This window comes from Scomber japonicus, chromosome 10 (genome assembly GCF_027409825.1).
Source record: "Scomber japonicus isolate fScoJap1 chromosome 10, fScoJap1.pri, whole genome shotgun sequence".
Lineage (NCBI taxonomy): Eukaryota > Metazoa > Chordata > Actinopteri > Scombriformes > Scombridae > Scomber > Scomber japonicus.
The window spans coordinates 3,565,112-3,687,007 of NC_070587.1; the positions used below are offsets into that span (position 1 = coordinate 3,565,112).

The 121,896-nt window shown below is 38.9% G+C and overlaps 6 protein-coding genes across 7 annotated transcripts; 3 read left to right on the forward strand and 3 right to left on the reverse strand.

Moving 5' to 3' along the window:
• Positions 1-14,185: 14,185 nt before the first annotated feature.
• dnajc28 (DnaJ (Hsp40) homolog, subfamily C, member 28) lies at positions 14,186-17,759 on the forward strand. The gene is made up of 2 exons (XM_053326727.1): positions 14,186-14,251; positions 16,249-17,759. The coding sequence occupies exon 2, from the start codon at positions 16,262-16,264 to the stop codon at positions 17,411-17,413; it is 1,152 nt and encodes a 383-aa protein (XP_053182702.1). The 5' UTR covers positions 14,186-14,251; positions 16,249-16,261; the 3' UTR covers positions 17,414-17,759.
• A 92-nt stretch (positions 17,760-17,851) lies between these two features.
• LOC128366189 (potassium voltage-gated channel subfamily E member 1) lies at positions 17,852-18,280 on the reverse strand. Its single transcript, XM_053326870.1, has one exon. The coding sequence runs from the start codon at positions 18,278-18,280 to the stop codon at positions 17,852-17,854; it is 429 nt and encodes a 142-aa protein (XP_053182845.1).
• Positions 18,281-21,156: 2,876 nt separating this feature from the next.
• On the reverse strand, positions 21,157-29,851 carry si:ch211-225p5.8 (uncharacterized protein LOC555567 homolog). The gene is made up of 6 exons (XM_053326871.1): positions 29,847-29,851; positions 24,364-24,601; positions 23,842-24,076; positions 21,891-22,050; positions 21,480-21,536; positions 21,157-21,224 (listed from the first exon to the last, which is right to left on the reverse strand). The coding sequence occupies exons 1-5, from the start codon at positions 29,849-29,851 to the stop codon at positions 21,491-21,493; spliced, it is 684 nt and encodes a 227-aa protein (XP_053182846.1). The 3' UTR covers positions 21,157-21,224; positions 21,480-21,490.
• Positions 29,852-30,906: 1,055 nt separating this feature from the next.
• gramd1a (GRAM domain containing 1A) lies at positions 30,907-64,404 on the forward strand. Of its 2 annotated transcripts, none has more exons than XM_053326916.1 (19): positions 30,907-31,233; positions 44,936-45,152; positions 47,023-47,043; positions 47,304-47,388; positions 47,757-47,860; positions 48,088-48,183; positions 48,544-48,624; positions 49,720-49,838; positions 51,035-51,341; positions 52,254-52,407; positions 53,264-53,410; positions 56,170-56,291; positions 57,094-57,236; positions 58,516-58,619; positions 59,504-59,734; positions 60,214-60,298; positions 62,226-62,333; positions 63,430-63,550; positions 63,757-64,404. In XM_053326916.1, the coding sequence occupies exons 1-19, from the start codon at positions 31,094-31,096 to the stop codon at positions 63,880-63,882; spliced, it is 2,511 nt and encodes an 836-aa protein (XP_053182891.1). In that variant the 5' UTR covers positions 30,907-31,093; the 3' UTR covers positions 63,883-64,404. The 2 variants fall into 2 exon arrangements, with proteins under 2 accessions (XP_053182891.1, XP_053182890.1); XM_053326915.1 differs by lacking the exon at positions 30,907-31,233 and adding an exon at positions 33,090-33,640.
• Positions 64,405-70,770: 6,366 nt separating this feature from the next.
• scn1ba (sodium channel, voltage-gated, type I, beta a) lies at positions 70,771-99,408 on the reverse strand. The gene is made up of 5 exons (XM_053326872.1): positions 99,351-99,408; positions 87,373-87,539; positions 83,507-83,759; positions 71,155-71,296; positions 70,771-70,843 (listed from the first exon to the last, which is right to left on the reverse strand). Exons 1-5 carry the CDS (start codon positions 99,406-99,408, stop codon positions 70,777-70,779), a joined length of 687 nt encoding a protein of 228 aa, XP_053182847.1. The 3' UTR covers positions 70,771-70,776.
• A 14,221-nt stretch (positions 99,409-113,629) lies between these two features.
• psmc4 (proteasome 26S subunit, ATPase 4) lies at positions 113,630-121,637 on the forward strand. Its single transcript, XM_053327048.1, has 11 exons — positions 113,630-113,667; positions 114,915-115,013; positions 116,749-116,935; positions 118,341-118,487; positions 118,765-118,874; positions 119,131-119,224; positions 119,518-119,685; positions 119,864-119,940; positions 120,623-120,791; positions 120,985-121,040; positions 121,165-121,637. The coding sequence occupies exons 1-11, from the start codon at positions 113,635-113,637 to the stop codon at positions 121,276-121,278; spliced, it is 1,254 nt and encodes a 417-aa protein (XP_053183023.1). The 5' UTR covers positions 113,630-113,634; the 3' UTR covers positions 121,279-121,637.
• The last annotated feature ends 259 nt before the right edge of the window (positions 121,638-121,896 follow it).

A 121,896-nucleotide genomic window follows, 5' to 3' on the forward strand; every position in this document is an offset into this window, starting at 1 on the left:
CATGCCTAAAATACCACAAAAAGTGCTTAATATTCAATCTGAGAATCATAGCATTTATGCTAAAATTGGATTAAAACAACAGGACAAGATAAAACAACTATCAGGTAAAAACACTAAATGTAACTTAACCAAGTTTATTTCAATCTGTCCAGTTTGTTGTGACACAATATTGAAGATGTTATTTTTACCTGTAAGTTGAAGCCTCATCTGCATCTGTACTGTTCACTTCAGGTTCAAGTTTAGTCCAGTCACTGGAGTCCTGCATCAGAGGACAGTCACATTTATAAATTAGATAAATAGATTCTGTTTAATCATTAATTTTACAACATCATTTAAATGGACAAAGATCACAAAGTGAATGACAATTGATGAATGAAATGGATTACCATAATGTCTCCATGAGCCTCAGACTCTGAGCTTCTTGAAGGCCCTTGTTAAAAGACAACATAAAATGTTTACATTATGTTTCTCAACTCTCTCAACTCAACTTTATTTATATAGCACTTTAAAAAACCCACAGCTGAAACAAAGTGCTGTACATACATAGATAAAACAATTAACAGGAAATAAATACTGAAATAATTGTTAATTAAAAACAATAAAACAATAACTACAAACAAACCATGAAACACTAAAACAGGAGCAGAGTCTCATGCAGGGTTGAAAGCCAAGGAATAAAAATGGGTTTTAAGATGAGTTTTAAAAATGGACAGTGAGGAGGCTTGTCTAATATGTAAAGTTGTTTTTACAGTAACTATGTGCTACATATTCTCTTACACTCTTCTTCTGTACAGACATGATCTATTGTATATCTGTCTGTCATAGCTTTGCTCCAATATGAGAACAATATGTTATGCAGGACTTACTGATGAGTCAAATCTCAGTTTATGAAAGGTGGCAGCACTTCACAGGTTGACTGTTATGTACAATGTACAGGCTAAATACATGTAGCTGATATATTAATAATTCATCATGAGAGGGATATATTATATAAATAAAAATACAGGAACAATGAGCTTTATTTGTGTTTCATGTACATACATTACAATAAACAACTGGACAGTTCAAACGTGAAGTAATGGGTGTTAATGTTGCTGTCATGCAATATCATCAATGTCCTGTATTATGCTGTTGAAGTATGAAGCCAAATTAATGATGGTGTAAGAACAGCTTAATGGTAACAACTAAATGATTCCCACAAATAATGCATCAATAAAGGCCAATTACGTAATAAATTTGACCAGACGATAACATAACAACTTGCCAATAATGTAATAAGTTATTACATTATTAGCCTAGTAAAAAATAATCCTTTACAAATGTAATAACTGGAGCCGATAACGTAATAATATACCAATATTACTTTATCTAAGTTTTATTTATTGGATATGAAGGTTCACACTTCCATGGCACTTAGTATTAATATCATGTTTGGGACATATAGACCATTTTTTATGTTTTATTGCGAGAAAAATAATACAAACACAACTGTTTTCAACTTAAATCATGGTAATGAAAAGAATTCCATGAATTTGCCAATTTTTTTAATGTAATAAGCTGATAACGTAATAACTTGCCAATAGCATATTATGTTATTGGCAAAAAGATACTACATTATTGGTTCAGTGCTTTTATTACGTTATTGGCTTATTACATTAAAAAAATGGGCAAATGTATTACATTATTGGTCGTTGTTACGTTATCGACTGCTATATAGCACTTTCTCCGAGTGGTGTGTAATCGTGCAGATACTTGGTGGTTTTATTTTCCTGGTTGGTAGGAAATCCATCCAGTTATCAGTGTCCTGTCTTATGTTGTCATTGCAGCATTAACAAAGAATGAGACCCCACAGCAATTGTCACTCACACCAAATGGTTGATAGTATAATTGTATTGGAGTTTATTTTGTCACAACTTACCTTTGGATGCTGAGCTGGTGTCTGACAAACTATGGACCAGATCTGCCCTGTTCATCTTCTTTAAAACCTCCCTGGTCACCTCCACAGACTGTTGACCACAGATCTCAACCATCAGCTCCACTAGGTCAACCGTGCTGTCTGCCCTCTCTATTCGGAGTCTCTGGTTTTTTGGTAGATGTTTCATTTGAAAGGTCTGCAGGAACGACTTGAATTTCTTGATTTCCAGGAAACTTAATTCTTCCAGTGTTTCCAAAAGCTTCTGCCTAGGTTGTGTCATCTTTATGTCCTGCTGGATTCAAAGTGATTGGAGGGCATTTATGTAATATGCATCAATGTAAACATTTAAATCGAGTGAGTATTGTAAGAACCAATATGAACATATTACACAAAATAGTACACCAGTTAGTTATTTTTATTATCTCAACTGCAGCTGCGATACTTCTGGTTTAAAAAATCAAAAACCCCAATTAGTTGTCCTGTTCTCATCCTCAGTGGTACATATAGCACAGACTTTATTGTAACATTATTGGTGGATAATATTTCAGATCAAAATCTCAATCATAGTGCTGCTTCAGTTCAATGAACACTATCTGATGAAAATGACATCATTGGTTTGTCTCATTATTAATAGAGGTCAAGCTGAGGATAATTTTCCACCAGCAGTTATTCAATTGACACTGTGTGGGTAAAGTGTGTCTGATGTGACATTACTCACTTTCTGGGACAGTGAAGGCTTCTGCTTCTCTGAGAAGAAAGAAAATAGAAAATGACTCAAGACTGACTGAACATCAGACTGTAATACGTTTTAGTCAGATGTAGTTGCAATAAAACTAAGATCTCATAAAAATAATCTCACATAGAGAAGAGAGGTTGGATATCATATAATATAATCCAATATAAAAGCTCTACAGCAAATATCACTGTCTTTATGTAAATATAACCACCTTGCAAAATTATCTTAGATGTCTGTGTCTTCGTGTTGTGAAATTATAATATTCAGTATGACAGAGAGGTGTTCATTCAACTCATGATCCTTTTTTAGGTCAAAGCATGTGGAAACTGGAATTCTCCTCACTTAGTTTGGAAGTTTGTTATCCACTCAGAACGTTAAAAGGTGTTGATTTAATTAATGATTGGTTGCACTGCAGCAGATATACTCTATGTTATTAAAATGAATTATTAGATGTATTGATTAGACACACATGATTGTGTAATGTCCCCTCCCTGAGCTACTACCCCCTCCCTGAGCTACTACCCCCTCCCTGAGCTACTACCTTACCGTGGTGGAGGGGTTTGAGTGTCCCAATGACCCCAGGAGCTCAGTTGTCGGGGGCTTTATGCCCCTGGTAGGGTCTCCCATGGCAAACAGGTCCGGGGGGAGGGGCCAGACAAAAGGTAGCTCAGAAAACCCCGATGACGAGCAAGATAATTGGATTTTCGTGTCCCTTGCCCAGACGCGGGTCACCGGGGCCCCCCCCTGGAGCCAGGCCTGGGGGTGGGGCTCGGAGGCGAGCGCTTGGTGGCCGGGCCTTCCCCCATGAGAGCTTCGACCATGTACCGGGGGAGGCGGGGGACATTGAGTCCGAGTGGGCCATGTTCCGTGCCTCCATTGTCAAGGCGGCTGACCGGAGCTGTGGCAGCAAGGTGGTCGGTGCCTGTCGGGGCGGCAATCCCCGAACCCGCTGGTGGACACCGGCGGTGAGGGATGCCGTCAAGCTGAAGAAGGAGTCCTATAGGGCCTTTTTGGCCTGTAGGACTCCGGAGGTAGCAGACAGGTACCGGCAGACCAAGCGGAGCGCAGCTAGGGCGGTCTCTGAGGCAAAAACCCGGACGTGGGAGGAGTTCGGTGAGGCCATGGAAAAAGACTTCCGGACGGCTTCGAAGAGATTCTGGACCACCATCCGGCGTCTCAGGAGGGGGAAGCAGTGCACCGTAAACACTGTGTACGGTGGGGACGGTGCGCTGCTGACCTCGACTCGGGACGTTGTGGATCGGTGGAAGGAATACTTCGAAGACCTCCTCAATCCCACCAACACGCCTTCTGGTAAGGAAGCAGGGCCTGGGGGCCTGGGTGTGGGCTCTCCTATCTCTGGGGTGGAGGTCGCTGAGGTGGTCAAAAAGCTCCTCGGTGGCAGGGCCCCGGGGGTGGATGAGATCCGCCCCGGGTTCCTCAAGGCCCTGGATGCTGTAGGGCTGTCATGGTTGACACGACTCTGCAGCATCGCGTGGACATCGGGGGCAGTGCCTCTGGATTGGCAGACTGGGGTGGTGGTCCCTCTTTTTAAGAAGGGGGACCGGAGGGTGTGTTCCAATTACAGGGGAATCACACTCCTCAGCCTCCCTGGTAAGGTCTATTCGGGGGTGCTGGAGAGGAGGGTCCGTCGGATAGTCGAATCTCGGATTCAGGAGGAGCAGTGTGGTTTTCGTCCGGGCCGTGGAACAGTGGACCAGCTCTACACCCTCTGCAGGATCCTTGAGGGTGCATGGGAGTTTGCCCAACCAGTCCACATGTGCTTTGTGGACTTGGAGAAGGCATTCAACCGTGTCCCTCGGGGGATCCTGTGGGGGGTTCTCCGGGAGTATGGGGTATCGGACTCCCTGATAAGGGCCGTCCGTTCCCTGTATGACCGGTGTCAGAGCTTGGTCCGCATTTCCGGCAATAAGTCGGACTTGTTTCCAGTGAGAGTTGGACTCCGCCAGGGCTGCCCTTTGTCACCGATCCTGTTCATAATTTTTATGGACAGGATTTCTAGGCGCAGCCAGGGTGTAGAGGGGGTCCGGTTTGGTGACCTCAGGATTGGGTCACTGCTTTTTGCAGATGATGTGGTCATGTTGGCTTCATCAGACCGTGACCTCCAACTCTCACTGGATCGGTTCGCAGCCGAGTGCGAAGCGGCCGGGATGAAAATCAGCACCTCCAAATCCGAGGCCATGGTCCTCAACCGGAAAAGGGTGGAGTGCACTCTTCGGGTCGGGGATGAGATTCTGCCTCAAGTGGAGGAGTTCAAGTACCTCGGGGTCTTGTTCACGAGTGAGGGAAGGATGGAACGGGAGATCGACAGGCGGATCGGTGCGGCGTCTGCAGTAATGCGGACTCTGCACAGATCCGTCGTGGTGAAGAGAGAGCTGAGCCGAAAGGCGAAGCTCTCGATTTACCAGTCGATCTTCGTTCCTACCCTCACCTATGGTCATGAGCTTTGGGTAGTGACCGAAAGAACAAGATCGCGGGTACAAGCGGCCGAAATGAGCTTCCTCCGTAGGGTGGCTGGGCTCTCCCTTAGAGATAGGGTGAGAAGCTCAGTTATCCGGAGGGAGCTCGGAGTAGACCCGCTGCTCCTCCACGTCGAGAGGAGCCAGATGAGGTGGTTCGGGCATCTAATCAGGATGCCTCCCGGACGCCTCCCTGGTGAGGTGTTCAGGGCACGTCCCACCGGTAGGAGACCCCGGGGAAGACCCAGGACACGCTGGAGAGATTATGTCTCTCGGCTGGCCTGGGAACGCCTCGGGGTCCCCCTGGAAGAGCTGGACGAAGTGGCTGGGGAGAGGGAAGTCTGGGCTTCCCTGCTCAGGCTGCTGCCCCCGCGACCCGACCCCGGATAAGCGGCAAGAAGATGGATGGATGGATGGATAGTTGCAATAAAACGATAAAAAAAAGATCTCATAAAAATAATCTCACATAGAGAAGAGAGGTTGGATATCATATAATATAATCCAATATAAAAGCTCTACAGCAAATATCACTGTCTTTATGTAAATATAACCACCTTGCAAAATTATCTTAGATGTCTGTGTCTTCGTGTTGTGAAATTATAATATTCAGTATGACAGAGAGGTGTTCATTCAACTCATGATCCTTTTTTAGGTCAAAGCATGTGGAAACTGGAATTCTCCTCACTTAGTTTGGAAGTTTGTTATCCACTCAGAACGTTAAAAGGTGTTGATTTAATTAATAATTGGTTGCACTGCAGCAGATATACTCTATGTTATTAAAATGAATTATTAGATGTATTGATTAGACACACATGATTGTGTAATGTGACAGTTTTTGTTTTTTTTGTCTTACCTTTGTGTTCTGAGCTGGTGTGTGAAAACCTCTGAATCAGATCAGATCTGTTCATTTTCTTGAAAGTCTTCATCATGAGTTCCACAGACTGTTGACCGTAGTTCTGCAGCATCAGATCCACTGTTTGTGCTCTGCTTCTGAACCTTACTGAGATGTCTATGAGGTCTTCCTGGGAGACAGTCAACTCCAGGACTTCCTTGAATTTCTCAAACTCCTGATAACTCAAATCATTCAGGGTTTCCAAAAGCATCTCTTTAAAAGCTTCCATTGTTGCAACCTGGAATAATAGTAGAATAGTTTCTCTGTGAGATCACTGTCAAAGCTGAAGAAGAAACTCATAAATGTACATGCCGATATTTCCTAAGCTTCAACTATTGAATGAAAGCTGTGTTGTGTTGAGTCAGACAGATGTGACATTGCTCACTTTCTGGATCAGTGTAGAGCGCTCTTCATCCATGGAGTGTTTCTCTGTGGAGAAAAAACAAAAAATGAATAATTAATGATTGAACAACCATCTAGAAACATTTGCATCGGGCAATATTGCTTTGTAATACTAACTCAATTATATTTATATTTAGCAGTGATGCAGACATTGTCATTTATATTTTGCCCTCTAAGAATCCCCTCATATAAAGTGTCTATACCAAATTTTGAACCACAGATCTGTTTAGAAAGAATCAATTAGACTGATCAATAAATGAGTGATTAAAGCTTAATTAATGTTTCAGAAAGCAGAGAGTGTGTATTTTTTAGGTTTTACATTATGACAGCAAAATATATTTAAATGTATTTTATTTAAAAAGACAAGAACTTTATGGAACTGTGGGTTTATTGTATTGTATTGTGCATCAGACAGGTGTATTGATAATACTTTGATTCTCCCTATTAAGAAAAAAGATAGCTCATAAACGCATGAATCACATGTTTTGAGCCAGTTGAATTATTTGAATATGTTATTGTCTTCATTGTCTTACTTTTGGGTCCTGAGCTCCTGTCTGACAGCCTCTGCACCAGATCAGTCCTCTTTATCTCACTTAAAACTTTCTTTGTCTTCTCCAGAGACTGTTGGCCGAACGTCTTCACCATTAGAAACACTGTGTCCTGCATGTCTGCCACCGACCGTGAGATCTTTATGTAGGGTTCATAGACAAAACTTTGACTCCTGAGGACTTGCTTGAAGTGCTTCAGCTCCCCGTCACTCAGATCAGGCAGTGTTTCCAGAAGCAGCTCTATAACAGACGTCATTGTTTCTACCTGGTAAATACAAAGACAATATTAATTCCTGTAAATGTGCAAACTCTCAGCTGGGATGATTAAATATGTTTCTGTTAACATCTCATCAACACGTGTGTTTTTAGAAATGTGGTTATTTACAGTAAACATGTCTCCAGTGGTCGAGGTAACAATGATTTTTAACATTATTAATTAACAATGTTCTTGTTTCAGACTTCATGTGTACATGATGCAACCTGAATGTAGCTTCAGACCTGAGAGAACCAGCTGGTGAAAATCAGGAATTTGATTTGTATCATCATTTATAATGTTGAACATGTTTTTTTTCTACATCTGTTGAATGAAAGCTGTATCTGTAAAGTCAGACAGATGTGACATTACTCACTTTCTGGATCAGTGCAGGCCACTGTTCATCCACAGACTGTTTCTCTGAAGAGAAAGGAAGAAGGCAAGACTCATGAATGTCTGTTTACCATCAGGTCATCAAATCAGACACTATCAGACTATCTAAATGTATTCTAAAATTTAGGATTAATTGCAAAATGAACAGAAAATCTGCTCAACAGTAACATCCTAAAAATCAATTAACACTTTTACTTGATAAGTGCTTATCAACATGATGTCACATTTATTATTAAACTCAGTGTTAAAGCTTCACATCATGAAATGTAGATTAAAATAACCACAGGGCTTTGACGAAAGGACTCACATTTGTCATTTATACATTTAGTTAAATGAATAATATTTGTAATTTTGTTAGACAAATATCACTTCAGAGGGAAATGTTAAACACTTTAAAATGAAATGAAGTACCAACTAACTTTGTGAAGCTCATATTGTTTTTGTTGAGTCTGTCAGGGAGGTCTTGATTCAAATCTATATTTTTGCTGTCATGGTGGGTCTATATGATGTTGCTCCATTGCTTTATCTAACATTTTTTACCGCTGCAGATGTATAAATTATTATATTATTAATTATTATAAAATCAATGTGACATAACAGTTGTCTTCTTTATCTCACCTTTGGGTCCTGAGCTGGTCTCTGGCAGCCTCTGAGCCAGATCAGTCCTCTTCATGTCCATGAAAACCTCCCTGATCACCTCCACAGACTGTTGGCCACATGTCTCCATCATCAGATTCACTACTTCTGTCTTGTCTGCCGGCTCCAGTTGGATCCATGAGATGGATGGACGGCCCTTCTTGAAGTAAGTGAACTGCAGGAGCCACTTGAATTTATTCAGCTCCTGATAACTCAAATCATTCAGTGTTTCTAAAAGCAGCTCTCTCACAGCTCTCATTGTTGCTACCTGGAAAATATGAAGAGTAGGTTCAAAGAGGAAATATGTTATTTCTCCCCTGGAAATATTAAAAATGCATCTATTTGCATCAACAGTATGTATGTGTATAATTATTTTAGACATTTGAATGTTTTAAGATGTGTTTTATTCTGTAAGATCACCTGGACTACTGATATGTCTACTAATTATGTCTTATTTTCTATTTGTTTATATCTGTAAACATTTTATTGTTTTATTTTAATTACAGGTTATATCTCTGGCTCACACACTGTGTAGTCAAGAACTGAAATGAGCTAAATCACACGTTCTTAATGAAATAGCTATAAAAAGGAAGTGGGAGCACAAGTCAGGAACTACTTTCTGAAATTAATGTTTTGTATTTTGTTTAATGGTTTAAAAATCTGAATTTATTTTTATTAATCACCACTAATGTGATTATGAATATGATTTTAAACTTGCATCTATTTGTATTAAAACTGTATGAGGTCAGGTCGATGTGACATTGCTCACTTTGTGGATCAGTGCAGACAAGTGTTCATCCACTGAGAGATTTTCTGAGGAGAAAGAAAGGAAATAAAAGTAAGTGATCAACATCAGGCTGTATTGCTCTTTAAAAATTACAATACAAAGAGTTCAACACAAAATAACACCTTAGCCTTCTTCTTGTATATACATATAATATATGATACATATAATTAATCTGTAATATTTGTATGCCTGTCCCACAATATCTTTTCATATTTCACATTTCTAATAAAATAAATTTTGTATACCAGCTGATATTGTCTTATATATTATAATTAATCATATTTTTTAAAAGAAGAATTGCTTATAATATAGTTCATAAACTCATGAATCACATGTTTTGAGCCAGTTTAATTATTTGAATATGTTATTGTTTTCATTGTCTTACTTTTGGGTCCTGAGCTCCTGTCAGACAGCTTCTGCACCAGATCTCTCCTCTTTATCTCACTTAAAACATTCTTGGTCTTCTCCAGAGATTGTTGGCCGAACGTCTTCACCATTAGAAACACTGTGTCCTGCATGTCTGCCACCAACCGTGAGATCTCTATGTAGGGTTCATAGACAACACTTTGACTCCAGAGGATTTGCTTGAAGTGCATCTGCTCCCTGTTACTCAAATCAGCCAGTGTTTCCAAAAGCAGCTCTATAACAGACGTCATTGTTTCTACCTGGTAAATACAAAGAACATATTAATTCCTGTAAATGTGCAAACTCTCAGCTGGGATGATTAAATATGTTTCTGTTAACATCTCATCAACACGTGTGTTTTTAGAAATGTGGTTATATACAGTAAACATTTCTCCAGTGGTCGAGGTAACAATGATTTTTAACATTATTAATTAACAATGTTCTTGTTTCAGACTTCATGTGTACATGATGCAACCTGAATGTAGCTTCACATCTGAGAGAGAACCAGCTGGTGAAAATCAGGAATTTGATTTGTATCATCATTTATAATGTTGAACATGTTTTTTCTACATCTGTTGAATGAAAGCTGTATCTGTAAAGTCAGACAGATGTGACATTACTCACTTTCTGGATCAGTGCAGGCCACTGTTCATCCACAGACTGTTTCTCTGAAGAGAAAGAAAGAAAACAAGACTCATGAATGTCTGTTTACCATCAGGTGATCAAATCAGACACTATCACTCATTTTTACATTTAGTTAAATGAATAATGTTTGTAATTTTGTTATTAGTGTTTCAAATGTTTTATGGTACCTACCTCCCTCTGTCGCTTTTACACCAAATACTTCAACTACTGATCCTGCAGCTGAAACACATTAAATGAACATTGTAATTGCATAATAAATACACTGTGTGTAATATTTATGTGTACTTTTTCTCAGTGTAATCCACTGACTCACAAATGTAATAAAACTCTTTAACACTTCATTGCTGAGACCAATGTGGAGGCCTTGGTTACAGAAATCACAGAGAAGATGAATGAGAATGAGAGTCCATAGTGGAGTGAAGTTTAAGTCAAATTGTAGCTACACAAAAATACAATACAACATATTCAAGTGAAATGTAGACAATATTAGTCAAGTTCCTATCTGACCATACACAACACAAGACTGGTAATAATGAACTCTTACATTTCCCTCTGAAGTGATCTATAAGTAAGTTACATTTTTTAAATTAAATACGAAGTACGAATACGAATATGAAGTACCAACTAACTTTGAGAAGCTCATATTGTTTTTGTTGAGTCTGTCAGGGAGGTCTTGATTCAAATCTATATTTTTGCTGTCATGGTGGGTTTATATGATGTTGCTCCATTACTTTATGTAACATTTTTTTACCCCTGCAGATGTATTAATTAATTATTATAAATTAATGTGACATGACAATTGTCTTCTTTATCTCACCTTTGGGTCCTGAGCTGGTCTCTGGCAGACTCTGCACCAGATCAGTCCTCTTCATGTCCATGAAAACCTCCCTGCCCACCTCCACAGACTGTTGGCCACACCTCTCCATCATCAGATTCACTACTTTTGTCTTGTCTGCTGGCTTGAGTTCGATCCATGGGATGGATGGACGGCCCTTCTTGAAGTGAGTGAACGGCAGCAGGCACTTGAATTTATTCAGCTCCTGATCACTCAAATCTTTCAGTGTTTCTAAAAGCAGCTCTCTTACAGCCGCCTTTGTTGCTACCTGGAAAATATGAAAAATAGGTTCAAAGAGAAAATGTGTTATTTCTCCCCTGGAAATATCAAAAATGTATCTTATTGCATTTAAAGTACGTATGTATGCATGTTTAGACATTTGGATGTTTTAAGATGTGTTTTTCAATAAGATCACCTGAACTACTGATACATCTCCTGATTAGGATTTTTCAATATCTGCAAACTTTTTATTGTTTTATATTTAATTCCAGGCTGTAACTCTGGCTCACACACTGTGCTGTAAAAGACTGAAATGAGCCACCTGATCTTAAAACGACATGTTCTTGATAAACTATAAAAAAGGTGGCAACAAAAGTCAGGAACTGTTTTCTCAAATTCATACTTTTGTGTTTTGTTTAACAGTTTGAAAATCTGAGTGTATTTTCATTCATCACCACTAATGTGATGATGAATATAATTTTGAACGTTTAATATCTGTAAACATTTTTTTTGTTTCATTTTAATTTAATAAGAATGAACTGAAGTTTAATGTGGTTTGTTTTTTTCAGTGATTCTGAGTCAATATTTGAATCCACAGTAACTTTTGTGAATCTGAATACAGCTGCTGATAATCTACTGATAATTGATTGGATTCTAAATTATAATCGATGGCTGAGTGATTATATGACATAATGTACATTACACTGCTTTAAATGACTAAAGATTGACTCACCTGCCCTGTTTCCATGACTTTCGTATCCATGATAGTCTCGCTCTCCGTTCTCTTGAGTTCATCAATAAGGATTTGGTAGAAAATCAGTTTTCCTCTCCACTGGATTCCAAAGGATCACTAAGGAGTGTCCTCATCTGCTCCCCAGAGTCATGGTAGCCCTGATTGTATCATAATCTACTTGATTTATAACATTATGAAAATGGAGTTCATCCAAAATTGGTGCAACATTGGTCACTCTCTGCATTAGCTCGACTCGATGTTCATCCACAAAAAGCTCTGAGTAAAGAAATAAACATGGCACAAAGAAGACTGATCAGAGATGTTATGAGGCTATAATAAACATGCATTAGAACAATTTTCATATGAAGTGTATCAACTATAGTATCATTAATTTAACGTTCAACCATCTTTGTTGTCAGCAAAGTGTTCACTATGTCTTATTTTAGTATTGAGCTGTATTAACCTGTTTAATCCCAAATTTTTCCCTGCAAAATAAGTGCATGCATTTCATTCCTTCTCCCTACATAACATGTATGATTGTTTTCGTTTTATGTTGGTTATGTTAGTGAAAATGTAGGTTATATACTCGGCAACAATTGTTGCCAGTGGGAAACAGCATAGTCGAAATCTACACAATTTCTTCAGTTTGACCTATTCACACATATTAATAATCAACCTAGTAGCATAACACTATGACTATGCCATACTTATATTTCCTCTTCTTATGATCAAAATATGCATGAAGGCTCATATTTCAGAAGCAGACCCTTTAAAAGTTGCATGTTGAAAATATTTTAGTTATATCTGTACATAAGGTGTTTTACTTACTTCCTCTTGTAAAAGTTTGAGGCAGATATCTCCTTCGGGAGGTGCAGGCAGGAATGTGACCATTCACACTAGTTACTACAGATATTGATATAATTTATAGAGACAACCTATTCTTTCATTTTAAAACTTAAATTAGCTACCCAAAGTCAAACCAACACTTGAAGAGATTCCAGAAGTAAAAAAAAAAGTGGGATTAAAAGAATACAGCTGCAATAGGGAAGCAGGAACATGAAAGTGAAAGTAAAAAAAAAAAAAGAAGAAGAATCGATACGGTAATAAAAGAAGAAAAACGTTTTAGAAAAGAATCGATACAATCGATAAAAGTTTTACCGTTTTTTGGCTTGTCGCTCCAACCGTCAAGGTGTGAAATGCATCAAGTTTTTGCTTTCAAAGTTAAATTCCCATGTTGTGTCCATGAACGAGCTTCACTGCGATTATGATGTTATGCTGTCTGGGTGCGATATAAACTGCTTCCTAGTTCCTCCAGTATTTGTGCTGACAGATGGAAGTGAAAAATGGGTGTTTCAGTAGTAGAGTTTACAGCCGCTTGTTTACAGTCGGTCCACCCATTTTTACTCCTCTCTGAATGGTTTCACTATACAGTCAAACATGACTCATAACCACAAGAGGATATGCGATCTTACTGTTCAGTTGTACAAAAGCTGAGAAAGGCAGTACAATTATTTTTTTAATGTGAAGAAAACAATAAACTCTTCTCCTGTACACTTAAATCATGACACATTCATATTTTGCATTAAACACAGTTTTATGTTTTTTAATTTGTATTGAAGATAGTCTACTGCTGAGGCTTTGAGGTACAAACCACATGAACAAATCCAGTATTATTAATGAGATAACACAATATAACCCTAACACAATATATCAGGGAAACTGAATACAGATCATTCGTATAGCAACACAAATGTATTTGTACAGAGTCCTCCAACACCAAGGCAGTTCAAACTACTTTAGGCTTAAAAAAAGTATATCCTGTAAACAAACAAGGTATCTTAAAAAGACATTTAACAATAAAATACAAGATCAAAATAATATCAAATTGAACAGAACATAGTAAACCAAATACATTTCAAACGTATTCAACCTGGATCTGGTAACAGCCAGGATGCTACAAGGTGAAATAAAATAAAATATGGGAAGATCTGTCTCCTTTAATTGTTTGTTTGATCAGGTCCAAATGTTTTGTAATATTGTAATTGGACTCCACCCTACTTCATGATGTAAAACACAATATTACATTTGGGAATTTGCGCAGAAAGACATAATGTAAAATACGCAATCTTCTAGTCAATTATTTAAGAGTAACAGGAATAATAGAGATAATTTGTCTGCTTGTTCTGCTGATCTATGCTCCACATTATCCACTAGATGGCGGTAATGCCTCTATAAACTGGTTTGACCACCATTAAAACTCAAAGAAGAAGAAATACTACCAACACAAACAAACAGCTGACATGATTTTCTCTGTTAGTATGTAACAGAGTGGGTCATGTAACCTGGATTTTACACAGTATAGTGACTGCTGGCAGGTTTGTACTGCTGACTATTAGTTTACTGTGACCTTAAATGAGATATTGTTTCTTTAGCCACAGCTTTACCTAACTATCCAACAATGAATCGCCTAATGCTACATCATAATTAGGTTTAACTTCATAATGACTGTCATTGATGTGTTTCTGTGTCCTGATGAACATGTGGTGTTGCCTGGCTGTTGAAGGGGAAATGCACAAAGAAAAAAAAGCATGCTGTGTTATTGTTATTAACGTGATTTGTGACTGTAAGCTATTATTTAACTTAGCTTGTCTTAAACAGTGACCTTATTTCATGACAGCTTCACAACTGTATGACCTTTAACTTTATTTAATCTCTAGGTGCAAAAAGATGAATAAAAATCAATGCTGTCTGTTATTTTGGGCAGTTTTAGCAGCTTATCAGTGCAAAAAAAGTGCATTTTGCTTGATTTAAATATTTATCTTAATTAAAGTCATTACTCCTGTTTGGAGCTTCAGATACGCTGTAAAATGTTTCATTATACCTGTATGTCTGATTTATGTTAACCATTGCTGGTAGAAGTACTCAGATCCTTTACTTAAGTACAACTACCAATACATAGCCTAATATAAACCTATTTCATTACAAGTGAGTTCTTCTTCTTCTTCTTCTTCTTCTTCTTCTTCTTCTTAATATTGTTATTATCATTATTATTATTATTATTATTATTATTATTATTATATCATTACATTAATAATACTGAAGCATCAGTGTTAGAGCAGCATGTTACTGTCATATGCTGGAGGTGGAGCTAGTTTGACCTACTTTCTACAGTAAGATAGTTGAGTCCAGTAGTTTATCAAAAGGCTCGGCAGATGAATAGAAACACAACAGTTTTGACACAGAAATCTGTTATCAGTTTTTAAATTTTATTGTTTTGTTCTGTTCTGTTTTTAGCCGTATCACTATGAAGAATATGAGAATAATATATGTTTTATTTGACTGTAAATCACTTTTTGTCAAACAAATGCAATATGACATAAAAACATGAAATATTTCCTTCTTTTTAGGGCTGAAACTAATGATTCTTTTCATTTTGATTGATTGATCTGTGGATTATTTTAAAATGGTGAAAAATGTCAATCACAGTTTTACAACATCCAAAGTCAGTCCAAAACCCAAAGATATGTAGATTATTGTCACAGAAACTAGAAAATGTTAACATATTTAATGAAAGCTGGAACCAGAGAACATTTTTGATATTTTGATGATCCTTTATCAAAATAGAAAAAGCTATAATTCAACAATTCCTTGCAACTCTACTTATTTGCTGTTAAAACAGCCTTTATCAAAAGTGAAAACCGAGTTAGGGTAAGGGTTACCACTTCAATACTTTTTACATATTGGGCTTTTATAAATTTGGAATAAAAGTAGAAAATATGTGAAGGAAATAAATTGGCACATATTTTCTTTTGCACATATAGCAGAGGGTCTGTGGGAGCCCATAAAAATGATTGAACAAAGTAAAATGTCAACAAATGGTCAGGTATTTGTGTGACGTGTCATTTTAAAATGTGATAAATAGTATTTAAAATCTAGTACCAGCATTGTAAATGTTCAAAAATATCATAGGTCATCATGTTAAGTGGAAAAGCTGCAAAGCTAAACTCAAACTCCCTAAACAAGAGGGAGTTAGGACTGGCCATGATAGATAGCCTCAGCCTTGTTATGAATGTCAAAAAACTGAACCTGACTAAGTCCTTCAGTGCAATTTGCTACTATGACGAGACTATTGAGTCTTTATTTAACACTCTGTCCACACCAAAAGTGTTTCACACACATATTACAGTCATCTTTCTCAGAGTCAAAAGTCTGGTTGTATGTTCTGATACATCACTGCCTCCTGACGAGAAGGTTTACGTCTTTGCTTCTCTAATATGTCTCCTCCCAAACAGAATGAGTTATCTGTCTTTAAAGCAGATTTATGTTACTGGTTGTGAGCTTTTAACAGTTTTTTTTCTTTTTCTTTCCACAGGTGCGTGCCGGAAATGAGTAGCACTTTCCACTTCCTGGTTTCCCGCGGTGACTTCCACCATGGCCGTTTTCTGCTCGTCTTGTCTCGACAGTCCTTGTTGCTCAGACTGTTCAGCTCCAGAGCCCAGATCAGCCGCAGCCTGCAGGAGAGCTACAGGCTGCTGCAGCTGCCTGATGAGAAGAACAGCAGTCCTGCGCAGGTGAAGGAGGCCTACCTGCGCCTGGCCAAACTCTACCACCCAGACTCCGGGGCTCCGACAGCAGATCCAGTCCTGTTTGCTCGGGTTGAGGAGGCCTACCGCGCTGTACTGGCACATCAGAGCAAGACCAAGCAATCCGATGAACGGAAAGAATCTGAAGATGAGTCCAGAGGCCTAGTAGCACCTCAACATAGACACTACCTCAGCTATGAAGGTGTAGGTTCAGGCACACCCAGCCAGCGTGAGCGTCACTACAGGCAGTTTCGTGTCGATCGGGCATCTGAGCAGGTTTTGGACTATAGACAGAGAGAGCACGAGAGGGCAGCTGCTGCAGATGGGATGCTGGTGGAACGAGACATGCGTCAGCGCAGTAAAAAGATCAAGATCACCCAAGCTGTGGAAAGATTGGTGGAGGACCTGATCCAAGAGTCCATGGCCCGTGGAGACTTCAGAAACCTTGGTGGAGCTGGAAAGCCCCTCAACAAGTTTGAGTACAATCCCTATGCTGATCCTATGACCCACAACCTCAACCGCATCCTCATTGACAACGGTTACCAACCACCCTGGGTCGTCACACAACGCGACATCCGAGATTCAGCTGCACAGATCCGAAAGAGGTTATTGGAAGGGAGGGCCAGGCTGGGTGACCCCATGACCCAGAGAGAGCGCAGCCAATGGGAACAGCTGTGCACATCTGTAGAGGAAGAGCTGGTGAAAGTTAATAAAATAGTGGACAATTACAACCTCATTGTACCGATGATCAACATGCAAATGGTTCATTTCAGTTTGTCCAGAGAGATCGACCGGGCGGAGAAAGGAGTCCGCCAACACCGACTGGACCAGCAGAGAGAGAGAGAAAAAGACAGAGAGAGGAGGAAGGAGGAGAAAAAAAGAGCCAACACAGCAGCTAAGCCTAAAAACACAAAACCAGGCCTGATATCTTGGATGTGGAATTTGCTCAGATGAAAAACTAAAACTGAATCGAAGTGAATGGAAAGAGTATTTGAGACCTTTGCTTTATTTATTATGTTTCAGACAGATTTCTCACCTGCTTATTTGCCCACCGTCCATTAAAATGCTGCCACACAATCAATTTTACTGTTTGTTACTACTGATAATGTCCATTTTAATTCATTTTAGTGTGCATATTCACAGTATTGAACAATTATGGTTGCTTTTACTGTAAAGCGTGAGGCACTGCATGTGCTTTTAATGCAGGTGACATGAAGACATTTTATGATACAAGTTGTTTCTGTGAAATTACAAATCTAAAAATCTGAATATAACATTGTGACTTTTGGTTGCTATATGACATTAAAGGTTAAATAAATTACAACTCCATAGTAACGTTTTGTCATTGAGAGTCATAAAATTTGAACCTGGAAAAAACAACAACATAACGTCTCATTCTAGTCTGGCAGCTTCTCCAGTTGTTGCAGGGTTGCAGATGATGACTGGCTCCTTGCTGCTGGCTCCGTTATCTGCGGCTACCCTGTGTAGAGCCTGAGCCACGGCCCGTGATGGAGTCATCACCTTGGTCCAGTCATGGGCGATGTACTGGTGGTACGGATCATGAGAGCTCTCCAGCTTCTTGGAGCGAATGTAGCTGAGCATGATGCCAAACGTGAAGAAGCTGAACATGCCAACCACCAGAAGAATGTACATGATGCCTGGAGCCTGAGTGTGAGCCCTGACTCCAGCCGTGTGGTGCACAGCCTGCTGGGTAGTGTAGTTCTGAGATGTCGGCAGAGGGAGTATGCTGGTGCTGTTGAGGCAGTGCTGCAAGAAGGAGAGCAGGAGTGACTGCAGCTGGGTGGTGTTGATGTGAGACATGGCTGACCTCTGCTGGATGTTCAACGAGCTGCAACTGAGGTTGGAGAGGAAGACACAAGGAAAAGGAAAGTGCTAAACATCATCATATAATATTTCACAGTTTATTTAGTGTGATTAATATCTGAATCACTCCCCACAACAGTCCCAAGAAGCAACCGACAAATAAAAGAAAGATTTATGTTTTGCAATTGGCTAGCTCAAAGGTTACTGAAAGATTTAAGATGTTTAACCATAAAATATACTTTGGACAGAATAAGTACATATTAGGACATTAGAGAAAAAAAGATGGAGTGGGAAGAAGCAACAGATCTCTTAATGATTGTAAATAAAACTCATCTGGGAGAAGGATACGAAGGAGAAATTAGTTTTTGTATTCTGAATTTCTCAGAAAAAATAACTTGTATTAAGTTGCATGTTAGATTGTCTTCACATGTTAACATTTCAAATGTATTTCCAGACCTCAATTTAACAAACTTGAGCTTGAATAGTGGGTACAGTATTTATTGGCTGACATTTCAGAGTTAGTTTCGGTGTTATGAAAATGAGGGTGACATGATAATTAAATTAAATTCTAAAAATGAAGGTTCACATTATTACCCGAGCATTGTCCAGTAGAAGAAAAATCCTACCTTTAAAGGATCTGGAATCAGGAGACATAGATCATTTCATCCCTGCGTTATTCGTCTCTTGCAAGACTACAAGCAGCTGGCAGCCTGATTTTCCTAAACTACAGCTTAAATTGAGACGTAGTCCCCTACCTTCCTTCTCCTAGTCACATAATGTGCCCACCCTAATGCTCATACTTTTACGTGGAAGAGATGTGCAACATGTTCAGCATGTCAACACATTTAATGAAAGGAGGAGGTCACAGGGCAAGGTGAAAATAAATGGTGTAGCATGACTTAAACCTCTGTCCTGTACTGCTGCAGTCAGCTACAACAAATAGTCCACTGTAGATGAGCATGTTTAGAATCAGGATAATTTTCACCAGACTTCATGAAAGCAATATTCATCTGTTAAGACGTCATGTAAACCATGAGAAAAGCACAATGAAGTTGCTTTAACACATATATATTCCTACTAAATGTGGCAAAAACGACTCATTTTGTCAGAGACTTGTTCCACCTGTTCAGAGGACCATCATCTTTTATGGCTGGCTCACCTCAGATGATTAAGAGAGGTGTTGAACAACAGTAAAGAGTGAATGTGATGCCTCGTATTATAAAACATTGGAAATTTGCAGTGTTTGAGAAGTGAGTCTGTAGGAGTGTGTGGTCATTTTTGGGACGGCGCTGGGCTGCAGCAGGAGAACAAAGCCGCTTTGAGACAGGAGACAGACTGCAGCACAGAGCTCAGACAAGATTGAGTTACAACACAATCACCTCCAAATGTCCTTTAACTCACTTGCTGTGTGTGTGTGTGTGTGTGTGTGTGTGTGTGTGTGTGTATGTGTGTTGCCTGAAACCTACAATGAACAGGACACCGATATACATTTCTGTATTCATACTCTGTAGGACGATTAGCAGGCACAACAAACATTTTCAGACAAAGTATATGTATTCTTTTTATGATGGGCATTTTATTGAAAGTTGAAAGTTTGAACAAAGACTAGAGTTATTTAACAGATACATATATAGATATTAACACCCCATGTACATACACCTACAAAAGAGATAGAAAAACATGTACACACACTGACATTTACTCCAGGGTTCAGCACAGCACTGGATTACTAGACTGACCTCTAATTCACAGAGAGCCAGGTAATGAAAGCCCCCCCTGTGAACATATTGATCAAGTTTGCTCAACATTAAGTATGTGATCTAGATAAATGACCCTCTCATAAACAGCCAGCTGAGCCGTTGTGGATGATTCTGCATGCCACTGCCTCGAGCTCAAAGATTAACTTGTTGCCCATTTCTTTATACATTGCATTGCATGTTACTCAAACATGGTTTCCGAGCATCAGGAGTTATGTCCATAGCCAGGTCTCTTGTCTAATGTTTTTTGACCTTGATAGAAGGGTTGCACAATTGTTTCTGCAATAAGGAAAGGATCTATGGAGCAATGCCCCTGCATGATAATGATCTCTTAAGCAATTCTTCAATTAGGCTGCCAGTGGGACACAATCGAAGTATATACAGCATATTTAAAATACATTAATTGTATGTTAAAAAAAAAAAAAAAACAACAACACAAAAAAGCCCCAGTGGATAACAATGATCTAAAACATTTACTTTATACGAGCTTAAACTTGGACAGGTGTGTGGACTGGGACAAACATACATTGAAGCAGAATAGAGAATTTCTGCTTAAGCCGAATAAAGACATCCTGTTTAAGCCTAAAAACCCTGAAGCTGGTTGGGATTGAGCGGCTACATTAGGTGCTAATGTGCAATGCCATCATATCAGGGTTGCCACACTCACTGTCATGCAAGAATCAAGACAATAAGATATCTCAAATCCTTCGATACTCACATTAATTCATATTAATTTGATGATTTAAGGCAAGATTTGACACAACACTTAAAGGCCTCATTTGTAACCTTGAAATCATGAAAAACCAACTATACAGATAGATTTTTGATGGTAAAACTGCAGCTATACTAACACAGCTTTCCATTGTCACAGTTTAAAACATTTCAATTGATTGACGAGGTGAGCGACCCAAATTTGTAAGTCCTTTAGTATCTTCATGAGGACATTTTATAGACAACTTTTACAAATAACTGATAAATTAATTGATAAAAAAAAAAGAAATGAATTATCCTTTCTTGACTTTGAAGGCTATTTCTCTTCAAATCCACAAACTTTCAGGTATTTATGATTCTCTTGAATAACACACTCTACTGTTGTTTAAAGGAAATCTGTCCCATCTTCTGTTCTGCCTTCTGTACCATCAGCTTCTTTCTTTCACAGTTAATCATGAAGGTTGCATGTCCAACTGTGTGAGCAAGACATTCAAAGTCAGTCTCTTGTAATTATGTAAAATTGTTTGTAAATAACGAAGCTTGACTCTTGCAGACATTATCTTTTTTACTTGGTAGATGCAAAATTACAAATAAAAGCACAAAAATACATCTTTTCTTATGTGTCATACCATTAACTTTTCCTAAATCTGCAGGTCGATAATAATAATAATCTCTACAATGGTGGCTCGTAAGGTAAAGCATATTTGGAGATCTCAAGTTACACTCACCTTTAATAATGTTACTCTAGCTGCACCCCGTCACAGTTGTCTTTTGATTCTAACAGCCTGGACATAGAAAAAGAAAAAGTCAATTATTTAGATAGGAGAAACAACAACAGCAACAACTAAATAGTCTGCTTATTCTTGTGAAATGTATTCAAGTCATTTGCTGTATTTTTCTACCAGATAAAGTTGATTGTGGTGAAGATATTTACAGAACTAGATATCATTATTATTTAGCCATAAAATTCATCACATTGTATACTGTATGAAATTTGATGGCATTATTTTAGGACCCCTGATGCTTGTTACAGAAGTCTTTAGTGTATGTACTGTACAATATACTGTATGTAAGTTAAATGTGCAGATTCAAAACTTAATTGCCTCATTAATACATGACATGAAAGACAAATGACTCACTCTGCCTGAGCCCTAAGAGCTCTGCGGGCCTCCCGAGCTTCGTGCTCCTCTGAAATCTTCTTGTAACAGTAGACAAGAATCAAGATGAGCCACAGCTGCAGAACCACGATCAACACGTACATCATGATCTCTGAGATTACCGCTGTCATGTCCCGATTGGCTGGAAAGGAAATACCGACAATGTGTAGCATTATAAACAAAGGTTTAGTTTGTTATGTGATATTGTTAATATTAATATGTCCTGCCATTCTTGACTTATGTGCCACATCAACTGGTAAATGTAGTTCCTCTACTGGCCACTAGATGCTGTAAGATCCCAGAAAACTCCAACTACAATATTTTGAAAGAGAGGAAACTCCAAATTTCTCAACAGAAAGTCAAAGTAAACCCAGGTTCCTCATTTTGCACACTGTAATATTTGCTGCAGTATTTAAATGTGTTGTTCATAGAGAGTCAAAGTCCCATCTCACTTCTGGACAAGCTTATATTAGGCTTGTTTTGTTACTCGCAGCTATGTGGAGTGTTTCTTTGACTCTTTATGAAGAGAAAAGTATGTTTTGGAGCATGTTTATTTGATTGAGAAATAACTTAGTCAGAGTGGCTGGCTGCTCCTTGTTTGACTCACAACAGCTCCACCCAGACTTCACTTCATTTCCCTACTTAAGCTTCAGAAACTAATACAAATGTGTGTTTTTGCCTGCACTGTTCTATTGTCTGTGTTTCTTGTTATTGTGAAGCAACCTTGGGTTTTGTGAAAGGCTCTAAGTTATTATTATTATTATTAGTATTATTATTATTAAAAATGGCAGCAAATTGTACTGTAAATCCATATCCTTCAAAATGGCCCTTTAGAAATTTAGTGTACCCCCCCCCCCCCTTTACAACAGTCTAGTCTATGCATTTCATTGTTTTTAGTGTAATGTCGCCTTCCAGTCAAAGTATTTCACATGATTGTACTTATGTAACCGGAGTGACAATAAGTATCTTGCATCTTTAAATACCCCAGGCCAAAAAAAAAAAAACTAAACAAACATAGACTTTATTTTTGTAAAGTCTATGGGAAAGATTTAGTGGAGTGACTGTTAACTGGAAATGGTCCTTGTCAAGATGTGAGGTTTGATAGAAGCAGTGGAATGCAAGTAATGTACGGCTCATATGACCTTGGATGGTCAGATAGTAGCAGAGCTGCCTTCAAATTTTAAGCTCTTGCTTTTTTCCTTGGTTTTTACTTCATCTAATGTTGCATGAATCGTCTTTCGATACACAGACTGATTCACTGGTCGAACTCCTCCAATGAGTTTTTTGCTTCTGAGAAAAATCAGTGTATATATACAACTCTAAACTGCTCTGTCTCTCTAATTGGAGTTGGACCTAGGTGCTCATGTTTAGATTTTAAAGTGGACATATTGTGCAAATTTCCATGTCTATATTCTTTTTAAATCTGGGGCTCTACTTGAATATCTTTGCATAATAGATCCAAAAACTTTACCAGCTTCTGTCTGAAACGGGTCATTTTCTCTTTTCTGATTAGCTCGCTTACAGAAGTGGCGTTAAACAGCTTGGAAGGCTATGTCAACAAATCATGAAACAAACTAAAGTAGATTCCACTACTTTTTTTCATTCTTTACTCAAAATGTCAGCTTCTCGAATATATCTGTACATGTTGGAGGTAGAATTTGATCCGAAATATGAAGGCAGCAACTTAACAAGTAAGGCTATAGAGCAGAAGGCTGTTAATGGTCACACACAACTAGCCAATGTCATCTCGTCAGCAAGGTATAAAAAAACTTGCTGCTCTGAACACAAATGAAGTGTTCCCTTTTAATCACAGAAATATCCCAACCTGTAAGGCTTGAATGTGATTTATCTTAAATAGGATAAAGATGCTATACACTGAAATGGGGGAGAGGAGACTCATAGCAACTCTTTTCACAGGTACACCCCACCTTACCTACTGCCACCACGTTGAGCTCCACCTCCTTCTCCACAGTCACATCCTCATTATACACTGGAAGCAAGAGGGTGCGGTGGATGGTGCAACGGTATGTCCCCGTGTCATTGAAAGTGACGTTGTTGATGTAAACAGCTCCTATCTGAATATCACTGTTTTTTGTCCCATGCCAGTCCAGACGTGCACTGAAATCTTCGTGGAGGATGTCGGCACTGGGGTGGTCATAATGGAAAATCTGAAAGTGGCCAAAAAAAAAAAGAAAAAAAAATGGAGAATCTTGTAGGATACATGTATACATATTCTTGTAATCCAGGGAAGGTTTGCTGTGCTCTACAATGTAGTGTGTCCCTTTTCATAAAGAAGGGGAACTACTGCTGATATTTGACTAATGTATAATAATAATACTATGGTGTTTAAATCTACATGTGAAAGTTGAGTGCCTTGCTCAACAGCGTCTTGATAATAGAAAAGAGCCCTTTTTGTACCCTAACTCAGTTCCTTCAATGAGCTAGACCGACTCACATGTCTGAACTCCTCTTCTCCCAGGGGTTTGAAGTGCCAGTCTACAGTGGCTCGGGCAGAGACCTCCTCTCTTCTTTTACAGGAGATGCAGCCCAGCAGGAACCCTTCTCCTGCCACAGCCTCGGTCAAGGAGTCCACCTCCGAACAGCCGCCGTGGCACTGAGACACTGCAGGTAAAAAGAGAGAGAGAGAACAGGGAAAGAAGAGTGGAAATAGTATGATAAAAAACAACAAGAATCTGAAGGAAAAGGAGACATTGATGAAAGAGAGGAGACAACTTTTCATATAATATTAGTAGACTTTATCCCACATTTTTGAGTGTGTTTTCATCATAAAGTGGGCTTATTGTTTTTGTTTTAATCCCTCACTAGGCAAGGTAAGGCAAGTTTATTTGTGTACTGTAGATCCGGTTGCTTTACAGAGCTTTTTAAGCAGATGTTATAACAGTAAAATAAAATACAATAAACAATAAAAAATAAATTACATTGAGTAAAACAAGGAAGGTACGCTTTAAGGCCCACATTCAAATGAGACCCTTAATTAGTGCTTTATAAAAGGAAAGTGGAATATTCAACTTTACATGGATCCTGAGAATAATTTAAACAAAACACAGTTGTCATTTTGTTTACAGTCTATTGATATCCTTTCTCATGGTGCGGCCCCTTTAAATAATATTCATTTAAAGTTTTTGTAAAGCTCCGAGAAGATTCACAAAAAGAGATTTCAGTTCACTCACAGAACTCACTCTCAATTGTAAAACTAAAACCACCAACACAAATCATTCTCATAATTAAAAGCAGGACATAAAGGAGTTCAGACTTACCAAAAAGACTGAAGAGTACTAAAACAGGCAACTGCCATATCATTTCTGCTGAAGCAATTTTTGGCCAAGCCATTTAACAAAATATTGAACTTTTCTTGGCATAAACCTGCGTTGTTTTGGTTCTGAGAGATATCTGCTGCGATTAAAATGACATTACTGAAATGATGCCACCTGACACCTGATTGCTTCCTTGTTCCACATGAGAGTCGACGCTTACATCCAGGCGGTCAGTCAATGAGTTCAACAGTCACAATTAGCAGCTGTCCAGTCCAGTTTTAAATTCCACAAGTGCCAATAATTACTGAAAGCCTCAGATCACAGAAAACGTTCACTAAAAAAGTTGTGGTGTGTCTTAGCAGCAGTTTTAAGTCTCTCCCCGGCAGTCCCGTCTGACTTTAAGGCAGCTATATTTAGAGTGTGTGAATCCAGGAGAGTTGGACATTGAGAGTGTTGAAAGCCAGCAGGAAACCTGAGATGATGAGACTTGATACATAACTATAACATAACCGTCTAATGCAAGACCAAAGCTTTTTTCTCCTTCTGATTTACAGACTGACAAGTATTCTTTCTTTTTAAGGATTTCATGTGGTGCTTTATTATACATACATGAAAAGTGAAAATATAATAAAGTGAAAATGTAGCCTCATGTTATACAGGCTTTAGTACTCAATTTTTCCCACACAGTTTACATACTTTTAAATGTATGTTTATTAAACAAGAACAACAGGTCTGACATGTAAAATCATTCCCCACATTTTGTTAAACAAATTCATTTGGACAAACACCTGCTTTGAGAGCAGCAAGCAGCCATGCAGGTCTGAAAGTGATAGCTAAACATACATATGTTTTACTGCTATGTGTCTGTGAATAAATGATCTGTCCTCCTCTCCCCCTCCACAAATCAGAGGTTATGGTCGGCTACACAGTCCTGCAATTGGCAGGGATTCAATGTTTTAACACAAGGACACTTCGGCAGGGGTAAAGCGCTTGCTCCACTGTTTTGATTGTTAGAATACTACAAGTACAAGTCACTATCTTAATGAGTCAGGAAGATGGTACAAATGAAAATCAAATGAAAAACATGCTACTCTTTTGTAACATTTACCAAACTGCCTTCAGGCTCAGGTCCAAACCTTCAAAATCAGCAGCAGTCAGGATTTTGAGAGGCTCTAATTTCCCTCAATCACCATCATTACAAAGTCATCAACCTCTTTCGCAAGTCCGTCCAGAGGCCCAATTAACAAATCAAAGGTTCAAGTTTTCCTTGCATATCTTTTATGCTGCCTTGGTGATTTTTATGACATATACTTATACAGACTTTTGGCAGTTCTTTCATGTGGGTGATGCCAGATTTTAGTGCACAGTGATGCAGAAATGAATAGCACTGAGCTCCTCTTTTCAACATTCTTCAGAGTTAGTTATACATTACATTTAACCCTTTAATAAATTTGCATCAAATCTGTCTTCCACTTAATGGCCATTGTCGTAAAGCAATGATGTATTAGCAAATTGTCCTAACATTAAAATGACCTTTATATGCTAACTTATTGGACATTTTTGCACTTTCACATGAGATGATACACAAAAGACAACAAAAGGATAGATATCTAATGATGACAGACACTAACTAAGCTGCAATCTAACATGAAACTAGTTTTAATAGCTGTTTCCACACTTGTACTGAGACATTAGTTGATTTTAATTCAGCTTATCAGTAAATGTTTTAGGTCATTTTTCACATTCATTGGCTCCAGATTCTCAAATGAAAGTAAATTTAATATCTTTTGAGCTTTGGACTATTGATCAGATAAAAAAAAGACGCGCCTGAAGGGCTCTGAGAAACTGTAATGGGCATTTTCACTGTTTTCTAAGGTAATGTAGACCAATCAATTTATCTAATAATCAACAAAATAATCCGCCAATTCATTGATAAAGAAAATATGTATTACTTGCAATCCTAATCCAATCTTCGTAAATATAATATTTTATTTCAGCTCCAGTTGTTTGTATATACCACATAATCATATTCATATTCATTTAGAGTTCAAAACCTTTTTAAGTGGCAGTATCACTCTTTTTCTTGTTCGTATCACATGCCTTCTGAGCTCAAGACTGACTTGCCCAGTGTCCTCTTGGTGGTCACTCTGCTCTGCATTCAATTTGTCTGTGATGAAACATGTTCAGAGTTACATTGTGTGTCACTGGAAATGATCTTATTTGCAATCGTATTCTTTTTGACTCAATTAAAGATTTTACATTGTCTTCCCTGATTGTGCTGAACTGGACTATACAGGTGCCAGCCACATTGGATTCTTTTGTTTCTTTGGCTGATCTTTCTCTATTCGTTAAGCCAATGAATTGACAACCTAATCCATCTTGTTTCGAGAATCATACAACTTGCTATCAATAAGCACTATGTGATTTACCTCTCAATATTTAATGTGTAATGTGTGCTTGGACCCTTCAGGCACCTCTACCAACTCTATTCATTAATAAATCGTCGTCCCACTTATTTCAGAATTATTTGACTAAACTTTTCTCTTTTGCTCCATTACTAAAACCATAAAATATCATATTTATTAACAGTGAAATATAGTTTATGTTCTTATCAGCTTTGGTATCTGCCACTCAAGGGTCTGACAATCATTCAATGCCAGTTGTCCAGTCCAAAAAACAAGGTCACTGAAGTCAAGGCTGTCAAAACAGACATTGACTGAAGACCTCAACTTGCATGCTGACTGTGGTGACGAAGAGATTCACGTGGTAGATATGACTGGTGTGTTGATATGATGAATGTAAGGAGTTGTTTAAAAAAAAAGAAAGTCTTGTCATGTCAGGTCAAATTAATCATGTCACGCTCTCAGGCCGTACAAATAAAACAAGTCAAAAAATGTCCCAAAAAAGATGTCTAGTGTTCATGGGAAGGATACAGGCTGTGTTTCTGCCAGCGTGTGTGTGTGTTTGTGTATTTTGGCCGCTCTGGAGGTCAGGGATGTTGTCATGTGATGTAACCGGATGACATAGTGAAGCATTAAGCTGCTGATAAAGGCCCTCACCTCTTTTAACCTTGTGGGAGCCTTTTTTGATAAATGATAATGACAATAAAAATCTACCAGAGCAATCCTGAAAATTACACATGTGACTAGGAGAGAGTGAAAGAAAGACCTTGGGCTGACACACACACACAAACACACACAAACGCAGACACACACACACACAAACACATGTAGACACACACACAGACACACAACTTCAAGGAAATGTTGACATATGATAAACCCTGTTACGTATATGGGGGTGGGCTGCACCTCTGTGACCCAACAAACGCATGCACACAGTGAGTGACACACCTCCCTCCTCACTATGCTGGTGATGTTTCTTTTATTTTTAGCACAGATCGAGTTTCCAGTCACCGATTCAGCAGCTAGAAGTGCTCAGCAACACTTCCCTCCCCTGTAACCTGGAGCCGCTTCTTGCCCCTGGCTGCATATGTAACAGCGATCTCCGTCCTCTGTTTTGAAGTGGAGCCAGTGAAGTGTTGATCGCAGGAGGCAGTCACACGGAGTCAGAAGACAGAAGATGCCCGGTAAACCTATGGAGAATTTGAAATTGCTAAGTCATTGTGATGCTCTGCCATCGATTTGAGAGGATACAGATGCAAATGTTGCTGGTTGAGGATCAAAACTGATAAGCAGGTAAAGGCAAATTCATTACACCAAGAGACGTGTAGATTTTCAGCATATACGCTATGAAATGTATTTTCATGTTTTTAATTAACCCTACTTAAAATAATAGAGCTGACATCATTTCTATCAGGGTTGCACATTTATCTGCTTTACAGCTTCTACAAGTTAGCTGCTGAAGTGTGATGATAGGTGTCCCAATGTGTTTTTTCCAAAAAGTCTCAAACAGTGAGGGCTCAAAGTTGTGGAAATAAGACTAAAAAGTGCAAAGTACGAACATACAATTACTGAATTTATCAACAGAAATTTAATCATCAACTAGTTTGATAATGGGTTATATGTTTCAGTATTTTTTTTAAATAAAAATGCCCAACATTTGTTTAATCCAGCCTCTCGCTTGTGAGGATTTGCCGCTTTTCTTCATCTTAAATGGCAGTAAACTGACCAACTTTGGGTTGTGTTTGAAGACTTATTGTTGATTAGTATTGACCCTTTCTGACCTCAAGAGCATGCAGAGCATTCACCATAGCACATGGCCCCTGGCACCCCTCGGCCCATTCTTCACACTGCTTCCATCTGGCTGCTGATACAGATCCTGGGCATGGAAGCAGGCATGGTATGGCAGGAGTTTTGTCCCCACTGCCACAGTATAATTAAACACAATACATTGGTAACTGCCATGCGTATGTGTACTATGTGTATAGATATGTGTGTATAAATGTGGACGTGTCCTGTGTGGATGTTTTCCATGTAGATATGTTGTGGATGTATATTGTATTTATGTATTTTTGTATTTATGTGACGCGTTACAGACTGTGGAAACAAATTAAATAAAGAATATAACTATCTATCTTCAGGAAACTATGATGGACAATAACCCTAATTATAATCAGATTAATCAATAATGAAGAAATGTGTTAGTTACAGCCCTACAATCCACAGCATTTACATTTTAAACCCATCCACGCCTGTCTTACGTCATCATTGCTGAAATTTATCCTATTTTGTTTTCAGCTTCAGACAAGGTGACCCATTGCTGGCCGTGTTTGCTGTACACGTCCTGGAGGAGACGATATCCAATGTCTTAGAGGCTGAATACTACCTATAATAGATCATGATACCGTATGGAGCGATGCTGCTGCTGGAGGCAGAAGGTGAGATGGATAATTCTCATCTCATCATATAGATTGTGCCAATTATGGCTCTGCATGTGTTTGTTCATAAGCAATGAATTTGTTATTGATGTTTTTTAAGACAATATATGCTCTCTGAATGCTCACAAACCCAACATATAGTTTTTTGGGGGCCATTTGTTGAGGGAAAGGATGAGGCAGAATCTACCAGATTAGAAAGAGGCTAACTGCACATCACATTATTAAACACAAGGGGTCGCAATGCCTCTTACATTTTAAGACATATACAGCAGCTCCCTTCAAATAAACTCTTAAAATATGCCAAATCTGTGGATTTACCTGTTTGTTGGTGGTGTACTGAGAACACATGTAGTAATGACCTCATGTTTAATGCTTTAAATGCAATCCCATGTCGATAAAGCTTGAATATAGTTTCATCGTCTGGTTTCTAGTCGCAGTAAAGCAACATTAGCTGAAGGCAACGATTATATTCAAGTTAATTCATGCGATTGCAGTTATTGGAGAATAACAGTGGTTTTCAGCAGGTTTCAGTGTGTTTGATATAAACAGCTGTCTTGACCTCGCCACATCCTCTGGACTGTTATTTTCCCGGACTGTACCACAAAGTTTGTCGGAGGGGTGGTCGCTCCTCTTGTGCCAATTTGAATATTTATTAACACATCAAAATACGCTTTATTTATAATTTTTAGAGTGCATTATGAGAGGCATTTTAGTGATAATGCTTTATTCAGATAAAGCGAAGAATTAATAATATTTATGTTTATGAGATACATTGTAAACCCCCTCCCCCCTCTCTGTATATGAAGAGTGCTTGCTTCGTTGGATTTCACTTTTGGACAAAAAACTCTTTGTCTCCTACTTTAAAGCTCACTTGGTTGCTTTAAATTTAGATTAATAGCGTTGTTTTATACGGTGGGAGAGTATTTATTTTATAAAAGTGATAATGGAAGACGTCGGCATGGTACTTTCACTGCTGCGAATTAAAGCTAACTAACGATAGATAGGCATCTTTTTTGTGTGTGTGGGCCATTTTGGCTAAAGGCTAAACTGCTCTAAGCTGCAGCCGGCAGATGCCTCTTGAAGCATCCAAAGTTATGTTGATGTGTTCCTGTGAAAAAGTGGATTTTAACATTACCTCCCGCACCGTTTCTCGGCTCATTTTTGAAGCCGAGCAAGATAACAGAAACGGAGGAAACTCATCCAATGGGAGGTAGGAGTCACAACTTAACACTTTTTTTAAAAAAGTATTGTTTTGGTTTGTTTTTTGAGGCTGCAAAGTGTGTTTCCTGTCTCCATAGTATAGCTATATACTTTACCAACTTTACTAACTTTCTTTAGATCATTCAAGCGTGAACTATGAGTGTGTTAAACTTGATATCAGAGAGGATCAGCTGTTCCTGAGCACTTGCTGCCTGTTTGTGTGCCTCAGTTTGGTCTGCATGTGAAATGGCTGGTGTAATGTAATGTAGTATGGTAAAAGAAAAAGCTTGAGATGGCCCCCTGTTTTATGGCACAAACAAAAAAAAGAGAGAGAGAGAGATCAAGCTTGTTGAAGGCTGCATGGAGGATTATGGTGGATTACTCTGGACAAACAAGTCAGTGCCAAGATTGTTCTTGTTCAAACAGATCACAGCAAATACTGTCAGACGTGCCTGGGCTCTTTGCCTTGGAAGTGCCTGCTTTGAAGGCAAACAATGGAGTAACACACACATATATATACACACACACACACACACATACATACACACGCATATACACAACACTTCTCTGTTGGAGGACACATCTGCTGTATGTGTTCATATAGTGTTGACCTTGTAATCTGTTTTGATAATTAGACCTCGCTGGTGTTGGTGTGTATTGAATTTTATGTGTGTGTGTTTTCATTTTTGGGTCGGTTTTAGGACAAGGTGTGTGTGTGTGTGTGTGTTTGTGTTTATTTCTTCGTCAAGGTTTGGAAATTCGGGTATCTGCGTTTTCATTCACCGACTGACATGTTTTAGGGGTTTCTTTGTGTGTGTGTGTGTCTGTTGATGAACATGCGGTAAATGTTAAGGGTGATGGTTCGGTCGTGAAATTGGAAATGCCAGTTTTACAAAGTTGCAGTGAGTGATCTTAGTCATGACCTTGTAAACTCAGTTTTGGCTATTTTTGAGTTTTTTTTTGAAGGGAGTAAATAAATAGGTGGTAAAATGGAAATAAAATCAAACCTGGGCAAACTTACACACATAATAAGAAACAAACTACACCAACATTCATATCAATCAGTCCCATCCATCAGATTTCAATGCAACTAATGATCTGTCATATGATATCTTGTATTCCCAGAACCAGCAGAGCAGACACTATCAAACACCAGACAGATATAGCTCCAGTATCACAATCATTTGTCCTAGTGGGAGGGTTAAACCGAGTTATATATCAAGTAAAAACATTGTAAGAACAGTGGCAGGTGGATATCGGCCGGCCTTTTGTATGCAAAGTATCTGCTCTTTTCACTCCTCGCAGGTAGCTACTTCCAGACGTAGATCTGTCTTTGTCCAAGGTTCAACTTCTTGCCTGATTATTGCTACTAATGCAAGCCCGAAATCTCCCAAAGGAAGGAGAGCGGACTATTGACGAAAGAGACGAAACTGGACAACGCAAGAGGTGCGGAGGAGAAAGGCGTGTGAGGCAGTTAAAAAAACACAGAACAAAGGGGGGAAGATAGAGAGCTTGGTAGACATTCTTGGCCAACACACACACAGACCAGACTAACGGATTGCCGAAAAGCACAAATTGAGAAAGCCTGTGCATTTATCTGACAGGCCTCCTCTCAACTTCCTGCCAAATCATTTTTAACTGTGAAGTAACACCCACAAAGCTGCCAAGTAGTGAGCTGTGGTGTGAACTCATGAGCTACGTTTTTTACCACTTGAAGAGCAGTTTTTACATATCTGATATTCACAGGAAATAAACAAATAGTGAATTACTTTTGAATTTTGGTTCATTCTTGATGAGTTTACTACTCCTCCTTTTTCTAAAACATATTGGATGTAATCATGACTCCGACATCATGATCATGATGAAACTCGACTCTAAAGATGTTTTCAACTTCGACCGAGAGAGAAAATTAAAGCTCTGAAGATGACTATGCCCTCTCCTGTGAGACCAGAAGGTATCATCCTGACTCCGCCGATCCCCGTCCCAACGCTGAATGTCCTGCCGCCGTCCTCGGACACAGAGTCCTGGTCTCGCTCACCCAGCCCCAGACTGTCCCGCTCCAGCCTCCACTGCCCACGGTCCCACCACCACCACCGCAGCAGGACCCGAACCAAAAAACGAAACGCGGAGGAGCAAGGCTGCGCTCGTAAGCAGCAGCAGCAGCAAGGTGGCGAAGCGCCGCAGATCGTAATAGAGGAACCCGTGGAGAAGAAGGGGACCATTCAACACAGGAGCCCTTCACGCTCCCCCTCTGTGGCCGCCCGGTTGGAGAGGGAAGAGCAGGGTCGGGACAGCCCTTCTCAGGACCTCCTCGTGCCACCTTCTCGCTCCTGGTCTCGTAGCCCCTCTCCCAGCCGGCGCTCACGTTGGTCCCTCAGGAGCCTCCTCAGCAGAGACTCTGACTGGGACAGCTGCAGGTTAGTGGTCAGTGTGCAGGAAATAATCACATTTTAAAGGGCTAGTGTGCAGCATTTGTTATTTTACGCTTAAATTAAAGATTTTTTTTATCGATCCAGTTGAAGGTTTTCTTTGAGGCTGGGTTTATTTATCGCACAAGCAGCAGCAGCAGCAGCACCACATAAGGTTGAGTGGCTTAGAGCACAGCGTCCGCACCGTCATCATCTCTTGTTTGACTGTCTCATGGGTAATCTATGCTTATAGCTCTGTAAAAACCTCAGCCAATTTGCATTCAGGCCTCCTGAGACCAGATTTGCCTGCAGCCACAGTCTAGTGTGAGTAGAGTGAGTAACCTCCTCATTTGTGTGCAGGTTGGTTGAGGAAATGTTAAGAAAAGGGCCTCACATCTGACAGATTTATACTTAGTTGACTTTTCACTAAATGGCACACGAGGTCAACTATTTTGGAGCGGGGTGGAGTTAATTAGCTAATGGCTAAAACTAGAGAGAACAGATTACACTGTTAAAATCCTGATTAAGTTCAGTTGATTTATGGTGCGTTGTAACATCTGATTTAAAAAAGAACATCATACATTTTTAAAGCTTTTATAATAAATTACCTCATTTCTGGGAATTTTAGTTTATTTGCACATAAAAAAAAAGAAAAGAAAACACATAATATTAAAAAAATAATAATACATGCAGATTTGTTGAGATTAGGAAAATAAAATAATAACAAACAGAAAAGAAATGTGCAGGAGGAGCCAATAAAACCCATCAGGGCTTATCAGGTGACCCTCATATAGTGAAATACACAACCTTCAAAACGTAAGAATGAAGAAATACAGACAAATACGTACAAAAGCTGAACAAAAACATAAAAAGACCCCCCCCCCCCCAAAACATATAAAACTACAGTGTTACAAGTGTGATGTAAGCAAAACAAAAAGGTAAACAAAAAGAAAGTGAGATCTCTTGTTGTGGGAAGGGAAGAGGGAGGGAAGGAGGGAGGGAGGGAGGGAGGGAGGGAGGGAGGGAGGAGTAAAAACTGAGCCGGGACAGTCACAAGGAGCTAGAGGCGGGGTTCCTGCGCCATTTATCCTTCGTCTGAAGCATGATATCACCTTCAGCCAATGGGAGTGGGCTCTCGGTCTGATGATGTCATGTGGGTCCAATCAGAGGAGGTCCTGGGCACCACTGCAGTGGGCTACAGAGGGCAAGTAAAGGGTGATTTCTCTCCTTTTTTCTTTTTTTTTTTTTTTTTTTTTTGCTCCACACATGAACAGCTGTGGCCCCCCTCGTCCTCTTCAGTTTACACGTCAGTATACGTTTGACCCAGTTATGATATATATACATTTACTTTTTAGTTATGACCCTTTACAATGGTAGTTTAAACTAGTCCCCTTTTTAATCAATCAATCAATCAATTAATCTTTATCTACACAGCGCCACATCACATCGAAAGTCATAATTTTTATAGTGATATTGTTTACGGCTTAAAGGACACAAGTGAATTTAAATATTTAGGTTTAGAAAATGCACTTTTTAAAAAAAATTTTTATATAAAGGTCTTTCAGATAAGTCATAAAAGTAATAATCGTATTCGCTCTAACTTGGGTGATGAGATGCTTTTTCATTCATGATCGCAAGCTAAACCACACAGAGATTTAATTTCTCAAGACTAATTTTGGATACTTCTCAATATTCCTCTTTTTTATTTTTATGTAACCAGGTAAAAATCCCTTTGATGTTGGTTAGCTTTTTGTTTAAAGATCTGGACATCCAATACAACATCAGGCACATATATATAAATCACTACTAAAAACCACATGACTAGAACAATAAGGGCATCAATAACTATATTTTTTTGTATGTCCATGAGGTTTAGTCAAATTTCAAAATAAATGAATGAATACTTTGCACACATTGTTTTTTTTTTTGTGGGCCCAGCATAAAATTTCTGCTTTTAATCCATTTTGAGAGAATATATTAGATTATGGCAGAAATGTCTAAGTGGTGTATAACCATAAAAACTTTGTACCAAATAATTAAACACTAAATTCTCAATACAGTTGTTCTGAATATTACATTTAATCTGGGGAATCATGTAAACCACGAACCATTTCAATCATTTTTTAAATGAAGTAATTATTTGTATCAGTCTACTGAAATGCACTGTACGTGGATAAAATCATCAAATGACATAAAATTAAAATAAAAATACAAAAAACAAACCTGATGCTGCTTTTAAGACTTGCTGCTCATCTTACCAACCCTTATTAGTCACTGACCCAAGGTTCAACAAGCAGAGACAAAGCAGTTACAGAACAATAGTCAGTGTTAAGAAAACTAAAATAAACTAAAATAAGCTAAAAAGGCAGACAGTTAATAAAGGGAAGACATGCAGTACGTTCTTTACTTCATTTATTTTGCATAACTTTAACAAGGCTTGTAAAGATCTGCCCCGGAGGCGGTTTTTTACGGCAGATGTGTTTTTTTATTGTTTAACATTGTTAACAGATTTGTCACAAATAAAATGAGCTGTGAGCAAACTGACACATGGTCCGCTCGAGCTGCACTGGAGATTCATTGTGAACGGCTCGCCCGAAAACTTCTCATTATTAGTTAATTCAAAGTGGCTGAGGAGGCCAAATATTCACATTTTCATTTTGTGACAGTGGGGATAAAAGGTTGTTGGGATTTTATAGATATGGAAACTATGTTCTCATTTTTTAATATTTGAGTAAAACAGGCTCAGGCAGTTCATCCTGAGTGTGTCTGTAAACCAGGGATGCTACAAAGGCTCGTAAAGACCTCCAATCTTCATCCAGAGTGGAAACTAGTGGAGAGATGAGGACAAAGGAAACACAAGACACAACTAAAGACACAAGTAGAACATTTTAGCCAGCTCTAAGGTAATTAAGCCAGAGTGATAATAATAGGTCAATATCTATGTATGCATTTATGTAATTTTGCGTGCCAGACATAAATGTGTTTTCCACCGCGCGGCCGACGGGGTTAAACCTCCTGCAGAGTCCTCGTCCTGCTTATTGTGATATAGGCGTGTCAAATGGGAATGATAACATCACATGCTGAGCTTCAAAAATATGTAGATATATATTTAAATAACTCGTACCACTTGATGATGATGATGATGATGATGATAAACTGTAAGCGGAGGAAAACAGTCTGAAGATGTTATTTAACACGTAACAGCACATTTTATATTCAGGGTGAATCATTGCAGCTCTGTAATGATTCAGATCGAAGGTTAATCCTGGAGCAACTCAACACCTGACCCTGGTAAAGTTGTCTTTTTAAAGTTTTTCTGAGACAAAATCAAACTGAACTCCTCGGTTTTTGTTTAATTTAATTTAATTTTTAGATTTGCAGATTGCAAAATAAAAATATAGGGGCATGATTACATGATCATTCACTTCACACCTCCACAAGGGCTTTACATATTTGACTTACATAGTTCAAAACTTACTGAAGACAGTTTTCTTGAGACCATTCTCATATTGTTGGAGGTTCAGCAGGAAACTAGTATCTCATGAGTGCTTTTCTTACAAAGCAGATATCAAAATACCAAACAGATATTCATCAGGATGTCAGTGAAACATCATTTTCTCTCATCAGTGTAGAAACTTTGAGACAGCGTTATAGAGCATGATGATAGTGTGATGATGATGATAGGGATGGAAAACCTAAAAAAATACTCGCTCCGCTCTCTGAATGTTGTCAAGCAGCTTTTCTACAAAATAGCCAGAAAAAACAAACACAATATTGTTGAAACTGCTCATTTTTTTTTCACAGTAAATAGATGGTTTATTATTTATGGAATGGTTTATTACTAATTGGACCCACTTTGCTCACATTGGGCTGTATGTGGCCCTTTAAATGAGTTTGACACTGTTGCTCTACACAGTCTCGCTGCAGCTTTTTGACTCTTCCTGGTTCACATAGTTCATATATGCAATGATCTATTCATCATCATCATCAATATTATAACTATTATTATTATTATTATTATTATTATTATTATTACCTATTTTTGGTGTTTGAGCTTGATTACGTTCATCCCTGTAGAGTTTCTTTGTTGGTAATTTCCACACTTCCACAAACTCACTGCTGCTGGTTCCTCTTGTGTTATAGATTTTAATTCACTTCAGCAGAACACATGTATTGTGTAGGGTATTTTTTTTTTGGGGTGGGGGGGGGGGGGGTTGGGCACTTCTGAGAATGTGCCATGTGTCTCTACTCAAAGACATTGATCTGTGTGCTGCTGTCAGAAGCTCACTTGCACATCTTCTCTTCCTTCTCTTGTGTTGTGTTGAAATGAGAGCGTTTCTATAGACAGGAAGGAAAAGGCAACAACGAAGCATGTTTAGATGCGGTCCCTCTGATCTCACATCCTGTATATTTATAGTTGTTCTTTTTAACATACATTCTGTCTCTTTCTCGTCTTGCTCCCCTTTCTTTCTTTCTTTCTTTCTTTCTTTCTTTTTTTTTTCTTTAATGACCATGAAGCGCTGACATTATTATGGGCCATTGGTGAACCTCAGAAAAGCAGATTACACAGAGGGAGGCAGCCTGGTGGAGATGTGGGCCCGGCTCAGGCCAGCGTGGATTATGATGTGGACTCTAATCCAGAGGGATGGACAGAGAGATTGAGGGTTAAGGGATTGGGTGGGCTCTGGGCTCTGGGCTTTGGCCAGGTGGGCTCACTACAGGCAGCCATGGTGTCTGTATTTATCATGTTAAAATACAGTATAAAGGGACACAAAGATGAACCCACAGTTAGAAGGATATTTGAAGTCTGAAGCATGAGGTCTTTGTTATATTGTCTCTTTGCAGTGCTAGAAAAATGAAGAAGGGTCCTCGACAAGTTGCAGAACCAAATCTATTAAAATACTCTTATTGTCCAACTAACAGTGAAAAGATTATTGATTTACTATCATAAGAAAACCAGTCGAGAAGTTTGAATTGGGTGATTTGTTGTGGCATGACTCTACACCATCAGAGAGGTAAAACATACCTGGTTAGTATTTTTGCCGTGATGCAAACGCTTTGGAGTAAAAAAAAATGGATGCTCAGTTTGGATAGTGAATATAAAAAAGAAGCGTAATATTTCATATAGAGTGAACAGTGCTCTCTATTTCGTTAACCCTCACACACAGTTTATATTCAGACTATTCATCATCATCATCATCATCATCATCATCATCATCAATCACAGATTAAACAGCAAGATTATAATCCTTAATGGCGCGTTGAGAGACTTTATTCTTCAGTTTTTACACTTTTTTTGTGTTTATGGAGAAAAACAACAACAATTGTATTAAATGTGAACAACCATATTTTGTATTTTTGAATAAATATGAGTCAAATATTTTCAAAATAAAACGTATTTAGTAAATGTACAAATGTAAAAAAAAAAAAAAAAAAAGAAAGAAAAAAGGGGGTCAAATTGTACCCATGAACAGTTAAAACACACCTTAGTTAGTATTTTTGTCTTGATGCACATATTTTAAAAAAACATACTATTTTAATATGGAGTGCATAAATCTCCATTTCACATAAAGATGCAGACATTAATCATACATATAACTGTGGTAAATGTTTTTTAGAGTTACTCTTCCTTCTATATTAAGATAAAAAACCCTAATTTTGACCCTCTTGCCCCCCTACCAACACCCCCTCCATTTAAGCACCACCTTACTGAAGAAAAAAAAGAAAAAGCAAGGCCTCACTCAGCAGCACATGGAGCCTCCTCCTCCTCCTCCTCCTCCTCCCTATTCACTCCCTCCCTCCCTCCCTCTTTCACTCCCTCCCTCCCTCCCTCCCTCGCCTGTTTGCAAAGGGGATTACGGATGGACGCAAAAAACTGCAGCCCGTTACCGGGTCCTGCAAACGGCATAGGGATAATCGGTCTGCCCGTGTCCGGCACCACCACCACCACCACCACCACCTGCAAGGCTGCGAGGAGGTAACAGGGGCGTCTGCGACCACCACGATGGAGTAAAACTAGCGGACGATGGATACATTTATTACCCCCGAGGCTAAAGCGAAGAAAACAAGGCGAAAGAAGGAGCGGACACACACACACACACACACACACACAGACAGACAGTAGAGGTGCCATATTGACACAGTAGTGAGCGACAACGTGTGTGTGTGTGTGTTTGTTTTTGTGTGTTTTTTGTTTTTGTTGGGCATCAGCTGGGACCTTGAACGCCTCATGACATGTTCGAGTAAGTGGCTCAATGACAGTCTCACCGCTAAATGATGATGATGATGATGATGATGCATATGTTCCTCTCTCCAATTAGTCACACCTTATAATAATTATCACTCATAATAATAATAATGATAGTAATGATATATGTAGTTTATATTAAGGCACACAGGTGTAAATATAACCGTGTAAAGCTGATAGCAACGTGTTTACACCCAGCCTGCTTGCATGCATGTATGTCTTTCTGTCGGTGGTCCCACTCCCCTCCTCTCCTCTCTTCCACTCCCACCTCCTCTCCCACCCTGTTTCTCTGAGCACAACAGCCTGCCTGCATGCATGTCTTTCTGTCGGTGGTCCCACTCCCCTCCCCTCCTCTCCCTCCCTGTTTCACAGAGCGTAACAACCTGCAAGCATGCACAGCTTTCTAATTGAGTCAGATCATTCCTCCTGACCTCTCATTTTCTTTGTCGTTTTTTATTGTTTCCTCCTTTAATGAGCTTACTAGACCGGCTTGTTTTGCCTAGCTGGGAAAGCTAAAGCAGTTAGCTGATGCTCAGTTTTAAGTTTAGCATTGACGTGTGACAGACAGGAGCTCTGATGGTGTCAATTGTAAGGAAAATAACCAGATATGAAACATGAAAGCGTGATCAGATGTGCAGTTTTAACAACTAGGGCATAAATACTCTGTTTTTAAAACTACTATAAAACAATGAGAGCTGTACAGACGATGATGGTAGTGTCAATTTAAGGAAAACAAATAAACATAGTAGTAGCTTTATCATTATACTAAGTGTTAGATAACAATATAACGAGATTTAGATAGCACTAGATAGACATAAGAACATTTAAGACAATTAAAAGCCATTAAAGACATGAATAAAACATTGATAATCTATAAGGGCAACACAGTGCAATATAAAAAGATGCAAACAGCAGCAGTGCTTGTTGTAACAGTATAGCTGTATGTGAACAATTGAAACCATTTAAGGCACTTTTATATTATTACACAAAGATTTTTGATTTGTGGTCCTCCAGTGAGGGTGTGGGGGTCAGTGAGATCAAGAAGAAGATGTTTGTTTTAGTCTTGTAGTGTGTGACTGAAATGTCCTGTATCATATTTATTTTTAACCAACGTAATTAACAACAAGGGTCTAAATACTCTCTTTAAAACTAATATGTAAAAGTAGCTAGTCTTAGTAAAGTTGAAAAGAAGTCTGTACACACTTATTGCAATCTGTGTGCATCGTGGAGGGAAAAAGGATTAAGATAGATCAGAGGTCTTTAATTTACACCACCTACAGTTTTACGTTGGAGGCCCCTTGTGTGAGTCAAGACTGGGAGAGTATTTGTAACTAACGGCGGTATAAACCAGAGAAGGTTTGTGTCGAAATGTTTTCTGGCTATGCTGTCGGGATTTAAAGACATGCTGACACAGATTCACATCAGTCGTTGGCCTGGTCACAACAAGCCTATTTACAGCTCCCACGTACGTTTACCTAAAGATAGCTTAATGCCACACTAGTCATAATGCCTCTCTCTAATTAACAAAGCAGGATTTGATAATGTAATATTTCGTGAGGTTATTTTCTTATTTTAAAAGAAACCTTGGTGAAGTATAGGGATGGATCCCTGGAGATGGACTCTTAGCTCATGTTCTTACTCTCCTGTCACTGACAACTGCAGCCAAGTTTACAGGTATGAACTGGACTCATCTTTTATTTTGGTTTAGTTTTTAATTTAATGTAAAAGCTGCTTTGAGAGAGACCAAGTCAAAAGGAGGAGGAGGGGGGGGGGGGGGGGGGGTGCGCTATCGTACAGATTGTTTGACATTGATTTGAATTCACCAGCTGTGCACCTTATGTATATTTCTCCATTTTAAAACAGATTTCACCCTGTTTAAAGGACAGGTTTGCAATTTTTCCAGTTAGTCTTAAAGCAACAGCCAGGTGGCCTAATGATCATTGAAACCAGTTTTTCTTGCCGTGATCATTCCTCACGTCGATCTTTGACTAATCAAAGAAATAAATATAGCCAAACTAGGCAAGTTGGATCTAGAAAATGAAACCGAGACATAAATAAACATCTGTATCTCATCACGTTTGTACCACAGTCGTTTTCTTTTTTACCTGCCTGAACAAATCTTCTTCTTCCTCACAAACTAACCCAAAACGGTGTTGCTAGGCTCTAACATGACCAGGCTCCTTTAGCACCCGGAGCTGAGCCCTTTGTTCCTCCACTCAGGGTGTCTGAAGTGTACCTCGGACACATTTTAAGGCTCGGTGCTCGCTAAAACTTCTGTAGTAGTTTTCCACTAAGCTAGAGGTCCTTGGATAGTGTGGTCTCATTTAAAAAGCAGGTCAGACGGGTAATTTGTGGTATTTCATGTTTTAACTTGACATCCATGTCTTAAGCTTTTTGTATATTTTATCTGTAACTGCTAACCTTTTATTTATCTCTCTGCTAAAAAAGTGATAAATGTGGGCCGCTTAATATGACTCAGACTGCTGAAGCTTCCATGTAAGCTTCAGATAACCTTTTTAAATGCATTTTTATACAAAATGACACAATGCTCAATTTTGAAGAGGATCTTTTAATAGCCAAGTATGAAGAGGAGGAATGATTACAGTGAGGAAAACTCTCTTTCAGTGCTTATATAGACACCTGACTGCTGCTGTAAGACTTGAAAAATTACGAACCCGTCCTTTTTTAAATTTGATCATTTCACATACCAATTTCAGCCTCCCGTTGAAGGTTGAAGATTGATGCAATTAAGTTGTTATCAAGTGTGGAGAATTGTTTGTCTTCACCACTCAGCATAAATGAATTCATCATTGAGGGAGTGACAACATGGCAGCTGACGTTGACGCATACATTAGTCACAAAACGAAGGTTAACGCGGAGATAGTTTGAGGACAGAGAGGATTTTGGCATGGTGGGGAGAGTAGTCGGATGTGATGAACTAATGAACTCCAGGTTTCATTAATAAAATAATTACCTGGAGGAGCCTAGAAGGAGTCACTGCGTCATGCTGTGGAGCGAACGAGCAGAGCAATTCATCAAGTTGGCAACTCTCCCAAGTGTGGAGTTTACAGATTTAAAGCGAGCTGCTTAGGATAAATGGAGTGCACGCTGATAAATGGCTTTGTGTGTGTGTGTGTTTGCCGTCGACTGATTGTGAACGCAGTGGTTTGTTTTTACTTATAAAGGAATGAGGTGACCCTGTGGGGGCTGTGTTGTGGTGTAAACATAGCCATCTTCACAGGTCGCCAACCTGAACATTAGATGTAGATGTTTTGGCAGCAGGAGGAAGGCTGACCCTGCTGATGACAGTAGAGGTTGAACCATGTCGGACACCTTTTAGGTCTATTAAATTCAAGAGAGGTTGATGGGGTTTTTTTTAGCTTTGGTAAGGATTAAACTAACTGCAAGTCACCCATCAATTGATAGTTTACTTATTTAGTGTATAAAATGTAAAATATGGTACGTTTTGTCTTCAAGCAACCCAAAAGTTTCAGTTTGTGTTCATATGAAATTAAAGTAAGTGTAACATGACGGAAACTTCCCAGTTAATGTAACTCTTTCTTACTTAATCATTTACATTTATGTCAGTTGACTTATCAGTATATTTTGTAATCATTTGAGCAAGTGGACCACACTGTCACCTTAAAGTTAAGACAACTGAGCTGCTTTTATCCTTTGCCTGTTCATGTTTCTATCCGCACAAAAGGATAGTTTAAGGTTTTTTTATGGTTTTATTTGAACAGAGACGTTCTGAAAACAATGATCAGGTGCCCAAATGAGCATTGAAATGACAAAAATACATGCATTTAAAAGTTTATCTGATGATGATAATATGAGGTCTGAGTAAGACAAATTAAGTGGATATCTAAATTTTTTTTTTTTTTTTTTTTTAGTTTAATCTTTGTCAGCTGCAGTGGAAGGATTGTAATTGGATTTTGCCCCTCGTCTCTTATTCTGAGAATGTAATATGAAGGGATCTCTAAGTAGTCCATATGAACAGGAGGAATAATTACAGCAAGAAAAAACAGTGTTGTGTCAGTGTTCATTTAGACACCTGACTGTTGTTTTAGGACATGCTTGAAAAACTGTGAACCTGTTCCTTAAAGACCGTGTAAAGTGAATTCAGACATTTTCTTCTAAACACATTAAATAGGTCATAAATGTATTTCTAAAAAAGGTGTAAAAAGCATTTCAACCATTTAGATTTGAATTGTGGAGCTAGGCTTCACAAACTGTGTTTCAAGATTTCTGTGTTCAGGATTTAGTGGGCGGGTCTGAATCACCGACGCGTTAGCATAAACCCGCCCCTGCTGCTGTAGAGGTATAAATACATTCAGCGCACACTACTACTACTACTACAGTCAGGTAGCCAGTTAGCCGCCGAGCTAGCCGCCAAGTTAGCTGCCGACCTAGCAGCTGAGTTAGTAGCAGAGAGCTCACAGACGTAGCCTCCATGTTTCCGGTAGAGGTGGTGACTTTGATTGACAGGTGACACTTGGTAGGGGGCGGGGTTTCAGCGAACTCGGCGGGCACTCCCACAGCGTTTGGGAGCAGAGAAAGAGGCTGATTTTTACACAACTTTGAAGCTTATTCATATATTTGGCGATTTTTTTTTAATCATTCAAATTTGGCAGGGTGGTTTTCTGTGGTATGTCAAACTCAGAACACATATTTATTCTTACTTTACACAGACTTTAAGTGTGTCAGAAGAAAATCAAATCAAACATTTGTAATTACAGCAAAGACTCCGTAAGAAAACTTCAGTCTCTTATTGTGAAGGACTGTGAGTCCTGTGCTTTGTAGCTACACCCATTGACTAGACGGCCTTTAAATACTTTAGGCTGCTGTATCAGTCAAAATGAGGCCCTGTGTGGCCTCAATTGGTAGTTTGAGATTGCATGCTATTGTTAAATAGGAAACGCCTGCAGTCTTTCTTCACAGCCTGACATTAACGGCTTTACAGAGAAACGTTTTGCAATGAAATATGAAAGAGCAAGCGTGTGTCGTCACCTGCCTAAATCTCTTTCTCTCTCTCTGTTGTCTTTTTCTGTCTCCAGCACGGCCAGTAACTCTCCACGCAGCACCCCCGGCAGCTCTCCCTCCCTGCGGCGCAGGGTCCTTGGGGGTGGAAGGGCCAGTGAGAGTGAAGGAGGAGGAGAGAAGAGCGGTGGAGGAGGAGGCGGATCAGATAGCCCCCTGCCCTCCATACCTTCTGCCTCCTCCCTCACATCCGCCTACCCGATTGCTTCTCGACACTTCAGCCGCAATGCTAAGGTAACTCAGAATATTCATTGTTGAAGGCGATGTGTTGTATCGTGTTAATTTGTTAGCTTTTGTTAGATTTTTATCATATTTACTCAACCTCATCCGAAAGTCAAGTCAAGTTTTGTTTGACTAAGAGTTTTCACATTTAGTTTTATCTTAGTCAAAGAAAACTGTAATGATCTAAGTTAGTTTTGGTTTTAGTCAATAGAAACCTTGGAAATGTCATCAGATAGTCTAGTTGAGTGGAAAATGATAGTTATAGTATATAGTTATTTGACGTTTGAAGTTTTTATCATATCACCGTCTGTGGTGGTGGTGGTTTTGCAGAAAGCGTCTGTTGTGATTGTATCAGTGAGGAAAACACCTAGATATGAACATTTTTAACAGCTGGGGCCAAACACTCTGTACACAGACAATAAAATGATTTGAAACAATTGTTTTTTTTGGGTTGCCCAAAATACAAACTTACTTTTATGTTCTGAACAAAAGAAAAAAAAAGTCTAATAAATAGGAAAAGAATACTGCACACACCCTTATTGCAATCTGCTTGCATTGAAAAAAAGATTAAAATAGATCAGACGTCTAATTTGCACCGCTACAGTTTCATGCCGGCAGCTCTTGTGACACAAACACACACACACACACACACAAACAGATAACCGACACTTGTGTTTACCAACAGTCACTCTCTCACACTTACATACACACTTACATACACAAACTTTGAAGAAAAGGTCTTTTTTGTTTTTTTGTCTTTTTTGTTAATGAAGTAAATAGTTTTTGATCATTTTTATTTGTTAAACTACATTTTAGTCTTTTTTCATCAACAATATCACATGTTGAGATAGTCACTGTTGGTGTTTAATGACGTCAGCGCGTCGCTCGTCCTGTCTTACTCATGAGGAAAAAGGTTGTTGACTAACGTATTTCGTCATAGTTTTAATGATAAAAATGAACATTAATGTCACAGAGGGGCTTTAAACTTCAGATGACAGCAGCAGATAAGCACACAGAGAAGTGAGGCAAAGAGCAAGACCTTAACAACACTCTTCCTGTTCTATGTACAGTGTGATCGCTTATAAGCAACATATCTCTTTCATGTGATCACAGTGAGCATTTCCATGACTAATCAAATATGTTTGTGTCATGTCAAACAAGACTGTTTTATTTCCAGTCTTGTTGTGTGACCTCATCACAAACTCATATCATATCCATGATGACTGTGTAAAGTTTGATAAACATTGACATTTGATAAACAGGCTAACAAACAATTCTGCAAAATGCCCAAAATCTCTTTGTGTGGGGGAAGATTAATTTAGATGTACTGCCCCACATATTTTACATGTAGAAAATGCAGCTCTCCACCTTCATGCTAGTACATTTTCATGCAGATCACATATCTTGAGCAAATGTTCAAAATGTTTATGTATTCTTGTTAACTTTTCATTGTAGCCACATGCACTCTTACACTAGTGACTGTTCCTGTTAGCAGACAGTAAAGTGTTAGCATGTTTGCTCTATGTAAATTTACTCAGATGGTGTATCTATACTTCTTTGTGCCTGAGGGTTGTGTTTAAGCTTTCACAGCTCATCGCCATAAGAAGAATAGCTGATATTATCATTGCAGCTGGTCAGTCACACATATCTTTTTTTAAAATGGAGAAGTGCTGATAGTGTTGACACCTCTGAAAACAACAAAACCTCAAGGTTAGATATGGACTGGATTGGCAGAATCATGCATTACAAAAAGTCAGCTACTTTACCAGAACCATGAATGCTCATATAGTCCTCTTATCTGGGTTAAATAACTTTCTACTGTTTATTGTTACAGAGAGAACTGAATACTGTTCACTAAAATATAATGTTCTTTTCTTTACAGAAAATGCAGAGCTGGTACAATGTAAGTATACATTAACAGCCCCTCATTATGCATTTTCACTCCAGGGCACTTTACTCAGCTGATGTTTGTTTGATTGTAGTTCCTGACGGTTACAACTGCACATGTTAAAATGCTGCTGAGGAGTATTATTGTTTGTGTGGTAGATAAATACACTGTTTCTCTCACTTGCTTCACCAAATACTCCAATGTAGCCCAAGGCTATTGGCTGTAGTGGGGTAGAATACTATGTTCTCTTTTGTATCTCTTGTCCTCTCCCTCAGGTCCTCAGTCCCACATACAAACAGAGGAACGAGGATTTTCGCAAACTCTTTAAGAAACTTCCTGATACAGAGCGACTTATAGTGGGTGAGTTAGTTATGTCAGAGACATGTTGGTATACAGAGTTCAAAGTTAACTTTTCTTTGTCCATCAGCCAAACAGATATTGACAATTCAAATATTACCAGCCACTCAAAAGATTGATATTGTGTTTTTTTTGGCTAGTGATTAAAGCAAATCTAGCAGCCGCTTGCATATTCTACCAGAAATTGGCTTGTGGCTGCTGCTAATTTTGTTGGCATATATTAAATGTATGCATACGTATGTTTTACACCAATGTGGAGCGAACAATACCTGTGTCACCATACACTCAGCAGACCCTCTCACTTAAAAATGACTCCTGATACTAATGCTACTGACAATTTACCTCTTTTCTTTTCCTATTTCTTTCCTCAGACTACTCTTGTGCCCTGCAGAAGGACATACTGCTTCAGGGACGCCTTTATCTGTCGGAGAATTGGCTTTGTTTCTACAGTAACATCTTCCGTTGGGAAACCACTGTAAGCCACGCACGCACTGTGTACACATTCGCATTGGCACAGGCAAACACCTGCCTGTTGTAACCTGGTTAATGTCACACCTGCAATCAGATAAGAAGTCCTTTTAATGCACTTGTTTGCAGATCAATATAGATACCCGCAGCCACGTGGCGAGATAAGAGTATCGCACAGAGAAATACGCACTGAAGCATACACACAGTTAACCTCTCGTCTTCTCCTCTATTCAGATCACTATCCTGCTGAAAGACGTGACCTCTATGACCAAGGAGAAGACGGCCAAGCTCATCCCGAACGCCATCCAGATCAGCACTGACAATGAGAAGGTCAGACTCAAGCACAAATAACATGATTTACTCAACAAGTAAAGACTTATTTCTGTAGTTATGAACACATTTTCGATCCTTTTACATTTTAAGTGAAATACTGCAACAAAAGCAAGAAAGCGCTTGCTATCGATGCTGTTTACTTCAAGTAATCGTTTTTTTTGCCTGTGTAGCAGTATGAAATGAGCTGACTCAACTGTATCTCCACTTACAATGACAAAGCAAACATCCCAACGGAGAGAAACCATCCGTCAAATCCAGCCTTTTCTTTTTTTTTTTTTGTCTTTCTAATGTCTCCTTCCTTCCTTCCTTCCTTCACTCCCAAACACCGTCCTGTCCCGCTGATATTCACCCTCTCAGCACTTCTTCACATCTTTCGGAGCAAGGGATCGCAGCTTCATGATGATTTTCCGTCTGTGGCAGAACGCACTGATGGACAAGGTACATCCTCCTCTTCCACCCTCCTGATGGTTTTTACTGTTGCCCGATGTGACACGGACTGTAGTTACCCTCTCAGAATAGCACGCACAGTGTCAAGAAGCAGGAGATGGCTTGTGAGAACATTTTAAATGACTGTTATTTGCTGAGTTTGAACATAGAGATTTATTTGGATGGCACTGGTGCAGAAAAATAGCAGCTGAGTTCAGCAATTGGCAGCCGACCACACAGTGAAACTTTATGTGCAGTGGAAACATTACAAGTCAGTCTGTAGACACAAGGGTGTCAAACAAAACACTAAGTAACAATCATCAAATGCTCCATTGTGAAAACAGTGTTAATAGTGTTGATTTTAAACTTTGTGTGATTATATGATTAATTAAAGTTATCATAGTGGTCAGAAGAATTCAACGTTATAAAGCACAATTTAAAAGTAAAACAGCAACACCAAAAATATGATGATTGACTATTTAAATGTCATTGAGTGTGATCCTTTTAAATGTATTATTCATGAGAGACAACACATGTTAATTATCATTGATACCATGTGGCATATTGATCAAAAGATTATGTTCCATCTGCAATCCTTGAGCTGTTTATACGTTAAAACAAAACAGCCTCAACAGGACAACATCAAGCCACATGTAAGAGGATACAGCGTTAATCAATGGAAACCTGATTAAAAAACCATTACAGGAAGGATACATACAAGTACATTAAACAATCAGAAGCTGACAATGGCCGACCAGACCAAACATCACAATGAGGCACAAAGCTATTATCTTACAAACAAGGACACACACACACACATTAGACATGATCACATATAGCATGCAGACTACACTGAAGGACAGAGCTTTTATCTGCTGCATTATCTCTTTCCTCTCTGGTTGGATGTCCTCATTTTTAATCTGTCAGATCAGACGGCCCTAAGTGCCACCTCATTAAATCTTGTCATCCTGTCAACAGTCACAATTGATTGGTTCTCAATGCTCTTTGAATGCTAATCAAAACCCTTGCATTATATTACATGACAAACAGTACTGCTGTATCTAGATAGCAGCAACATAATCATTTGTCTTTGTGTTTGTTTTGCAGTCTCTGTCCCCCAAAGAGCTTTGGCACATTGTGCACCAGTGTTACGGCACTGAGCTGGGCCTCACTAGTGAAGATGACGACTACGTCTCCCCCACTGCCGAACATATGAACGGCTTACTGTGAGTGTTCATGTGTAAAAAGCACACTAATATAGGGTGTGGTGCATGTTACTTTAGTGCCTTTTTGATATATAAATGGATACTTGTTAACACACTAAACACAAGTGTGTGCAGTTTGTGTTGGTGTGATATTTGAAGTTGTGTATGATTCATCACTATGAAAATGAAAAATGTTTTCGTGCTGCAACCATCAGTCAGTTGGAAAAAGTCCAAATTCTCTAATTCCATCTTTTCAAATGTGAATATTTAGTCCTCTATGACAGAAGACAGCAAAGTTAAATATCTTTGTGTTGCGGACCGCTGGTCAGAACAGAAGATGTTTTAAAATGTCAGCTTGGTCTTTTGGGAAACAGTGATGGACATTTTTCACCATTTTCTGACATTTTATAGACCAAACAACTAATCAGATTAAACTGTAATGTAATATAATTATTAATTGCAGCTCAGGTACATTTGTTTTATTATAATTATAGTTATATTATAATTAATTTTTATCCAATGGTCCAATTTAAACAAAATACTATGTATAATTAAGTGTCTCTTTCTGTGCGAGAGATGAGAATTTGGTTTTCTGCAATTAACATTTAAGCCTCTGTGATGTAATACCTAACCCTCCTGTTTTCTTCCTGGGTCAAAATTGACTATAAAGCATAAGGTGTAAATTATCACCCAGCAAACTCCATTCCTACTTTATTATCTCAGTCTTTATACATATTTTTGGAAATTATGGTCAATAGTTCTGATTTAAATGAAATCATACCTCAGTTTTGAGTTAACTCTTGTTGGCCTCCCAGGAGGGCTAACTATAAAAAAGGGAGGAATAGAGAAAAGCTTCAAAACTTGGGTTGCATGCATGTGCAAATACTATCAGATAAGCTGATATACATGCAGCTAGAGGGGTTTGGTATGCTCTCTCTTTAACCAAACAAATAGATCCTCACTAATTAGTAGACAGGGATTGATTATGTGTTGTTGTTTTTTTCAGATCTTATAAAATTCATTAAGTTTATGAATTAAGAGTTTTTGATGTCAACAACTGTAATAATTGCATTCAACCTGGTCTGTTAAAGATTCCCTACCTCTGTCCGTATGTTCTCTAACAAACACTTGGCTCTTTTTCTTTCTCTCACACAATGTGACTTTATTTGTGTGTCTCTGTTTCACTCGCTCTCACTTCCTCTCCCTCCGTTCCCCAGGCCAGGAGACGAGTCAGTATCGGTCACAGATCTACTAGACCTGAGCTCAGTGTCGGTTCCCTCTATGGGTAGCTCTCCTCCGCCCCTGGTTCCCTGCAGTCCGACCAGCCTTTCCTCAGCTACCAACCTCGGGGGCCCGTCACCTTCGTCCTCCGCGTCCTGTCTGCCCATAGAGGTTCCTTCCTCATCTGGACGCAGACTCAGCTCCGACCCCCTCGAACCCAGCCCGCCCAACTCCCACAGCTCGCTGCCATCCACCACTCCCACCAACACTTCTATCTCTGCTTCGGCCTCTGCTTCTGCATTTGTGAGTTTTCTTCTTAACATACACATGTCCCTCCTACACTCCTGTCCACACAGTTCAGTAAACACAGTTCTGTTTTTATTTTAATTTTAGTGCAGTGTGATCATTGTGCCATGGGTAGATGTGGAGGAATCTGCGTTTGTGTTATGTGCAGTATAGTTAGCAAATAGATAACAGTGTCTAGGCAGCTATGATTCAGTTTATATTGGAAATCTGATAATATCCAGGACAAGCTGGCATTAGTAGAGCTGAGTGGTTGATTTTTAATATTAACATGAGCAGCAATTGTTGGTCTTCATCAGCTGTTTTGAAAGATTTATGACTCAGTAAACCTGGTTCTGTCTGTACTTTACCTTGTTTTTCATTAACTGACTTTACATAACTGTACTTGATTACAGAAATACATCAAATATATCATCTAGGGAAGCCGTAATGTTTGTTTCTCAAACATGGAGATAATTTGGTATTTTTCAACATTTTAAACACAAAGGGCAGCTAACTCATATAATTAGTGTAAAATGAAATATGTCATTATACAAATGGACAAAGCATGAAATACAAGATCTACATTTAGTATCTAATGATGTGAAATATTGTGTAGTTGTCTTGTTTGGCTCTGTGTCCAATCAGTTCTGCTCATGAACAGCTGCTCTAGTTGTTTTCCCTGCAGTCTTGATCTTGATACGGGCAAATCAAGCCCAAGCCAAGATAAAGTGAATAAATGGAGCGCTGTGTTGACTGAGCCGGTTTCACATTAATTGCGCGGCTGCAGTGGTATGTCTGCTCAGCATCAACACGAGGTCAACCCAGCTGAGGCCTCTTTCCTCTCCAGTCATATGACAATGGGGTGATTTGGCTACAAACCTCTTGCTAACTGTCTTCTGGTGTGCTTTCTCGCCTCTCTCGCTGCATCAGAACCTGGAAGAGGGTGGCGACAGCCTGTCCGAGTCAGCCAATCACATGCTGCCCCCGCCATCCACCAGCCTGGGAAACCTCTCCTCACTGGACATCACAAATGACGAGGAACTGCCCACAGACCCCAGCAACTCCTCCGACACGCAAGAAGAGAGTAAGTGCTGTTTAAGTATCTAACCACCGCGAGAGCCCAGTAAAATGGAGAACGCAGGAATCATAAGACAGTTAAAGTGTTACTAACAAATTGATTATGTTCTTCATGAATCATTTTACTTAGCTTGTCTTTATGTACTATGCAAGTAAATGTTATTATAGTGACTTCTGTTATTGTTTCCGTCCTCCTGGTCAAACAGTGTATAACATCTTTAATGTTTAACACTTATTACTGTGTTATCGCTCCCGACTTTTCAGCTTTCTACATCAACAGTTATTACAGGAAAGCTTGTTTGTTTTTTTTTTTAGACATGACTGTGTAGTGTTTTACGCCCTGAACTAAATCAAAGAATTTCCTTGAGGGCTTATGTTCACCACAGCTGAAAATAACTAACTGTTATTAAATTGTGCATGCTTTTTTTTTTTTTTGGTGCTGTCAGATGATTAACCAGAAATGACCTGGAAGGTGACAAGATAATGATGTGTAAATGCTCTGGGATTAAATATTAAACAGAGAGCACATTTCAGAAGATTTGAATGTGCAAACCAGAGCCTGAACTCATTCAGTGATAAGCAAATACATTCAGTAACTATCTCTGTTTCCACTGAAAACATTTGGAACCACAGCCACAGCTTTGTTATCACTGCTAGAGTAAGTGTGATTATTAAAATGACAAATTTCCCTCTTACACACATCAACGTGTTCAGATGCATACTTTGGGAAAGATTGGACAGGATCAATAACTCTAAACACTTCAACCAACAACTAAAGGATCGAATCATTACTAAAATAACATAAAAAGAATATTACGCATCTATTTTTAATAACCTTTTTTATTCTATCTCCGGACCTCCAGGTGAAGTGGAGTCATTTTGCGCTGACCTGAACGGGCGGCTGCACATCAACTCTGTGGTCCGCATGAGTGTAGACAAGCTGCACGACCTGCTCTTCTCTGCAGACACTCACTTTATCCAGCACCTCTTCTCACAGCGACACTTCACCGGTATGTAAAGCGCACACACACACACACACACACACACACACACACACACACACACACAAATACATAATCTCATGCACAATTGAGTTATATTGTCTAATCTGGTTTTTGGCCCTATGTTATCAAGTTCTCTCTAATGATGAGAAACTTTATTCAGCTTTTTGATGTTCCTACATTTCCAGGAATGCATTTTTTTAGTTAGAACTTAGTCAGAACGTGTATTAACTTGTTGCATACCTTAAAGGTTAACAGAGCAAGTTTTTCCTGTTGATGCAGCGACGGTTATGGGCCCAGTGTTTGTTGTCACTCTGTAGCTTACTGGACTGTGGATGCTGCTGTCAGTGGAAATATCACTTTCATTTTTAATTTCACTAAACTACCTGATGTATCTGATGTTTTTACTGATTGATGTTTTAGATTACCCATTTATGCAGTATACAGCAGGGCCCAAAAGTTTTAGACCAGAATGAAAATCTTGGAAACAATCAGAAAATTTGAAGACTCAGAAACATTTAGAAATACAAGAGGCCACGACATGTGAAATGAAGACAGATTCTGCACTATTTCTAGGTCAGCAATCCAATTTAAGCAAATTTGTGCTTAAATTGTACAAAAGTCCAGGTTTATTTGAGTTGTATCCTGTCCAGTGAAGCTTTCAGATGACACTCAGGTGGATTTGATCTACATATCAGAGGCTCATTCAAGTAACAGTAGCAGTGTTCGCTTGTTATACATATAGCTCAATGCTTTCTAAATAAAAGTGTGATAGTGGGAAACCTGGCGTTATATTCCCAACTGTTGACTCATCAACAACCTTGCATACTTGGGAACAGTCAGATTGTTACTCTCAGCATCAAATTATGGCTAGGCTAAAGGTTTCTAAAGAGCCAGTGCATGGAGCTGGAACCGGATCAGTTATATCCAGACCACGATCAGGCATGTCAAGAGCGACCACACTATCATAAGGTCAATACATGAAGCTTAGTTTAACCTGAGAGAGAAAAACAGCTTCATCATAGATACAGAATTTGCCAAATAAAGAAAGGGAGACGAGTAGCTGTTTCCAAATCACTTCTCAGGAGGAGAAAAAAGAAATACCAGCATTTCACAGGTGGATGACTGGGGAAAAAAGTGATTTACTGATTTGAGATTTATGGCAGTAACAGAAGGTTGCGTGTGAGGATTCGAACATGAGAGAGAGAGGGAGAGAGAGAAAGATGTTGCAGTGTGTCAAACCAGCAGTGTAACATGGTGGTGGGAATATTCATGTTTGGGGGTGTTTTGCCTTCTCTGGAGTTGGACGCCTGCACCCTATTGACCAAGGAGAAGTACCACTCTGTTCTTCAGTTTGCATTTTGAGGAGTAACGTTCATATTGCTGCAGGATAATGACCCCAAACACTTGAAATTTAAAATCCAATTCAAAATAACTTTATTTATCCAGTAGGAACTTCGTAGGTGTAAAGTTGTCAGTGTATACACACACCACATAATGACAAACACAGATTAGACAACATACAAGCACAGCACCAATTAAGTGTGCTTGAATATGTCCACAGATAAATGATGGTAATATATGAAGGGAAGCACCAGAGCTTGTTAAGGCATGAGTGACTCTAATGAACACACCTCAAACCAACAAGAACATGTTGAAGACCAAAAAGACTGTTGTTGACCTCAATCCCACTGAACATTTATAGAGGGCCACTTGAACACTGAGAAAGTCGATTATTACAAGAAGTTGTTTAGGGGAGACTAGCCAGCCTGCATGCTGTCATTAAGGCAAAAGATGGACATAAACAATACTAGACAAACAAAATGATTCATCCACATTTGTTTTTCAAACATTCAACTTTTACGTTGTTAAGCTGATCTAATTATTATTATTATTATTATTATTATTATCATTATTATTATTATTATTATTATTTGTAATGAAAAAAAGTATTACAAACAAATGCAAATGAAAGAAGTATCTTGACCAGTGGTCTCAGGCTTTTGGACCCAGCTGCATTTGTACTGTCACATTTGTCCACAAGAATAAGAAAAAAAAATGTAACTGTGGAAACTGTTCTTTTTTTTTTTTCAATTTTATTTTCAAAGTAGTTTCGTTATTCTTGTGAAGCTTCTGCGCCACTCGGTCCGTGCATGTCCGGTACAAATGTGATGATTTCAAAACTGAAGCACTTCTTAACCCCCACCACTCAGAGACAAGCTGTAGCCCACTGTAACAAGCCACTAATGAGCGAGCCACACAAGTGGTTTACGCTGGGTTAACCATCCTCCATCACTAGTTGGTTTGTTTTTTATCCACAGCCCTGCGTCGTGACTTCATAACAGTGAGTTCAGTAGGGCTGACATTTGAAGGCATCTTTGCATAAATGGACTGGAGTGTCTATTTTGGAGTTTTTTTCCTGTAGTTTAAATGAGGACAGAGTTAAAGCCATGAAGTTGGCCTGTGGCTACCCTGTTCAGAGGCCCTGCCTACTTGGGAACACTGTGCCGCTCTAATTGGGGCATTTCTTTCTTTCCTTTCTTTTTATGAAGGAGCATGTATTTGACCCTCTTTTACTCTCTCTCTCTCTCGCTCTCTCTTTCTCTTCACCCCGTTGGAATCTTGTGGTCTCTTTCTTTCCATTCATAAATTCACAACCTCTCGTGTCCTTTCGTGCTCTCATTTTCACAAAATCTCTTGGGACTTAGTGTCTCTTGTTCTCTCGTGACTCGCTCATGTTCTCTCTCTCTCTCCTCTGCGTCTCTCAGACCTGTCGGTGGGCGAGTGGCAGCAGGACAGCAGCAGTGGGAATACCAGCCGTGTGCTCAGCTACACCATCGCCCTCAACAACCCCCTCGGCCCCAAGACTGCCCCTGTAGTGGAGACGCAGGTCAGTCCTGAACAAACACAGGCCTTTCTTTTTTTTTTTTTTTTTTTTTTTATTTCATCAGTCAGCACATTCAGCACACAGACTTTGTTTAGCAGCAAGTAACTGAACAGGAACTTGAACTGAAGTGGAGCTTCCTCTGGCGTCTTTTTCAAGTCATGACTGCGAAAGTAGTGTCTTCTAAATTTGACTTTGTGTTTGTTCCAGTTCGTATTTAGAAGAGTAGATATTACATCTTTAAAGTGATAATCAAAATGAATAAAAATACATTTACACACCCTAAAAAAACAAATGAACATTTATTTCAGAAATGGCAGGTATATCATTAGTATAAACATCCTCTCTTACCTTCATTTAGAAGATACTAATATCCAGTAAATGTTCGCGTCATTGCGTCTTACTTTTAAAGTATTGATCCAATTTTCCCTCAAAGTGTTTTGCATAAATTATTTTCAAAATGAATTATTCACAATGTCCATAGCACTCAAGTTAATTCCTTTGTGGTGGAGCTGCACTGCTGCTGAATGCACACAAAGCAGAAACTGACTGATTTAATGTTGTCTGTACAGAGGAAGTAGTCTTTTGTTTTGACAGCTCAACAATTTTAGATGGTATAAGTTTTATTATTGATTTATTTTCCCCTGAAACATAAAAGAAAAACCAAATAGCAACTTCCAGTTAATCATCAGTCAGAGGCCAAAACTTACAGAAGGCTCAGTTGAGGGTTTGTTAGGTATCACAGGACACTAACACGTTTTAATACCGGTGATGACTGTCCACCTCCGACTTTTATTCCCTCCTCTAGACGTTGCATAAGAACAGTGCCAAGGGCGAGTGCTACGTGGTGGACTCGGAAGTCATCACCTCAGGCATCCCCTACCAGGACTACTTCTACACTGTCCACAGATACTGCCTCACCTCCATCAACAAGCACAAGAGTCGACTCAGGTGGGTTTGTTGTCTCTTTTTTTTTTTTTTTTGTCACAGGGTTTGTCGTTAACGCCGAGCTCACGAGTAAATTGTCAAAATTCAGTCAAAACAGAAGAGCCACAAGTAGAGAACCATCATACTCAAGATTAAAGTCATTTTTTAACGTGTTGCTCTCGATGGTAGATCCTCATACTGTGGCATCACTGATAATATATACAACAACTGAAACAACTTTTGGTAATTTATATTTAGATGCTACAGTTAACAGTTCTGTGATTTGACAAAAGGCCGAAATAGGGAGCTGACACATGACTTATAATAATAATTTTTCATTGAGTAAGATAATAGAACATGCAGCAGCACTACACACTTTTGAAACCAGGAACAATGGTGTTACTGTGAACAACAATGGTGTTATGATGTGATTAGGATGAATGTACGTGTTTGTGTTCTGAGGTGCAAAAGAAAAGGAAGTTCAAATGCTGATTGTGGTTAATTACTGATGACCTTGACTCAGCTTGCAAATTTCCTGCAAGAGGAAAAATGACACAGAATTCAACTGAAGTGTTGAGAGGGAGAGGGAGGGAGAGAGAGAGGGAGAGACGTCACATAAAAAAGTTTGATCACTTAACATTTCATCCATAGGATCCTTGTTTATGCACCTACCTTACAGAAAAATAGATGATGCAAACCGTAGCTGAGTATTTAAGTCTCTTACCTTTGAGACCAGAAACTCTCGCTGGTATATTGAATAATCCCATCAGAGCTTTCTCTCCCTAGCTTCATCGAGTCTCCCTTGTTGCTTTCCTTCTATTTAAAAGAAGTCGGTCTTAACGCTAAACTGCTGCTGTTGATCGGCTAAAAATCTTGTACCTGATTTGACTAGACATTATTTCCAGTATAGGTACAGTAGGGTCTAAATATCGTGATGGCAGCTTTTTTTTTTCTCTCAGTACTTCTTCAGCCACAGGAAGAAGAAAAAAAGCAGACACAGTAGTTTCTCTGCTGACTAGTAGACCGTAATGCAATGTAGCCTCGAGACATGTTTCATTTAAATAAGATCTGTGACTGTAACATCCTCAAGTCAAGTGTATTCTGGTCAATCTCTGTTCTTAGTATAAAAGCAGGGTTATTATATTCCAAACCTTGGTGGAGGAATTTCTTTGGAAAACACCAGACAATCAGTTTGCTCAGCCTTCTATACAAATGTGTAATGTAATCATGATTTGGTTGAAATGAATGATAAATGTATGAAGCCACATCACAAAAAAGGTTTATTTGCTTTTTCTTTACACAGAGTGTCCTCAGACATCTGCTACAGGAAGCAGCCGTGGAGCCTGGTGAAAGCCCTGATTGAAAAGAACACCTGGAGCGGTATTGAGGAGTACTACAGACACATGGGTGAGTCACATGGACCGCCTCTTTCGGCATATCACTACATACTCCTGTGGAAACAGGAATGACCTATTAGGCTCATTTCCCTTTTCTTCATAACCAAACACAGATATAGTGAAACTGCCTCAACAGGGAAACGTTTAATACCAAGGCTTGTTGTTTCATGTTACAGTTCACACAGCATGACAGAGCTAGTGAATCTGAGTGTTGGAGTATTAATATAGCTGCAAGCATCATGTACAGAATCAGAATATTCTCATTAAAACCAAGTAGACTTTCATAAGCAGCCAAATATCAGAGAGGATCAGACAGACATCAACAAGTAAATGAGACCCTTGAGACAAAAACTAAACTGAAGAGATGTTCTATTTAGACAGATTAAGGTTTATAGAAACATGAATGAATGTTTTAAACTCATTATTTATCAATCTGGTGTTAAGTACCTGTGTTTCACTACCAAAACATTTGTTAATAGTTTCCTCTAAATTTAACTCCTCTTGTGTTCAGCCGTAAAATATGTATCTTTCAACACATTTTTATTTACAAAAATATATTGAGTTGACTCAAATGCATGTATATGTTCAAACAGAGGCATAGAAGAGCTTAGCCCACATAAGATATGCTATACAGTTGGCAAAACTGCTATTTAAATGACATTTTTTTCAAGTATTTGATGCCAACATTTGGTGCTTGACAGGTTTTCACACTCAAGAGTGACTGACACAATTTGATTGGTACTTCTTTCCTGAAAATGTGTTCTGATTGGATACTCAGCTATATTTAGGACATGCTGTGACAGTTGGGCGGGAGAGCCTGTGTTTGACCTCCATTCTACCCTCCTGGTTTATGTGGATTTTAATTCCTCCGTCTATCTGCTTTCCGCCATGCAGAGAGCGAAGTGTGCAAGCTGGAAACGCTGCTGCAGTCTGAGGTTTCCGTGGTAACCACAGGCGAAGCAGTGGGCGCCGACGCTTCCAAGACCCCGCCGGCCCTGCGCCGACGCAAACGCACCTGCTCTCGACGGCAAGGCGAGAGGGAGAGGGAGAGAGAGGGAGGAGGCATGGGAACCGGAGACCGAGGGGACAGAGGCGTCGGAGAAGAGAGGGACAGGAGGGAAGCCAGTAAGTCAGCCGGGATGAAAGTGTTGAAGCACTTTGGGGCCGATATTTGAATTTCAATCTTTGCTACCAGCTGAAGGTCATGTTCACAAGCTTAAGAGGCTGAATCCATCATCTGTATAACAATGCCCTCTAGTGGTTATGTTTGGAATTGCACAATAGAAACAGAAATGGTCTTTTCCATATGACAAACATTTTTGAGAGTAATAATCTTATTTTACTACTACCATATATACAGTATACTACTAATTTAACATAATTTGACATACTTTACTACTTTACTAGTACTAGTAAAGCTGCCTTGTCTACCACTAAGACTATTTTACTGAATTCGCTATTTTTAGCCTGAGGAATTACAGGAAGAAACTGGAAGTATTAGTGTAGTATTTTTAGGGCCTAGGAAACATTTTTAGATTTTAGTCACGTAAATGTGTTGAAAGCCTAAATCATTGATTTTTTTTTTTGATTTTTTTTGTTCTTAGGTGCTCCTTTTATGAAGCTGGGGGAGCGTTCTCGTGGTGGAGGACAGAACAGTATATCCACCATCCTGCTTATAGTCAGCTTCATGTAAGTTCAAGTGTGTTTTTTCAAGCATGTTTTTTTTCCATTACTGAACAACAGCAGATATTCATACTGTTCTGAACATCCCCCTCTGGCTATTTTCATTTAAGGTAGTTTCCAGCTTGTTTTATGTACTGCACAGATGAATCTTATGTCTCATTCACTCAGTCATGTATAATAATAGAGTGGAAATCAGTTCAGTCTACTCATGAAAACATGTGTGTGCTTGCATTTGGTCCTCCTCCTTCATAATGTGTCTAGAGATGTGATTCAGTAGCATTTCAGCAAATCCAGTATTAAATATGAATCATGTTAAATTTCTTATCCAGTCTTAGGTTTAGGTTTATCTTTCAACAACTGTATGTTAATTAAAGCTAAAAGAACAACTCAAATATGTCGAATCATCTCTTGTTGACAGAAGCAGTTTTTAGTGGCAGCATAAAATCAGATGAGCAGCATAATAGATTGTCTCTTTTTTGGCTGAATAGAAACAGCGGCTGCAGACAGCACATTAACCAGACATCCAGACACTTATCATTTGATCTGTTACTCAATAAACTTTGATTTGCTGCAGCTGGGCTCATCTGCCGTCGGTGATGTCGTGTCATTTTAAACCTGAGACAGTGACGGATGGCTGAAAATGAATAGCCTGCTACTGACATGTTTTTCATTGCTCTTTTATATATATAAAGGAAAAAGAGCAGAGATAAATGGTTTGATCAAATATTTGTCAGTGGCAGAGCTGTTTTATTTGCCAGTTATTTGGGATTCAACATATAAATACAGTTTCACTTCCTACCCGATCCAGTCCCTTGTTTTATTGCATATTTCTAAATAAATTGGTTTTCTGCTGCTTTGGTTCTGTCCACGTGTGAATGCTCCCGTCACTCAGCCGCGTTGGATATCTGTCTTCTGCATACTAACAGCCTCACTTTGCCTTTCTTGCTATCTCTCTTCTTTTCCCTTCCTTTCTGCAATACTTCTTGTCCCATAGGATCTGTATCAGGTACTGTATGAGAGGCTTTGACTTTTTTAATAGCACTGGCTGCACAAATAAATAGTCAGTGAATCATGATTTTCTTACAGGGGATAATCCACCCGTTAAAGCTGAAATGATGCATTCACATGAATTTGGCTTTATTTGAGTGTTTTTTTTTCTTTCTCTCAGTCTTTCAGTAATGTATGATTGTTGATGCTTAGTGCTGAACGGTAAGTTTCAGGAGTTCCTGGCTTTAAACTGAAAATATTACATGATGTCTACATTTGGGCAAAACCTCAGCTCAGCTCAGTAGTAATCTGCAGCGCTGATATTTGTCTCTGGGTGGATTTTTCCTGTAATAAAGTCGTAATGTGTTGTGAGTGAATGGACCTCCTCAGTATTTACAACCTCCTGAAATCATTCTGTCTATTCTCTCCAGGAATAAGACAAGAAAAAAGGCGACGCTCTACAGTTAGACATTAAAAAGCATCACCTCATGTATCGATCTTTTTAGAGGAATTTACTCACAATCAATATGCTGACAACCTTCCCACAGCGCTGCAGTATATAAAGCCTCCTCAGATCAGAGTATGTGTGGCAGCAGTGAGCTCTCTGTTTTATAAAGGATGCATCATGTGGAGGTGCTCTACTTCCACCACCATCGATCTGCGTCTCATCCTATTGATTGTGAATAAATTAATCTAAAACATCAATAAATTAGGTGATTCATTTTGGGGGGGTTTAACAATGGAGTGCTTGACTTGATTCTGGAGAATATAGACAGCTTTTTTCAGTGCAGGAGACAAGCACTTGTTTCCTCTATGAAGCTCTTTTGTTCTGATAGTTTTTTCATTGTTCTTAATGGTGTGTTTCTTTAAAGTTTATTCACCATTTTTAAGGCATTTGTATTCCAGACAGTGAATGTGACAGTTCTCTCTCTCTCTCTCTCGTCAGTCTCGTGGTGCTGGTGGCTCTCAACATGCTGCTGTTCTACAAGCTGTACGCTCTGGAAAGAGCGGCCCATACACTGGAGACATGGCACTCCTATTCTGTTGCTGACAGGTAAACACAGCCCAATGTTTTTCACACAAATATAGCCACTCTATTTTCTCCATCCCTCACTCGGGGGGATCGTGGTGTTAATTGGCGCTTGTCCTCAGGCTCTTAAGAGTTATTCTTGTGGGATTTGTGGTCTAAAATATTACAATTTATCATTACATAACAACAAATCTTGCCTTTTGCAAGTAAAGTAGATGAAAGTAATGTTCTGGCATTATTTTTTATCAAGAAGCACAAAGTCGTTGGTTGTCTTTCTCTAGTTTACTCAGTTGTCTGCAGACGGACTCCTTGCTGTCTCAACCGTGAGATGGCACAAGTGAGCCCAGAGTCAGATTATATACAATACATTATCATGTGAAAGGATGACCTTGTTCTACCATCAGAACAATGTAAGCACAATAGTCACGTCATAATGTGTGTACTATCAGGACAATGGTTAGTCAGTAGATTATAACATACATGATGTTCACTCAATCAGCATCTCATGTAACATAAGTGGTGTCATGGTCAGCAGATTATGACACACACATACACCTAATCATACGACATAGTTGCTCATTTGTTTCAGAGAAGATGAATAATAAGAATTCCCATTACAGTAACTTAAGGGAGAAGTGTGATCATTTGGGAAATAACATATCTGCTTTATTTCTGAGAGCTCGATACCAGTTTTATATCTGCCCAGTGATACAAGGTTCCTCCACTTCCTGCAGTATCCACTGACTTTAATATGAATTAAACAAACATATGTAACGTTTTTATTAGTGAACATTAGACGTGGTTGTAGGTGGATTTTGTTACCGCTGGATGGAGCCAGGTTAGTTGTTTCCCACCTGTTTCAAGTCTTTATGCTAATCTAAGCTAACCAGCTCCTGGCTCCAGCTTCATATTTACTGTACTGAAATGTTTTATTTATTCTAAAGGGAAATTAAAATGAGTGGTTTCAATTTTCTCATCAAACTCTTACATAAGCCAATAAGTGTTTCTCAATATGTCAAACCACTGGTTCAGAAGAATGACTTAATCAGTGTTAATGACTCTGCACTTGCTGTCTCCTGCGTACTTACTCCTCTGGCCTTCCCTCTTCTCCTCTCCTCAGTCCGCTCCCCCAGACGGCAGGAGAGTGGGCTCAGGTCTTGCAGCTCCAGAGGCAATTTCACCAGGCGCAGCTCAGCAAGTGGCAGCAGATCCTGCAGTCTTCTGTCACGCTTCTCGACCAGGTGTGTGTGTTTGTGTGTGTGTGTGTGTGTGTGTGTGTGTTTAATTTTACTCTGTGAAGTTAAATGCTTGCAGGGACCAGTCAGCAAGTTTGCGCGTCGCACTCATAATGTGCTCAATGACATCACTGCATTATGTAACCCAGTATGCCCCCCCTCCCCCATTCACCCTCTTCCTCTCACCCTCCCCAACCATGTTTATCCACCAGATGAAGCAGTCGTTAGAGAAGCTCCACAGGGGCATCGTGGTCCCAGAGGTGCAGCAGGACCAGACCACTGACACCCTGACAGAGCCCCTGACTGAGCCCGTGACTGAGCCCCTGACTGAGGCCTGAGCCCCCACCTCCTCTGGCCAACACTCCCCTGCTCCTACTGCTGACCGTCTCCCACCTCTGAACACACACCTCCTGTCTGGTGAACTGCTAGAGTAGAAACCAGGAGGGGTGGGAGCTGGTCAACGTGGATCAGGACACAGTTTGCTCTTTCCTTCATTTCAAAATCGAAAAAAAACCAGGCAGGAGTTTGGGACATGTGGAGGAACGGCACCGCCCCAAAAAACTCTCCTGGCCTGACTGACTTGAAATGGCGCCGTCCGTCCTCGGCCGCGACCAGTAACGACGTCATTCAGACTGGAAGCTACCAGGACCACAGCAATAACTCACATACAGCTGCAAGACATCTGTATGTAGAGTATGGAAGCAGGCCACAGGTGGGCCCATTCAAACCATTTACACCTCAGAAAGAAAAACAAGATCTTTAAAAAATGGCCAACCACGTTTTCAGAATGACTTGAATCCCCACCCACCACCAACCAATACCCCCTACCCCCTACCCCCTATTTCTCGACTATCACAGAATTCAGCTCCTTTTTAAAGGTTAAGTGGGATCAGTGAAGTAGGAGCTCTTTCTCTTAGTCCTGGGAACAGTTAGATACCTTTTGCCTCTAGTTAAACGCCTGCTGAAACAAAAACTAAAGAAAAAGGAGGGGAAGGTGGTTGAGGGGAGGGGTGGGGTGGGGTTAGGGGGGTGGGGGGCACCACCACCAGCGGTCCGGATGTGACGAACAAACACCCAAACGAGGATGCTGACTGGAGCAGGAAGCTCTCAGTCATCCATTTCTCGTTCTCTCCATCAGGGATTTGGGCTCTTCCGCGTCGGGAGATTGAGCCCACGTTTAAAAGGTCGTCCGTCCTCCGCAGAAGAGGATGCCGAACATTTCAACACCAGACACTTTTTTTTTTTTTTTTTTTTTCTTAAGGTAAATTCCAAACAGACTACTTAGTCCTCCTCCAATCTTGTCGAGGTTTTATCTTTTTTGTTTGTTTTTTGTGTTTTTTGAAAATCAGCGTGTTGGAACTTTTTTTTTTTTTTTCGTACAGCGAGCTGCAGCAAGTCTGACTGTATCTCGGACCGTTACAGTATTTATTATTACCAGTTGACTCTTGATCTGAAGTCCTGTCCTGCTCGTGAGAAGAAGTCGTTCGGTGGGTATCTTTCGTGCTCTGAATTCTAGCTGTTGCAGTGCGGACCAAGAGGAGCTACGCGAGGATGATTACTGGTCACAGCAATAACAAATAGTGATTCTAGTACTTTTTGAATGTTTCAAACAAAGTAGTATATAATAATAATAATATTAATAATAAATTGTGCGTGAATGTGTGTAGAGGCAGTGATTTAAAAAAAAAAAAAAAAAAAAAGAAAGAAAAGAAAAAAGAACTTGACAGATGTGCGTGTGTGTGTTCATGAGGAGTCCTCGATGTTTCATTTTCAGATGTTACATTTTCGCATTATTGTTTCTAGGTTTTTTTTTTTTTTTGTTTTTTGGAGATTTCTCTTTCACATTTGGTCGCTCGCTCTTTGTATCACAGAGCCAGACCTCAACAGTTCAGGATCACCACAGACTTGAGCAGGTAGAAGAAAAAAAAAAAATCAAGAACAACTACTTCATTGTCCAACTGGGCCGGACGTTTTAAAAACTACAAAAAGGACCAACCAGAATTTTGTAGGCCCGGATGAAGAAAAAAAAAAAGGGAATCTGTTTTGCAGTATTGTTTCTTTTTGTGTGTTTATAATGTTAATTTGACGCGCTCGTCTTTTTATTGAATTCCTTTTTTTTTTTTTGCATTTTCTATCTTTTATTATTTTGTCGTCTTATTTCTTGTTCGTTTTCAGCCTCTTCCCTCCGTCCACTCGATTCCTGACTTTCTTGATAATGTTTAAAAAAAAAAAAGAAAAGTCTCACCCGTCTGTAACTCCCTCTTTGTTTTCTTCTTTTTCTTCTTCTTCTTTCTCACCACTCCACTCCACTCTTCCTCTCCTTACTCTATGATGTGCTCGCTCTTCCCCCCCTCTTCACCTGTTCGCTCTCTCTCTCTCTCTTTTTTCACTGCAAATGGCGGCTACAGAAGCATGTGGGCCCTGCTGTGCATGGCCATTCGTGGATAACAAAAAGGGTGTAATATTTATTTAGGGTGGGATTGGGGAGGGTGGGGGTTAGGGGTTTATTGAGAGAGAGAGAGAGACTGAGACAGATGAGGAGCGGGGATGAGAATGTACTGTAAAGATGTGATTGTACGCCACGCCACGGAGATAAAAGACAAGATTTAAAACATGCAACAACTCTTTGCTTGTTTTTTGAGTCTGTTTCTTTACCTCAAACATTTGCTTCAGACTTTGCTGTCGATCTACTGTTTATTTAACCATCAATTATTTACTGGATTAATTATTTGGTCCATAAAATAGCACCAAAGATATTCAGTCGAATGTCACAGAAACATGAGGAAACTTCAGCACAGTTGAGAAGCTGGAACATCTTTGAAATAATCATTTTTTTGTCAATTGACTAATTAATTTTTAGTTGCTTTAGTTTCTCATCAACATTATAAAATAAGATTTATTAGATTAGACACCTGACATTTGGTTTTATTATTTATTTACTGAATGAAGCACAGAAGAAGCTGTAAAGTAAAGCTACAGCTGACAGTTGATGTTAATAAATCAATTAGTCCAGGTAATTAAAAAAAAAAAGACTTCCTAAAATGTGTCGGTTTGTCTTACCAACAGTACCAAAACCCAGACAATCAGTTTACCATCATATATCACAAAAGGGCAACAATTCAGCACATTTAGACATTTCTGCTTTGGGTAAGAATTTATTGATTGATGAAAAATGAATTTTTTGTTAATTAATTAATTAATTATTTAATCTCTACCATCAACATCATACCAAGTTCAAGTTAGTGAAAATCAAATCATTCAAAGAGTAAGATTCACTAAGAGACACTTCATAAAACTGAAGCACTAATGTAGGGATCCAAGTTGTCATCCTTATTTCACACTTAATGTCAGCATATTTCTTAAAAATGAATATATTATTCACAATTTCCTCACCAAGAGTGACATTTTGGAGAATGCTTGACTAATTGATTAATCCATCTGATCCTCTGTACAAGTTTAAATGGGTGACACTGACACATGTTGATCTTTAAACAAAACCCCCAAAAAAGCAAATACATTTTTTTCAGTGTATTTGCTGGTGTTCAAGTTCAACTTAAAGACGACAACAACAGGTTAGAAGCCACAGAGTGCACGAGAGCTGCTGCTGCTGCGTGTCGCCATGTTTCCAGCGCCAGGTGTTAATGGCTGATTGTATTGGTGCAGCATAGTTTGTCGTCAGCCTGTTGAAAACCAGATGGGTGGGAATGAACTTTAAAAACCCTCAACAGCGTCTAAACCACCTACACATTTAACACTTATGTACGGTCAGAAGAATTCAGACGAGACACAAGCTGATTTTTCTCATACGGCTTTTATTTTCTTTCAATATATCACTTTTGGGGTTTTTTCTTCCACACCTACACATGAAGTGAAAACTGCAGTAATTTGTTGCTGAGAGAAAACACATGGACACAAGCAGACTGCAGCAGTGTGTGTGTGTGTGTAGGGGGGGAGTTGTGTGGTTTTCAGTTCACTGGTTGATTTATCTGTGCAGGAAAAGGCTTTTCGATGATGTAAACTGATGTATAAACCACTCCGAAAGCAGAGTCGAAATTGCCTGGATCACACTTTTTTCCCTTTTTTTCCCTTCTTTTTTTTAGCTTGCATGCATGCAGCTTGCAATGCTTCCAGTTGTCTGTGTTTCTACTGAAAAAACATATTGTGGTCTTTAATTATTCCATCTGTAACAATGCAGTTATACTGTTTTAATCCTGGTTCCTTCAGTGGAAACACAGGTAGAAGAAATTTGTCCTCAAACAGTTTTTCAGTCCCTCTGGAAAGTTCCTGCAGTCTAAATGCTGCTAAAAATGTATCAAACTGATGATTGGTACAAAATTGATCAGCCGTAAACATGCAGAACGGCAGTGTTTGGCTGCCATCTAGTGGTAACCCAAAGTCATTAACTGGCTGTCTGGAAAGAGGTGCTTGTTGGAGTCTTTTTCTTTTTTTTTTTTTTTTTTTTTACAAACACAAGAATTGAGCTCTTTGCGCTTCTCTTTTGGTTTTCACTAGTTTAACTCTGGGAGGCACACTGGACAGGTTTTGTGGGAACGTTTGTCCACGGCAGTTACATAACGGCAGTAAGCTAAGCCCTTAAATTCCTACAAAGACACTCAAACATTTGTGTGAAATTATACATCAGTGGGAACGTTCCCACCGGAGACAAATTCAATTAAAAGTGACACATTTCATATCAGTTCTCTGCATAAATTGGTTGAGCTGTTTTAAATGTGATTACTGAAAAATTGGTCGGGTGCATTCATGGGCATAATCTTCTCAAATGTTACAGGAAGTCACACATTGGCCTCAGATGTCATTTAATCCTCACCACTAAATGTATGCATGAGATGTTTTCTGAGCACTGAGACTAGAAGTGCAGTTTAATGTCTGCAGTGGGGCTGCTGGGCTCAACAGACAGTTTAAGAGGGGATGATTGGTCTGCTGAAAAGTGTCTGTCATACTTAAATTTAAAGAGAAATTCAGCTTTAAATTGTTGAGTCACAAAAAAATCAGCATTTTCTAACATTTACACATCATGAGCTCTCAAGATTAAGGACAGCACAGCAAAAACATCACTTTGTTGTCTCAGACTGTGATTATATTTTTCTAGAAAGTTTACAGTGCTCCGCCGTGGCTCGCAGAAACGGTCCCCTGTATCTGCATCCTGTTCTTGTGTGACAAGACGTCAGTCTGTCATCTTGAACCCCCACGCTCCTGAGCACCACACACACACAAACACACACACTTGTCTATTTGTATAGTCATGCACATCTGTTGTTGTTTGCCTTCACCTTTTCTAATTCTATGACTGATTGAGGCTAATCAGACAGTTTTCCCACTGGCTGCCTTGTAGTAAGGTTATCTCCCAACATATGGTGCTCCGTAGTGAGGCCAGTATTACCAGTTCCTACATTGATAAGCTTGTAAGCATGCAAATAGTGAATGTACAATGTAGGCCTATAATATACTCTACATGTGTTCAGAGATTATCTGTGTATACACCTATATACAGGACAAGTCTCTTTTCTTCTTCTGTCCCGTTAAACCACAGCCCGATGCACCCGCTCTGTCCCCCGGAATGGGCTCCAGTTCAGTCTCCTTCTTTTGGTCTAAAGTCACTTAAAAATACCTTGTTGAGGTCATGTTTTTCCTGGCTTGTGGATCCATGTTCCATCATGTGGAGAGGATGGTGGGAGCTGCATGACGGTGAGAGGAAGCGAGGGCGTGCAAGTGGATATGGGATTCTTCAAGGAAGCCTTCTTGAATTCTTCCTAGACCTGAAGTTAAATAAAAACGTTTTTTTAATGAAACAGAAAATTATAACCTTCACTTTCTTAAAACACAGCAGACTCTATCATTGCCCCCAAAAATATGAAACTAAAATATGTTTTAATCTCAGTTTCTTAGTTAAAGATAAATACATTGAAGCTGCTTAGAGCAAGAGTGTGGAGGGGTCAAGAACAAATGAAAAGATGATAATGCTAAAATTAGTAATTTAATAGCATAATTTATCATTATTTAATTTGATGGTATCTTATTGATAAAGGCCACACAATAGAACACAACATAAAACCTTGAGGGACCAAAATGAGTCAATGAGTCATAATTCAGGCTAATTTGATGGGATTCAGTTCTTTTGATTATCTGACTAAGCAGACAGGGTTGTAGGCTGAGGCAGAGTTAACACAATGCTAACACAATGCTAACACCATGCTAACACCATGCTAACACCATGCTAACACAATGGTTCCCAACATTTCTTTGCACAATACAAAATCACATTTCATTATCAGTGTACTCTCTAGTTTTTGTTTTTGGTCACTGACTTTACTTGATTTGATTGTTTATGACTCGACACAGGGTTGAATTATCTGCTCTCGGGGAGCTGGTTTAAAAATGTATCTGGAGCCGTTGTCATAGAAACAAGCTGAAAACTTCCAAAAGTGCAGGCGTATTCACAGTACACACTTTTTTTAGGGCGAAACTTTGTATCTAAAAATGAGTTCATATATAAACGACTCGATGAGGCTGCGAAGAGGTGTGATGAAAACATGAAGGATATTTAGAAACCATGACAACGTGTTGATGTTATTATTCTCCTACAAAAAAGTCCTTCAGGAATAAGTTTTAGAGGTGATGGAGTCCTGCAGGAATTTATGCATTTATGCATTAAAACTTTCAGACTTCGAAGGTTATTAGACCGACTGAACTAGATAAATCTGCATGTATTATGTTGTGTTATTATGATGAGAATTTGTCAATTTAACACTAAAACTATGATTAAATCTATACGTGTCACAGCAAGCACAGAACGGATAATCAAATGTAAAATAGCATACATTTGACTGTTACAGGTTTGATTTGAAGCCAATGTGACAAATTCTGCTTCTTCCAGGCTGTTCTCTGATATTAAATCTATCTAACCGTGCACTCAGGTTCAAGGTTCAAGGTTCACGGTTCAAGTTTATATATATATATATATATATATATATATATATAAACAATAATGAGATGTGGAAGTCGTAGAATATAAAACTCAACAAGTAAAATGAGACCTCTGTCCTATGTGTATTGCCCCCCGACATACTGAATGACTTATGAGCAACAATGAGAGAGAGATGAGAATACAACAACAAGATGAAATAGTATAAGAGTCTTGGTAAAAAAAGAAAAAAAGAGGGAAGAAATTGAATTCAGAGATCAAGTGAAGTGAGAATCCAGACCTACCGGTGCTATTCTGCCACTTGTTCACTTGCACAATTATCTTTACTTTCCGATGCTATAGCTAAATACTCCGCCCTGAGGGGAAAGAGAGAAGTAGAAAGGAGAAAAAAGTGAAACAGGCAAGCAAGATCGATACATGAGAATCAGAGCAAGATCAGTTCAGTGTGGGAAAAAAGAGGAAATGTTTGTTCATTTGAGAGGAGCAGATTGTATCTCCGCTTTCCAAAATGGTGGGAAGGAAAAACAAGGGTGAAAAAGAGGGCGGTGGGACATCAGGACATTTGGTTGACCCAACAGGATCTGGCACCGAGGAGAGTGGCCGGCTGGGATGTGTGTGTGTGTGTGTGTGTGTGTGTGTGTGTGTGTGTTTTATAAGTGTGACTCACGCGCTCTCTCTCAGGGCTTCCTCGCCTGCTGCTGCAATCTTCCTGTAACAGTAAATCATCTCAACCACCAACCAAAGCTGCAGGCCAATGATGGAGACGTACATCATCACCTCAGACAAGATGGATGCTATTCCCCTGGTGACTACAGAGACAGAGAGGGGAGATAGGGTAAGATATATTGTGTCTGTGTGCTTACGGAAAGAGGGTTAGGATTTAATTTGTACCATGAAAAGGATGAGAGCTGGCCAGGCCATACATTTTCTAAATGACTCAAGTCATAATTTATGACCATGTGACCTGAATTACAGCGTGTCATTATTAATCATTACTTGAATCTTGCTACAGACATAGTTAATCTATCAGACATCCAGAAAGGTTCAGTGTTTGGTTGCAATATCTACTACACTACATGTTAAAGGTTACTACTCAGCCTTGGCAGGGGAAAAAAATATCCACGAGTGAAGGAGCCAGCATACTTCATCAAAAGTGCTTCTTGGTTGAATAGCTTCGAAAGCACCAAATTTGGGGAGCCATTTCTAGAAATTTCCAAAGCAGCATTCACACCTTCTTTTCTTTTAATTTTAGCTAATTTTTTTATTCATTAACTACTACTTCCTCCACTTTTTATGTGAACAACTGAATGCAGCACTACGAATGCTTTCCAGGAGAGGCACTTCGTGTGTCAGCTCACACTGTACTAGCAAATCGATGGAGAGCCAGGGCTCACTATATATGTGCTCACACACAATGCACGGCCCAATGGTCTGCTGCGACATGACTAAACATGCAGGACCCCTCCGAACCCAGAACTGTGTGACTATTTCAAAGAAGAAGAAGAAGAATGTAAGACAGAAGAAGAATCAGAAGAAAGTGTGCTGAGACGTCAAGAAACTGTGCGATACCCTCATGAGGGGGCAACCAAAATGTCAAAAATTCATCCGACCATCCGATTTTACTGGTCGGGAGCTGTTCATCGCCTCTCGTTACCCCCTGTACACTCAAAAAAGTGAACTCTGTGAGTTGTTGAATTAAATAAATGATCCTATATTACATTTAATTAACATTTCTGTGTTTGGTTTTAAAACCTAGTCCACTTTAATAAGTCTAACTTAAAATGAAAACTTGTCAAAGCAAGAGAAGCCAGCTAAGTAAATTCAACATAACACTGTTGAGTGAACTGCACAATCACACTAAGAATGTTCTAGATGGGTTTCTGCGCATGCTCAGAAGCTGATTCCACAAACTCCACTGTTGTTGTCTGCGAATTGGCGGGTGAATGTGCTCTTGGTCAAGATCTTACCCTGCTTTCATCATATGACATCTATCTCTGTCTGAGTAAGTATATTTTTTGATGTTGGAACATTTTTGCATGGTTAGAGAGTGATATTGCCGGTGCTACTATACTTGTCTTGCGAAAATCTAGCATATATGAGCACATGTTAGCTCATGCTAGCTAGCTAACAAGCTAGCCAATTAACAAAATGCCAGATGGCAGACATACATTAAAATAACAATTTAACTCTGGAATTTTAGTTTAGCATCTCACCGAATGCAACTGGCATTTCTTTTCTTTTTTTTTTTTTTTTTTTTTTTTACAATTCATTGTGTGGTTATTAGAGCCCCTGGTAGCAAGGTAAGGCAGGCTTTTGTGTTAGTGTGTTAGTTGGGGACAGAAAGTTTTTTAAACAGCTTGGTTGAAAAGCAGTGTCATTAGCTTGTATTTTAGCTGCAGGCCAGCAGCTAATGGTAAGCTAGTTGAGAGACTTTTTTTTTATGCTAGCAGAGTGAGTGAGTGGGCAACCAAGAGTGAGGGAGCTCCTCAAGACAGACTGCGCTGCTCACTCAGAGCTGAGTCAGCATTTGAAAGTATAAGTAAGTATTTGTGTGTAAGTATATTATGGACCATATTGTGTGATAAAATATACTATGCAGTACCTTTGAGGAAAGTAGAGTTTTAAAAATACGTCAAATATTGCTGTATGTTGTGACAGAAAAGTGACTTTTGGACAGTTGTTTATCCCTAGCCTGAATGATAGGAAAATACAAAGGAAGTTTTAAACTAGTATGATTAGTTTTCCACCTTTAGCGCTAATGTTGTCACTACAGCTGTTATGGCACTACTGAACTACATAGGTGTTAAATGATTGGCTGTTTGCCTGTCACTCCTAGCGAGTGGGGCTGTCAGATGATCGTACTGCAGGAGTTTTGAAAACATTACTGATGTAATATATTCACAAATATTTTAGAAGAACATTTGTATCTACATGTATATGTTTATGAATACAAAAGGCTCTTCTGTATCATTAATAATATTTAATAACTAAATGCAGATGATTTGCCTGACAGTCCTGGAAAATGCATGAAGTTTGTTAAGTGTTGAATGATATATCACTTTCATGTTTCAGTGCTATCCCAACTGTATGTGCTTGCTCTCAATATGTTCAAGTTGTAACTGTTTGCTTATCACAAGTCTGATGATATATATTAAATGGACTCTACTTATATTTTACAGGACTCCCATACATTTCTGAGCTTGAGGACTGGACAGTCTGCATTTATTTGTGGCTCTTCAGTAGTGGTAAGTACAGTTACGAAGTAATACATCCAAACTAACCCATTAAGTATCCACAAATGTACAAATCTAATACTGTATGGAATAGTCATTTTTTGTTTGGTTGTGTTTCATTTCCAGTATTATGAATGTGGAAGTGTAAAGAGTGTGCTGCAGAAGAAACAACAAGATATCAGTTATTGAAGCACTATAGGTTAAAACATGGCCACTTTGGCCGCAAACACCCTTATCCATGCACATATTCAAATTGCCCGTGCACATTTAAAACTTGGAATGCACTTCGAAGTCACCTGTGTAGATCACATTTTGATCAGACCTCTCAAATATCAGTAGATTGCACAACATTCAGCTGCCACCATTGTTCAAATACCCACATTGCGTCATTGAAAGAATTTTTAACTCATGTTAATAGCCATCTAAAAAAACACGAAACTATCTGTTGCATTTTTGAGAATTGTTCTTTTCAAACAAATATTTATGGAACATATCAAACCCACAAGAACAGAAAGCATAGGATATATACACTGAATGATTTAAAAGCTGGAATTGTAAAAAATGCCACAGCAGATTCATTAAATTGTTCTTTTGGAGGTGCATGTCTGACAGATAGTAATGAGTCACTTGACGATGCTGAACTTGAAGATGATGCACTGATCCCAGAACCTGAGGATGTGCCAAAAGTTATAGAACAGAAATTGGCATCTGTCTTATTAAAGTTGGAGCATTGTTTCCATGTACCAGCCTCAGCTGTTGATGAGCTGTTAAATGAGTTACATTATTTAGTTAGTTCTGCCCTGGTGCCTGTAGCTAACAACATTCTTGCTGACTTTTTCAGTAACCGTAACTTGCAGGTTGACCAATTACTCATCAAAGATTTAAAGTGCACACTTTCTTCATCTAACCCTTTGTCAAAAGCTTTAGGAAAGGAAGGGCCATTAGCCACTGCATTTAAGCGGAAGCAATATTATAGAAATCATTTTAATATTGTTGATCCAGTTGAGTTTATACTTGATGCAAAGGCCAATAGAAGTTTTCAGTATGTCCCTTTGCTAAAGGTTTTACAGCAGCTACTTAATCAAAAGGATGTGCTCAGCAAGGTTATCGAAAAGAGAAGACTCCAACAGAGAGTGAGTGACCAGCAACATTACAGATTCTTTGAAGATGGCCAGCACTTTAAGAATAATGTATTTCTGTCAGGAGAGGAACTAAGAATCTCTCTCTGTTTATACATAGATGATTTTGAGGTTTGCAACCCCCTTGGTACATCACGGAAAACACACAAACTGTGTGCTGTCTATTGGATTTTGGGAAATTTGCCCCCAGGCAGCCATTCCTCTTTGGCCTCAATATACCTGGCTCTCCTATGTAAATCTGATGATGTAAAGATCTTTGGCTACCACAGAATTTTTGAGCCACTACTCCAAGATCTTGTTACCCTAGAGCAACAGGGTGTTTTTGTCTCACTTCTGGGTACATTCGTGAAGGGGACACTTCAGAGTGTGATAGCAGACAACCTTGCAGCACATGGAATAGCTGGATTTATCGAAAGTTTCTCTGGCCAGTATTTTTGTAGATTTTGCACGGCTCAGCGGGAAGAAACTCAAGTCAAAGAAGTAAAATCAGGTGCATTTTCCCTCAGAAACAAAGAACTTCAACAGTTACATGTTAATACCGCACAGGCAAAGGGAGGTATATTTTTGGGTGTGAAGAAAGCTTGTATTTTCACAGAGAGACTTGCCCACTTCTGTGTCACATCAGGGTATCCCCCTGATATTGTCCATGATCTTTTTGAGGGCATAGTCCCTGTTGAGCTTGCACAGTGCTTGGGGCTTCTCATTTCCAAGAAGTTGTTTTCACTTGTTGACCTTAATAATCACATTAAAAACTTTCAATACAGGTGGGGTGACAAAAAAAATCGGCCTCATTTGGTGCCACATAATTTTGCATGTCGCAAAACAATTGGTGGTAACGCACACGAGAATTGGTGTTTGTTAAGATTGTTACCATTTATGATTGGTCATTTGATCCCTGAAGATGAGCCAGCCTGGAAAGTGATTCTAGACTTAAAAGTTATTGTGGAGCTGGTGGTTGCGCCTGTCCACTGTGATGAGTCTGTGGCATATTTAGAGTATAAAATCTCAGAGCACAGACAGCGATACCAGGAGCTTTTTCCAGTACAGAGACTCCTACCAAAACATCACTTTCTGGAGCATTACCCAGAAATGATAAAGCTGTTTGGCCCCATTGTAATGTTTTGGACAATGCGTTTTGAGGCCAAACACAGTTTTTTCAAACAGGTTGTCAGACACACAAAGTGTTTCAAGAACATCACACTGTCTTTGGCAAATAAGCACCAGCTGATGATTGGCCATCACATGTATACAGAGAGTTATGCGAGATCAGCCTTTGATGTGACACATGTCTCGTCAATTCCTGTAGATGTCATGAAAGAGGATGTGGCGCTTCATCTACGTCAAAAATACCCTGATCTCACAACAGTTACTCTAGCACAGAGTGTCTCTAGCAATGGCATACAATATAGAAATGGAATGATTATTGTGCATGGATCAGTTGGTGGATTGCCTGAATTTGTGGAGATACTTCAAATGTGTATATTGGAAAACACATTGATCTTCATATGCAGAAAGTTGGCGTCATGGTACAGAGAGCACTACAGCGCTTTTGAGATACAAGCATCCTCAGCAACAGAGATTGTGTTGGCTGAATTAAGTGAACTGATTGACAACTATCCTCTGGTTGACTACAAGTGCGGAACCCGTCGAATGGTCACTCTTAAAAGATACATACACGTGTCTGGTAATTATTCTTGATTTTCATTTGTTGACTGTTTATATGGGAATACAGGTTAAAATGATACACTCTTCAAAGACATCTATTTTTACACAGAAACATGAGTGCCTCTTAATGTGTCAGAAGTAGAACAAGGCTTCTTGTGGCTTCTGGAAGAGGTTATTTGAGCCAGAATGAACACTACAATGCAGGGGTGGATTGGCCATTGGGAGTACCGGGATTTTTCCCGGTGGGCCGATGGCTGCCCGTTTTTTTTATTTTTTTATTTGTTAATTTAGTTTTTGCTTCGCCTTGCCATGGTAACTCTCCCGGCCCAGGGGCAGAGACATGCACCGGCTCACAGAGCTCTGCTGCAGCCTGCTGACACAGCCCCGGCTGCAGCTGGAGGCTACTCCCCTTGTCCAATCACCTTTAATGATAAGCAGTCATGATGAGAGAGAGAGAGTGAGAGAAACAACAACACACCAGCACATGAAAAACAAAGCGAGAATTACAAAATGGAGAATGCGGGTAAAAAACGAAAAGGCGGAGCTGAAACACGGAGAAAAGAAAAGCTCTCGCGACTAACTTAACTGTCTATGAACTTTACTTAACATAATAAATAACTCTGCATAGTGTTTTGTGTTACAACTAGGCCTAAATCTAGTTATCTAAAGTATTGGAAAACAATCATATTCATATACTATCCTGATTAATTGATTAGTTGCTTTTATTAACCACTATTTTCATCAAAGGATGAAACATAATTACAAATCTGCAAGCTTACAACTCACATGTTGCAATGTGATGTGGTTTGAGCATATTGCTATTTTCACAATTTTTGATAATTTCTACCTATAATGACTCCCCCCAAATCAGGTCACCAGTGTTAAAGTGTTTTAAGTGTCAACATGTACCTTTCTTTGTGCCCACAGTCCAATTTGTTCATGATGGACATTGATCTAACAACATGACACATATGTAGCTTTACTTATTTGTTTCAGTCAGTGTTTATGGTTTATTGCTCGTTCAACAGTTTCACGTTATACAGTTAAAACTAATTCAAGCCTATTCAAGTCTCCAGAATATAAGGGATATTGTTCAGTATACTACTGTTATTAATGGCCTGTGTTTTTAAATGTACATCAACGTGAGTTGGCACAGTATCTGAGCATGGATTGTAGTGGGCCGGTCTGGACCAAAAACTCCTGGGCTGAATTTTTGTCCCAGTCCAGGCCTGCTACAATGACACTATGACACTACACTATCATAAAATGATGTTGACAACTACTTTGTAAATTTATATAAAATCAAGATTTATAATAAACGGTAAGCTAATTTAGAAGCAAGTGTCTGACTTTTGTGCATCATTCTGAGGGATACTTTCTTTACACTATCCCTATGATTTTAATGAATGCTGTCTGCTCACACTTCTATTACATATGGTTTTAATCATTTTTTTCTGCTTTTCTTCAGAATAACCTGTCAAGCAATATGGCTACATCGGCAGTGCTTCGCATTATCCTTGGACAAAATGACTCCTCCAAAATAAGCCTGCCTTCAGGAATACCAGATTCTGTTGAGGAATTAAAAAGTGAGATAACAAGACAATGTGAGGTGTCAGGAGACTTCAGACTGCAATACAAGGACATTGACTTTGATGAGTTCATAAACCTGAAGTCCACCTCAGACATTCAAAACAAAGCTACTCTCAAAGTGATTTACCTCCCAAGTGCTTTGTCTCCAACTAGCCCTTGCCTGTCTTCAGTGGAACCCAGTCTGGATGAGACTGCTTCCTTTTCATCGGTGGACACTGACATTCTCTCATCTTCTAGCTCATCATCATCATCCCTCAGATGTGAGCCATGGCCAGACGTCTTCCCTGTGCCTGAGTTCGTCTATGATGTCGAGCTCCAACTCCAGCGTGCGAATACTGACTTTCAGAATAATGGTATCCTCTTCTGTCCAAGTCCAAGAATGAAGTCAGACATTCTTGAAAGTTTGGCATCCCAGATAATCAAATATAAAGCTTATCCGTGCAGTGCTGAATTTGATGCAGTAGCTGAAGCACTCGTGAAGAAACACCCATGTTTAAAGGAGCAAGGTTCTGTTTCCGGCTTTTATGGGTGGAAAATAAGCTTGAAATATAAAATGGCAAACTACCGCACAAAGCTGCGCAATATCGGATGCTCCGAGCTGAATGTGAATTCCTTCAAGCGTAAACAAGGTGATCCACGCACATCTCCAAATCAAGTGAAGAAAGCTAGAAGAGCAGAAGTGAACTATTGTCCAGATTATCCAACAGGACAATCCCAAGAGAGCCTTGAGGAAGAGAGACTGGCACTATTGACCGAAGTGAGAAAGAGCAACAACCAACAGGTGGTTAAGGAGAAAATGGAAAAGACATTTGCTTACAGGCGGCATGAGGTGATTGAAGAAAAGCCTTTCATTGCTGAATTCAAAAGAAGGTGGCCAGCTCTTTTCTCTGAGCATGAGGTCAGTCGTAACTAAGTTTTTTACATTTTGAAGGGGTGAAGGGATGACATTAAAAGGAATCTTCACTAGGGCTGCAACAACAGATTATTTTCATCGTCCTCAAATGTCTGTTTACTCACAACACAGACACTCAGAGTAAGAGGGAAATTTGACAATTTTGGCATTTTTTTTGTCCGTAAAAAAATCTCAAGATTATTTGCTGCTCTAACCTTCACCTAAAGGTGAAAATTATAATTATGAATTTATTAAATGCAAGGTGAACTGTCTTTATTCATGTGATGTAATTTTCCAGAAAAGCATTGTCAAATTTGTTGTACTGCAAGCATGTGGTGGTCATTGGAACTGGGCAACTGAATCATACCTGTGAAAATTATAACTTTGGGGAAAATAACTAAGGGATATCCTTGTTGTAGTCCTATATTGCATTAATTTAGAATGATCCACACCTACTCATGGGACCAAATTTTCATCTTAGGAAGTCCCAATAACATTTAATTGGTCCAGTAATTTGATTCTTGTTTTCTTTTACCTCTATTGTGTTGATATTTTTATACTTTGTTTGTTAAATGTCTATAGGTGGAAGCAGAGTTTACTCGCATCACCACTGTCCCACTGAGATCGAAATTCATGCAACAGCTGGATCATCATTCTACACGGCTGATGACGATCTTCAAAAGAAAAGGAGGAGCAGCAGGACGGAAAATAAGGAACATCATGGCAGACTTGGATAAGGTACTTATCCATTTTATTTTATTCCAATTTTATTTATTTTTTATGATGAAGACAAACGAGCTGGTCACCGTAGGGCTAAAAACCATCCGCCGGTATATCAGTGCATCCCTACTCCAAACAGTTAGAAACTAACCTGCAGATCTGTGTATGTTCCACAGAGTGTGGTGCTGAGATGCAAATAGCTGACATTATAATGTAGCTCCATTCACTCCAAAACCAAAAATGTGCACCACGCACAGTTGTGGTCTTGTGAAACGATCAGAGAAACATGTTTTGTTTATTGTATTCATGTACCTCAAATAAATGCACATTCCACCCTGCCAAAAAAGTATCTAAAGCTGCCTGTAAATTTACAAAAATGCATTGTAAAAATGAATAATCTGACCAGTTTGTTTGAACAGTGATGATCTGTAGTGGTAATTGCTGCACCTCCCTTGTTCTCTGCTGCAGAATGATGCTGTTGAAACAAGAAGAGCCTGTGTACTGAAAGCACTAATGGTTTACCTCAATGAAGACCCTGAAGATCTCATAAGAGAGTACATGGTAAGTATTTTGGCCTTTGGTTTCTACTGTACTTTCTCTCCAGAAACTGAAAATGTGATTATTTTAGTAGTTTAGTAGTTTTTGACTAGTCTATAACACGGAAGAATAGGATATCATGCAGGCTTAGGGTACACACACAAAACTTCTTAGCAGGCAGTTCCTTAGCATCTTGGATCCAAACATGACATTTATGGACAGCAAGAAAAATGCATCCGATTTGGAAGAAAGATTTTTAATATGCTTCCATATTAAAAATCCCTTCATTGAAATCACATTAATAGCAGTTTGTGAACTACTGTCTTAGATATTATTTATGGATGGTGATTCCAGACAATATTAAATGCAGTCTGGAACAATAGAAAATTGGAGGCTGGATAGATAATAAACGGTGTGTATGTTGTAACTGAAGGTGTATTTGTTCTGTTTTTGAGGATGTTGAAGACAACCAGGAGGCTATGGACCAGACAGTCCTGGGAATCTTTGCCATAAAGATGGAAGGTGCAGAGTCTGCAGATGGCCTGGCCAACGTTGGAATAATCATTGAAGGTGTGGAAGTGCTCCTTGATCTTGATAACATTGCAAATGCAGTCGCCATTTTGTTTGGCCTCATGTACTCACTGGACCTGAGCTATCCAACAAACCTGAAGTACACCTTCGAGGTTCTGCAAAAACTTCTGATGGAACTAGATGGCACCAAACTCTCAACAAAGGCCCAAGTGCTAAAGAACAAACTATTTGAAGGAACATTTTAGACAAGTGTCCTCCTGAGCAGCACAGAGGAAACTTGGAGGACAGATTCCATCCCAAACCATCTGGCTGATTTTTGGATCTGCATGTTGAACTGTCAGAGAAGAGTGGATCAGATGCACTAAATGTTTAAAAGAGTTAAGAAAATGTTTACAAAAAGAAGAGACAATAACGAACTTGAAAAACACAAATGAGAATATTTGAATTAATGTCAGTTGCAGAAGTGGAGATCAACAGTGTGAAATGGAGAGTGATAGGTGAATATTGAAAGTTGTAGCAAGAAGGATGAGAGAAACAAATGGTCAACAAAGTTCCCATTCATAAGATTTGGTACCGTCTGTTGAAAATGTACATTACTCACTGAATGTGGTGGACTACTTTTCTTTTTCTTTTCTAATTTCTTTGTGGTTTAATTTTAGAAAAGTCTGCACTGATTTGTTTGTTTTACCCCTAGAATGCTGGAGTGGCAGGGAGGAAAATATTATTTTGAAGTATTTTTACTTGACATTTGTTCACCCTATTCATGTAGATAGTTCATCTTTAAAAAAATCAGTATCTAAGGTTTCATTGTACAGTGTTCAGTAATTGTGAGGGAAAAAATGTATTCAGCCATGTTCATTCTGCCTGCTTCATAAAGAGTATAACTTTAAGGTTTGGTTTGGTTTTGTAGGTCCTGTAAAAGATTTTTGTTTTCATTGGGCATTTTATACAAATTTAACTGTAAACTAAATTGAGGATTTTATAGCATAAAAAACATTTTAATCTAAACTATTTAGAAATTGGGAAATAAAAATAAGCTATACATGTTGAAAAATGGTTTCTTTGATATGCAGGAGCAATTTTAAGGTATAACTATAAGGTTTGTTCGTTTTGTTTGTGATGGTTGTAGTTTTCCATTGGCAATAAATAATATTTTTCACAGAACCAAGGTATTGTAATTTGAATTTACTTAACTACATTGTGTGGAAATTGTTGACATAACTAGGTTTAGTAAGTCTAACACTATTCACTAGCTTTATAACAATGAAAACTATGTAAGTACTGCTTATTCAAGTCAGTTAAGTTGGAACTACAAAGAGCTGTTCAGTTAGTGTTACTCAATGCAGCTGAGTTACATTTACATTAGTGAGTTAGGTCAGTGTAATGAATGCCTGTTTAGTTAGCTGAACACTGCCTGATCAATTAAGGCTAACTTGACCAGATAATATTGAAATTATTTAATACAGTCTTGTTGGTTTCACATAAGTTTGTTATTTCCTCTGTAATAATAGTATTAAATTAGTTTGAGCACAACACAGTTATGTGGAAATTGTTGACATAACTATATTAAGTACATTGAACAAATTATTTTTTTGAGTGTACACTGCACAATAAACGATGCACGACAAAGCTGAAATTCGGCCCGACTCAAAAAAGGTTACAGCTCAAAATTCGTCTCAAAATCAGTCTGAAATCGCACAGTGCATGCCTGGCTTAAACAATATCACATATCCCTCCTTTTCTGGTGATGGTCAGCTTTTCACTCTGCCTTCTAGCGTAGCTGTTCCGAACAACTCTAAACACTTTTGATATCTGACGTGATCAGGCAACATGTTGGACAAACTGGTTCTGATCGAGCTTGAGGTGATGAAAATTCAGAGGACTGAGTACTGAACCTTGGGGTACACCTAAATAAAGCTGTTAATAAACAGGAGCAAGGCAGTTTCATGGGCTATATAAATATTAGTAGTAGGATTTCACTTTTTTTTTCTTAATTAGATCTGTATATCTTGGAGTTAAATGCAATACAAAATATTAATATAAGGGGGCAACGTGAAAAAAGGTAGCAACAAAGACTATGGAAGGTGTTGTGGGCATGAACAATCTGTCATCATTTATTTTTACTTCTCTGCTTAACCCTTAAACAGGCAATGTGCACCAGGAGATACAGACTCTTTAAACTTCCTGTCGTCCTCCCGGGTCAAATTGACCCCTTTTGTTTTGACTGTTCCTTCTTTCCTCCCTTACTTCCTTCCTTTTTTCCAACCCTTCCTTCCTTCCTCCTTTCCTTCCTTCTTCCTCCCTTCCTCCCTCCTTTCCTTCCTACCTTCCTTCCTTCCTCCCTCCTTCCTTTCCTTCCTTCTTCCTTCCCTTCCTTCCTCCCTCCTTTCCTTCCTTCTTCCTCCCTTCCTCCCTCCTTTCCTTCCTACCTTCCTTCCTTCCTCCCTCCTTCCTTTCCTTCCTTCTTCCTTCCCTTCCTTCCTCCCTCCTTTCCTTCCTTCTTCCTCCCTTCCTCCCTCCTTTCCTTCCTTCCTCCCTCCTTCCTTTCCTTCCTTCTTCCCTCCGTTCCTTCCTTCCTTCCTTCCTTCCTTCCTTCCTTCCTTCCTTCCTTCCGGTGCAAATGACATAACTAGTAAGGATTTTTTACATCTAATTTTCCCCTCCTGCCTGTTTAAGGGTTAAACCCGACACATCCTTCCCCTTAGTCCTTACGTCGTGGCACCACTTTAATGACGACAGTCTTGTTGGTGTTGGTTGTAAACTCGTAGTTGGAGTACATGAGGGTGCGGTTGAATGTGCAGTTGTAGACTCCTGTGTCATTGAAGGTCACATTGCGTATGTAGATGGAGCCGTCTTGTAGATCCTTGGTCTGTTTACTGCCCGCCCACTCCAGTCGACCGCTGAAACGTTCGTCATGGATGTTTTCTTCCATTTTTTCTTCCATATTATCTTTATAGCTGTATATCTGAAAGATAAATGAGGGATGATTGTGAACAGGAAGGCAAAGCAGACTGAGGACTGCAAAGATTTAGCAAAGTGATCCGGCAGTGTTCAGAAGTTGGCAAGAAACAAAGGTTTTAGTGTTTAGATATATGAATGTATTTGCCCTTCTTACTGACAGCCACTGATATTATGCTATTAAATGAAACTTTTATACCTGCTTAAAGAATAAGTCTGGCAATGTTTTATACTTTTCTTATTTTAAAACCATGAGGAAGACCAACACCAACAATGTCTTGGTCTCTTCCCTGTCCTGTCTGTGGTGCTCAGCCATCAGTCTATTTGTCCGTACTGAAGACATGAATATTCATGACCAGGTCACAATTAATAAAATTTCATTTTTTTTTAATGATTCAGTAATTTCCTTATGCAACTGGGAGGTTTAGTTTTTAGAAAATGTTACTCAAACAGGACTACATTGTGTATTTGTTGTGGTCTATTTTCAGCCCCAGATTTGGTGAGTTTTGAGTTTTTACAGGCGCAGTAATGATGTGTATGGGATGGACTCCCATGAAACTACAGTTGTAATGAAGCAACATAACAACGAGTGTAACGCTGTAGCTCAGTGAGTATTTAATATGTTTGGAGGGTTTGTTTTAAATGGTTGAATAAATGGTGTTTTTGTATTTCAGGAGTTTACTGTTGTAAAATGTATATGTTGAATAATATTGTGTGTATATGTTGAATATCTTTCACATTTTTTAATCTTTCTTTGTCTTTTAATATCTGTGTTTTTTACTTAAACTTGTTATCCCTTACATATTTTGTTTAAATGGATGCATAAATATTATCATATAAATATCATAAAATAAAATATTGTCTATCAAATCATTTTGAAGGTTGAAATCTGTTGCCTAGTTGTTGAACTGCAAAGACTGAACTGTAAAAATGTACCTCGACATACTTGTGTGTTTTCCCCTTGAGTCTCAGGTTGTGAATATTTCTTTCACATTAAATAAATAGTCAGCTTAATCAAATTCTGGGGATGGAAAATTCATCAAGTGTCAATCAATTGTGTAAACCAGTGGGCCATCTCAGTGACCTTTGACCTCTTACACATCAACACTGTGAGTAGAGAATAGCCCGGTTCAAGGTTTAAGTTCAGTGTGCTCAGGTTTCTATTTTCTAGCATTCAAGTGTGAGGAGCAAAATACACCTGTTTTGGGATTTATGAATAGTCTTCTTCTTCTTCAATTACAAATTTTGAAATGTGATGATATTGTAGTCCATAAAATGTCTCAGATACTCATGCTCACAGTAAGTTTTTACTAAAGCGTGTACAAAACATGTTTGAGAGTCGATATAAAATTAAAGGCTGTTGTATGTTCAAGAAAACCAGAGCTAGAACAAAACTGAGAAACAGATTCCTGTGGAAGGGTTGAATTTATGGATCAAACTTGAGGTAGAAATAATGTATTGAATAAGTACAAGAATAAAGTCTAACCTTATAGTTTATGGAGTGAGTTTATGGACTTTATATTGTTCAGTAGAATAATATAATCTTTAGTTTAAAGATTCTTTTCCAGTAATTAATAGATATATTTGTCATTAATGTTGCTCTACCTTACTTAAAATGAAGTATGGAATACAATGAGGTACTTGGTTACTTGATAAATGTAAATAATCTATCTGTTTATTTTGGTATAAGTCATATGTCAAGTCGAAGAAGAACCAACCGTGTACCAAAATGCCGTGTGCGTAATGATATATGGTTCAACTCTTTTACGCACAGGGCGCACGCCGGTTACGCTTGGAGTTTGTTTATGGACAGCCAAACCTAATAGCTTAGTGTCATACACCGTTGGAAACCTCAGACTATTGGCTAAAAGGTTATCAACTTCATTTCACCGAATATTTCCATTGGCTGGAACAGCTGTCAGTCAAAGCCATGTCGTCATTGTTGTCGGTCACATGTCCTCATTGGCTTTGGAGACATGTACTGCCTAATCCTAAACACCGATTGGCTTGTGTGTGGTGTCGTCAGAAGCAGAAGAGGCTCACGGTCGTAAACATCTAGTCACGTGTACTCTGAGATGGACGTGCAGGTCAGGAAATGACATAAACGGACCGCATATGGTTTGTTATTTGTGTTATTACGTTACGTGTTGGACTAAATACATGGACATATTGAGGAAAGTATTTCGGTTTTATGGAAACGGATTTCATATTTCACAAGAATGGATACTTGGCGAGCTGTACAGAAAGTGCTGAGTCATAAGATGATCGTTGTGGATAAAGGGAAGACGTTGAAGGTATGTAGGCATTATAGCTTTTCTTACTTAGCTCAGGGGCTAGCCGAGCTAATCGCTAATACTATACGGCTGTGAGCAACCATATAATTCGTGAGTGGTCTTGAATGAATCAGGACAATCTAAGCTTTCCAACAATGTATGGCATGAATATATATGTTTAAGGGTTGGTGTTTAAAACATTCAGAAGAACGTGTGGCTACCTCCTAACATCCGTCCCGTCCCGTGAACGGAACAGCGTGCGTTAAGTGGTTAATTAACACCTTTTTGGTTTCTGATAAACGTGTGTTTCAGTTTGATAACATTTACATTTTCTTTTTGTTGCTGCAGACCTAAAAAAATTTTTTTTTAATAAAAAAGGCTTCATGATGATGACTTTTTGAATTAAAAGAAGTTGTTGGACAGCAAAGCAAACTGTTAAGTGTTAAGTAGTCTTGCTGTTACTGCTGCTGATCGACCGAGCTGCAGTTAAGGCCCCGTGCACTTCCTGGTGAATTAGTGGCTGCAGGTTTTAAATGACAGCTGAAGGCTAATGGGATCGCTCTTGCCATAGATGTATACAGTAATGGCCTCCTCGCTGTATGTGTTGAAAACACTTGTTTCCAGCTGGCACAGAGGGGGGGCCCCCATCATGAAAAATGCAACACTCAGCTCTTCTCATACTGAATGCATTGCAATCATTTCCCAGAACGACCCAGACCAGCGACCCTGCTGTGATGGATGTTGTTGAGGCTTTGTGCTGATTTTATTTACTGCTTTATCTGGAAACATGATAACTAAGTATAGGCTACATTAGGAAGAAAACTAATTACATTTAAAGTAATGGGAATTCATTTGTTGGTACATTTTTGTCAACTTTTAAAAATGTTACTTTAAACAGAGATGTGTACATGTTCACATCCAGACTGCTAACAAGAAAACAAGATTTAAGCAGTTTGGTTTCCTGCATTCGGCCTTTTGAAGGAAATTTAGGAGTAGGAGGAGGACAAGATTATTCTACTAAAGAAAATAGTTGTATCAGAAAAAGTGTCTTTCTTTTCCTTGTTAGACTTTCATAGTTCATGTTAGTTTTACAGAATGTATGAAGCGGCTTCTCTAGCTCCCGGTGTTACCATTAAACCCAATTTTAATATATATTGATGTATATTTAATTCACTGGGATATGAGTACTGTATTTCATTCTTTTATGTACTTACATGGCTGAATGACAATTAAAATCCTTGAATTACTCCCTGGAGTCAAAGGTGGCAGTGTGTTTGCAATTCACATCATTTTAATCCTTCTTCTTCTTCTTCTATGTTATTACTTATTTTTTAAACTAGCACTTACATGTAGGAACTCAGTCTCATCTGAAGCCTTGAAGTACCAGTTGACCGAGGCTACAGCACGCACTTCCCCCCTCATCTTACAGGAGATGCAGCCCAGTTTGAAGCCTCTGTTGGCCACTGCCTCTGTGTCTGAGTCCACCTCCACGCAGGCTCCATGACACAGAGATGCTGCAACATGGAGAGAATGAAGAAAACACAGTAAGAAACCCCATCGTGTCTCTTTATAGCGTTTTGTGTATTTGCAGGTCACAGGGTTTAGAGGTAAGAGCCATGGGTGGCCATCATCCTCTTTTCCATGTACCCGAGACTCGTGGGAAAGGTAGATACATGGACAGAGCTCTGGTGTATTCCACTATCGTAGTACTTGCAGGCAAATGGTCTTAATAGTACTTTACAAAACAATTTTAGCTACTGTAACGTTTATATTTGCGTGCTTGCTCCCAGTGCTTATTGCATGCTTCGTGTTTTTTAAAATCTTTCTTGTATCGGGCATTGCTTTTGTCTTGCATTTTTTTTATTTCCACTCATCATTTCAGATTATAGATTGTTGTGAATTTGGTTAGTTTGTTGTATAAAAGTTTTGGCGTAATTTTCATTTTAGATGTTTTTAATCAGTGAAACCGAGGGGAAATAAAGAGGTTGCAGTGAGCGATACTATTTCGTTGCATTCTGTCGGTTAGTAACTGAGCTAAATTCATATATAGAAGTGTAAGTCTATATATGCCACCATCATCATGACACATACTTCTCATCGGCCGGGAGTTACACACCTGTAACTCCAAATGTTTCTTTCTCACACTGCACCTTGCAGTTTCCACTGAGGCCTCAGCATCGCTCTCAACCAATGATCTTGTGCTATTCTCAACTTTGACCTCTGGGGAAGCTTTTGTTTCGAATCGTAAGATGGGGAGGGAGGGGGGGAGTGAGGGAGAAGACAGGAAACACATATACAACGCTGATCAGATGAACTCCGAGAAATCATTAATAGTTTGATTGAGGCTGCACATCGTCCATCACCTTGTGTATACAAATATATAAAGAAATGCTCTATTTTCTTTTCTAGTATATTGCTGCACCATAGTGAGACATTTGAAAGAGTTAAACAGTTAGAAATGCTGCCACACTGCAGAGAAACATGGAGGGGAGGAATGAAGGAGGAGAAAGAACGGAGGTTAGCACAGGCTTCAGTAGTAACAGCCATTTCTACAAAAGCATGAGGAGAATGGGGATGCAGGAGGGAAGAGGCCTAATGCTGGCTGATGCACTGCTGAGAGAGAGGGAGAAAAGAGAAAGGGGAAAGGAGGAGAAGAGAAAGTTAAGAACATAATGTAAGATTTCACAGGCCCAAAAATACACACCCAAACATAAATGAAAGGATCGTTTTTTTATTTAGCCAAATCAGACACAGACCCATGCATTTAAATCCAAACACAGACCAGAACCCAGCTGGACCCGAGACCGACTGAACCCGAGCATGAACAGATCTAAAGGATTTCATTCCAGATCAAGTGGTTTAAGTCGACCTGAAACTGAGTGCTTGTATCAAAGCCACATTCAAGCAAGTAACTGTTTGCATGTTAGATAAAAACACATCGTTCATTGCAGAAGGGTCTTTATTTTTTAGGTCTGGACATAATTTGGTGGTAAATTTCAGTTTCATGCCATCTGATATTTTCATAGTTTTGTTATTGTTATTTTTCTGAGCGATAACTCGACAAAGTTTAAATCTGGGAATCCACTGACCTCAAGAAACCTGTTAAGTAAGAAGATCAAAGAGGCTGTAAATAAACTACTACGACCGCTAGTATTGCTAACACTCAGCCAAATGTACTTGGAGGAGGAAACAGAGGTGAACAGTAAAATTACCTAAACTGTCCACAAGTTGACAACTTACTGCTCTTGCCCTTGTTTTCCTACATGCAAGAGGTTATAACCAAGACACAGCTACGTTTACTAGAAGCTGAAACCAGAGTGGAAGTAGCTCAACGTGCAATGCCACTGATGGCCACTAGATGCTGGCTCCTTTAGACTCCCATTCAAAGAGCATCAACTTCTAGCTAGATCTCTTCTATCTCAATCTCTAAATTCAGAACCTGTACGTGATGTATTGTAGCTTTGATGTCTGTGGGTGTTGATTGACAGCTCACTAACCTGATTTGATTTGATCACCTGCCCTGTTAGCACAATTTAGTAGTTAACATTAGCTTAGCACCACCTGGCACTCCTCATTTTGAGGGTTCTGGCTCTAATTGGAGGAAATGCTGCCGACCATAAGTAGAAACTCTGTACTTCAAACTGGCTTCATTGCAAACCAGTAGGTTACATCACATCTAGCTCTATCTTTATCTACAGTCTGTGGTTATAAACAATATTTTGGCTGCACTCACAGTTTGACATAATCTATCTTAATTATGGGCTTGTTCACAACTGATCTAATTATCTGATCATTTTTGCTCCATCAAACATCATTGAAGCGACAACAATATTATTCTAACCAATGTCAATGATGATCAAAACTATGAAAATTCAACCAAAGTTGTAAAATGTTAATATTCCTTTAAGGTTGCATTTACACAGACCTGAGACCTACTGCAATGATTCAAGTCAGCAAAACCAGAATTTGGGGTTTTCATTCATGTGGGGTTCTTGGGTTTGGGGGTTGTCTGGGAAGCGGGTCTGTTTAGGACCTTAGACTATAATGAAACAGACCTAAGGCAAACAGCATTGTGGAAACACTTGTTGTGAAAGTCATTTTAAACTTGCTTAGAGAACAGCTGTAAAGAACAATGCAGTGATCAGAAAATACAGAAATGCTGCATTATTGTAATCTTTTCAGTTCAGTCTCTGCTCTAATGAGCTTTCTTGTCTCTATTACAAATGTGACTTGATGGTTTGTGTTAATTACAGTCTGCTGTAAGCTGCGCCAGCTGTCAGCGCTGATGCTAATTCTCGCCTACCAATAGAGGTCAATGTAAGTCATTCATCACTTAAATGCTCTGGTAAAAATTCACAGGGAAGCATTAAGAAATCAATTAATAGATATTTCTGCTTTTATGCATCACCATATTTTAGCTTGAACACTGATATGTGATGATATTTTGCCCCAAGTCTGTAACTCCACTGTACCAGCTTCTACTGTTTAAAAATGACAGAAAGACAGAAAAAGATAGAAAGGCAAAGAGACACTACACAGGCTCAAGGATCAAGACACCCCACGGAGAAAAACGCAGGAGGGTTTGAGATGGCTGACATATTGACTGCTCAGAGAAAAGGAGACACATTACAGTAGCAACAAAGCACATGTTTGACGAACAGCAGGAGAGAAACAAAGAGAATGTCTGAGGAGACAGAAGAGAGCACTTTGGTTGCAGGACAGAAATAATGACAAAGAACAACAGAGACAGATGGAAATCTAGCAGGGACGGCGGCATTAACAGCACACACAGACATTGCGAGGCAGTAATCCTGGGGGAGGTTGGTGTGACGCAGCGAGGGGGGAGATAGTGCAAGGTGTGCAGTGATGCTTCTGACTGTCCGAAGCTGAGACAGCAAGTTAAAAAGACAGAGCGAGAGAGAGAGAGAGAGAGAGAGAGAGAGAGAGAGAGACAAACATGCAAAGAGACACAAAAGGAACTGCACATCCAAAGTGCAAACTAAACACAGTCTGCAAAAACTGCCTCAGCAATGATTCTCATTAACAGCAGCAGGACACATTCACACAGGGCATCAAAAAAATGTAAATTCATTGTGTAATCTGTGGATTGAGGCTCAGGATTATGCAACGGATATTCCAGAAATTGCAGATTGGGAGTTTTTTTTTTTTTCCTGACAGCGTGCTAGCTGGTTAATCCCTCATATTAGTAGCTGTATAGCCTTGAAGCCTACTACGCAAAAAAAACTCTGATATAGCCTAAAAGCTGCACAAAAGAACATCCAACCACTGAGGTCAGCTATCTTAGCGTGTCGCCGGTGGCTAAAAGAAACACAAAAAGGATGAAGGTTATTTGCTGAACTGGCTATAAGAGAGAGAGAGAGAGAGAGGGTAAAAAGAAAATTAAATAGGCGACTGCAAAAGTGATGAGGAAGGACAACATCAACATCTGTTTCCATGGTGGACATAAGCACACTCACATACACACACACACACACACACACACACACACACACACACACAAATGCTGTAGACATATATAACCTGGGGAAATGCCAAGCATCCATGACCTTTCCCCTGACACCAAGCAAGCAAAAGACTTTCCACTGGAACAAGAAGCACACTCCTCTATGAACACAATTTATTTTACTCCACAAAGCTGCTTCATTTTCATGGCTGATAGAGAGTGACAGCACACTGGTTTTATCAGTACAGAACAAGCTCAAGGAAGCCCTGTCGTTTCCTTAAACAGCTTCTCCATTAGTTCCAAATCACAATTTCTTTCATTCCCACAGTAAGAGTTGATATTGATTTTTTTTACTAAAAGGTGGCACTGAAATTGTGTATTTTTATTTGTGTGTTATTTCGAAGGAAATCTTAAAAAATTGTTGACAGATTTCAATGAACTTTCGAGAAAATGTTGGTCATAAGCAAATACATAAATGATTAGTGTTTTGTGCAGGTTCTGGATTTTGCAAAAAGATGTATTAACATTAGAAAACAGAGCATTTTTTCTCATTGCTTTCTGCATTGACATGAAATGGAAACAATCCAGGACATTACTACTGTACATGTTCTGATGCTGATTGAAATTGAATGCTGTGTAGTTTCATGGTGATCTCACTTCTATTCTGTTGAAAGCTTTGTTTCCACAAAGGCCTTTAACATTGGATGTTCAATGACATTTTGTTCTACTAAATAGATCACAATCTGTTTTATAGAATGAAGCACAAGACACTTATTCATTAATTTCTCAAGAAATCCTCAGATAAACAGTCATTTGTTCCCCTCAGAGACTTGCTTGTCTCTCAGTAGTCCATGTAGTCCTTACAAGGCTTTTAATGTGCAGGGTTTCTCTATGGCTGCCCCAAAACTGTGGATGTCTCTCACTCCCCTACTACTGAGATTAAGAGATTAAGTAATCTTAAAAGATATTTTTGCTCTATAACTTTGCCTAACAAAACCAGCTCAGGTTATAATGAGTATGATGAGGAGGGTCCAGTTATGAGGGTCCACTGTTATCTCCAAAGTTTAGAGCATATTCAGTTCTAGGATGTTATGTGACCATATCACAGGGTGTGCTGTTCAACCTATCTATATGCAGACACCCTCTCCATCTTGGATGAGACAGATGACTGTTGTGTCATCAGGAGTTCAACAGACGAGTCTACTGAGGTGCACTCGGTGGTGTAGAGAGAGAAGAGCAGCTAACCCTGCTGGGCACAGTTCAGGTGCTGGATGTCCCAGCCTTTTGAACCCCGCCTGGCGCAGCACTCTGCTACTCTGTTCAAAATTTACTGTGAGGGGACATTTTTCAAGTGTGGACAAGATATCCTTTCTTTATGGAAATGTATGCACTCACTTTGAAAACAACATAAATGACAAATATTGTCCCTCACAGGCCAGCATTTAAATACCTTAGGGAAAAGTCAAGCTCCACTGGCAACAGATGGGCACATTGGCCAGCTAAATGTTTCATTACCTCAGTTCTGATTAAAGACCAGAGATCAAAGCACATTTCCTGGACCCTCACTTCAAAAGCAAATCACACAATGCAATTGTGTCCAACCCCACATGAGAAAAGTAAAAGCTCACAAAAACATCCCCCTGTGCTCTGGGATAAAAACAGGAAAACAACTAAACAAACAATAAATAAAGTGAGCAGCAAACAGTGGAAAGGGAGAATCAGAAAGACAATTACTTTCACTCTGTGGTCATCATACAGGTTATATACCTTTGATACGGTGAAGGCTCTCCATGGCAATATAAATGCAACTGTTGGATGTGATCCTAATTGTATCACACAGACTCTCGTCCTCCACAGTGTAACTGGCCTGTAAACTGTAGCCGTCCACTTAGCTATTGCTGTTGAAAGCTTTCTGCTTGTAGGTTGTCCATCAGTTTCCCTCACACACTGTTAAGTATGGTTTGCTGTAAGTGGGATGGCGTATAATCAAAGTGGGCTGACGATGCACCTCTCTCACTCCTTTCTCACTTTGGATAATGGGCTCATCAAGCGGCCCATGAAGTGATCAACCCACAACGATCTAGACTGACTCTGAACATTATCATTCATGTGGAGTTGAGTTTCTGTCCCTGTGGTGAATGTAAATCCAATATTCACTCTCATTTAGCTCTGTTTTTGGTCTCTACCAGCTCCTGAGGAAAATATCTGTCTCTTTAGCTGCTAAATGCTTCACCATGCCCGCCAACTGTTTGCTAACTTTTTCTGTTAATCGTAAAAAACAAAACCGTGAGCTGAAAGAGGAACTGAGGAGGAACTGCAGAGTTACAAAATATTGATTGACAATCAGGACCGTACTGGTGATCCGTCTCTTTGAACAGCTGTCAAGACATTTTGTGGCAGCTATGCTTGAGGTCAGAAACACTACAAAAAGACGCACACACGCACACACACACACACACATATACACACACACACACACATACTCATGCATTCAATTTCCAGAAGCAGTACCTCAGTGATGAAGAGTATAAGTGAAGAGTGAAGAGCTACGCCACTGCTACTGATAAAGCACCGAGGCAATCAGCACACTGTAGGAGCTTCTATGTCCCGTTTCTTATTGGCCTGTCATCAGGATGTCACCTCCCTCTGCTTCTTTCTCTCTTTTTTAATCTGTTTCTTGAGCTTTTTTGGTGTTTCCTCTAAATCTCAACAAATAAGCAAGATGCACAAATGTGTGTTGTTTTATTAATGTATGGTTTTAAAAAAGGTTTTCAATCCAAACTGGATAGACTCTACCACCTAAACATTTAAGATGCTTTTTTTTTCTTAGTACCTGGAAGGTTTTCATGCGACAGTTACAATAGCTAGCAGCATCTTCTAGTTTCTCAGTTTACAAATCAATATATTGGGACCAAATTAGTAAATATGACAAGTATTAAACATGTGGTTTTTATTTGCACCAGAGGGGTATAAGTATTTTATCCAATAAATATAAGTTACAACTCTCATTTAAGTTACAGGCCAATATCTTTTTAGTCATGCTAGCATCATGGTTTAGGGAAGACCAACGTTGTCATTGGTCCACATACTGGATGGTTTGCCACCACATTTTGAACAGACACTTTTGGTCCTCAGAGGAGGAATCTCTCTGATTTCGGTGATCCTCTGATCTTTCCTCTAACGCTATCAGCAGGTCAAAGTTTTCACTTATTCAGTGAAATATTTCTACACGTGTGAGATGGATTGGCACAAAATTCCTGCAAACTGGATCCTATGGCTTTGGTGATCCCCTAATCTTTCTCTAGTGGCACCATGAGGTTGATATGTTTGTTATTCTTGAAATATCTCAACATTGAATGGATTGCTGTGAAATGTAGTTTAGTTCAGACATTCAGAGGACCCCTAAGGAACCATCTTTCTTCTAACACCATCGTCAAGTCAATATTACATTTAATTAGTGCAACCCCTAACCCTAACCCTAACCTTAACCCTAATCCATTTAATTAGTACAAAACTAATGAGTTTTTCATCAGTCTCTGCTTTACTTGTGTTCATTAGTAGAAAATGTTAGCATGTTAAGTAAGCTGTGTTTAAGGTCAAGCTGGAGACTCTCAGTCTAGTTAAGTTCTTTCTTGAGGGGAAAACAAACATCTGTCTTTTTGTTTGGGAGTTTTACACCGACCATAGAAACAAAATAAAATTATTATAAGGACATTTATTTATGAGTTTGACCAGCACAAAGCAAAATGATTATTGATAAACTGATGAGTTCCCAGCTTTACAAATACAGCAAATTTGAGCTATGTATTATGTCATCTTGTCCTTCAAAGACCCTCTCACTCCCCTGACAACCCCCCCTCCAGAGACAACAGGGCACCCTGGATCACAGACCTCAGTCACACAGCTGGATGAACATGGGCTCAGGTGTACCTCCATGTGTGCTACAAAAAGGGAGACATGCAGCTCCTGCAATTAGGTCGCAGCGCAGTATCTCACTCCATATTTGTTGGTCAAAATGAATCTTGCAATAAAAATCTCTCAAATAAAATCCAAATTAAGATTCATTAGATTCATGCAGAACTGAGGCTGACAGCGGCTGTAGATGGGGAACAATGAATGGCAGTTACAGTTTCTAAAATCACATCCAGATTGTAGATGGAGTGGTTCAATCAAGAGCTCCGTGTTTACAAGCACCTGCTGTTCGTATGAGAGGCAATAAATACAGTAGACATCCTATGTACTGTATGAATCAGCCATTGTAGGTTTGTGCAATCTTTGAAGACAAAAATGCAATATATCTTATCGGAAGTTCAAAGCGCAGCCAACCAGAAGTGACTATAGTTTTCACAGAGAGTGTTTTACAGACTTAAGACTTCTGGTTGCTTAGTAAACTTGAATTTGCTCAAAAATTGTTGGCAATGCTGAAAAAGGCAGAACATTTTGCATTCACAACATACTGTATTATTTGTTTGAATGCTATTTTTAAGTTGTTTGGAAAGGCTACAAACTGTATCACAACATAATATGAGAACACTTTTCTAAAAAATAAAAAAAAAATACAAATGATAAATCAGATTTAACAGTTTAAAAAGAAAAAAAGCTTCTCTCTTGTGCACCACTCCAGTAGTTATAATTAGTTTATGTTCTACCTTGGCTTCTTACAAAGCTGCTGTAATGCAATTTCCAATTTGTGCAGATGCAGAGAGCTGAGTGGAGTGATGGAATGGACCCAAGCTGGGCCAAATGACTCGGGGCTGAGATGATGGTGTGGTTGTTGGAGTACCCTGTTGATGGTGATCTCCATTGGCCATAAGTTCGAGCTCGAGCCCATTTGCAGACTAAAAGGCTCCACGCTGTGACGTAGAGAGTCGATCCGCTGCATGCATTAGTTAAGAGATGCATTAGGTTTTATGAGCCTCTGTTTTGGCTTGAAAGCAAAGGACACACAATAGGCTATAGCTGTTTCCTTTGTGTCATAATTTGAGTGCAACATGACTGGCTAAATGTTGCTAGTGGGAACTTTTATATTCTAATAAGTGCATTAATGAAAAAAAGTGACATTACTCTTTCATAATTTATTGCTCAGACTTAATACCTGAGTTCTTTTCATCACATAATAGATGAATCTGCAGCTCAGTTTCAACCAACCAGCAGATTATACATCTGTATATCTGTGTTTTTTGTATGACATTTAAAGCACCAACACAATAAATCCTAATTCAAGTATAATGAAACAAGTTCTCTCTTTTTTTTTCAGGTAGACAGTTGGTGTTGCACTAATATCTGTGGATTATAGTGAATAATTGTATTAGAAATAGATCACTTTTTCATTATCATTATTATTTGTTGAGTTTTTTGTTTTTTTGGCACATTGGAAATCACCAAATAATATATACATTATATTCCAAGAAGCTAAACGCTGATCTCTAAGTCGATATTATTCTATTTAGGGGCGAACTGTTCCTTTATTTCTTCTTTATCTGATTTAATTTGAACTCTGTTGCCATCACTTCAACTTCATTTAGATGGAGCTTAGTGTGACAGAGCATGTGTGGAGACTGTGATAATCATTAAATCCCCTTAGTTAATATTTAACTAATCTAACATGTATGTTTTGTGTCTTACCTACCAGAAACATCTGCTGTCTTTACAATTCAAAATGCACATTTTAAAATAAAAAGACCACACAGTGCTGTTTTTATCAGCCCCAATCTGTTCCTCTCATCTTCTTTTGGTAGATTCCATGTAATTTCCTGTCTCGTCTTATATCCTCATCCTCACAGCATCCTGGTCCAGATGTGTTTGCTCACTTCAGTCCTTAACTAACCCCCTGGCCCTTCAACCAAACGGTCTATTTCTGTCAATCGAGGTTGTATAACCTTCTTACTTTTTTGCCAAGCTTCCCTTCCCTGCGTGCTATCCTGCTCCCTGACTCAACTTTCTGCAGCTCTGACTGCTCGTTACGCTTCATGTAAAGGAATAACAACATCACCATTATACATTTTGTGATTTTTATGAAGCAGTGTTGACATGTGCATGTGTACAGGTTGTGTTGCTGTCATTGTTATCAGTGAGACAAAGAGCAGCTGTCTGACATAGATAAGTGCACAGTAAATCTCTTTTTTAATGCATTGCTTCCTTTTTGTGCTCCATTTTAAATCCCTCTGCTTAAAATAAGATTATCTGTTATGGTAGCATGCCTCCCCCCAAAAATAAATGTATTATAGTTTTTTATATATATTTTTAGAGAAACATCAAAATGATTAAAAACATTTTTTTCTTTGTATGTCAAAGCTTGAGTTGGGGTTGTACAAGGGACAAAGTTTAATCAAATCAAAACCAAAATCTTATTGTTATAACCTTGGTCCATAGTTGTAACCCGTTTACTACCATCTGCGTTTTTTTAACACCATTTAGTTATGTTTTTAAATAAATCAAGACGCCGTAAATAACGCACAGCTGTGATCATGCATTTTATAAGACAGGCTTGTGGACGGTCATTTCCTCACAGAGCTGTTTTTCGTCCTGTGGGTGTCAGAAGACTGACAACAGCTTAAAGGTGATGGATGATGTAGCTCGGGCTGTTTTAACGTTAATGGAAAAAGTGTTTCTTGTGCTATAAAAGAATGAATTCCAGTAAGAGGGTTCTTGTTGGAAGGGAGGAAATTGAGTGGTGATATCTTCAGCTATAAAGATATTGGCAGAGGGGGTGGAAAGGTCGAGGGCAGCTTTGATAACTGGCTCAAATTTAAAGGAAAAGTCTATTTTATGGTTTAGGTTGCCAACATCGACATTAGTCAGCCATTAGTAGTATAAAAGTTGCACATGGAGACCTTACTTTAGACTGGAAAAGCTGGATTTCATCACAGGATTTGTACAGATGTATGAAAAGCACTGAAAGTGAGAAAAAGTGCCACAACGTGAACTTTTACAAGAGCTTGTGCTAAAATCAATGTACTGCAGACTCTCCTTTCACCTGGGCTACAGCTGAAATGATTAATCAATGAATCCCTTGACAGAAAATAACTAAATTCTGATGATTAACATTCACTGGTTTCAGCCTTTCCAGTGAGAGGATTTGCTGCCTTTCTTTGCTTCATATCACACTGAATATTTTTAGTTTTTGGACGGTTGTCTGGACATTGGATGATTACTGCATGGGCCCTTGGGAAGTCAGCTGCTGCTCTGTAATTTCCCAGCTTTGGATCAATAAAGTCTATCTATCTATCTATCTATCTATCTATCTATCTATCTATCTATCTATCTATCTATCTATCTATCTATCTATCTATCTATCTATCTATCTATCTATCTATTCTACATAATGACACTTAGTACTAGTTCCATTTTAAGTTCCTTTCACATAATCAAAAGACATTTTAGATACAAATAAAGCAAAAAACCCTAAAGACTACATTGCTGTAAACCTCTGAATACACAAGGGCTGGTGTGTCTGTGTGTGTGTGTGAGTGTATGCGTGTGTGTGTGTGTGTGTGTGTGTGTGTTTGCATGTGTGTGTGCCCTCCATTTTAACACTGCCACATGGTCCCATCTCATTACTCTGAAAAATAAAAAAAGATAAAACAAAAACCTGAACAGCTGGGCTTTTAGTCAGCAGTCCAGCACTATGATGGACCCATAAACACTCACTTGCACATCTGCATCTGAATACACAGACACACACACACACAACACCCCCCCCCCCCCAAAACAGATCCCACAGCAAGACGTGATGGACAGTAAACACCGCAACGCTGACACACAGCACAGACAGGAAATGAGGTATGGATGGTGGCTCATATTCATGCCAAGGTGTTGCCATCATGGCGTAACCATGGCAAAACAACCACTGCCCACTCACCTTGAAGTGCCAGGAGGGCCAGAGGTAGCAGCAGCAGCGGCTCTCGTACTGCCGACATCCTGACAGAGGAAAGAAGACTGGCGGCTCTCAACGGTGTCAAAACACACACACACACACACACACTCACGCACTTTCACGCACACACAAACACACACACACACACTCACAGGCAGACAAAACAGATCTACAGCAGATATTCCAGCTTGATGATGAAAACCTCAGAGCACTAAGATGCAAAAAGTCTGGAAGGTGAGAGAGGAGGAGACTCTTTCCTGATGGGACTCTGGGTGTGGTCCGCCTATGTATCTTCTTCTCCTCCTTTTAATATTCAACTGATACAATGGGGTGGGTGGTTCCTCCAGTTGGTCAGATCTTCTTTAACACCCGGAAAAAACCTGGCAGCAGCAGTGTGGAAGGTGCTTGCCCTGCCGTCTTGTCTCCTCACCTCCCGAATCTAAATCACTCTGCAGCTCGATGTGCTGTCAAGCCTCTCAGTGTGTGTGAGCATATAGAGTTACCAGAGGGAGGAATCACTCAGAGTCTCAGGTTTCAGCCTCTTGTCGCTCCAAAAGGGCCTTTGTTCAACTATTTATAATCTACCAGGTTAAGTGGCACACCCTTTGGCCTTTTTAGCTCCACAATGAGACAGTGTGCACCAAATAATGCCAGACTCTGACTCACAAAACTGCTCTTGTCAGTGATTAGGAATAAAAGCCACTGGAAGACTGATATCCTATGTAGCTGATATGATGGAGGGATGATGCTGAGGTGAGAGTTACGTGGTAGAGTTCAAATGTCTGTTAAAATGTCAAAATGTTGCATGCATGAACGCCTTTGAACTCACTCTCACTCCGCTTTAAAACAAATGCTTATTTGGCCTGAGCTAAAAGGAGGCTTGATAGAGCTGAAGTGTGGCTGAAATGGAAAAATGGAAGCAATGTGAAGTATCCTGTTGCTTGTTTCCAAACTCTCTGTGGCTTTGGCTGAAATTACAATTACCACCTTGTTATTGTTATTGCCTCATATTCCATCGTATTGCTTTCTTTCTTTCTTCAGTCCAAATCGCACACTCACAACTACATCATCTCTTGAGATAAAGCCCTTTAGCTGGTGATCTAGGGCAAAGTCTGGCTGATTCTTATGTTTACTTATTCAAGTAATCACTCATCTGCTGTTTATGCACAGTTCATCAGTTAAGCCATATGGTTTGTTTAGCTGCTCACAGGCTTCACTGTAACAACACAGGTGTCTCTGGGTGAGATGGGTCACCACCAGCACATAAAACCAGTCTTAAAGTGGGGCGGCAGGCATGCATTGAGCAGCTATATACCCGCCTTCAGTGCGTCTTTGGAGGCTAAAATAAAAGTGCATTCCGATGTATTAAGAATAGGGTGTGACTGTTTTGGAGGGGGTGAGCAAATGAGACCCTACAATCAACAAGCGGCTAGTCTCAAATCAGAGAATTTGCAAAAAGAAAAAAAGGAAAATCCAACAGTGCCAAGCAGAGCGTCTTTGCGCCCTTTTACCTGTCACCTCCTTATCAAGCCCCCTTTTTTAATCCAATCCTGGGGTTTGGGGTTTTTTGTTTTGCTCACAGATCCCCCTCGACACGTCTCCTCCTATTGATGGGTCAGAGGTGGACGGTTTCCATCCCGCATCAGGCAGCCAGATGCTGGAAGTAGCTCCGCTGTCACACCGGGGACCATCGGAGAGATTTTAGGATCAGAGAGCGACACAGAGAAGAAGCGAAATAAAATCCCCCTTTTCCTTTTTCTTTTTTTTTCTTCGTATCGCCTTCAAGATGAGACGCACGTTGGGAAATGTATTTTGGAGACTCGCATAATCCTCCTGGAGATGCTGACCTAGGCGTCAAGAAATTGAAGAAAAGCGAAGGGGGGGAGAGAGGACGCACAACACACAAAAATCAGGAGCCCTCAGAAATTACATGGTGTGTCAGTGGAAGGATGCCGCGCTAATCAGTCTTTGGGATGGGTGAAGGCTAGGGGGAGGGAGGTGCATGTAGGAGGAGGAGGAGGAGGAGGAGGAGGGAGGGTGTGATGCATTGCAGCAGAGGGATGGAGAAAGAAGAAGAGGAGGAGGGAGAGGTATAAAGCCGTTGTTATGGCAACTGTGGTTTTGTGTGGTGTTTCCATCCTTTGCACAGAGCCCCACGTGTCGGCACACAGAGCAGCCAGTGTGCACCACATTTATCAAGACTATGATTTAAAGACAGAACTTTATTTTATTTAAAAAAAAAAAAAATTTAATGTGATTATTGTGTGAATTTATTAAGCACATTAAATCCAAGAAGTCAGAATACACAACACACAAGATAAAAGATTCAAAGTTTATACACAGGGTGGTGTTATGTGGGGTTACATTCAGGGTTTTAGACTTTGAAGACTAGTGTGAGATAAAAAAAAAAAAGGGAAATATGTAGGAGAAGAAATTTTAAAAAGCTAATTATAATTATTATCTGATAGTAGGCTATAACTTTATAAATATAAGTATGTTGTAACAAAGTCTAATTGCTACTGTGAATCAGGACAGTTTGTTGTGCATTTGTTGTGCTGATCTCTCGTTTTGGCCATTTCATTATGCCAGTGGTGAGGATTACTGTGCTGATTGCATCCCTGTCCTTGCCCTGACAAATGTACCATTCCTGTGTGTGTGTGTGTGTGTGTATGTGTATGTGTGACCTTCCCGTCCCTAATTCCATCACCGCCCCTTTTCATTTTTTTTAAAACATGTGGATTAACTTCAATCACAGTGACAACACCATAGGACGAGGATAAATATGACTCATTCACAGAGACCCATGGAGGATATAAACATGTTTAATCATCTGCAAATATAAACTTATTTTCACTTATTCTTTTACAAAAATGAAGATTTGATGCATTGATGGATGATAATAAGAAAGATAATAATAATGATATATGGTCATTATAGCATTGCTAAAACAACACATCTAATGGTGACATAAGACTTTTGAACAGTACTGTATTATATCTGCAGACTATAAACAAAGTGATGAGGGACTATGATGATGTGGAAATGTCAGATTTTTAACTGAATTTAACAGATTTTCTCGCTATTTACAGATTATTTACAGATAATGAGTGCTGAAGACACACAGCCCTCTCTGACAAAATACAAAACAAAAAAAACACTGATGCAAAATATTATACCTGGACTCACAGGTAGACATCTGTGCGTAGATAATATGTGCGTAAATAAAGAAAAATTGTATTAATTTTCTTGTTTTTATTCAAAATCAAACTTTGTGAAATGTGCTTTGGATACTCACACCATATGAGCTTTTTAAGGCGAACAGTGCAGCATACTGTAGGAACACATTTCCATTTCAAGTGTGTTGAAATCTTTGCACTAAATATCACAATTTACTGAAGTTTGTCTACTTTATATGATACTATTGTTTATTATTTTATCGTATATTTTAATTTCATTCAGAGTGCTCTTGACTTTGATCTTGAACATGTCTTTTCTTTTGATGGCAATCTGAATCTACGTCGCTAAGCTTCTCCATTCCAGCCAGATGTTGAGCCACTCAGCATCTGGCTAGAAGCATGGCAGTGGCCAGACACAGCAGGATGATGGCGGGCACCAGGAGCAGAGCCACGTAGAGGAACCACGGCTCTGGAGGCACCACAACTCGCTCTGAGGAACACAGAAACATGAAGTGCAGTCTAAAGATTAAATCACACACAGTGCTGGATGTGTTGTTACAACTAAAGGATCAGTCCACCATCTGCATGGCTAGGTACCTTTACAACTTAATAAAAAAAATGTTACTTTTTGTAATTTGAATGAATAAATCTTTTTAAAAAAAACAATAAAACAAATAATTTTCTGTAACACCATAAGCAGCAGAAAGCGAGCCCTCGCTGCTGTTTGGGACAGAAGTCTAGACTTACCAGCACCAGTAGCTGAACATTTTTCAACATCTTCACCTTCTCTAGTCACTAAGAGGAAAACATTTAGATAAAAAAAAAAAAAAGTTGAATGTTGAATCACTTCTGGTTAGTGCTTGAAGTTGGTCTGTGTACATAACGGAAATGTTGCTTGAACCACAGAAAAGATGTCAGAGTTGATGTGTTGTGTTGTACCTGCTGTCTGGAGCTTCAGTTTAATGTCACTTTGACTATGCTGCCCCCTTCTGGTGCAACAGTTCTCAACAAGTCACTCAGAAATAAACTGCAGTCTGCTAAAACTGCTCAGACTGCTTAATAAACTCATTAGGGTCAGTCAAACATGCGGCCCGTGGGCCAGATCTGGCCCGCTGAGGTGTCTAATCCGGCCCACTTTCCTTATTCCTCCCTTCCTCCCTTTCTGCCTTCTTTTCCTTCCTTCCTTCTTTCCTTCCATCTTCCCTTCCTTCTTTCATGTCTTCTTTTTCTTCCTTCTTTCCTTCCTTGCTGTCTTATTTTCCTTCCTTCCTTCCTTCCTTCCTTCCTTCCTTCCTTCCTTCCGTCTTTCATTCCTGTCTACTCTTCCTTCTCCTCCTTCTTTTCCTTACTTTCTTCCTTCTATCTGTCCTTCCTTCCTTTCTTCCTTCCTTTCTTCTTCCTTCCTTCCTTCCTTCCTTCCTTCCTTCCTTCCATCTTTTTAATGATCTGGCCCACGTGAGATTAACTTGGGCATTATGTGGTCCTTCAATGAAAATGAGTTTGACACCCCTGCTGTAAAGAATACAGCTTCTAGTAACTGTTTAATAGTTTCATTAATATTAGATTCAGTACATCCTTGATTAAAATAGATTTTAAACAGTGCTGCAGTTTTGAGGAAGCAGTTTTTAAACTCTGGCTAAAGAAATTGTCACTGAAAAGTTCATGTAAATAATTCAATCTTGTCTGTTGCCTGTGTTTGAACCTCTCTTGAATATCAGCCATCATACACCTTTCCTCCTTTTCCACTATCAAAAATAAGCTTTTAACTTTGCTATGTTGTTAACCTTAATCATTTTATTGTACTAAAGGACCAGACTGCAGTCTTGTATATATTTGTTGCCAGTTAAATCTATTATCTATCTACAGTTCCAGTCAAAGGTCTCATTGAAGGGAATGGGAAGGTGAGTCCAAACTTCTGACTGGTCTTTTTATTTCACTCATACTCTGATGTTGGTGCTTTTTCTGACTCTTTTCAGCCCAGTCTATGATTCTAAATTCAGTCTGTTGCTGATAAAATAGTTTCATTCAGTTTAGCACAAAACTGGGTCTGTATGTTTGTAATGTTAACATCTTTGTTATCACACAGCGGCAACAGAGTTAGAGCATCATGATTGTGTTCAGTGTTCTGTCACCAGAGAAGATTCAGTACACTCAGTTCTGCTTTAGGACTCATTGTTTAAAAACTATTACTATTAAACTACTCCAAAACAGACTTGATTGACACTGTAACTAACTACATTTATTAATAAAACCACTCTGCAGCATTGCTAAGGTTAAAGGTTAAGTGAGTGTAAATATCATTGACTGACAAAACAGGACTTTATATTCAAGTTTAGAAATAAGTGATTAAGTGTAGTGTTGGACTGATGGAAAACACACTGGCAACATCAATGCAAAGATTCAAGAAGGATGCAAGAGATGCCTATACTACAGAAGCGTATTGCATCCACTTGAGTTAAAAAAAAATCTGTTTTTTCTGAGTAATTTATTTTTGGTCTGTTTTTCGAGGTAGTTATTTCTGTTTTACCAGAGTAATTTATTTTTATGCTTGGTTTGTCGGGGGGATTTTTTTCTTATTTTCTGCGTAATTTCTTTCTTATCTGTTTTTCTGAGTTTAGAGGACATTCAAAACATTGGACATACGTTTCCGTACTATACAGATTTTTTTTTTTTATTGCAGCTATGAAACACATAGTGGAGCCTGGTTAAAAACTACGCCACCTTTTTTTAAATACTGGGAGTCAAATGTAAACAGCACTTTAGAAATGGAAAGAATAACCTATTGAATCTGATAAAGAAAGAAAAAAACTAGCTATATAATCAGATCTTAGCCTTGAATGTAACACCGATAATTAATTCAGTGTTGAACATAATGGCTTGAATGATTACTTCAGATTGATGTTTAACTTTATAAACAATTCATTTACTGTATATAACCCTATATATACTGTATATATATAACCCTAACCCATCTTCTTTCTTTCTCCTACAATTTTGTTTGCTCATTTCTTTTTTATTGTTTTCTCCTTCACTGGAAGATTTTGGAATATTGTGAAAATACTCAAAGTATAAATCTATCCATCATACTCTATCATGAGTAATTGTAAATCTAAGTTGTATAGAGTTGCAATAAAGTAGAAATACAGGGTCTCCCACTAAAGATTAAAAATTATGCGTCTGTGTTTACCAGAATCAATGCAGGTGTTTTTTTTAAAGGAAGGAACTGGGTCTGTATGTGCAGTAATAGTAGCCATAACTGAGAAAAACAACAGTGCCACCAACAGAAACTCAAGAAATGTATTGTATAATGTATGATAAGTGTTTGTGGGGAGGAGTGGTACAGAAGAGATACAGCATTGCTCTTATTTATGACCAATTTAACCTTTCAAAATGTAAGATTATTATTAGCAAAAGCTGAAGAGTGTGGAGTGGAAATTGTGTAGTAAGTATACATGAAAGGTAGATCAGAGAGGAGATTATTACCCAGTGGATTCCAGTGGAAGATTCTTTGTATGATCAAATCTTCATTCAGACGCAGTTGGCACTCATATTTCCCCTTGCTTTTCAGAGAGATGGTCTTAGAGAGCGTGGCGTAGGGCAGAGAGGGTACAACATCTCTTTCATTTTGGAATTTGCATTCATCGTGAACAATGGACAAAACAATTCTGGGATCCCGGGTCACGTTTACTTCACACTGGAGCTGAGAGTCATTGTGACCGCTGAGGTTAAACAGCATGTTGTCTGAAATGACACACAGACACATACAATCTTAAACACACACACACACATTTGTAAAAAATTTAAAAATGTGTGATGTCATTTTGTTGTGTTCAGCTCTTAACCCTCCTGTTGTCCTTGAGTCAAGGAAGGAAGGGAGGAAGAAGGAAGGAAGGGAGGGAGGAAGGAAGGACGGTAGGAGGGAGGGAGGAAAGAAGGAATGAAGGAGGAAGGGAGAAAGGAAAAGAGGAAGGGAGGAAGGAAGGAAGGAAGGAAGGAAGGAAGGAAGGAAGGACAGAGGAAAGAAGAAAGGTAATGGGGAGGAAAGAAAGAGAGGGGAGAAAGAAGGAAGGGAGGAAGGAGGGAAGGAAGGAAGGACATAGGAAAGAAGGAAGGTAATGGGGAGGAAAGAAAGAGAGGGAGGGAGGAAAGAAGGAAGGAAGGAAGGAACAGAATCCCAGGAACCTCATTAATGTATACTAAGCTCAATCATGGTTTTGGCATGTATAACTTTATAATAGCCCTACAACTACACAGATGCATTGTGGGAAACAGTGCTAATAAATATGTTAATAAAGGTTAAATAATGGTGAGAGGATAAATTAGTCATACTGCATAAGGATAATAGAGAAATAAACTCAGACAGGCTTTGACTTTTATATATATGTAACTATGGCTATGCTCATCATCACATCATTTGTTTTCCTGCTAGTGACTCAGATCTAGCCTTATTCACGTCTGATTTAGGCCGCTTGCATATCTGATTCATAGTCTGGTTACGGACCACAAGTCAGAACAGTCAGTTAATGCTTGGTTTTAGGGGTGGGCTTTTTTTAACCTTCTCATTCGTATTCTCATCCTCATCATCCGTATAGTGCGTTAACCTCCGCACCAAATAATCAGAGACACTTGTGCTAACACATTCATGCTTATGATGTGACTGCAGCAATCTTGTTATTTTTAACACTTCTGTTGTTGTGGTCCACATTTCAGTTAAATTAGTAGCAGTTTAGGCCTCAGTGGTCTTCACACCGGATACAAGCAACCGTTACGTCATGAAAGACCACCATCAACAAAAAACAACCAGATCTGTTAAAAGTGTTTAGGCTTATAATGTGAATTTAGCCAATAAGTAATAATCTTTCCTTTCTAACTCATTGCTATTAGAAGGGTTATTTTCCCTGTATGAAGCCTTTTTCCTGCACGTGCTGCTGCAAAAACTATTTAGTTGCATGCCCAATAATTCAGTTTCTCCAGATGAAATGTAATAATCTTATCCCCTTGTCCTGATTTAAGACACCAGAACTACAGAACTACAGAACTTCCAGGACTACAGAGAGCCAACAATAACAAGGTGAGTAAAATACATGTAAATGCCTCTCATCCAAGACTAAACTACACAAACCCCAATCCTAACTCTGCACTTTACCCCCCAACCAAGTGCTAATTTTACATTTAACTCTTATAGAAGTTAATAATAATATAATAATAGTTGTAATATTTTTTAATCATAAACATCAGTACTAAATCTGGATTGTGGTTATCCATAACTCCTACCCCAGCATGAGAAATTGAAAAGGCAAAATCACCACTGAGCCAAACATTGCTGAGTAAAATGGACCAAAATGCCTTTAAAATTCACCGTCTACGTATCTACTGGACAACCACATGAAGTGCTGCGTCCTTATGTGCATAGCACCACTTTGGGGTCATGTCCAGAATGAATGACCATAAAAGCAACTCTTAAAATCTCAACTTCAGGCTGCAGATAAAGCACACGTATCTTCATGTAAGCCATGAGAAGCTTTTAACATGAATGTCTTCAGGACTGTCCTTTAACTGTTCCTTTAACATTGACCCTGAACCCTGTGTTACATTGTCATACATATAATCTTATAAGATTTTAGTTAATTTTCAGACTTTTGCATATAATTGTTGTTGTTTATATCTATTCATGACTTGGTCATCAATAGCCAAAGGGGGATTTTTTTTTTTTTTTTTTTAACGTCTGTCAGTATTTCTTAGGAAGTTCTGAGACAACTGTCACCATGAGATCATGTAGATCAAGTAGATAATCACAGCTGACACGTCACTGGTTAAAGATTGCGTGTATTTGATGAAGCATATTTGATTTATACTCTTGACCTTAAACCTAATTTAATCTGAGCCAATCCCGACAGGTAAACCTACAGATGAAGACTCTCAGTTCTCTGTCTCCCTGTTGACTTCCCCTTTACAGTAATAACAAAAAATCCCAAGCTTTGTATTTACCATGAACAATCAGTAAAGTTCCATTTCCTTTTATCCTAAAACTTTTCTCCTTCTCTGTCGTGATTGAGAGTTTACACAGGTAGTTTCCGCTGTCGGTCCACTGCACATTTTTGAGAAGTATGGATTTGTCCGTAGAGTTTACGTCTTCCACCAGGTTCACACGTCCTTCATATTGGTCAGATAGGGGGTAGACATTCACTGAGGAGTTGTACCTCCAATACAGAACTGGTTTTCCCAGCAATTTGTCATTGTGGGAAAGATTGAGCTTGCATGGCATGATAACATCATGACCCAGAGCAGCGGTAAGCAAGGCAGGTTGATGTACTGTGACCAAGGAGCGAGTACCTGAGAAAAGATAAAAAAGAAAACAACAAAAGACTAAAAATAAGGCAGGATGTTGGGTAACTGTAATCATATCCTGTTACTGTACCTTCCACAGAAATACCACCATTTGAATAGGTCATTGGTGAACTATGCCACTTATTAAAATGGTTTTATGATGTGAAAGAGCAGCAGGTGACTGGGTCAAAGCAATGACCAAAATAAAAAAAAACAAGTAACTGTGTGCTAAACTGAGAGTCAAGCGCTTGAGCATTGCACTTTAGATTCATACGTTATGGGTCAGAAGAATATGGACATTTCAGCCATTGATCTCAGACGACAACCCTGAGGTTTCTTTTTTAACTTTTAAGACTCAATACTTTCTAACCAATCATTCTTCAAGAAATGAGGAAATAAACAGATGTAATTTTAAGAGTACTATAGAGTATCTATAGTGGAATTTTCTTTCATTTCTCATGGGAAAACCCATATTGGACAATTACATATCTTTAGGTTTGGGGTGGCTCTTTAAGGTTTAAAGGCAGAAGTGAAATTAGGGATTTCACAAATATTCTTTGTAAAGGAGAAGTCGGCATTTTCCAGCAACACGGATTCAGTTGGTGGGCTATGACTAATGACTTCTACTAAATGTGATCTCATCATCTCACAATAGATGAGGTTGCCACTTGCTAAAATATTGGCCAATGGCAGTCATGCATAAATCAACTTTTACTCAACTTAAACTAAACTCAAATGTTTGCTGATCTTAATCCAGAGTTATGGCATGTCAATCAAGCTTTGATGTTGGAAGATTTTACTCATCATAGCAGGAGTGTGCATACCACATTTCTACAACATCCTCAGATATATGGAGCTCCGTTGCATGTAGAAAGTCCCAGACATGGTGTGGTAGAAATTCATATTTTGTCATATTCGCTTTGTCTGAACAGTCTCACAAATGTGTAAAACACCCACTCGTGCCATTAAGAAGAAAAAAAAACAATTTGCCTTGTAAAAACAGAATTTACAGGCTTTTTTATATAAATGGAACTGAAGCTTATTGTTGCTGCTACATCACCACCAGATATACTGTATATACACACATGTCATGACCACAGCAAGGAAACCACTGAATGAAGGTTAAATGCCTGAATGAAACCTGATCACATATAAATACACTTAGTTCTAAGGCTTAGATTTAAAACATATATTTAGAGCTTACAGCTAAACACACAGTACTGAATGCCACAATGCATGATTATTACAAACATACACACAAATCAAAAATAAATAAAATAAAGTTTTACCTGAGACCATAAAGTAGAAAAACATCCACTGGGTCCATCTCCATTTCATTATAACGGAGCTGTGATTCATCTCAGACACAAGGATCTTAAACATGTCTCTTGACTGAAGACACATAATGAAAGATGCAGTCTTCTGTTATACCACTTCCTCAGTTTGTGATTAGGGAGGGAGGGCTGAGAGTAGTATCTTCAAAATGTAAACAGAGGTAACGTGAAGAGTCATACGCCTACTGTTTTAGCGCAACAATGTAATTTCTTAACTTCTGCAAAGATTTTTAAATACAATGAAGCTTATTATAAATCGCTTATATGACTTAAAACTGAAAGCAAAGTCACAGGATGTGGCCCCCTTTGGTGTTAAAACTGAGGACAGGACTTTGTAGTCAGGTCTTTTTCAAAGTTTGGGATTGCAAAATAACCAAAGTAAGTGAAAGACAAGTTACTTATTTGTTCTGGACCTTTCAACTGTATTACATGCATAGTTTTCATCAGCATACAGAGTTTAATCAATTGTCATGAAACTGAAGATATTCCAACTTTCATTTATTTTGAGACTGTTAAGATCCTGAGATTGTTTAAAAAATCAAAAAAAAAATCAAAATGAGTTATGAAGGAATGTACTTACAGCTCAACCACAACAAGTAACATAAAAGATTAACAATTACGTTTATCTCTAAAGAGAAAGAGTCGAACGACTCATCTCTGTCACAACTGTGCCAAGAGTGCGTATGTATAGACACACACTGATGTACAGACACACACTGATGGATGGCTCACTGGCGGCTACACCCCCTTACTTTCAGTACCCTGTCTCTTATATGCTGGGTACTGATGACTAAATGGAAGAGAGAGGAGAGCAGAGAAGAGCCAGGCACACACACACACACACACACACACACACACACACACACACACACACACATTACAAAACATAACAGAGCCCTTTTAGGATCTCTCACAATCTTAAAAAGTTGAGTTTGATGGTTCTTTATCAATCTTGAAAACAGCAGGTGAAAAAACAACCTCTGCTCAAAGGTCTCTTACTCGTTTTTGTCTGGAGCTTCTGCCTGTGTTCCAGACAAGTAAGCGGACATAGTTTGTTAACTGTTTCCGGAAAGTTTAGTCAAGAGCTACTGGACTTCTTGTAGATTCTTAAAGCTGTGTAGCCCCAGTTATTCAACATATCTATAATTGTTAAAGGATGGTGTCATGGTTTTTGCCCAAATTAAATAAGTTCTTCTTGCTGATATTATTCCTCCTGTTCAGGCCGTTAGAAGACATTAGTTCATAATGCACTTAAAATGTAAGTGATTGGGGTCTAAATCCTCCCTCTGTGAAAAAATGTATTCAAAAGGTTATTTAAAACTAATATGAGGTGTCAAGTCATCCAAATTGGTCAAATCAAGTAGATATCATTCAACATTACAGTCTTTTTAGTGCCGATGTCCCTCTTTTAGTTACTCTACTTCCACCACAGCTCAACAGACAAGTACTATAAATCTGACAAATATCCTGACTGAAGCCTCATATAAACTTCAGATAAGGTTTTAAACGCAGGTTTGCACAAATGAGTCACACATGATTCGAGATGGGAAAGGGTGTGAATATCATGGCCCATCTCCTCTGTTAAGTGATAGTTTCTGCATCGCTCAACTTGTTAACTGCTTCTTCTGAGGTTAGCGAATGAATCGTCAAGCTTAGGCCAACATGACAGAGAAATCCTGAATGTTTTAACATATACAATTTAATAACAGATGAGCAATTTCAAAAGCTCCATAACGGGCAAGTAGGTGGACCTTAAGTGGAGATTGTTTTGTCTGCTGCTGTTTGTGGAATCAAGCTATCTGACTTTTAATCTTATCAAGTTTGTGCCTGTGACTATTATGACTAGACCATGATGTATTAACGCCTTAGCCCACCAGGTAACAATGCATAGCCTGATGCACAACTTATAAGTGGTGTGAATCTTCCATGAGCGCTCCCACACAGGAAAACATAGCTGTCATGCTGTCATCATCATAGTCAATATTTTTAAGTGTTTTTCAGTTGAACCGGAAAACCCTTGTGGTACTCAGACAGAGACCACCTGCGCTGCAACAGGATATATGATCATGATAACACCCACTTGCACAGTGAAGGCAAAAACTGTGTTTCATCAGTTTGTGGTTGAGTGAAAAAAAGAATTTTTGCTGCAATGGTTATTATTTATTGTTTTGCTTTTATATTTTTTAAAAGATGAGGAAAAGTCAAACTTACCAATTCAGCCTACAACAGTAGACACATCAACAACTTCAGTGATTTAAGTAAAATGACTAATAACGCAATGTCAAAATACTGCATTACATAAGTCCTACACAAGTAAAGTTACATAAGTATTAGTAGCAACCTTTCTTATATACAGTCTATGGTAGCAACATGTAGTTACATTATTAAAATAGAAGTGTGAAGTGACTGATATATTTTTATTTATGACATCATTAGATTATTAATAGTGAAGCATTAGTGTTAGAGCAGCATGTTACTGTTGTAGTTGCTGGAGGTAGAGCTAGTTTATACTACTTTATATACAGTTAGCTAGTTTATACTACTTTATATACAGTTAGCTAGTTTATACTACTTTATATACAGTTAGCTAGTTTATACTACTTTATATACTGTTAGCTAGTTTATACTACTTTATATACAGTTAGCTAGTTTACACTACTTTATATACAGTTAGCTAGTTTATACTACTTTATACACAGTAAGCTAGTTTAGTCCAGTGGTTCCCAATCTAGGGGTCGGGCCCCTCCAAAGGGTCACCAGATAAATCTGAGGGGTCGTTTGCTATAGATAGATACTTTATTGATCCTTCACAGGACATTTCTTGGTTTACAGCAGTTACTTCCAGACTTCAGACAGCCACACGTAACATCACATAGAAACACATCTCTAACATTTTAAATAGGGTAACTATCAGGGGCAATTCTAGGATCAGACCTTTCGGGGGGCTCAGCTCCTAATGAGAATTTGCAAGTATTCAAGCCCCCTACTAAATTACTCATTTGACTGGATAACGTAAATTGCAACAAGAAATATTAATACATAGTAGAGTGGTCTACTATAGTGTATAATAATAATGGTTCAGAATAAACAATAACATATTTCTACAGAGATGACTCTAAGATAGTTAATAGATAGTTAACCCTATCCAAAGCACAATAAAGCTGTTAAAATAAAACCATTTGTAGCATACAGGTTTGTCTCTCTAACAGACAGGCTCGCAAAATAATTAAAGTTGTATAAAATTATTTTTAGAAAAAAGAAAAAAAACTATAGTAATTTATTTATTTTTAGGGGTATAGCCCCTATTACATTCCCAAAGTAACCTTCCCAACCCTGTAAATACTCCATGGATGCCCAGCTATGAACTACATTACCCAGACACCCTTCTGCTTACGCGTTACGTCAGGACGTCAATCAGTTGGCAAATTCAACATGGAGGACATCGTAGCTGTGGAAAAGAGCCCGGTAAGAATTAGTGAGATTGTTTCCTTGTTTTTCCTATTAAATTCGGCAGCGTTTCCGATGCATGCTTTTATAAATATGAAGTTTAGAGTGTTGCTGACCATAAGTGTTTGCTGTAATCCTTTTTTAGCATTTGTAAGCTCGTTATCAGTGTCGAAATGTAAACCTGCCAATTCATTCTCAGCTGCTATGTCACGCAAGTTAGCAGCTAGCATTAGCATGAGACGAAGTGACATTTGTTTTTAAAGTAGATGGAGGGATTTATGAAAATGTATCCACCAAATATCGATCATTTGGTGGATGGGTTGGTTTTATTTACATGATAGAAAACAGAAGCTGAAAAGAAAATGATTTTTCGAGCTGTCAAAGTTAACGAGCTAAGGCTAGATTAGCTGGTCGTCGTCTCTTTCTGGGAGGTGACTGTAGTAGTAGTGTTTATTCAGTCATCACAACAAAACAAACAGAAAGTACTTACACTATACAATAAGTATAGAGATTCCATTTAACAGCATGCAGTAATTAATGTATGATGTTAATGACTGAAAAGCCTATCTTATATAAAAACCCACATTAAATTAAGCTAGCCACCAAAAAATGATAATGAAAATGAGACAATGAAACAAAAAATAAAAAAGAGAAACTACTTATTTCAAAGTGTAACTCTAAAAAATAGCCCTGTAAGCCCTTCAATTGAAAATCAATAGTGAGTTACACATTCTCAAATTTAAGTTTAACCCCAACAACAGAGATACATCTCCTTTTTGGTGACTGTAGCAGCTGAGCACACAGTTATTACTTATCTGTGTTTCTATGAACGTAGATTTTTTGCTGTCCTTTGCGACTAAACTGCAAGTATCCTGCACCATTTTATACACTTTTCATACACAGTCCGAGTGGCATACTCTCTCACACAAACTATGCTATCACATTCTTTTTTATGTATTGAACTATTGCACTATGTATTTATTCATATTTATTTATCTATCTTTGCAAAATACATAACTTCCACATCAATGTTACCTGATTTATATTGTTTGATGTTGTGCTATGTGTGTAAGGTGTCCTTGAGTTCTTGGAAAGGCGCATTTTAAATAGAATATTATTATCATTATTATTATTATTATTATTACCGGTACTACTTTCTCTTTTACAGGGGTTAAATGTTGGATACGCCTGTTGACAAATTGCTCTACCCCTGTTAGGTTGCGTGTAATAAAGGTTTAAATGTGTATTTGTCGTGTTTTTCACAGGAGGAGATGCCGGCAGTATTGAGCTCCAGACCCCAGACAGGTCTGTCCTTCCTGGCACCAGAACCAGAAGATCTGGAGGACCTTTACAGCAGATACAAGGTCAGACATCTTTTCACACATTTGTATTAAGAAGGAATAATCTACCCACAGTTCATCTTCTAAAACTCACCCACTGTTGGCTTTAAAAGTGACTTTAGTTGGTTTTAGTGATTTGCTGGTATATCTTTTCCTGATGTACTGTCGTGAAACATCCTGAAAATGTTCAGAGGACACAGTGAAAACACAGCAACTCTCCTGCCTGTTATCGTTTAAAAGAATTACTATACCAGTACCAATCCAAGTACCTTTTAAAGTGATACCAATTGAGTACTGACTTCGATACCATGAAACATTTTGTGCACTTGTTTTTATCCAGCACTTAGGTGGCATCTTGGCTGCTGGACTGCTAAGCGCGCTAACTCAAATTCACCATGACTTCACCACTGCAGACGGGTTGTAGCTGACATATTTCACATTAAATTTAAGAGCGCTTGCATTGATTGGCTGTGAGCAAGTCAGTAAAAAATAGCCATATTTTTTAGCTCGTGGTGCTAAAATGACTGCAGGTATCGTTTGATGGGAGACATTTCCATACTACTTGGATTTATTTTGGTCGATACCTCAAAGGTATCCAGTAGCGATACTCAGCTCTAGTAGTGATGTGGAAAAGGGTGTGTAGAGTCTCTTTTTTAAAAATGAATTGAACTGTTAACACACATCAAATAACACTTTCTACAAAGTTCTTCCATTGCAGAAATCAATCAGTGAATGTTCAGCATATAAATGGGTGTGTATAGGAGACCCAGACACTGAGCTGCACTTAAATTGATTTCCAGTCAACAACCTACATTTGTTTACAGTTTAAAGTATTCTTGATTGATGGTTTCAAACAAAGCTGCAACATACAGAGACCACTGTTCACTGTTCAGTGAATAAAATCCAAGGCACTCATGGTGTAATTTAACTGGATTTTAGGAAACTTAAATGATTAACTTGATATTACTATTTATCATTATATTTTTGCCTGTGATAATCGTAGTATTAAATTTTATCCCGGCACATCCTTTGTTGTTTTTTTGTGTTTGCTTCTTCATGAAAAAAGAGGCAGGGATGACACTTAAATGTATGACAGTTACAACAGCTTTCAGCTTTACAGTAGCCTGGCTTCAGGCCTTTGTTGCATGTCATTCTTCTCTCTCCCTGTTTCCTGTCAGCCTTTATGTTGGCTACTTTCAAATAAGGGCACAAATGCCCACATAAAAAACATAACACAAAATGTTTAATATAGTTTTATATATTAGGTGAAACAAAAGGGGAATTTAGTATTTTCATCAGTTCAAAAGGACAGACTGATACATTTTGAACAGATTGTACAACATAAATTGGTTATGATGATCTTTTGGTAAGTAAAAATGTGTAACTGTACACGTATTTCGGGACGCCTCACATATAAAATGATTCAGCATGTTCAGGCACTCATTAGACATTCATGAAGATGACATTGGATTGGCTTATTTAAGGAGGGGGGTATGATTGCCAGGAAGGATGATTGGAAAGATGCAAATGTGTTTTAAAAATATTGTCTTGTTTAAATTTTATGTTTGGAAATGTAAATCCATATTTTAGATTTTCTTTTCAGGCTCCTATCTTATTCTTCATCTCTCTACATCCAACCCACCACAGGGGGAAAGTGTTTGTGTGATCTACAGCAAGCATAGTTATGGTTCTTTCATCTCCAGCAGCCTTTCATCTTCCTCTCTTCCTCTCTTCCTCTCCTTTTGTTGTGTGGTTGCAGAAGCTACAGCAGGAGCTGGAGTTTCTGGAAGTGCAGGAGGAGTACATTAAAGATGAACAGAAGAACCTGAAGAAAGAGTTCCTCCATGCCCAGGAGGAGGTGAAGAGGATACAGAGCATCCCACTTGTCATTGGCCAGTTCCTAGAAGCTGTTGACCAGAACACGGCCATTGTTGGGTCCACTACAGGTGCAGTTAAAAGAACAATCAGCATATAAAATACTGCCACAGATTGAAAAGACAATGTAAAATGTCAATTTAAAATAGAAAAAAATATGTATCATAATCTTTTTTTTTGACTCTGCTTACCTTCCCACCAACTACCAACTGCATTTCACATTACTCCAACAGGAAAGTTGACAGGATATCTAAGAGTTTAGAAAAGACTTCCAGTTTGCTCCAGATATCTAAATCCAAAAATGTATGCACACTAGAAAACAAGGTTGCAACAAGAGGTAAAATTATTTTGATAAGATGTATCTTTATTGATCCCCCTTGGGAGTAATTCAAATTGACACAGCAGGACAATGGGGGAAAAAAAAGTAGCAGCGTAAGGGTGAAAGTGATCAAATAAAATACTATATACAGTAAATAATCTCTGCATAATATATAAATTGGCAATATTCAGAAGTTCCTGAGATTATATACATGTGTGCAATGTTCCTGGGATTTACATTGTAACGACAGCATCAGTCTTTATTTAGTGGGAGTGGGAGGTACTTGGAGCTGTGGTGTTGTACAGTCTGATGGTATGAATGAGCCCCCCAAGCACTTTGAGGCACGTGGCTGGATGCTTGTTGTATCTGACAGAACGACAAGAAAAACAGGAGCAATGATGGGGAATAATACTGTACATACAAAACACTAAAGAGTGCAGTTTGCTTTTTTAGTGCATGTACAGTGATTGTGCTTGTAGTGCGTAGAGTCCGCACTGCAGCTGTGCTCATAAATAGTGCACAAATATCCAATGTATAAAAAGACCTGTCATAAACTTCACTGGGAAATCTCACATGGAGAAAATCTCAGCAGCAGGAATGACTACTTCATGGCCAAAATGCATTGCTCTTAAAGTCCTAGCAGTTAAAGACCAGGTAGATCTTGAACTGGGCTAGAATGGTTATCAGTGTTTTGGGGAGAAGAGGTATTACATCTACTCATGCAGTGTCTGTTGTTTGTTGTTGTGATTTTCACAGATATTTTATATCTTGGTTTAGATTCCTTTTGTTGTGCGAGCCACAACTTGATGTCTTGAATTCACTGAACCATGTAGAACCTGATGTGAAGTTAAATAATAAAGGGATATTTTTCGCACCAAACAGCAATGAAATGCTTGCTAGCATTAAAATAATAATAAATAAACGGAAAATAATACAGTATGTATCAACAACACAAAAATATTGACGGCATATGAAGCTGAGAATTAAAAATGAATGGTTGAATGGTTTATCATGCTCAAGCTTTCAGTGTCGTTTGAGAGAACCTGCAAGAGATGCACCGTTTGCCATCAAATTTAAATTATTCAGTGTGAAGTATGTGTAAATTTAAATGTGTAATGAGTTGGTTCTTCTTTTATTCACCATTGTTCCTCTCTCAGGGTCCAACTACTATGTGCGCATCCTGAGCACCATCGACAGAGAGCTGCTGAAGCCCAACGCCTCAGTGGCCCTGCACAAGCATAGCAACGCCCTGGTAGATGTGCTCCCTCCTGAAGCTGACAGTAGCATCATGATGCTGACGTCAGGTAAACATTCAGTGCCATCCAGCAACACCGCAAACCCCCTTAGTGTGACCATGATCGAATATGGAGGCTAAGTTTTTTCCCATTAGTGTCACAGATGATTGTATTTGTATTTTTTTTTACTGTCAAACGATCAAATCCAAACCCATGTGCCGTTAATTCTATCCATTAAAAATGCATAGCTGCCATTTTCTGAAACTGGTTGGTGTTGTTTAAAGTTTGCTGTTTGTTTAAAGCAGAGCTGGAATAACTTGACTCTTTGCTTCATTTCTGCTTCTAGACCAAAAGCCTGATGTGATGTATGCTGACATTGGTGGTATGGACATTCAGAAGCAGGAAGTCAGAGAAGCAGTGGAGCTGCCACTCACACACTTTGAGCTCTACAAACAGGTCAGATATTCTTACGCTTACTCAGATATTCAACAGAAATGTGACGTTTCAGCATGGATTATTCATGGACTTAATACTCTTTGCAAGGGATTTGCTCAGTTAGAAAAGCAGGAACGCTGTGCTAGATGTTTAATAAGTTTTTATGACTTTTTATATAAAATGACTTGCATAACTACATAAAGTGGAGATGGAGACAAGACTTAAGAACTCAATCAATCATATTGACTCGTCTTTTTTTTTTCTTCTCATATCCCAGATTGGTATTGACCCGCCCAGGGGAGTCCTTATGTATGGACCTCCAGGTTGTGGCAAGACCATGTTGGCCAAGGCTGTGGCACACCACACTACAGGTAAGTTCACTATATCATAGATATATCAGAGAGTGTTTGTCACTGTACAGTAATTGCATCCTCAGTATACTGCTGGTATATATGTCAGTGTTTTTGATATACTGTGTAGTGAAATGTCTTCCATTTTTATACTGCATTAAACTTAAAGCCACTTCCCAGCCACAACAAGAGACACTATAATACACTCATTATGTCAATACATAAAACAACACCATCAGTAACTAGCTACATGTGATAGCTTTTGGAGATACTGCACTTTAGTAACACATTCTTCATAATCTCTGCGTCTCCAGCGGCGTTCATCCGTGTGGTGGGCTCTGAGTTTGTTCAGAAGTACTTGGGTGAAGGCCCTCGTATGGTGCGTGACGTCTTCCGGCTGGCGAAGGAAAATGCCCCTGCCATCATCTTCATTGATGAGATTGATGCCATCGCCACTAAGCGTTTTGATGCACAGACTGGAGGTATGAACACGTGTAGAATAATTTGTGTGTGTCATATTAAATGACTAGTTAACTTCAGTGGAGTTCACATTCTGAGAAAGTGTCTGATTTCTTTTTTAAAGATGTTTGTGTATTCTTGGTTACAGCCTTGCAGTCACATCAGTCAAAATGTACCCTCTGACCTTGTTTTCTTCTACAGCTGACAGGGAAGTGCAGAGAATCTTACTTGAGCTGCTTAATCAAATGGACGGCTTTGACCAGAATGTCAATGTCAAGGTGAGCTAAGTCCTCCCTGTCTGAAAAAGCTCTTAACTATTTCCCTGTGACTGCATCATCTTTGGATGTGCTGACTTGTGCTGCCTGTCATGAAGTGTCAAACCAATCCCCTGCCTCTCTCTCTACCAGCAATCCATTCACCATGCCGTGTGTTAATTCAATCAACTTAGAAAACCTTAATTATACATTTTGCCCATAAGCTATTTGCAGATACAGCACTGCTTTAAATCTTTATTATATACAGAGGATTGTTGTATTTGAATATTTAAGTTGTAGTTCAATATCTGCAATTGTTTTCCTCTGTTTGGTTTCTACTTGTAAAATAGCAATGAAAATGCATAGTTTAAGACTTCAATTAAAAGTGCATAGATTTGTATTTTTTATGTATTATAGTTTTCCAGCATTGTTGTGGGGGACCTAAAAAGTTAGCTTTGAATAAAATAAACACTGATTGTTCAAAGTTTTTTCCTCTGAGGTTCCATCTTTGAGGTTCCCGTTACAAAGGGTTGGCAGCCCCCTGTTCTAGATACCATAGCTCCATCTCGTCCTAGTTCAGCTCATTTATCTCATTTCAGTGATGTTTTATGTGGAACTGAATGCACCCTATATCATCTTGTATCTACATATTATCATGAATCACGTATTCTCTATTAACGTTTGACCCCCCCCCCCCCTCCCTTAGGTGATCATGGCCACCAACAGAGCAGACACGTTGGACCCTGCCCTGCTTCGTCCTGGTCGTCTGGACAGAAAGATTGAGTTCCCCCTGCCCGACCGCAGGCAGAAACGTCTCATTTTCTCCACCATTACCAGTAAAATGAACCTCTCAGAGGAGGTGGACCTGGAGGACTGTATCCTTTTTGTTCGTGTGTATAACGGGGTTATTTTGTTATTTTTAAGTGGGATTTTGTGCCCACTGAAGCAAAGTGAAAAACTAAAGCTGTGACTCTGCTACACTGTACGTCTAAACACAGCTGAATACTTGTTGTTTTGCTTGTATTTTGGCATTACCGTGTTGTTCAGTTGTCCTTAACTGATGTACAGATGTGGCCAGACCAGACAAGATCTCTGGAGCTGATATCAACTCCATCTGCCAAGAGGTAAACAGAGCTTTATTCAGTGAAATGAGAACCAGTAGTGCATGAACTATTTTACTTTGTGTATAGGACATTTAAATATATATATTTGTGTTTTTTTTTTTTAACTGTCTTCCTCCTTGTCCAGGCTGGCATGTTGGCAGTACGTGAGAACAGGTATATCGTCCTGGCCAAAGACTTCGAAAAAGCTTACAAGACCGTCATCAAAAAGGACGAGCAGGAGCATGAGTTCTACAAGTAGAGAGAAAATAACCACCACAGGGAAAAAAGAGGTGTCCAGACACACAAGTTTGTTATTGATTTACGTCTGTGTGTCTGTGTCTACAGTGTGTCTTTTGTGGATTTGCAGTCCCTGACTTGCATTGATTTTTGGACTAAATTTACCCACTGCAGCACAAGGCCTAATGTCAGATTAGCCTTGTCTACAGCCTTGAGAAAGACACATTACCATCTGATGGGTGTTTTTTATACAGGCACTCTACTGGTTCCTAAAAATACCCGTACCTCTGTAGCTAGAATAATACATTTGTATCTGTATGTACTCACTTAACACAACATTACTTAAAAAAATCCATTAAAGATGTTTTCCATAAAAAAAAAGTATATGATGGTGATTCTTTGTCTGCCTTGAAAATACAGTATGCTTCTTAATTAAAGATGGTTAACTTACTTACAAAACTAGTATTGCTACATTTCCTGTCATCTGATGAATGTTGTAATTATAGCCCCAATGATTAATCAATTGACAGATTAGTGTTTTCAGTTTTTCTATACTAATCAAATGTAAACATTGCCTTGTTGTTTTAGCCTATCATTAAATATCTTTGGGGTTTTGGACGTATCAGCTTAGTACCAAATT

Excerpts from the sequence above, each read along its gene's own strand:
- LOC128366189 (XM_053326870.1), bottom strand. The coding sequence starts at position 18,280 with ATGTCTCACATCAACACCACCCAGCTGCAGTCACTCCTGCTCTCCTTC.
- scn1ba (XM_053326872.1), bottom strand. The coding sequence starts at position 99,408 with ATGTCGGCAGTACGAGAGCCGCTGCTGCTGCTACCTCTGGCCCTCCTG. Across the intron at positions 83,760-87,372 it reads ATGAGACTGAGTTCCTACAT|ATATACAGCTATAAAGATAA; the intron begins GTAAGTGCTAGT and ends TTTATCTTTCAG. Across the intron at positions 71,297-83,506 it reads CATTAAAGTGGTGCCACGAC|TCACCAGGGGAATAGCATCC; the intron begins GTAAGGACTAAG and ends CTGTCTCTGTAG.
- gramd1a (XM_053326915.1), top strand. The coding sequence starts at position 33,147 with ATGACTATGCCCTCTCCTGTGAGACCAGAAGGTATCATCCTGACTCCG. Across the intron at positions 49,839-51,034 it reads GAACATATGAACGGCTTACT|GCCAGGAGACGAGTCAGTAT; the intron begins GTGAGTGTTCAT and ends TCCGTTCCCCAG. Across the intron at positions 63,551-63,756 it reads CTGTCACGCTTCTCGACCAG|ATGAAGCAGTCGTTAGAGAA; the intron begins GTGTGTGTGTTT and ends TTTATCCACCAG.
- si:ch211-225p5.8 (XM_053326871.1), bottom strand. Across the intron at positions 22,051-23,841 it reads GCTCAACGTGGTGGCAGTAG|CCAATCGGGACATGACAGCG; the intron begins GTAAGGTGGGGT and ends TTTCCTTTCCAG. Across the intron at positions 21,537-21,890 it reads GCTCTTAGGGCTCAGGCAGA|GCTGTTAGAATCAAAAGACA; the intron begins GTGAGTCATTTG and ends TTCTATGTCCAG.
- psmc4 (XM_053327048.1), top strand. The coding sequence starts at position 113,635 with ATGGAGGACATCGTAGCTGTGGAAAAGAGCCCG. Across the intron at positions 116,936-118,340 it reads CATTGTTGGGTCCACTACAG|GGTCCAACTACTATGTGCGC; the intron begins GTGCAGTTAAAA and ends TTCCTCTCTCAG. Across the intron at positions 118,875-119,130 it reads ACTTTGAGCTCTACAAACAG|ATTGGTATTGACCCGCCCAG; the intron begins GTCAGATATTCT and ends CTCATATCCCAG.
- dnajc28 (XM_053326727.1), top strand. The coding sequence starts at position 16,262 with ATGAGTAGCACTTTCCACTTCCTGGTTTCCCGCGGTGACTTCCACCAT.